The sequence below is a fragment of the Schistocerca piceifrons genome, chromosome 10, assembly GCF_021461385.2.
Source record: "Schistocerca piceifrons isolate TAMUIC-IGC-003096 chromosome 10, iqSchPice1.1, whole genome shotgun sequence".
In the NCBI taxonomy this organism is placed as follows: domain Eukaryota; kingdom Metazoa; phylum Arthropoda; class Insecta; order Orthoptera; family Acrididae; genus Schistocerca; species Schistocerca piceifrons.
Window position 1 is genome coordinate 117,301,068 of NC_060147.1, and position 144,179 is coordinate 117,445,246.

The 144,179-nt window shown below is 40.0% G+C and overlaps 1 protein-coding gene across 1 annotated transcript; it reads left to right on the forward strand.

Moving 5' to 3' along the window:
• Positions 1–39,479: 39,479 nt before the first annotated feature.
• LOC124718739 (cytoplasmic polyadenylation element-binding protein 1) lies at positions 39,480–99,095 on the forward strand. Its single transcript, XM_047244355.1, has 12 exons — positions 39,480–39,507; positions 43,966–44,099; positions 44,299–44,390; positions 47,526–47,661; positions 50,213–50,317; positions 60,742–61,066; positions 63,636–63,712; positions 66,909–67,064; positions 69,188–69,280; positions 74,344–74,509; positions 80,243–80,370; positions 98,706–99,095. Exons 1-12 carry the CDS (start codon positions 39,480–39,482, stop codon positions 98,979–98,981), a joined length of 1,716 nt encoding a protein of 571 aa, XP_047100311.1. The 3' UTR covers positions 98,982–99,095.
• Positions 99,096–144,179: the final 45,084 nt, after the last annotated feature.

Genomic DNA, 144,179 nt, shown 5'->3' on the forward strand with positions numbered 1-144,179 from the left:
AGTATGGATGTAGATATACTCTGTATGCAGGATATTTGCTGGTTTTCCTGTCACAGTTTGAATAGGCCGGGGGGTATGGGTTGCAGTAGTAATGCGGTATAAAGAGGCATGCGTAAGACAGACTGGGAGAAAGAGCTGCGGGACACAAGTCTTCGGACTGAAGACCGCACCAAACAGACGAATCTCTCCTCGTGTCTGTGCCCGCAACATAACGGTCTTGTAGAGAGAGTTGATTTCCCCCCCCCCCCCTGGTTTGGCGACGGCGTCCGCTGCAGCGCGCAACGCAACCGGTTGGCCTCTGCAGTAGTCTTGCCGCTGTGACGCCCGGCTAGCGCGAGCGCGTGTGTGATGAATAGGGGAACCCCCTGACTGGTAGGAGCGGCCTGCCCCCACCACCGCGCCGTTGGCCGCCGGCCACGCGCCAAGGCAGTGTGGCTCCGAGCGCGTCTGCGGATCGCCTCGCAGTGTTGGAGGCGTAGGCGGAGGGCCCCACGCCAGCGCAGGCGACGCGGCCGTAGACTGCCCGTCCGTCAGCAGCAGGTAGGCCGCGCCGCACCAGGTGCGCCAACCCTACCCTACCCTATCATACCCTGACCCACCCCACTCAGATCCCTCATTCCCACCCCACTCCAAATCTGCCCTCCCTCCTAATTAACAAATCTTCATAACTTTTCCACACTGCTGCTTCCCATCTTTCAATGAAGCTGGATATAGGGGACTGAAGCTGTGGTCCGTTTTGGCGTGCACACAGGCTGCTTTCACACTAATTTTCCACTTGCCTGTGTTTGTTTACTTTCTTAGCAATCAATTTCGAAGGCTTTTGCGGCTTTTACTACTATGCTACAACTTGAGATCGCTCTCCAACCTTCTGGTGGACATCCCTTCCTCGCTTCGATCATTTCGCCTTTTCTCTCCGTGTACCTTTTAGTTCGAATGGGGATTGCTTGCTGTGAACATGGGATGGCGATTGCACTATTTGACCTTCAGTAAATCCACAGTAAAGTCGCCGAACGTCTCGCAGACGTGTGATATCAGTTCCGTGATTATTACTCTTGAGACACCTTTTATTATTTATTTTATGGCCTTCATTGGGCCACTATAGTCAAAAATACAAAGTTGTATACAAGTTGTTACACAGGGATACAATTTGGCTCAACAATAACTTAATATATGTAGGTAATATAATTATTAGTCTATTCTTATATGAAAGATTTTTTGCTCTTCTGTCTGCCCAATATTTCTTCATTCTTTCAGATATTTTCTTTCTTTTTCATCTGAGACCACTCTTCCTGTACTCCTTTTATTGATTTTCATTTGTAGTCTGGTTTGCGGGTCTCGCAGTATTCAGGTTTTCTCTCTCTAGTTTTTTAGGTCATCTACTGTAATTTGGAGTTCTTATATATCTTCCTTAATTTCTGTAATCCATTGAATGTCGGTCTTGCTATTCCACAATTTTTGTATTTTTTTTACTAATGCTGTTTTCTGGGGTTCTCATCAGATGTCCAACGAATGAGATGCGTTCTTCCTGATAGTGCTCATGACTGATTCTATTTTCTTATATACTGTTTCATTTGATGCTATTCTCAAATGTCCATTTATTTTATCCTGTTTATTTATACATGTCCTAATTATTATTCTTTCTATTTTTAGTATTCTGTCAATTTTTGCTGTATTTATCGACATTTCTTATTCATTGCGGTGATTCCGGTGCAGTACAGTACGGTTATAATTGACAGTGTTTCGTAATTAATTCGCACAGTATGGAGCCTCTACCACGTCCACCCAACCGTTCTGATCAGCCGGTTATTCTCAACGACATCTTAGAATAAATGAGCCAAACTCCGAAATGCATTTGGAAGTGATGTTTAAGTTTTGGACGTGAGTGATATTTATCCACATTACAAGATAGAAAATTCTGTTCAAAAATATTCCGATGTGAGGACACCACACACACACACACACACACACACACACACACACGGGAGGACTCGAACCTCCGCCTGGATCAGCCGCACAGTCCATGGCTGCAGCGCCTTAGACCGTTCGGCTAGAACATTATGCACATACGTGTTTAAAACAGCAAATGGGCGAGTGTGTGGTGGTGATGGAACAGAGGATATACAAACAGGTCAAGATCTGAGTAAAAATGCCATATCGCTGTGATTTATACTTTCATGATGGGGTAATCTAATTCAAATGGAGAAAAGCACAACCACGACCTCTTGTCAGAACAAGACGACGTAACAATGTGTTGCAGATTCCTGGTCTGCAATTTAAAGCTGATGCCTAGGGTAATAGTAAAGATAGTGAAGAATTATGGCGTACACCTGTTACTGATAACATAATACAGGAGATTCTGCGGTGGTCGAAGAATGAAATCGGTAAAAAAAAAACCACACGTTTCCTACATTCTATTGATGTTCCTGAACTGAAAGTTTTTGTAGACTTACTAATATTCACAGCAATTTCCAAATCTGGCAATGAATCTATAGATAATCTTTTCTCAATGGGTGAAACAGGACATATTGTTTTTCACATAGGTACAACAAAGTTTTTGTTCAAATCGCCAGCTCTTATGTTTCAGATGTCAGATGACAGGGCAGAAACGAAAATGGAAGGTGCTCCAACACACTATCAAACATTAACAGATTTATTGTGAGCTGTTAATAGGGTTGTATTCATGGAGTCCAGACTAAAATTTTCACTCTGCAGCGGAGAGTGCGCTATGGAACTTCCTGGCAGACTAAAACTGTGTGCCGGGCTGAGACTCGAACACGAGACCTTTGCCTTTCGCTGGCAAGTGCTCTACCGTCTGATCTACCGAAGCACTACTCACGCCACGTCCTGACAGCTTTAATTCCGCAAGTAGCTCGTCTCCACCTACTAACGCTTCTGTAACGTTTGGCAGGTAGGAGACGAGATACTGGAGGAATCAAAGCTGTGAGGATGGGTCGTGAGTCGTGCTTGGGTAGTTATATGGTACAGCACCTGCCCACGAGAGACAAGGGTCCCGAGTTCGAGTCTTGGCCCGGCACGCAGTTTTAATCTGACAGGTACTAACGAAATGCTTGCGCCTTTCCACGTTCGAGACAGATTTCGGATGTAACTGCCTAGAAAACTGACAAAATATTTGTTAGTGTGTGTGTGTGTGTGTGTGTGTGTGTGTGTGTGTGTGTTTTGCACTAGAATCCAGTACTTACATATGCCTCCACGGTGGCTTCAAAGTTTGAAACTTAGCACCAAAATATGAATTTGAGAAACGTATGAGATTACACTTTTTCGGAACAGCACTTACATAGTTCCTGTATTTTCTTCTTGATTATTAATAATCTGTCATATTTCGCTTGCATGTGTTGGAAAACACATGTTGAGGTCAATAAACGATAAGTTAAAAGAATACTGTATAAAGCTGGCATTCATATGCTGTATGACATAATTCCAACAATAGTACCCCAAAAATACTTTTGCTTGCACAAGCCTGCACATTGCTGGTGCGCACACGCAAACATGTATCCGTTCGTATGCTTGAATAACCTTGCATAACTGAAAATCAATAAAAGAAGGGCGGAATAAAAATCAGTAGGAAGAAAACAAACTTAATGACATTAGGAGATAAACGTATAAAAAAAATGCTGAAATGAGAAATATTTGTAAGATATGCAAAACTTTAGATACCTAGGAAGCGGGCTACAAATTGACTAGAAGAGCAGCACAATTAAATCCAGGGTAGCGACAGTAAATTTCTGGAGTCTGACAGACACCATGATACCAGTTACGTAAGAAAATAGTGTGATACCAGTTGAGGGTTAAGACGCTGTGGCACAGGTATGGAAGCATTGTACACCTGCAAGTGTATATAATACACATTGTGTGTTCACCATCAGTTTCCTCTTGTATTAGATTATTGTCTTAATTTTCATCAGTCAGCTGCTTTGTTCTTAATACTGCTTTATGTGCTGCGCTCCATCTCATCATCCAGGAAGTGAATCTTCCTCCTTCGCCTTCGCCTCCGCTTTCCTTCGAAGGCAGTTTCTTAAAGCCCCTCCGGCTTTCTTAATATATTTCCTAGCCAGTGTCGTTCCCTTATTTTTATTACATCCTGTAACTGTCTTTGCTGTCCCGATGTTCTCAGTAAGTCTCCATTTTCCACTCTCTCCATCCAGCTTAGTCATCACATCCTCCGCCTTATCCGTATTTCAAAAGCCTCCGGCCCTGCCCTAGCTTTATTTCTTACCGTCCACGTTTCACCACCATACATGACACCATTCCACACCCAACTTTTTTAGTATTTTCCTCAAAACTTTGTCCATTTTGCTGCAGAAAGCACTCCTCTTTTAAAGTGGCTCTGTCACCATTGTGTAACGTATCTTTCCTTGCTAGCAGATAAGCGAGAGAATTACTTAATAAGAATATGCTGTGCATGAGTAAGAGTTCGCCTCGCGAAAGGCAGATTACAAATGCGATGGCACGATGTGGTTAGAAATTTTACACGTCTCCTTATACAATTACTCCTTTCAGAATATTGACACATAATTACTTTTAAACCTTTATCCCATTGATGTTACACACTTTCGATGTACCAGGCCCTAGTGGTTCATGAGCGTCATTACTGTTTGAAGGCTCACTGACCGTAAAAATAATGTTGTGACTTGAACGTAAAAGGTAGTAATAAATATTCGATTGTGCTTCGTATCTGCAGGTTCGACTTTTGGAGAACAGAGTATTTAAAAGGTACAACGCGATAAGCAGTCTGGTCGGGTCGCTTTGCCTTCAGACGTTGTGAAGTTTCCTGATCCATCTGAAAAATATAAAACCATTAAGAGTTCAATCTGGTGATATTAAAAGGTTTACTACAGCAACTGCAGACACCTGTACCTATAATAATAATAATAATTATTATTATTATTATTATTATTATTATTATTATTATTATTATTATTATTATTATTTCTTTCCTTTCTCAGACGCTATGTCTGGTTAAAAATGGAAAGTGACGCGGACCTTGATCAAGCGTGACTTCCTTTTAACTGTACGGTATATGTTACATTGCATTTAGGAACTTTCGGGTAATTGAACATGTATCAATAATTACAGATTTCTGTAGCTGTATTGCGTTGATGTACTGGTGGATATTGTGTGGTATGACTCCTGTAGTTGATAGTATAATTGGTATAATGTCAACTTTATCCTGATGTCACATGTCCTTGACTTCCTCAGCCAGTTGGATGTATTTTTCAATTTTTTCTCCTGTTTTCTTCTGTAGATTTGTTGTATTGGGTATGGATATTTCGATTAGTTGTGTTAATTTCTTCTTTTTATTGGTGAGTATGATGTCAGGTTTGTTATGTGGTGGTGTTTTATCTGTTATAATGGTTCTGTTCCAGTATAATTTGTATTCATCATTCTCCAGTACATTTTGTGGTGCATACTTGTATGTGGGAATGTGTTGTTTTATTAGTTTATGTTGTATGGCAAGTTGTTGATGTATTATTTTTGCTACATTGACATGCCTTCTGGTGTATTCTGTATTTGCTAGTATTGTACATCCGCTTGTGATGTGATCTACTGTTTCTATTTGTTGTTTGCAAAGTCTGCATTTATCGGTTGTGATATTGGGATCTTTAATAATATGCTTGCTATAATATCTGGTGTTCGTTTGATCCTGTATTGCAATCATGAATTCTTCCGTCTCACTGTATATATTGCCTTTTCTTAGCCATGTGTTGGATGCGTCTTGATCGATGTGTGGCTGTGTTCTAATACGGGTGCTTGCCATGTGGTGGTTTCTTTTTCCAATTTACTTTCTTCGTATCTGTTCATGTTATGTGATCTAAAGGGTTGTAGAAATGGTTATGAAATTGCAATGGTGTAGCCGATGTATTTATATGAGAGATTGCTTTGTGTATTTTGCTAGTTTCTGCTCGTTCTAGAAAGAATTTTCTTAAATTGTCTACCTGTCCATAATGTAGGTTTTTTATGTCGATGAATCCCCTTCCACCTTCCTTTCTGCTTAATGTGAATCTTTCTGTTGCTGAATGTATGTGATGTATTTTTATTATACGATGAATATACAACATAGGAATCTTGATAATACACCTCTTACACGTTCAATGCTAAAGAGAAAAGAAACATTAGAAGAGGAAGTCTCTTCACATATCACTTGTTTCGTTCGGAAAATGTAGCTGTCTTTCTTACAGAAGTTTTCTTTTTTGCTTTTCATTTATGCAGTCTATGAATTCTCCGAAACATTTCTTAGTCAAGCACTAACACTTTATACATTACTCGTGACAACAGTTTTTTAAAAGTTCAAAAATTTCTTCCTAAAAATGAAAGTACAACATTCTTTCCTAAGATAAAGTTTAATGGTTCGCCTGGATCTAATTAATGTGCTGCTGTTACACTCAATTTCTAGCCAGCTCCCTAGCTATTTAAAGCTTTGCATATGTTATAATACCTCTCCTTTCCTCTCCTCCTAGTGTAATTACTTTTGTTTCCTTTGTATTGATTTTCATTCCATCAATTTTTCCTTTAGCCTCAACGGTACTCTCGCTACCTTAACAGTACTCGCTATATTCTAAATTTCCTCTGTTGCTGGAAGAACCATGTCTGGAAACCTCAAACACCATATCATTTTTTCCTCCAGTTTTTGTCGCCTAAAGACAGTGATCAATGTGTTGTTTGAAAATACCGATTGAAAAAGATTAGTGATAACAGCCTCGTCTCTCATTTTCCTAGTTCCATCCAATTGATACTTTTTCATATCGCTTCCACTGACGCTTTTTGATTGAAATATAACCAGTTTATAAGCGTTCTGGTTTGCCAGCCTACTCCTTTCCTTCTAGGTGCAAGTTTATCTTGAACATTATAAATAAAACCTCGTGTTCTATTACATTTCGAGGATTGTCTGAACATGAAGCCATGTCAGGCTGCGGCATCTGTTGCAAATAAACGACAAACACAGTAGTATGAAAAATTAGTATGAAAATAGTTTCTCTACTCTAAAACTTAAGTTCCAAGCTGCCTCTCCCGCGTCTGTTCCCCTACAGAGGTGGCTGTAATAAGGGAGGGCCTCAGCGATCTGTGGAATGAGCAGTAAACGGCAAATTGGCGTTGTCGGGCAAGCTTGCAGATAAACCTTAAACTCGTGTAAAGCGGTCCGTAGACGGCAAGTATTACTATCCGATAGCAGTATGCAATTGTGTGTTACTCATGAACATCTCCCTCGGGTGCCTGCTAAAAACATGCAACAATATTGTGCAGTATTTTTTAGTGAAATGTTGGACGACCAGGACGCTGCGATGTGGCAATTGCTCCGGTTGCTTCCGGGCGAAAAAAAATCAGATGGAGCAAAAATTGATCATAAAATTCTATAATGCTCCGTTCCTAGTTTGCACCTAGTGGGTAGTGTCGCTGCCTCTAGATTGCGGATCCCGGGTTCGATTCCCCGTCGGGGTCGGGTCTGAGGTTTTCTTAGCTCGCGGACCGTGTCTTGGTGCTGTCGCTATCGTCTCGTCCCATCCACACCACAAAGACGTGCAAGTCGCCGAAGTGATGGCCATTACAAAGACTTGCTGCACCAGGAACCCCCAAACGGTTTCTTACGCCCAATGATGCTTTACGGGTGTCGTGTTGTCCTCATAAACATTTCATCCACATCACCGGCACGCAAGTCGCCCATAGTGGCATCGACTGAAATAAGGCTAGTAGCACTCGGCGGCCGAACCTCCCCGAATGGAGCCTCCCGGCCAACGATGCCACACGCTCATTTCGTTTCATTTTTTGTCTCCAGCTGTGGTATCGACATTTTAAAAAATCGATACGATGATACAGGTTTAGGTGCAAGCAATTGCACTTGCAGCCATTCACCCTGGTCCACCCTTGTTTGCCTATAACCAACGAAAAAAATTCCGGAATTTCACGTGCTGCAGCATAGCTTGAAAAATTGTAATTATTTAGTAGTGGTTTAAGCGCCCAACTGACATCCAAACGATTGTCTGTTCGAATCTCGTCAGCTAGGTTGAATTTTTTTATTTTTAAATCTTTATCGAAATGACTCTGATCATTACTTCTATTCAGGTAATTGGTTTACACGCAATTTATTTTATTTGCATTTATTTGTTACATTTTAATCAAAGTTTTAACTACTTCTAACGAAATACAAGACAAGTCACCCTATCGCACATAAATCTCGTCATTATAAAGATTAATTGCCGCAGCATTTACTACAGAATTGGAAAAATGTCTAATTTTAATAAATAATCTGTGGGAGAAGAGGTGCAGTACACAAATTATACCCATATTTCGTGGGTCATGTACCTCTGCTGTATGCCTAGGTTTGCCAATGACCCACTTCTCTCATAGACGGCAAAACACTTGAAATAGTAGTACAGTATTGTATTGTACTGTATGAACCTCGGGACCTAGAAACGATGGAGAGGCTTCGTCTCCGCCGCAGCCCTCAGTGGTTCAGAACGCCCCACAAGAAGCTGCAGCAGCCCACCCACCCCACCGCCGCCCCCGCCCCTCCCCCCCCCCCCACAACTCAGGGTTACTGTGCGGTTCAGCACCCAGTGGACCACCCCCCCCCCCCCCTCCCCGGGAACGTCACACACCAGACGAGTGTAACCCCAAAATGTTTGCGTGGTAATTATGGTGTACGCGTAACTGAGGCGGAATTAAGGGGAACCAGCCCGCATTCGCCGAAGCAGATGAAAAACCACCTTAAAAACCATGCACGGAGTGGCCGGCACACCGGACCTCGACACCAATCCGCCGGGCGGATTCGTGCCTGGGAAGCAGTGCGTTAGACCGAACGGCTAACCGGTACCGGTAGTAGAGCTTATGATCATCATCAAAAAAAAGTAAAAATGTAGTCGAATTAAATCAGGCGAGCTGAGGGAATTAGATCAGGAAGCGAGAAATTGAAAGTAACAGACAAGTATTGCTATTTAGGTAGAAAAGGTGTAAAATGCAATCAAAGTTGAACAATCGAATAAACTTTTCATATTAATTTCCTCGGCTAGTCAGTTCACTTTAAATCAAAAAATCTGTAGTTATTAGTTACAATTGTCGCCCACACACGCCCGAGAATATTTTTTCTTACCTCCGTTAGCCATTGTATTGTAGTCGGAGTCCTGGCTCTGGCTCTCGGCTATAGTACTGAAAATAACATTAAAGTTACGTATTTTCTGCAACGTCGGGCGGCTATGGAGAAAAATGTGTATTTTGTTAATAGCGGCCGAGTTTTTCGCTTCCGCTAATTTTTATAAGTTAAAATCGCCACGTAATGGCGTCGTTGGTTGCATCGGCCGCAGCGATTGTTGCACTGTAAATCACTCGAATGCAGGTTAAGTCGAGGAAGGCAGCCATGAAATCGGGATCACCTCTTACAAATTAAAATGAAAAATATTAAATCAATATATTATCTGCTTAATTGGTACATGTATGCTTACATTTGCCAGCACTCGCAAGAAGTCCGTCTACAAGCAACAAAGACGATGCCCTCGAAACACACACAGAAATTACAGGGTGGCGCAGGGAACGGGAAATTGCGAACGTTACAGTTGGCAGCACTGTAGCGCCGGCAGATGTTTGAAAATTTGCACAATTGATGTGAACACATTGTCATTTAGTAATCGTGGAGAACTGGACTGGTGCGGTACGTGCAGTAGCTGTGAGAGCGTTTTACAAAAATGGTGATAGTGCGACTGCCGCGCAGAGAACATTTGACAGCATTACCAGCTTGGACGTCATGGACGTGTCCCATCTGCGCATGCGATTACAACGTGGGTGCGTAATTTTGAAGAAACAGGATCTGCCTTGAAAAAGAAACCTCCAGGTGGCATTCCAACGGTACGTACCCCAGAGAACATTGCAGCTGCTAGAGCTGCAATCGAGAGAAGTCCTCGCCTTTCCGTTCGACAGCATGCATCTTCGCTAGGCATTAAGCGACGAAGCTTACAAAGAATACTGCACGAATTAGACTTCCATCCCTATAAGTTGCAGATTGTGCAACACTTACATGAACGAGACCCAGCGTCACGTATGGAGTTCAGTAGCCAGATATTGGCTAAAATCAACGAGGACGCGAATTTCCTTGGTAACTTATGGATATCAGACGAAGCCCATTTCCACCTGAACAGACACGTGAACAAACAGAATTTTCGTTATTGGGCACAGGACAATCCTTGTGAGTTTCACCGGCGACCACTACATAGCGCCAAGGTCACAATATGGTGTGCTGTATCATGTCACGGTGTTACCGGCCCTTATTTTTTTGAACGTGAGGATGGTAGTGCAGTGACAGTAACATCCGCTCGATATGTTGAAATGCTTCAAACATTCTTTACACCGAGACTGTACGAGCTTAATCTTAACGTCGGAAACACGTGGTTTCAGCAGGACGGACCCACGTCACACACTGCTCGACAATCGATGGCATCAGTTCGTCAATTGTTTGGAAGACGCATTATTTCACGTAACGGTGACATTGCATGGCCTGCGAGATCCCCTGATCTTAGTGTATGCGACTTCTTCCTCTGGGGATTATCTTAAAGGCAAGGTGTACCGTACACGTCCTGCAACAATCCATGAACTGAAGGAGAACATTGAAAACGAAATAACTGCCATTCCCCAAGATTTGCTACACTGCGCATTCCAAAGTTTTCATAACTGGCTGTTACAGTGTGAACGCCGAATGGGAGCAAATGTTTCCGATGTCATCTTTAAAAAGTAAAGACACACTTTTGGACATTTTGATTGTAAAGACATACTGAATAATGGCATACTGGATACATTCACTTCCGTTAATAAATTACTAGTTTTATGAATTTATTCATGTAAATGACGTTATTTCGAAATTTCCTGTTTCCCTGCGCGACCCTGTATTAGAATACGGATGGATGAGAAAAATGTATGTTCGCCTGAGCGGCTGGTGTCCACTTATTATTCAGTTTTTAAATGTCTCTTTATAAATACTGCTTTTTCAAGTCTTTCCTTATTATTTCACTGGGGACGCTATACCGTTCTTCCTCAGTTTACGAAACCAGAGAACGTAGTGCTCGAGTATGCAGCGGAGTCGACGTCCTAACTCAACGCAAAGGTATTCCACTGCGTTCACGTCGGGACTTAGGACATGCCAGTACATTTCAGCAACTTTATTGTCGACGGACCGTTGGCTCATAGACGCTGCTGTGTCACGGGACGTTGTTACGCTGATACAGTCGTAGACTCTGAACGTTTTCTCAACTGTGCGCGCTACACAGTGCGGCAAAATACATTCGTATCCTTCCGCACTTATCGGTTTTCTGAAGTGCAAAAAGGGTAGCACATCCTATCAACGAAAATCAGCCGCATGCCGTAACACCAGCTCGTGCGCACTTCTGTTGATACGCCCGCTAAACCCGCTGGGCAGAACAGGTAATAGGATTGTGGAAAGGGCCAAGGGTTGAGGTCAGTTTGCGCTTCTATTTGTCATTTATTGTAATTTAATAACCTTTACAACCAAAACGGCACATAGCCGAATCTTTACGGAATGCAACTGTTTCACGGTTGAAGCCTCCAACAAGAAATATGCAATTAAATTTCGAAACTTTAGACTACATTACCATAGACCCTTAAAGGCACAAGGCCAGCATGTTTAACAACAAGAAATCTTAAAAATCAAAAAGATAAAAATCCAGTTAAGATAGCAATACAATAATTTAAAGAAGCAACATATACAATGTGCAATACCAATGGCTGAGGGCCACAATTAAACTTCAAAATTTTTAAAATATATTACCATCATCTTTAAAGGCAGAAGGCTGCCGTGTAAAAGCTTCAAAGATAAATTTAGAAATTAATTTTGCAAAATTTTAAGAAAACAAATAACCGTAAGCCTAAAATTTAAAATAGCTGACAACAGATAATTAAACACCGGTGGCACTCAGAAGGCCTCCAGGGAGGTCGATCTGCCCTCGTTCACTTAGGTGGGACGGGTGGTCAGCCCAGTTACACTTGATCCGTCAGAACCCAACCAAGGGACAGCCACGGACCGACTGACACAACGATTTGCTTCCCGTCAATCAGTACATGAGAACTCAAACCGGCAATGTTACAAACGTGATAATCCACAATGGAGTACGTATGAGCTGTCAAAATTACACACCATGTTGGACAGTGACAACAGGTGAGGAAAGGACGCTGCCTGAAATGACGTCAGTGCCCAGGGCAGGTAACCAGAACACTAACGGCCACAAGACAGAAAAGTCCGCTGGTCCACCCAAATCGTAGTGGACCATAATAGCAAATTACCCCGCATGGCGGCTAAATTTCAGCAATAGAAACACTCGGTGTTGCCCACAGGAAAACCTCCCCAACAGTGAACCACCGAAACGAACTACCACAACATGAATGGACGTGGCTTGGGTACTTAAGACACCACTCGACTTTTACGTCCTGGGTCGGTGAGCCACGAAGCTCGTAGCGATCGGACAGCTCCACACACGCTCCGACACTGTGCAGGGACCGCCAGCGGACCCAGCCGACTGCACCGCGCGGAGATATCCTCCCTGGTCCGCAAAAATCGACCGACCGACTCCAACCCCCTTGCCGGAAACTATATGCACCAAACCAAAGATGGTACACGGCACAAATATGGATACAAATCACTGCTGCCACACGTCGCGGTTAGCTCGGGGTTCTTCTTCCTTCTACAAGGGAGGGAAACCAAACACAGACAGACCGCGAAGTTCACGAAAACGCATAGTTGGGAGTGACCACGGCTCAGGTACTACACGTGATAGCTGCTAACATTCTTCAGGCAGTCGCCAAACGCAAAGCCTTCAGTCGGACTACCACAGCGTACAGCGTGATTCATCAGTCCAGCTCACTGGTTCCGTCATGCACTGTCCAATGGCGCCAGTCTTTGAAGCACCTCGGGCGCCTCTTTGCACTGGCTGAAGTAATGTGTGGGTTCTGAGGAGCTCCTCGACCACTCTACCGCATTCTCTTTAGATCACTACAGATTACTGAACATTGGATCGGTCGCACTGGACAAAATGATTCAGCCTTACGTTACTGGCCTCAAAGGTCACTGGACATGACAGTATCTGATTATTTCTTGTGGCTGTTTATAAAAGCATTCAGTGCATAGTGCTGTGGAATGCGGAAAAAACAGCAAATTGGCGCTCATAGGAAGAAGAACAACACCAAAAATGCAACAGGAGCGTAATATGTAAGAAACTGTCTACGCAACGTGCCACTGATGATGCCTTGCAGAAAATAAAGGCGAAACGCGTATGGCACTAAAATTGTGTTTTATTCAGTTGCTGTCAGACGGTCGATAAGTGAAAATTATCAATATACCGTACTGTTTATATGCCTTTGGGAACTGAGACATAGCATAATAGCTGTGGAACCTGTAACTCAGACATGCTCCCTAGCCGGCCGGAGTGGCCGAGCGGTTCTGGGTGCTCCAGTCTGGAACCGCACGACCGCTACGGTCGCAGGTTCGACTCCTGCCTCGCGCATGGATGTGTGTGATGTCTTTAGGTTAGTTAGGTTTAAGTAATTCTAAGTTCTGGGGGACTTATGACCATAGCAGTTGAGTCCCATAGTGCTCAGAGCCATTTGAACCATTTTGAACATGGTCCCTGCAGTTTGGGAACAATTTGAATACCGCATTGACATACGCCGCACATCTAAACGTTAGGCATGTTGAACACCTATGAAAAGGCATGAAACAATTTAGTTTCCATTCATCAAAAACAAAAATTCGTTGCATATGTTAGTTTGAGAAATATAAACATACCAAATCGGATCATTGTTTTTGACACACCTGTTTCCCTTAAAACCAATAAATAGGTTGTACCACACAGCTTGTAAAGTAGCCTATCTTCTGCGTCAAGGTAAAAGCTTTCTCAAACCAAATTACAAGTATAATATTAGTTGAGAAGTCTGGATTGGGATGGATTAAACACGTTCAGGATTGTATAGGCATTGTATTCTAGCTGTTACCCACTTCTCTGGCCACATATTAATAAAATTCAATGAAACATGCATATGGCTTTATTGGCTGGGAGACCCCGGTTGGGATGTCCGGGAGCTGGGTGCAGTTCTTTTTATTTCAGGCCATTTCCCTGACTTGCACGTCGATGACGAAGACAACTCGCACATCCAGATGTGAGCAGAAAAAAAAAAGATTGACACGGTCGGGAATTGAACCTAAGAATCTGCGGTCGTTACATATTAACGTTAACGGCATGTCCACAAACTGCTCACGCAAATTCCTGTCCAACAAAGAAGTTAGCCCAGTATAAAAACTACTCCATCGCTATACACTCTCGTAGATGTTGATGTGAACTGACACACGAACTATAGTAGGGACATAGCTAGTCACTGAGACTGAGACAGCCATCCAGTCAGCGGCGGCGATCTAAATACTTGCGGTCGAGAGGCCGTTGGCGGCGTGTTTCCAGCGAGTGACTGTTCGGCATCTCTCCTGACAGGCACGCTTTCTCCAGAACCTACTATCGATCTTCTTGCTACATCTTTGCCGACTAGTGCGCTGCCGACAGTTCACACCAGCACAATATCCGTTACTGTTACATTGCGCTATAGACATTAAATCTTGGATGGAATTTTCTCATTTTGAGAGAAGTGAAGGGTGACCTGTTTCACTGATGGGAACCATTCGACACCCAAGATCATACAAAATATTGTTTTTTATTTTAGACAACCGGTTTCAGCAGACTGTGCTTCCATCTCCAAGTCTCAGTCTTTTGTTGTAAAACATGTTCATCTTACATGAACCTCACGCACTTAGCTCCTGTGCACGAGGTCGGTGTAAAATGAACATGTTTTACAACAAAAGATTCTGAGACTTACAGATAACAGCACAGTTTGCTCAAACGAGTTGTCTGAAATAAAAACAATATTTTATGCGATTTTGGGTAGTGAATTGTTTTTAACAGTTAAATCATTAGAAACGACGACAACTTGAAAATTCCTATGAGTAACTATCCCAGGCTGTCTAAACTGGAGTGACCATCACAACTAATTGCATGAAAAGTGGATCCCAGTCTGAGATCGAGTGGAAGAAGCTCAAGAAAATGTTATTTATCCACGAAACATGCGACCTCCAGACCGATGTTCTACCAATTATTAATCTTTTCTCGTGAGGCTACAACCATTACCAAATAAGGTAGAAAAGATACAGAGGAAAGCAGCTTGTGGTTAGTTTTCTAAATGCAGATTCATCAGAGATGCCGGACGAACTCCAGTGACACACACTAAAACAGAGGCGTAATGCACTACGGAGGTGTTAACTGTTCTCGGAAGGGAATAGAAAAAAGTACGTATATCACAAAAAGTTTTTTTTCCAATGTAGTCTCCTTGTAGATTAATACATTTTGTCCAGCCATGTTCCAGTGCCTTGATTCTATCTCGAAAAATGAGTCTCCTCCAGGTCGCAAAATAGTTGTGAACTCCGGCTATCAATTCTTCATTTGAAGTGAATCATCCACCAAGAAAAGTTCTCAGTTTTGGGAAGAGATGGAAATCTGACGGCGCCATATCAGATGTATATGGCGGGTGTGGCAACAACTCGTATCTTTGTTCGTGTAATTTTGCCATGGCGACGGCTCATATGTGCGGGCGCACATCAAGAATAGCGGCACCTATCTTGCAGGTGATTTTTTTTTTCATTTCTAATTCTTCAGTTAAAATGTGATGCACCGTTTGAGATTACATCTGGCAAGCGTGAGCAATTTCACGCACTTTCAATCGGCGGTCCTCCATGACCATTTTGTGCACTTTTGCAATCATCTCTGGAGTAGTGACACATCTTGGCCGACCACTGCGCGGATCATCATCTAAGCTCTCCCGACCAAATTTATGTGCTTGGCAGCAGTTGAATATGAAGGAGCAGAGGCCTCCATTGTAGTCTGGAAATCGGCGTGAATGCCCGTATTTTTCATACCTATCTTTACGAAGTAGTTAATCACTGCTCGAATCTCGATTTTGTCCATCAACAACCACCACGTCACCTCCACAGCTTTCTTCAAAGAGCACTGACGTGACACTTGTCCAATGAATATCACGTAACAACTCATTGCGCTAGGGCTGACCTCTCGTGCTGAATCCGAGAACTTTCGAACCACCCTCGTATTTCGAAAAAGCCTTTCACCCCCTATTTCGCCCCCCCCCCCTCTTCAGGAGTGGAATTTCTGACCAGCACTTTCTAAACGATGCCCACCGTAGAAAGTCCGCACCCTATCCAAACTTCATATTTCTATCCTTAGGGGTTTGGCCTGAGTGAGTGAGTCAGGACATTAACTTTATATATATATATATATATATATATATAAAAATTTTACTGAAGGCGTGCGGCATTTCAACCAGTCCTTGCAAAAAGTTAACCAATGCTTATTTCTGATAAAATCTCCTTTCCTAGCAGTACTTCAGTCTCGGCGCACCATGGAGAACTGCGTGTTTAACTGGCTACTTTACTGGCAGAAAGACAGCCCTAGCACAGAGGTTGAAAGCGATGAGGTAGCCGGCATGAGAAAAAAAATCGTCAAGGAGTTTGGATAACATACTTAACGTGCGCGCCGCTATCCAAAATAAATGTACAGGGTGGTTATAATTTAAAGGGCAGGTAGCCACGTAGGTCCACTGTGGCTGTAGCTATCGTAGGGCAGCGAAACCTGGTAGATATGCTGCTGCGTGGCTCCTCTCAATTTGCACGGTCATTGCCGCTACCACCATTTAAAAAATTTTATTAAAATTTTTAAATTTTAACTACCGCTTTCACCATATGACGGTATATTGGACGTGAATGGTGGGGAGTGGCTACAGGGCAATGTTCAACGCTACTATGTTATAAACAGCGTATATTGCCTGAGGATGCACCGATAAGTGGTGAGAAACCTGTCACAGATTTAATAAAAACCATTCATACAGCCAGTGCGGAATTTTCTTTGAAATAATGTCAAGTTTGGCTGTGGTTGCCCGCCGTACAAAACAATATGCTAATACGTTAATGCGAAACACTGGAAAACTAATTCCATTTTTGACCACCAGGTGCAAATCAGGCGCTGTACAGCATGTCGTCGATGTCCCCAGTGCTCATACTGAACAAGTTGTGTAGCGGCGGTTAATAATAAAACGAACGTTATGTCTTTCTCACTTGTTTGACCTTTCCTGCACCCCCCCCCCCCATTCCTAATCCATTACATACGGAAACTTTTCTAGAAGTCTTTCTTGCATTCACAGCGCCAGTTTGCGCCTGATGGCCAAAATGGCCACTACTTTCTTTTCAGCGTAAATCGGTTCCGCATTAACGCCTTAGAATATCTAGCAGTTCCGCTGCCGTACGATAATTACAGCCCACACTAGGCCTCTTTGAGTAATTCCCATCAGTTACAATCGCCCGGCACATTAAATGTATCTGGGAAACAATTCGGAATAGCGCGTGTATCTATGTGCAGTTTTTCCCCTTCAAATGAGCCATCCTGTCATACAGCTGAATACTGACCATTCCTCCAGGGACAATGTGTATAAAGGCCTTATCTATTGTTCGGTTGACCAGCTTTGATTGACTTTTTTATTACGCTCTGGGTGAGTGATTAGAAACTAATAAAACCAACAGAACTACAGTTTTTGCGTAAATGTTTTAAATGATTAAACGGGTCAGCGGCTATACCTTCAGAGGTGCACGGAAACGGGCTCTCGATATTGACAAGCTGAAGACTAATAATCTGAGTTACCTACCATCTAATAAAATCGGCGTCTCTGCCAGAGCTTACCTTGATGTCGGTGAAGAAGTTCCCCGACTTCGTCACTTCTCAGTAATTCTGGCAGCTACATGCGGATAGTGCCTCACGGCCTAAGGACAACTGACGATGACGTCAGAGGGAGACATCGAAAGCTTTAGATTGCATGCAAATCGGACACAGCAAGAAATCCGTAAAACATTTATCCAATCTGCGCGCTTCCCAACGGAGAAAATTTGTGATCAATGAAGCGAAGGAAACTTGAGTCCTGGGTGGAAATCTTCGGAGCTGATTTGATGCCGCCCGCTGTGTTTGCCAAGATTCTCAGTCCTAGTTACTCAGTGCGTAAATTTCCGAAATGCGATCGTTCCTTGTATTCCCTTCGGGACACCGTCCAGAAAAAAAGGCGAAATACGATAGAATGGACAAGAGCTACCTGCTAAAGGAGCAATAGGCGGCCATTTATAACAGAAAGCGCCAAAAAAATGTCGGCAGACGCATTCCTCAAGAGTTCGACTTGTGAAAATGAAACGACTTTCTGGAACTGAGTCAAGTTTTTGTTGAAAGTTGAAATCCTGCCGAGAAAGATATTTGTGACTGATGATCGCGGCCTTTCCTTCAAAGGATTGTATACTTAACGTCGTGAGTTATCGCAAGATGTCGCCGGACTTCTCTCGCAAGTTTGCTGGCAGAGATTTTTTTCTAGCAGTTCTATTAAGGGGGCGATCAGAAAGATGCCGTTAGAAGACTGTGCAGTCCAGAATCTGTGTCCCAATCAGGCAAAATCGCCGTGAGCACTGAAGCAATCATTCCACCAAAGCACCGCGTCTAAGATACCCGTCTGGTAAACGACCATGTCATGCTGCGTGAAAAAGTCCGTAATTGCCTGCTACACATCCCCATCCGACAGGAATCGTCCACCCTTCCAGGCTCTTTTACAGGGACCGAAGGAGTGAGAATCGCATGAAGAGATCAGGACTACAGGGCGGGTGGCATAACTTCTGCGTTACGTCATTTACGATATGGGGACGTGCGTTATAATCATGACTTTCGTACACCATTCCACAACGGCGGTTTTGGAGAGACATGCTACCCCCATACGTATTCATCATTCTCAGACGAGTTTCTACTGATGTTTGTTCTTTGGCAGTCAAGAAAAGAACGGCGCATTGGTGCTGTTTCTATGCATTTGTTTTCTTCTGCTGTTGTCTTGATTAGCCATGAGAAATCTTTGATAGACACGGAAGAGCCAAAGAAACTTCTGCATTTGCCTCCCTGCCTAATACCACGTAGGGCCTCCGCCAGCACGCAGAAGTGCCGCAACACGACGTGGCATGGATTGTACTAATGTCTGAAGAAGTGCTGCAGGGAATTGGCACCATGAATCCTGCATGACTATCCATAAATGCGTAAGAGTACTAGGGGGTTGAGATCTCTTCTGAACATGTCTTGGGAGTTCGGTGGCCAGCAGAAGTGATTAAACTCGAGAGCCACTCAGTAGCAATTCTGTACGTGTGGGATGTCTCATTGTCCTGTTGGAATTGACCAAGTCCGTCGGAATGTACAATGGACATGAATGGATGCAGGTGACCAGACAAGATGCATACGTACGTTGTATCTAGACGTATCAGCGGTCCCATATCTCTCCAGTTGCACACGCTCCACACCATTACAGAGCCTCCACCAACTTCAACAGTACCCTGCTCATGTGCAGGGTCCATGGATTCCTAAGGTTGTCTCCAAACCCGTACACATCCATCCGCTCGATGGAAACGAAACTCGTTCGATCAGGCAGCATACTTTGCCATTAACACTCCAATGTCGGTGTTGACGGGCAGGCGAGGCGTAAAGCTTTGTGTCGTGCAGTCATAAAGGGTACACGAGTGTTGGGTTGAAGGGTTCGCACGCTGACACTTGCTGATGGCCCAGCATTGCAACCTGCAGCAATTTGTGGAAGGGTTGCACTTCTACCACATTGAACGATTACGATTCTCATCAGTCGTCGTTGGCCCCGTTCTTGCAAGATCTTTTTCCGGCCGCAGCGATGTCTGAGATTTGATGTTTTACCTTATTCCTGATATTCACGGTACACTCGTGAAATGGTCGTACGGCAAAATCCGCACTTCATCGTCACCTCAAAGATGCTGTGTCCCATCGCTCATGCGCCGACTATAACACCTCCTTCAAACTCACTTAAATCCAACAACTGGGCCAGACATTTGTCGTTTTATATAGACGATGCCGACCGCAGCGCCGTATTCTGCCTGTTTACATCTATCTGCCTGTACCAGTTTCTTTGGCGCTTCAGTATAAAAGGCAATATCATCCACACACGGAACTTGAAATAAGGAGGTGGTGTGTACCTTATACAATACGCAACATTTAAGAAGGGATTGACCGAAATTCCACTCCTAACGATGTCAAGTGGGGGATGAAAGGCTTTTTGAAAGTATGTCGCTATGAAGGCAAATTTGAAGCTAGAACTACGAAAATCGGAATTTATTTTCTGTCACAAAATAAAAAAACTTGTTTCAGCATTTTTGGAAATTCAACCACTAAGAGTAAAATGGCGGTGAAAGTTTTTTAAATAAATAATTACTAACGAAATATTAAAGGATTTTTAAGCCTACATTTATGGCGACTGGTATTAGACTTCTCGGTTGGAAATAAAAAATGTCAGTGCTACTGGAAATTCAACCCTCTAAGGGGGTGCAGTAGGGGAGGAAAATTTTTAAGAAAGAATTTAGTTTCATTTAAAGTCTTTGAATTTATGAAAACAGGTATTTCATTCTCGTTTGGATGTAAAGAAACTATTGTTAGCGGATGAAAGTTGCTATGGACATCCATCCCCAAGAACGCAAAAGGCATCAAGAACAAAAACGTAAGAGTCCAGCTACCAGAAACGCATTTTGGTCAGAAGTACATTCGGAAAAGGCCATGCTTGTACGGCCTTAATTGGCGTGAAAAGCCGAGGTGTTGCATTTTGTTAAAAACGTAAAAACTGATTAAATAAAAAGAAATTGCGCAGGCCGTATAATCTAGACGACGGAAGCAGCGGGCACTGCACTATTCCGTAATATGTATAGATTCTCTTATGCCAGCACTTTCTGCAGTATCTGAAGCACTTCCGGAACTCTTTATCTTTCGAATAGGTTCAAGATTACACAGCGACACGCCTTTAATCTCATCTATGCTAGTAGAACGACGGTCCTTTGTTCTTGAGAACAAATTCACAGGCAGCAGTGTGGTGAGTGTGAAGTTCTGCCCAAAAACGTTACTATAATGATGCCCCAGTCTCTACAATCAGCGGAGTGTGAGCAAGTGTTACGGTGCTGTAAAAACTGAGGATTGTTTCGCCATAAATCTAGGCTTTTTTTCGAATTACTTCACCCGTAAAGCGTCGAACTTGCAAGTACACTACTCGCCATTAAAATTGCTACACTACGAAGATAACGTGCTACAAACGCGCAATTTAACCGACAGGAAGAAGATGCTGTGATATGCAAATGATTAGCTTTTCAGAGCATTCACACAAGGTTGGCGCCGGTGGCGACTCCTACAACGTGCTGATATGAGGAAAGTTTCCAACCAATTTCTCATACACAAACAGCAGTTGACCGGCGTTGCCTGGTGAAACGTTGTTGTGATGCCTCGTATAACGAGGAGAAATGCGTACTATCACGTTTCCGACTTTGATAAAGGTCAGATTTAGCCTATCGCGATTGCGGTTTATCGTATCGCGACACTGCTGTTCGCGTTGGTCGAGATCCAGTGACTGTTAGCAGAATACGGAATCGGTGGGTTCAGGAGGGTAATACGGAACGCCGTGCTGGATCCCAACGGCCTTGTATCACTTGCAGTCGAGATGACAGGCATCTTATCCGCATGGCTGTAACGGATCGTGCAGCCACGTCTCGATCCCTGCAAGCAACCGCCGGCACGAACAGACGAACGACGTTTGCAGCAGCATGAACTATCAGCTCGGAGACCATGGTTGCGGTTACTCTTGACGCTGCATCAGACAGGAGCGCCTGCGATGGTATACTCAACGACGAACCTGGGTGCAAGAATGGCAAAACCTCATTTTTTCGGATGAATCCAGGTTATGTTTACAGCATCATGATGGTCGCATCCGTGTTTGGTGAGATCGCGGTGAACGAACATTGGAACATGTATTTGTCATCGCCATACTGGCGTATCACCCGGTGTGACGGTATGGGGTGCCATTGGTTATTCATCACTGAGGAATAAAGTATTTATTGCACAAAAGCGTGTAATCAGAATAATAGGTGGAGTCCACCCAAGATCATCCTGCAGACATTTATTTAAGGATCTAGGGATATTCACAGTAGCTTCTCAGTATATATACTCTCATATGAAATTTGTTATTATAAGTAATAGCAGTGTGCATAACTACAACACTAGGAGAAAGGATGATCTTCACTATTAAAGATTAAATCTAACTTTGAAACAGAGAGGGGTGAATTATACTGCCACTAAAGTCTTTGGTCACTTACCAAATAGTATCAAAAGTCTGACAGATAACCAACAAGTATTTAAGAAGAAATTAAAAGAATTTCTGAATGACAACTCCTACTCCATAGAGGAATTTGTAGATATAAATAACTGAAGTGGGCACACACTACTGCTACCACTTAGCGGGAACCAAGTAAAACTGTAGAGATCACTCTTTCCAACAGTTTGTTGTTCATGCGCATATCTAAAATAACATAATTACGATTTTTTAAAATCGGATGATCATTTTTTGATACACACAGTATTTCTCTCTCAATTTCAACCATTCCCTAGATCACCATTGAGTTTCTTTTTTCTTCTTCATACATAGGGCTATAGGCAATACAAGAAATGGTTTGTCTGCATTTTTAGTCGTTTCGATTAATATCAAAATGATTCGTGACATGATATTCACGGCTTCACAATTGTTTGAAAGGTGAGATTATTGTTGTGGTCCTCACTCTGAGGACGCTTGCTACGTCTTTCCATACTATCTTCAATAACTACTGCTGTGTAGATCCATTTGAACGTGCTTACTGTAGTCAAGATTGGTCTCCTCCTATAATTTTTAGCCCTCGCACTAGTTGGTAGAAAGTGGGAGAACGGGTGCACACCAAGTCACCGACGACGTCATGAATGACCTCCTCTGCAACCATTCTCCCACTATCTACCTACTCACTCTTCCCTCCATCATTGAATATTCCCTCATGTCTCAGAATGTCCTATCAACCAATTCTTTCTTTCACCCAAGTCGTGCCACAAATTTGTCCCCCCATTCCTATTCAGTGTCTCCCCATATTTACGGAAGAGTTCTGAAGAGTAGAGGGGCAAATTATGTAACAACACATTTCAAAGCCCCTACTCTATCCTGCTCTTGTCTCAAATTGTCCTGCTGCACCAGAAATGCTTTCCTTGTCATTGGACATTTATATTTCATGTCCCTCGTACATCGGCCATAAACAGTCCTGTCAGGACACATTCCATGCCGTTGAACTGCTGTTGACAGTCGTTTGCTGTCAGTGACAGAATTACAGTGTCATCGGCAAACCTCAAAGTTTGTTTCGTCCTTCTGAACTTCAGTTTCGTCTCAAAATTTTTCTTTGGTTTCCTTTGCTACTAACTCACTGTACGGATTGAGTAACATCGGGGATAGGCTCCAATCCTGTCTCACTACCTTCTCAATTACAGCTTCCGTTTAATGTAGTTTGATTCTAAAATCTACCATGTGGCTTCTCTATAAGTTGTATATAAGCTATCGCTCCTTGTATTTTACCTCTGCTCTCTTCAAAATTTCAAGGAATATATTCCAGTCAACATTGTGAAAAAGCTTTCTCACTCTGTACAAATGATATTAAAGCAGGCTTGCCTTTTTCGCCTACTTTCTAAGGTAAGTGATAGTGTCAGTATTGCCTCACGTGTGCCTACATTTCCCTGGGAACGAAACAGTTCTTCCTGGAGTCAACCTTCTACCAATTAATTTTTCCGTCCTTCTACCCATTAATTTTTTCCGTCCTACCCAATAATTTGTCAGCACAATGTAGCCAAGTCTTATTACACTCAATTTTTTTGTCTTAATCACGAAGTTTTGTGAGTAGAATTACAGGCTTTAGCTGTGCAATAGCCATCTTCAGAATCTCATTCGTCTGCACTGCAACAAGTCATAACATGTAACTCGCGTTATTTTTACGTGTTATGACTTGAAGTGCATCCTAATGAGGTAATTCTGTTACAGAAGTTTGTGATCAAAACAAAGAAATAAAAATTGTGTGTAATGATCGTTCTGCAGATTGTCATTTTATGCCAAATTGTGGTGGTTACGTAATATTAACGCCAGTCAGCGCCTCCTTTTTTCGAAATAGGAGATTACATGCTTCTTGAAGTCTGAGGATAAGTTTGTCAAACACGATTTGCACGTTTGCTTGCTTGCTTGTTTGACAAACCCGCGGGTATCAAACAGTAAATTCGACAAATAAGCTTGACCGTTGTATGGGGGCCATCAGTATGCGGAGTGGCAAACTGCAGTTAAATACAATGAGTCACGGCCTCAGCTCCGTAAACCAAACCTCACCAGCGAAAGCTAGTTAGGCCGGTATTACACTATCAAATTTCTTTGTCCAATATCTTTGTCAAAGATATTTGATGGTGTAGTAGGGAACTTTGTCAAATGTCGTCCAATATTTGATCAAATCTAGGGCCTCGCAGTAGTTCTGATCAAAGAAGTCGCTTGTCTTCTGTTCACTGCAATGTGACATGTTACCACATGGAGCGCTAGCATCGATGCATTCTGTCGTCTGTAGTGTTTTTATAAACATTGCCGGTAAATACAATTGGTGTACGCCAACTACTGCAAAATTGAGATGTATGAAGCTGATGAGGCGCTTTACAACGTGAGGCACGCTGAATACAAAATTAGATTACGAAGATTGGACAACTCACCTAACCTAACCCTCTCCTGTAGTAAGGAATCTTAGTGTTACAGTGAGCCTGTCTTCTGCAGATGTAGCAGTTCTTAAGTGAATATTGTGCTTTGTGATATGGGGATACACTTCATTCAGCACATACAGAAATGTATGCTCATCCATTCTTAAGTAATTGATGTACGACTTGGCGTACTCCACTACAAGCTCACGTAACAAATCTTGTTGAGTGCTTTTATCGTGTCGTCGTAAAACCCACGGCTTCACTCAGGTATGTTTCCTTTCTTTCCCCCCGCTTCTCTTCCGCATATGCACACAGTGCAATTGTGGTACATGCAACTGCTGCGGTTAATAGCAAGTTGTTGTTGTCAGCCATCTTGAACTTTGACGAAAAATATGACAGTGTAATGCCCCTTCTAGCGCTACGTCAAAGAGCTTTGTCAAATATATTTGACGGAATATTTGATCAAATCTTTGAAAAAGAAATTTGATAATGTGATACCGGCCTTAGCTGCTGCGTGGAAGCGGCTCCAGAAAGTGCTCGTTGGCTGCCGCGAGCAGCGCTGTCAGACACATGCTCTTAGCGGGCGCCACTCCAGGTCACGCGCGCCGCCAACAGGTGGTCGCTTACCTCCTCACCACCTTGTCTCGCAGGCGCCTGTGGGGGCCACCTGTTCCGCCAGGCTGCCGCCCCTGTAGTACTTCTTACGTTAACCCTTAGCTACCCTGGTCATTTTTTCGTGTTTTATCCTAAATGCGCTCCGACACACCCCTATGTTTAAAATAGCCATGAAAGTTCCACCAGCAGTTTCAATGAAACAGTTCACTTTGGCAAGTTTACATTACTACCACACAAAAATATATTCAAATAATTGTGTATTTTTACGAAAAAACTCATTTACACAAAAACGGCACAAAACGAACATACGAGGATGAGTCAAATGAAAACCTTACATTTGTAATAAATCGAAATTTCGCGTCGTTATCCTGTAAGTTGGTAAGCGTGCTACAAACAGTGTGCATAATGGCCTGTAGGTGGCAGCACAGTGCAGATGCACACATACCGTCGCAGTGTCAGCATAAAGATGGCCGCCCCACTTGCGACTTGCACTAGGGAAGAACAGCATTCTGTTGTTCGGTTTTTGCGTAGTGAAGGTGTGAAACCTATTGAAATTCATCGACGAATGAAGGTTCAGTACGGTGATGCATGTTTGTCACAGCAGCAAGTCTACGAATGGATTAGGAAGTTCGCGAATGGTGAGACTAAAGTGCAAGATGCTCCTCGTCCAGGTCAGGCACAACGACATGAGACTCCAAAGAACATTGCAGCAGTTGAAGCCATAGTGAAGGAAAACCGCCGAGTAACACTGAATGACATTGCAGCATGTTTACAGATTAGTCATGGTTCAGCACACCACATTGTGCATGATGTGCTCCAGTTTCACAAAGTGTCTGCAAGATGGGTGCCACGGCAGCTGACTCCTCAAATGTGATAACGACGTGTTGATGCTTGTGAAGAACTTCTTCGGCGCTTTGAACGAGAATGTTATGGCTTCCTTGCAAGAATCGTTACTGGGGACGAAACCTGGGATCACTTCCACCAACCGGAAACGGAGAGCGAGCAAGGAATGGCGCCATTCCTCATCACCAAAACCAAAGACGTTTCGAACAGAACCATCAGCAGGGAAAGCTATGCTGACTCTCTTCTGGGACGAAAAGGCGTCATTTTGAAGCATTACGTGCCTAGAGGGACCACTGACACTAGTGCATCATACACAGATCTCCTAAAAAATCATCTGCGGCCCGCAATCAAATCAAAGCGACGTGGATTGCTGTCAGCAGGTGTCCTTTTGCAACATGACAATGCAAGGCCCCACACTGCCCGTACAACAGTTGCAACAATCACAGACCTGCATTTTGAGTGTCTTCCTCATCCACCATACTCACCAGTCCTTGCCCCGAGTGATTTCCGTATGTTTGGACCACTCAAAGACGCAATGGGAGGATTGTTGGCAGCCCTGCAGCCAAGCGACTAGCGCGAGGTTTGGTGTTCTCGTAAAGATAAGTTATTTTAGATTATAAAACACACAGATTAGTACTGATTACGTGGTAAATAAGTGTATTAGTGTGCCGTTTAAGTGTACCATTAAAGGTTTCATTTCTCTTTACGTAATATAGCAGAAAACGCGAAAAGACCGTACAGTCGTATTTTCTGTTTACGTTCTGCTGCAGCAAATCTATAGAATTTCGTTTAGTTGTTCCTTGCTCTCTCCAGCAATTTAACTTAGCGTACCTCTTCATTATTTAACTAGCATTTCCGGAAAGTAGCGTAAAGTTTAACTTCTTGTTTCAGAAACTTTGCACTTTTGTTTTTGTTTACACACAGTTGCGTATAGGCCAAATTTGTGTAACCATATTTTCGTGTTTATCTGTAATTTAACTGACTTATTCTTAATAAATTATTACGTTTATCATGAGTGAAAAGTGCTTGACTTGCCGTAGAATTGTTAGGTCGGGGCTTTGGTGTGATGGGTGCTGTAGTTTTTTCCATGTGGGTGACTGTAGTGGCGTGGGAATAGGGGAAGTAAATGAGACTCATCAGTGGTTTTGTAGGATTTGTAGTAGAGATAGGAAGATACTGGAACAGGAGGGGAAAATTGCTGCCCTTCAGGCTGAGTTAGACAAGGCCAGGGGAGATCTTGACAGGTTAAGGAGGGAGAAGGGTAAAGAGAGGTGGGAAGTGGCAACAGGCAACAGGAGGAACAGGCCTAGAACTTTGTCTGACAGCTTTATGGTGAATGTGGAAAATAGATTTGACCTGTTGCTTCAGTTAGAAGCTGGTGAGCCTCAAGCAGTTACAGGTGTAGACAGGGCACAACAAACTTTCAGCAGCAAATTGAAAAGTAAGAATGTAGGGAAATCAGTAAAGAGAAAGAAAGTGTTGTTGTTAGGTAGTTCCCATGGAAGATGTGTTGGCCAACTCTTGCAGGATGAACTAGGATCAGAATACCAGGTCACCAATTTTTTTAAACCTAGTGCTGGTCTGGAGCAGGTGACAGAGGATTTAGGATCACTTTGCAAAGATTTCACTAAGGAAGACACCGTGGTTATAGTGGGTGGGGCAGGTAACAGTATTGACAGAGATCCTGGGTACAGCATAGAGTGTGACCTGGCGAAGATTGCATCAGCATCGAGGCATACCAGTGTTGAGTTTGTATCTGTTCTTGGGCGCCATGACCGACCTCATTTGAACTCTTCTGTCAAGAGAGTTAATTTGGAGCTGGAGCGGCTGCTCATGTCGGGTGCGGGGTCACACATTGGTGTGGTTCATGTTGATTCTATCAGTAGGTGGGATTATACTAGGCATGGCCTTCACCTCAACAGGAAGGGGAAGGGTAAATTGGCTGGGGAAATAGGGGGGAGGCACTGTCATGAGTGGTAAAATACCAGTGGTTATAGGATTCAGAAAAGACCCTTTTTTAGGGTAGGGAGGACAGAAAGAAAACAAATTTTAAGAGAGGTTAGAACTGAGACAAACCTTCAGTTTGAGAAAGAAATCAAAAAACATAATTCCAGCTTATTACATCAGCATAAACAGCCATTGGTTAAGAATTTTCAACTGTCAGCAGATATTTTAACTCCACCCAATTTTAAGTCAGTCAATGTGAAATGTCAGCTATCTTTATTGCATCAAAATATTCGAGGACTGAGAAATAAAATTAATGAATTAACTATCTGCATAGATGAATTAGAGTCTTCAAACCCAGCTGACATAATCTGCCTCTCTGAACATCATGTGACCACTGGTATAGAACTTTTAAGTGTTACAGGGTTTAGGTTAGCATCTCACTTTTGTAGATCAGAAATGGAGAAAGGAGGAGTTGCCACATTCATCAGGAACTGTCATAAATTTAAGAACATAGATATTCATAAATTTTGCCTAGAACAGCATATGGAAGCATGTGCAACAGAATTAGATTTTCACAAAAAATCTTTCATAATATTAAGTGTATATCGAGCACCTGCAGGTAACTTTAATCTGTTTGTAAACCACCTTGAAGCTGTACTGGCCCATTTAATAACCAAAAACAAAGAAATAGTGGTTGCTGGTGATTTCAATGTAGATTTCCTTAAAGACTCTCCGAATAAGAACTTATTTGAGTTAGTAACACTATCATTCAACTTAATTCCCACAGTAAAGTTCCCCACTAGGATAACCACTTGCTCACAAACAGCCATTGATAATATCTTTATAGAAAAGTCAAATGAACAAAATTATATTACAAAACCAATAGTCAATGGCCTCTCAGACCATGACATGCAGTTCCTTCTGTTAAATGTTAATACTGAACAGGATATAAAATCTGTTAAATCTGAGCTCAAGAGGGTAATCAGTAAGCCAAAAATTGATTATTTTAGGACACTCCTCAGAGACATTCACTGGACTGATGTTTACAGTGCTCATGGCATGAATGAAAAATATAACATTTTTGCTAATAAAGTGCTTACCTTATTTGAACACTGCTTTCCCCCAAAACTTACCAAGGTTAGAGCAATGTCTACAAAGAAGCCATGGATTACTCGAGGAATAGGGGTATCTTGTAAAACAAAAAGAAAACTGTATCTGTCAATCCGAAACATTTCCAATGTTGATGCTATAGCACATTATAAGAAATACTGCAAAATATTAAAGACTGTAATACGGATGTCAAAGCAAATATATTACAAGGAAAAGATAGTCATATCAGATAACAAAATAAAGACAATATGGGATATAGTGAAGGAGGAGACCGGTAGAACCAGACATGAAGAGGAACAAATAGCATTAAGAGTAAATGATGCATTGGTGACAGATGTGTATAGTGTTGCAGAACTTTTTAACAAACATTTTATAACTGTTACTGAAAAGATGGGGTTGTCAGGTTCGGTAGATGCTGCTATGGATTACCTTAGACCAGACATTTCAAGTAACTTCCATAATATGAATTTGACCCTCACTACCCCAACAGAAATAACGTCCATCATAAAATCTTTAAAATCAAAAACATCTAGTGGGTATGATGAAATATCAACAAAGTTAATTAAAGAATGTGATTCTGAGCTAAGTAACATATTAAGCTATCTGTGTAACCAGTCGTTTATCAGTGGAATATTTCCCGAATGGCTGAAATATGCTGAAGTTAAGCCACTGTTTAAGAAGGGAGATAAAGAAATAGCATCAAATTTCCGTCCAATTTCACTGTTGCCAGCATTCTCAAAAATTTTCGAAAAAGTAATGTACAGTCGTCTTTATAACCATCTTATCTCAAATAACATACTGTCAAAGTCACAGTTTGGATTTCTAAAAGGTTCTGATATTGAGAAGGCTATCTACACTTACAGTGAAAATGTACTTAATTCATTAGACAAAAAATTGCAGGCAACTGGTATATTTTGTGATCTGTCAAAGGCATTTGACTGTGTAAATCACAATATCCTTTTAAGTAAACTAGAATATTATAGTGTAACAGGAAATGCTGCAAAATGGTTCAAATCTTATATCTCTGGCAGGAAACAAAGGGTGTTATTAGGAAAGAGACATGTATCAAGCTATCAGGCATCATCCAACTGGGAACTAATTACATGTGGGGTCCCACAATGTTCCATTTTGGGGCCCTTACTTTTTCTTGTGTATATCAATGACCTTTCATCAGTAACATTACCAGATGCCAAGTTTGTTTTGTTTGCTGATGATACAAACATTGCAATAAATAGCAAATCAAGTGAAGTCTTAGAAAGATCAGCCAATAAAATATTTGTGGACATTAATCACTGGTTCCTAGCCAATTCTTTGTCACTAAACTTTGAAAAAACACACTACATGCAGTTCAGAACTTGTAAGGGGTGTCCCAAGAGTATATGTCTAACATATGATGACAAGAAGATAGAAGAAGTGGACGGTGTTAAATTCTTGGGATTACAGCTTGATAATAAATTCAACTGGGAGGAGCACACCACAGAACTGCTGAAGCGTCTTAACAAATCTCTGTTTGCAATGCGAATTTTGTCAGACATAGGGGATATAAAAATGAAAAAGCTGGCATACTATGCTTACTTTCATTCCATAATGTCATATGGGATTATTTTCTGGGGTAATTCATCAAGCCAAGCTAAAGTTTTCCGGGCACAAAAACGTGCAGTAAGAATTATATGTGGTGTGAACTCAAGAACATCCTGCAGAAGCCTGTTTAGGGAACTAGGGATACTAACTACAGCTTCCCAATATATTTATTCCTTAATGAAATTTGTCATTAAAAATATATCACTTTTTCAAACCAACAGCTCAATTCATGGAATCAATACTAGAAATAAGAATAATCTTCACAAGGATTTAAAGTCACTTAGTCTTGTACAAAAAGGTGTGCATTATTCAGGAACACACATTTTCAATAACTTGCCAGCAGCCATAAAAAGCTTAACAACCAATGAAATTCAGTTTAAGAGAAGCCTAAAGGATTTATTGGTGGCCAACTCCTTCTACTCCATTGATGAATTTCTTAGGAAAACCAACTGATTTGTATATAAGTACAACATAACTTCTGCACAATTTCAGTGCAGTAATGTGTTCACTGAAAATTGTGTGTGTGTGTGTGTGTGTGTGTGTGTGTGTGTGTGTGTGTGCGCTTGTGTGTAAGTATAATCTAACTTCTGCACCATTTCAGTGCAGTAATGTGTTCATTGTAAATAAGTATTACAGTAGTTGTATTACATGTTTCTTACCTTATAAATAAATAAAAAACTTTTTTATTTTAAATTCAGTGCAATAGTATTTGTAAAATGACTCTTAGTGTTCATTAAAAAATGACGATCATTCCACTTGGGACCTGTGGAATGGTACATTAGCTTATTTGTTTTAGTTGTAAATATTTGTCATGTATTGTTGTTTTTCTGACATGTTCCACATCCTGGAGGACCTCCTCACTACGGATCAATTGGAATGAAAGTAAATCTAATCTAATCAAAAGTACGCGGTGCACGAGTGGTTGCACGGACTACGAATTTTTTTCTAAAGGAATTTATGCACTTTGTAAGCGGTGGAGGACTTGCATTGAGCGTGGGGGAGATTATGTTGAAAAGTGATATAGCCTTGTACCACTTCTGCACAATAAATAATAATTAAAAAAATTGTAAGGTTTTCATTTGACTCACCATCGTCGTCGGCTGATACTCGTATCAAAGTTTCAATTCTCTCCTGAGATTTTCTTTGTCACGTTTCAGGCGTGGAAGTGTCGTTGATGGCTTAGCAATCCAATACTAGTGTGGAACAGGCGGCCACAGACATTACAGCTGATGGAAGGTGGAGGACGTGGCTGAGCCTGGAGGAGTTTACGTCTCCGGCGTTAGTCATTCTCATTCTTCGACGTTCCAGCTTAGTTTTGAAGAGCATTTGAGGTAACTGAGCGCCAGCGACTTCGGTCTTCTGCTATTGTGGACCAGTTAATCGGATCGATGTTAAAGTTATCAGATTTTTCTTGTACTGGTCCTTACAACGTTTGAGAGGGGCACCTCGTTGCCTTTTACCTGTGCTCACTTCGCCGTACAGCATTTGGCGTGTCTGTCATTTTTCATCCGCTGGACATGTCCGACCCATCTGAGTTGATGTCCAATGGTAAGAGCTTCCATTCTATAAATTTTTGCTTTCTCAAGAACAGCCGTGTTGGATATGAAGTCATCCCATTTCAGGTTCATGATATATCTTAGCTTCTGTTGGTTGAAGCGTTCTAGTTTCTTCAGATCACAGCAATATAACGTCCAGGTTTCGCAACCGTATAGCAGGATGGAAATGACTACAGCTTTGTACACCATCAGTTTGGTGTACAGTGTTAGGTCTTTATTCAGGAAGACACGCTTCGTAAAACGTCCAAATGCTACATGGGCAGCACGTAGTCTATGCTCCATCTCTTTTCCAGATGAGCAGTTAGATGACAGTATGCTTCCTAGGTAGAAGAAATGGTCCACCTGTGCCAAGGGTGTATCATAAATGGATATGCTGAAGTCAGGAACGGAGGAGCCAGGAGTTGGCTGCGCCAACACCTTCGTCTTTGGAATATTCATGGAGAAACCAAATCATTCGTACGCCCTGCTGAAGGAATCAACTGACAGCTGCAACTCTGCAGGTGAATGAGCTGGAGAAGCATTGTCACCAGCATACTGCTGCTCTGTCACACGAGTGGAACTGGTGAACCTTTTGAATGGAGTCTGAACTGGTTGAATGATCCTCCATCGAGCCTGTACTTTAGTTCTATTCCTGCATTGTTTACGGATGTCTCGTAAAGCATAGCTGCCAGATACAATGCAAATAATGTTGGTGCAAGAACGCATCCTTGTTTAAGCCCACGTGTTATTGGGAATTCACCAGTTGTTTCATTCAGGCAGAGGACCTGTCCAGTCATATTATCATGGAGAGCTGCACCCTCGTATTACACCGAAGAGTCAAAGAAACTGCTACACCTGCCTAATATCGTGTAACGCCCGCTCCCGAGAGCATCGCAGAAGAGCCGCAGCACGACGTGGCCTGGACTCTATTAATGTCTGGAGTACAGCTGGAGGGAATTAACACAATGAATCCTGCAGGGCTGTCCATAAATTCGTAAGAGTAAGAGGGTAGAGATCTCTTCGGAACAGCACGTTGCAAGGGATCCCAGATATGCTTAGTAATGTTCATGTCTGGGGAGTTAGGTGGACAGCGGAAGTGTTTAAATTCAGAAGTGTGTTCCTGGAGCAGCTCTGTAACAATTCTGGACGTGTGGCGTCGCATTGTCCTGCTGGAATTGCCCAAGTCCGTCGGGATGCACAGTGGACATGAAAGGATGCGAGTTATCAGACAGGATGCTTACGTACGTGTCACCTGTTAGTCGTATCTAGACGTATCAGGGGTCCCACATCACTCCAACTGCACAAGCCCCAGGTAACATCTTTCCAGTCATCAACAATCCAAAGGCGGTGTCGACGGCCCTGGCGAGACGTAAAGCTTTGTCGTGCAGTCATCAAGGGTACACGAGGGAATCTTCGCCTCCGAAAGCCCATATCGATGATGTTTCGTTGAATGGTTCGCACGCTGACACTTGTTGATGGCCCAGCCTGAAATCTGCAGCAATATGCGGAAGTGTTGCAGTTCTGTCACTACGAACGATTCTCTTCACTTGTCGTTTGCCCCATTCTTGCAGAATATTTTTCCGGCCGCAGCGATGTCTGAGATTTGATGTTTCACCGGATTCGTGATATTCATAGTACACTCGTGAAATGAAATGGTCGTTCGGGAAAAATCCCAATTTCGTCGCTACCTCGGAGATGCTCTCTCTCATCGCTCGTGCGCCGACTATAACACCATGCTCAAACTCATTTAAATCTTGATAACCTATTATTGTAGCAGCAGTAACCGATCTAACTACTGCGCCAGACACTTGTCTTATATAGGCGTTGCCGACCGCAGCGCCTTATTCTGCCTGTTGACATACTCCGTATTTGATTACCCATGCCTATACTAGTTTCTTTGGCGCTTTATTGTATATCAGTATATTCTGGGGGGGATGTCGATATTTTGTCAACAGCCGCAACATGGAGGCAATCTACATTGATAACGGATAATTTTACTAAGATGGGCGCAATGTGGTGTGTCGCAGGAAATTCCATGTTTTTATACGGCAATTTAATAAAAACACATCCTAATGTAGTTTATTTAGAAATTTGCAGGGTATTTGCCACTGAGTAGGTTGGCAGACTAAATTTTTCGGAAGCTGAAGTCGACCAGACCCGGGTAGTTTTAATTGCATACAGCCGAGAAATGATAGGAATAAATACCTCAGCAGTGTTTGTACACTCAGTTGGAGAAGTAATTAATGAAAGGGCACTGTCAGATTGTTCGTGACTAACAATCCGCCGTTAACCTCGGTTGCTTTTTCGTAGAACATGTACAAATCGGGCCGGCCGCTGTGGAAGAGCGGTTCTACGCGCTTCAGTCTGGAACTGGCCGCCTGCTACGGTCGCAGGTTCGAATCCTGCCTCGGGCATGGATGTGTGTGATGTCCTTAGGTTAGTTAGGTTTAAGTAGTTTCTAAGTCTAGGGGAGTGAAGACCTCAGATGTTAATTTCCATAGTGCTTAGAGCCATTTGAACCATTTGTACAAATCGCAACATAAATGATTGAGATGAGGAGTGACTTGGATCAGTGAGGGAGCTAACACAATAGACAGATTCAAATATTCTTTATCGATCGAATATTTTTACAATTTACTAACTTACATCAGCCAGACTTTAGCTCCTTCAGCCAAGGCTATTCCTTTCTGCAACAATTTAATTAAGTTTTCCCACACGGAAGTCGTATTCCGTCAGCCAGAAAGTGGCTTCTCATTAATATAAATAAAAGTAGGACCTCTGAAAACACCCAGATGCGGTTATCTTCGTACTGCGGATTTTGAAAGTAAGAGTTTCTCACCTTTCCACACAGGTTTTTGTGCCTATGTCTTACTCTACCCATCATGTTGAATGCAGCAGACAACTGATTAGCTGTGATCGGTGTATCAAAATCACAGTGCGGTAGCTGGTTCCATACACAAAACAAACCATCTACCATAACAAATAACTGCGTTAGCGTGCGGCCGCACTACACGGTCTTCAACAGAGCCATGTGTAACACTCCTGTCTATATTCAGTTCACCGAATGAGAACACATACAAATGGTCAAATTTGGACTATACTGATGACTGAGCTTCCATTAACTACAAAACACTTTCACGAAAGCAGACCTGACTTAGCTGTCACAGTGATCGTATGTCCCTTTTCTTATTGCGAGAGTCGTATTGAAAACCCTTTAGGCACCAGGATTAGTATTTTTATTTCAAAATAAGAAAAAAAATCAGCAATCCACAGCACAAAGCAAAGAGGAGTTCACACAGCATTTGTTAGTGGCTACAGCGCAATTGTTTGCTGCTGTTGGCAGTGGTAGGTGGCCCGACCTCTACCGGTATGTTACGGAACTACAGTTCAAAACACTCCCCACCCAAAACTGCCACGATATAGTGTCCTAGCAAATAACACTTCCTAGCTACAGCATGCAGAGTAACTGAATTGCCACTTTGGTTGTTTCTTTCCACTCAGCAAGCAGTTTATCTGCATTCTTGAAAACAGTTTGCGTAAAATTTCAGTCGTCTTCTCGTGCACTCGCTTCTTTTGATACTTTTGCTGATGTTTTATTTTCCCATCACGAACTGCCACGTTTAGTTTCAGGCACTTCTCACTGTACTTCAGCCTTGCACGTGTAGCTGTGAGTCTGTGGTTCCTGTATTCTAGAGATGGGTAAACTGAAACACGTAACTGTTTCGAAACAAATGAAACAGTACAATGTAATGTTTCGATACGCTTTTTCGAAACAGTGAAACAGTTTGTGTCTTGTAATCTAATAAACCTACAAATTTTATCATCTTGAGTGTCTACTGTATAAGTATGTCCACATAAACACAAATGAGTTGCGAGAGCGCTAATCATATCCCAGAAAGTATGAAATTATCACTTAGGTGTCTTGGCAGTTTCGTATTTCTGCAGAAAATGCGCTGCATTCGTGTCATGTGGCATTCATACTTTTCAATTGGCTGAGGACAGCCATAGCTGAAGACAGAAAGGCCACCACGAATGGAACTGGAGGTGGGAGCAAACTGCAGAAACAACAGATATGCTACTGGAATTCCCACATTCCGTTAGTATAGGTAATATACCCATCCTGCTAATTGCCATGCACACAAAGGGAATCATTGAGGATAATAGGCACAGTGACTATAGACTCACAAATAACGCCAAATAATTCGAATAAATAACAAAATATAACAGAAAAAATTTTGTCTTTCAAGGTGTTCCGAACCGTTACTATAAATTCACCATGCTTCCTAGTCCTTCCCGTTCACCATTACACTATCAGTGAAATGTCAAACAGATTGCTTGCAATTATACCTACATCAGATTTATGTATATGTCTAATAACTGTCACTCTACGCATTTTTTATTCAAAATGTTGTAGGCTTGCTTACGTTTCTTAATATGATTACTGTACATGAACAGAGAAGCGTAAGTGTAATTTAACTGAATGATTTTCACATATTTATTATTTTGAATGTGATTAGTATGCGTTGTTTTATTGCTTGGTTAGTGTTTACAAAGCAGATATTACGCCATTTCGGAATATGACAGTCAGCTAGAAACGAAGCTTTATTTTCGGATATCTTAAGCTTCATGCTATTGTTTGTCACAAAGATTTTGACACTCTTGAAAGTGTTTCACGAAGTGGTATGTTAAATGTTTCAGTACCTGTGCCGAGCCCAAATCTCGTCCGACACAGAGGGGAATGAAACATCACTGTTTCGATACAATTAGTCCGTTCCAAGCACTGGTGGACTGAAACAGCTTTATTTTGAAACAACGATACAGTTTCTGTGTGTGGCTCGAGACCGAATGTGGCCGTTATCCGAGACAGGGGTGGATTGAAACACCACTGTTTCGAAACAGTGAACCGTAGCCGTTCCGAAACACTGAAACAGTTCCACGTATCGATACACTGTATCGAAAAATAGAAACAGTGGCCAAGTTTACTGTATTCTAATTCTTCTATGTGCTTACAAAGTTCATTACTTCATTGGTTTGTTTGTAAGGGGGGGGGGGGGGGAGGCAGAGGGGGAGAGAGGAGGGAGGAGGTCGAAAAGTTTCTAGCGTAACAAATTAACTTCATAATACCAACTTGTCTTTCAGGAAAACACCCGTGTACACGAACACACTTGCAGGCACTCTCAGGTAACTTCTGCAAACCATACAAATAAAAGGTCTTAGAGTCCAACCAAGCGTTCACTGCATCATCATTGTCAAATCGTCGTTCTTTGAGGTCTCTTTTAGGATTGGGAAAAGAAAAGGTTCTGATGGAGCCAAAACTGGAAAACACGGTGGATGACGTAACAACTCGATCCGCCGTCACGCAGAGTTTCCTGTGTTGCGAGGGCTTTGTCCGCCGGTGCGTTGTCCTGATGCAAAAGAACTCCGCGCACCAATTTTCCGCGCCTTGTTTCGTTTATCCTTTCTCTCAAACGGCGCAGGAGGGTGCGATAGTATGATGCATTGATAGTTACGACCATTTGCAAGTAATCCACCATAATCACCCTTTCTGCATCCGTGGCTGATTTCTGCACACGGAATTTTTTTGAGATAGGAGAGAAAGGATGTTTCCATTGTTGTGAGTGGTGTTCTCTCTCAGCATCAAAATGTGGTGAACCCACTTTTCGTCCATTGTCACATACTTCCAAGAAAGCAGTCTTCATCCCCTTCAAATTGGCGGACGATTTCTTCACAACACTGCCCACACTCCCGTCTCTGATCTGCATTCAAGTCTTTCGGGACCCACCGAGATCAAATTTTCCGTATTCCCAATAGCCACAATAATGTCATCAGCACGCCCATGGGAGATTCCAAATGTGGTGTCAATGTGCTGCAACGTTGCTAGACGATCATGCAAAGTCGTATCATGAATTAGAGCTACTGTTTCGCTCCTTGGCGCGTCTCCCACACTCGTTCTTCCACGTTAGAAGTCGGACGCACAGAGTTTCTCACAGTTGCATTAGACGGAGCACTGTCCCTAAGTCTATTCCACATTGGTCGCCATTCCCTTCAAATAAAGATATTAAATCACAGCACGGTACTTGATTCTCTCCATATTCGCCATTTTGCTTACACGACGGTATACAACGCATCCTAGAGACAAAACTAAGCTGCAGCCGCGAAATTCGACTTCCATACTCACAAAAGGTCACCATAAAAGTGGTGGTGTTTGTACGAGACATTACGGTAATTATCTCGGGCTAGAAACTTTTCGACCGTCCCTCATATATGCAATGTAGCGCAATTCCGATGCGGGTATATAAACACGGACATGGAGCAAGGGATTTGCGTGGTATTCGTGTCCTTGCGGTGTGACACAGTAAATGTGGCAATGTGAAATACGGCGACGTTATTGTCAAATACATCCAAGCAGGACCAGCGCGCTATTGTTCTTTCGTTGGCTGCCGAAAGACAAACAACGGTCGACATCCATCGGAGAATGAAGAAAGTGTATGGGGCAGCATATCCGTCGAAAATCACCATTGTGGAATCGATACTACTGCTTCATGATAAGTCGCGCACCCATATCGCTGATGTAGCAATGCAGTAGTTACGCCAGTTCAAGTGGGAAACAACTCGAGCACCTGCGCTGTAGTCCCTGATCTCTCCCCATGCGATTATCACGCATTCGGTCCTTTATAAAAAGGCGTCGAACGGTCAAAGATTACTGTCTTACGAGCATTTTCAGCAGACAGTTAGGGGACTTCTTTCACGAAGGAGGTCACGGTATTTTAGCCTGATCAGCATCCTGGTTCTGGACTGCGCTACCTTTAGACGAAAACTTTCCTTTTTGTGCCCCACTTATGGATTTGGAAACCAGTGTGTTCGGACAGACATGGTGCCTTTCGATGAAAGTTTAAATAACGATAGCTTTTATTTCAGTCATCAGATTTTGATGTAATAAAGTCTGTACGTCGCCTCAAGCTAACTCAAGTTAACTCTGAAAATCCCATGAAAATTCGTCTTGTAGTTTTGAGGTTTCAAGCGTTGCCTCCCTCCCTCCCCCCTCCTGCTCTTTCTTGCGTTTTTCAGACATAGCCAGCCTTTTTCACGAGGTCATTTATCCATGACGACGACGCCTTATTTTCACACATCACACTGACTCATACATCTTTCTGACATGTATACGCCTGTAAGATCAGAACCAGGTATGGACATCAGTCGGTGAAACAGAAGCGAAACTGTTTTTCTCAGCGATACTACTATAGACCATCGTATGCTGACAGTTACCTTTTGCTTATATGTTACGTGTGTGTGTTGAAAAGTACTGACTCTGAATTTATGTGAAAACTATTTAAGCTTTTTAAAGTAAGTTTTTATTAACATTGTTCATCTTTATTCTTCATGCCTATAAATTTTTCTCAACGTAGTCACACCTAGCGAGAGACCATTTTGTTGATACCGTCACTAGAAGGCGTTACTTGGTTGACACAGCCACAGTCTACCTCTACCTCTGCATGCATTGCTTCATCACCATCAAACTGAATTCCTCGAAGATGTTGTTTAAGCTTTGGAATCGGATCAAAATCGCATGGGGCAGGTCGGGACTCGTGGAGGGTGATCGATGACAGTGAACACAAGGCGTCGAATTGTTGTAGATGTCGCGGCGCTCGTGTGTGGTCTGGCATTGTTATGCTGAAGGAGAGGTATTCCGTGTGTGGAGGAATTCTTACAATTTGTGAAACTCGATTGCAGTACGCTGCTTTTCCCGCACTAATATAGTTACGTTAGACGCCGTCCTGATACAAAGTTGAAAGTACCATTTGGAGCCCTCTAGCGGCAGGTGATTGAAACTTGCGTATGCGAAGCGAGAAAATCGACTTAGGAATGTGCATTACGTGTAATACCAAACCGATATTGAGAACAGAATAAAAAAAAGACGCATTGCCTTTCATAATGCTTTCGTATAAAGTTTTTAGCTTCTGTTGGCTGACGGGGAACATTTAAAAGTGCTCTGTGGGCACAGCGAAGTAGTTCAGTTGGCGACGCTGCCACTAGTAAGTCTTGCTGTTTTGAAAGACGAACCCAAGGTGACGAAATTCAGCGCTTCATTTGCCATCTCTTCCACAATTACGTAAATAATTTCTGGTGAAGCACTAGATTTTATGAGTGATGTGTCCTATTCTCACACTACTCCACTCATATAAAAAGTTTCATTGCCTTGTCTAATTCGTCCTTTTGGAACGATATTAAAATTTTTTGACGCCTCCCCCCAACCTGATCCGTTCGTGACTCTATAGCTATATAGGCAGCTGAGTATATAGAGTTCGTGGTTGGGTGCATCGGTGAGACTCAGCTGAAAGCAATTCCCGTTTAAATTTTATATTCGGGACACACACAGTATTTCGACAAGTAGTCTGAATAACATTCTCAATGTGATTACTCCCCTCTTCTGTGTTTTGTGAATGCCTGAAAAAGCTGAAACTTCCTGTAATTTATCACCACCAGGCCAGAAAAGTGAAAATCACAAATCATGTCGAAGTCAATTTATGTTTTAGAACCATTTGAGTATAAATGACTAAATGATATACTACGTCTGTCCAGTTTCTGAAGAGAGTTAAGTATTAATACGGAACGAACGAAAGTTGGCGACACTGTAATAAGGAACAGTATTAGCGCTTGTTGCGCCTAACGCGCGAAATAACTGGCTGCGGTGACGAATCGTAGCCCGAAGCCTACGTTAGGCTGCTATCTGTCGGTCTGCCCCTTAACTCGGACCAATCACATTTAAATAAGGTCGTATCAAAAATTGTATTGAGTATTTTCAAAACGCTCCGGTTTACCAGGTGATATTTAGGTAGGAACTTTCGAATACAGCTTAAATTTTTACGAAACATTTCATTTTATAGAACAGCTTTCTGTAGAGCCATGTTTTATTACGCTCGCACGTATTCTAATACACTCGACGTCGTCTCGACTTTCGATAAGTTATTTTATCATTGGTTTTTCCACTTCATTTAATTACTCCTGTTGCACACGCCTATCCCGTATCGTTTTTAAAATAATTTTCGGAATTCAAAATTTATGTTAGTAGACGTACATCTTAGGTACATTTCAGTACCCTTCATATGATTCTAGTGTAACATGGTCTCTTGCAGTTGGCCTCTGACATATTCTTAAGCTGTTGCCTACGAAGAATGGATATACGCTAAAGTCGGACGACGCAAGCATGACGGGTGTCATGTTATGAACAATAACAACTTAAGATTGGAAAAATTCTGGAGAAAATCCGTACCGAATTTGCCCTTTCTACTGAAAACTTATTCCTTGTGTATATGTACAGGTACGTGTTCATTCTGTTACTGGTAATCCCTCATGTAGATAGTCATTTAATAAAAGAAAAACACTGGCAATAACGGCAAAAAAATCCAGTCTGCACTCTGTGTGCATCCCGGGAGCAGTCATGCCAGATGTGGAATGGGTGCTTCTGGATGGCATGAAGGACATAGAGAGCAGCCAACTGCAGACAGTGGCTCATGTTGGTACTAATGATATGCATCGCTCTGAAAGTCAAGCAGCCACATCCTCGTGCTCTTAAATTCAACGTCTGTTTTATCCTACAACCATTAAAACTCTTTAAAGACGTCTTACACCTTATTTCTTAAATGTTTCCAAAAATATTGCCTACATCATTACTGGTAACTTAAGGTACTATCTCTGCGTACAACAATCGGCAAAAGATGAGCAACTGCCTGTCAGTTTTTTCATAGGCTCTATCTTATGATAGTCTTCCATAAACTGCAGGACCTATATATGAATACACCGTCCGCAATATTGTAGAGGTTGCTCAGCCCCAGAATATTTTGAATCCATACAGACGCAGGTTGTGAATTTTCATTAATCGAATTCTTACCTTTTATTTACATGTGCCAAAAGTAATAGACCAAAGAAGACACTCAAAAACAAAATGCATCGGACAGTGCAACAGCGACTTGACATCATAAGATGTCTTACACCTTATTTCTTAAATGTTTCCAAAAATATTGCCTTCATCATTACTGGTAACTTAAGGTACTATCTCTGCGTACAACAATCGGCAAAAGATGAGCAACTGCTTGTCAGTTTTTTCATAGGCTCTATCTTACGATAGTCTTCCATAAACTGCAGGACCTATATATACCCTTTCCTCCAGGGGTAATTAACAAAATCTTTGCTCTTACGGAATGAAATCGCTCGCAAGAGGCAGCTCCGATTATAATTAAATCGCAAAAATTGTTACAAAATCAAAATTCGTTCTCTATGATGCACAGGTGGTTTGTAATAAATGGATAGATAACATCCTTATTTATGTTCGCCAAGTTTCCAACGGTATTGTAAAGAGGATTAAATACTAACTTGGCCTACAAAAATTGTTTAATCTAAAACACGCGGGTTGATGTAATCGGAGATAAAAATGCTAGACCGATAGTATAAATTCTGTGACATGATTCTGCTTATGACGCCGGTCTAAATAGTTGAAATTTCGGATGTTTAGAACAACAAGCGAAGATAATGAGTAGCAGCTCTCTGCACATACCTAAATACACTTCGCACTTTGGGTGTGGTAAGACAAATGTTCCTGTGATATGATCATGGATATGTCATACACGAGAGCAACGTAAGATGTTGTATCTCAGGTTTACGATTGCTTTGACAGCTCCGAGAATGTAGGTTCGCGTAGTGGGAAAGAGTTAAATGCGGCCACCAGTTGCGAGGCTAACGTGAAGTCACTCAGTTGGCCTGTGACCACTAGCGGCAAAAGGCGGCGAGTTGGAATAAAAAAACTACCACTCAGGTATGTAGCAAAAAATGTGTTGGTTTGCAGGACCGAAGAATCATGACGAGAAGCTACGTTAACGTTTGCATGAGTCTCATTCCCTTCCGAAAGTGATGTGAAATGTGATTTAAATTTAAAGTTCTCAATGAGAGAGAACCTGGAAGTTACCATTTAAGCAGCCGTTTTAGAGGACAGAAAAACTCAGCTGGATCTAGTCGTAAATTAGTGCTGGGATTACTTGACATTGTACTCTAAGAATTCAGCAAGCGGCAGTGATTATTGATAAATGTAAAACCTGTTATCTCCTGTATCACAGGTTTTCCAGTCGGCGTCAGCGATTATTTCTGAGAACCTTCAGTGTCAACTGACTGGGTGCAAACTTTTACTCAGAGATGCCTTCGCTATTAAATATTACATTAACTATGAGCTGTAATTGTAGACGAAAGCCTTTCGTTGCATTGCGTCTAGAGAACGAAACTAAAGTGTCTTATTTCACCGGAGAAATACTACATACCAGAGTAATGATTGACTAAGTGGGTAACTCTTCAGCCAACGTTGTCTTATTATACAGCAACATGTATTAATACCGCGGTTGATAATGTTTTTTTTTTTCTTGGTGCAGACGTAACAAATTCTTAAGCTACGTAGTGAAAAGTATTCCTCGATTATTTTTGAATCTGTGCCGTTCCTCATAACAATACGTAATGGTAGATTTTAATCCAATTGCCATATTTGTTAGAGAACAATTTCCATTGTAGTAGCTAAGCGATTGTTGGTCGATGCAAAATAAATAAGCCAACGCATTGTGAACTCGACGTGTATATTTAATACTGTTAAATTTATTTTGCAGGTGAAACCTCAATGTCAATTACAGACTTACTGGGTCTTAATGTGCCAAGAGGAACGCTCTTGGGAAGTAATAGCAGCCTGAATTCCCCATCTCCTCAGTTGTACGACCCATCACAAAATTCGAGGTTCTTCCAGGTAAAGACCGACGTCATGCATAATTTACGTCTGATTGCGCAGTGTATCATGACAGTGTCTTTGTTTTTACCTACACCAGACAAGTTTTATCAGGGAATAGCATTAACTAAGTTGCCATAAGTTCTGTGTCGGGTACTGTTGTTAAACGTTATTTCTAATCGCTTCTTCACAAAGTTGAACATCTTCCACGCTCTTGCAGGAAGAACCACATTATCTGGACATGATGGATGCATCCGGATTCCACACACCACTTCACAACCCGTGTGCCTTCAGAAGTTCCCCAGCGTACAGGTAAAAACACTATGATGTTGATAGAAACCCTGGACAAAAAGTTACTGTAATGTACTACACTTAACATCAGTAGTTACTGTACAAGTCAGTAGGGTTTTTACATGTTTTAAAGTCGTGAAGTTTTTTTCTATGAGGTAGATGGTATGCACATAGCTTGATTTTCTTGTCAGAATATTTGAAATGCATGTGAATGTAGTTCACTAGTGAACTGCAAATGTACAGAAAATAAATTGTGTGAAGGCTGAAATTTTACTGCATAAATAAAAATGGCTTTTCAATACACTGAAATAAATTAAGCAGTTCCTGAAAATGTAAATATATCGCGTATGTATTGTGGAAGCCCTTTGATGTGACACTGTTATATAACTTCTAGTCTTTGCATCAATTGGATGATGGACATAGACTCTTGTCATGTTGCATAGAGTTTAATGCTGTAGTAGGTATTGCAGGCATCTGTCAATCAAATCTGTAGAATCTGCCTTATTGAAGGTGGAAACACTCTTCTCATTATAACGTGAAGTAGGCCAGAACTGAAACAACATAACTGTTCCTTGCAGACAGCATTTAAAATGTCTATTCATTGTGTTCATTTGACTATGATTAAATTCCGTTAGTTTGCCAGTGTGGCCCTTGAAGCATTTTTTGTTAATCTGATAGGATCACCAATGTTCAGCTGCAATAGCACAAAACTTTTAATATTACCTTTACTAACTTCTGCCTTACCACTGGTAGAACGTACACACAATGATAAATAACATGTATTTTAATTTTTGTCCGGATTGTTTATGCTAAAGAATTATTTGAATATGTATTCTACAAAATCATATAATTATTTTATGCTTAGAAGCATCAGTCTTTGAAGTATTATTTCACAATCAGCTAAAGATCGCAGCTGTAAGAGAAACTTCAAAACTTCAGTCAATTTTGTTGATTGAAAGACTGGCACTATGAATAGACTAAAAACATTAATGTAGTAACACTCCTGTAATGATTATGATTATATAACAGTTACTGTGCACTTAACACACATTATTGACCATGGAGATCGTTCTCAACTAAAAAGCAGTGACACACATGGCACAAAACAAAAAGCCTCCAACTTCATTGCATAGATGGACCACAGTTCTGAAAATACAATAAATATTCTTAATCGGAAATAGCTTTAACATCTACATCCTTGCTCTGCAAAAAACTGTGAAGTGTATGGCAGAGGTTACTTCCAATTTTGTATTAAGGCTTCTTGCTATTCCATTTCCATTCTCATACAAAATGTGGGAAGGATGCCTGGTTAAATATCTCTGTGCACTATATCTACACTAATCCTGCCTTTGCAGTAGGCGTACCTCATTTGGTGTAGTGTGTTTCCAGATTCCTCGCTTACTACTATATCTTGAACTTTGTAGGTAGAATTTTGAGTTGTCATTAGTGTCTGTTGAAGCAGCTGCCACATAAGTTTGCCATCATTTTGGTGGTGGTGGTGGTGGTGGTGGTGGTGGTGGTGGTGACGACGATTGGTTTGTGGGGTGCTCAGCTGTGCGGCCATCAGTGCCCATACGTAGTCACAATTTTTACACAGTCCAGTTTTTTACACAGTGCAATCTGGCCACTGTCATGATGACGACGACACCCAGTCTATAGGCATAGAAAATCCCCAACGTGGCCGGGAATCAAACCTGGGACCCTATGATCCAGAGGCAGCAACACTAGCCAGCATTTTTATGACGGGCTTCCAAGAGTCACTTACAACTCTTCATGTTGCATTTCTTTGTACACTTTGTAGTGTATGGGTTCAACACATGTCAGGAATGTTGTATGGTGGGCTGCATTATTAATTTGTAACGAGTTTCCGTTGTCGACAAGTTCATTGGTAGGATACTGTAAATCACAGCACAGCTGCAGCTCATAGTTAAAGGATCTGAAGAGCAGCTTCAACAAAGTATACATTAAAATGCATTTCTCAGTAATGAATTACATAATTTAAATTACCAGGATGCATTTCAAATATTTTCCACACAAATTTAAGTATTGACAGTTTCTGGAACTGTTGATAACGACTGACATTTGTCAAACAGGTAGCTCTCGCAGCCCTCCTGAAGGCTCTCTTCAGCCTTGCTGTCATAAGTCACACATACGTCACAAGCAGAATTTGGGGAAGGCCATGTTGGATTTTGCTGTAATCAGTTTGAGTATATAGGGCTACTCAGAAGGAACAGATTTCAAACACTCATTGCTTCCAAATTACATAAGATAGCAACACAATTCCAATGTTCCTGGAAAGAGAAAAGTTCAAATTTTTATGCATTGTATGTGAGCACCATGCGTTACACAACAGATATCAAAACAGCGGCTCATTCCCTGCCATACAAGAAGCAGCTGGTCTCTTGTTATCGAACTCAGAGATTCAACAATGTGATGTCACAGCCTTTAAACAGTGTCAGTCAGGGGCAGATAAAAACGCAGTCTTTCACATAACCCCACAGATAAGTCACAAGGTATGATATCTGGAGACCTGGGAGCTCATCGGTGATATTCATTTTCTGCTGCTCCTCCTCCTCCTCCTCCTCCTCCTCCTCCTCCTCCTCCTCCTCCTCCTCCGCTTCTTCCAATCCAACATCCTATAATCGTGTCATTCAGGAAACATCAGACATGCTTAGAAACATTCATCTGCTGCACCTCTTCCAATCCATCATTTTGGAGAAGGGTCATTTAGGTAATGTGAGATATGCTTAGAGAAATTCTTTCTGTGTAGATTTTCAATGCCCTTACAAAAATACATTTTACATGGAAATCAATGTACTGTGTTGTAGTAAAATGTGGAGAAATGGAAAATATAGCATTTTTCCCTTCTCAATTACATATTAAATGTTAACACTTTGCTTCTGTCTCTGACCTAAAACAAGTAAGTGATCCTTAATATATTTTTTCATGTGAACTGACATCTGAAATATATAAAAAAATTGAACAAGAATTTTTAACTGTTGGTTTTCTGCACTCTAAACATTTGACTAAATCCTGCAGGCAAGTAACTACTTCATGGAGATTTTACTTTTTGTGTGGGGTCACAGGTGTGTAGATGTAATTGTTCATAAATAATCCTTGCTTTATAAATACCACCAAATGCATTATTTTTTCCAGTGACTGTGGGAGCCCAACAGGAGTGGATCAGTCTCTGTTACCAGCCTCCAACAACAGTGGCTCTACCTCAAACTCCCCCGTTGATTCCGATCTGAACCCCAACAGTGTTGATGCTGGAAGCTTAGCTAATCTCATAGTAAGTGCTCAAAGAGTAGAAAATCAATAAAGGCGCACACATGTTCTAAAAACAGTAAAACTTAGTGTGTAGACATTATTAAAGATGATCTCAGTTACTACTTTGAATACAATATGAAGCAGTTTATTTTCTGTTATGGAAAAAACATATTTGAAAAACAGGAACTGAAAGGTAACAATCATACGTACCTGCTAAATTTTGATCTTATCATAAAGATTACTGTGAAGTATCCTCCTGGCTATTTCCTCTCCTTTAAACTTTAAATAGAACATTTTGCTCTTTTCTGAGTACCATTTTTTCGTACTTTTAACTTGTCTTTTTGATAACTCCAGTATGCAAAGTATGTTCAAAAGTATTGTGAATTTTGTAATTTGTTGTGTTATATTACACTCATGTAACTTTTCCCCCTATTATGTTGACAATGTATGCAAAATAGATGTACAATATTAGCCATATCAAATATGTACTCCGTTCACTGATTTCTGGAAGAAAGATTATCACCACAGAGGCTGTTCTGTTGCTTGATAACTCGTGTTCACATCTTGATAGTATTCTTGTATCAGATGGTGGTCTCATTGTAACTAAGTTCTTACTTCCTTATGTGACTGGCATTATACAACCGAAGAAATAATTGTTTCAATAAAATGGTGCTACTGGGCTGGTCTACTGAGAATACTAGTTGATGAGGATGATTCGGTAGCGTTCCAGAAGTAGTTGACAATTCTAAATGCCGTACATGGGATTTCTAATGCCTGGCTGAGAGTTGAGCCACATACACTTGTTTGTCCTGTAGGTCATATGGATCAGATGGAGTTTGTCCAGTGGCATTAATGCTGTAAGGAAAATGCGAAATTCTGTATGAAAAAAATGTCAAGTCCTCTGCAGTACCTACACACAGAACTTGGATAAACTTTTGAACAAAGAATACGTCTTCGAAAATATCTCGATTATGTTTCTTTTTTGGTTACTTGTGTGTCTTCTCCCCCATGTTAGCCAAAATAATCGGGAGTGCCATATTTCCTCGAATCTAAGCCGCACCTGAAAAATGACTCGAAATCAACGAAAAAAAATTTTCCCGAATCTAAGCCGCACCTGAAATTTGAGACTCAAAATTCAAAGGGAGAGAAAAGTTTTAGGCCGCACCTCCAAATCTAAACAAAGTTGGTCCATTGTAATATGAGACACAATGTAGGTTGAATGAATGACGATACAGCTACAGTAGTCATAAGCTTAGCAGTTCAGCTTTACCAGGTAGCCATTGCTATGCGTCAGGTGCTCCGTCCGTATTTATACGGGTACCCTTCCTTTTTCACGTGCTTCGTCTGGTTTGAATTGATTGCTTATTTTCTTTGATCTGATAAGTGGCATTCTTTGTTATAGGTGTTTACGTCACTCTAAGCTGAAAATGCATTACTGTACTGTGTCGTGCATTGTTTGTCGCATTCTGATAACGAGTGTTTATGGCCTATCGCCGCTCGCGGCAAGACTTGCTTTTGTGCGTGCTGCCACCGCTTATAATAAAAAAAATAGAGCTCTGAACGAGAGTTTAGTGAAAATGTTTCTCCGTTTGAAAATCTTTGCAGACGCCTCTTTAGTACATTACATTCTGCTCAGAAATTAGTCATCTTAGATTTAAAAATCTAGTGAATTACTGTGCTTAGTTTCTGACTGTATCACTATTAGGCATAAGAATAACATGAATATAAACATGACATGATACGTATATTCTTCAGAGTTTGCTGTTGTCTCACTCTAGTTTTGTAGGATTTAAATGAGATAGCAGCAAACACGAAAGAATACATGGCAAAATGTTTATATTCGTATTATTCTTATGCTGAAGAGAATACTGCATGTGATTCACAATTCATAAAAGTTCCTATTAGCACCTATCTCTTCTCACAGGTAGGAAAAAAATTCAGTTGGCCATACTGACAACCATCCCAGTCAGTCTTGCCAGTTGGATTTTCGTAGTACAGTGAAATGCTGCTACATTCTAAGATGAAAAATACGGAATTTGTATTTACATAGTTGGATAATGTATGAACATGCAGTGCTCGAAACTCGGGGTGGAGAAAAAAGCTAGTCTTCCACTTTTTTTAAATTTATTTACTGACTCAGAGGTTTTGGCGCCAGAATTTATCTTTGTGCCTACAAAGCATGCCTGTGTAGTGCTACATATATTAGATGGCAGAAGTTAGTTGTGGCGGCACCTACAAACATTTTTGAGAACTTCCGCTTACTTTGCACTCGATTATAAGCTGCAGGCGGTTTTTTGGATTGCAAAAACTGGAAAAAAAGTGCGGCTTAGATTAAATACGGTATACTGTGTATGAGCTTTCAGAAAAGCTTACAGGGAAAACTCAAAATATTATTCTGTAAAGAGCATTTCCCTCAGGTACACTCTTTGTACACAGATATTGTCTTGATAGTTTCATGGGTACACTACAGTTATCTCCTAGCACTTGCTAAGTTAGTGTTATATTCTCTTTGATTACCAAAATCTGTTGAAGCAGCATTTTGAAAAAAGATATCTCCCTTGTTATGTTTCCAGAACTATCTATCCCTCTACAGAGGAAATGAGCAACAGCAAGAACAGCAGCAACAGGATCAAATGACATCACTAAGATTTTTACAGCAGCAACAACATAATCTGCAAGTAAGTTGAAGAGTCATGCCTCCAATAAACATACATTAAGTTGTCCCAGCTGTTGGGTGTAGCTTATGGCAAAACCTGTATTCATTCACTTGTTACTTTCTCATAAAAATTTGCATAAGTTGTTGTGTGTAAACCTTGCTGCTGGGTTACCTGTAACCAGTGGTATGGTCAGCATGTCTTAGGTCAATAATGCATTACCAGTAAAGTTGTCATTACTTTCCTCATTCTTCAATGTGTCTTCAAAGTTGTCTGTAATTGCATCATGGATGATTTTTTTGAAGGTGCATGGTTTGTTGTGTATGCATTTTATCCCTTTAGCAAGCTGTATCTAGTGAACAGTGTGAAAACAAAACAATTATCTCAACAGTCTTGAAATTAATATGTGAATACATTTGCAAATTCAAAGGAATGACAGATATTTTCACATATTTTGTTAAATTGCATTCTTGCCCGTCTGTCAGTTTAAACTAAATAGCAAAATTTGCACTGAACTACTTAGCTATGAAAAGAAGTGTATGATGTGTGGAATGTACTTTGTGCACTGGTGCCATTCTCCCTTTTCCTTCTGTCATGAATGTTTCGCAGAATGAAAGATCACTGGTAAGCGTCCATGTGAACTTGAATCTATCTAGTTTTTGTGTTGATCATCCTTTCCTGGAGATGTACATAGAAGTAAGTTAGGTTAAGGGAAACTGAAATAAATCTGAAATTTACCATGTCTGTTGTAACCTCATCAAAATGTTTGAAATTGATCGGGGGAATATACAGGGTGTTTACAAAAAGGTATGGCCAAACTTTCAGGAAACATTCCTCACACACAAATAAAGAAAATATGTTACGTGTACATGTGTCCGGAAACGCTTAATTTCCATGTTAAAGCTCATTTTAGTTTCGTCAGTATGTGCTGTACTTTGTCGATTCACCACCAGTTGGCCCAATGGAAGGAAGGTAATGTTGAATTCGGTGATTGTGTTGACATGACACTCATTGCTCTACAGTACTAGCATCTAGCACATCAGTATGTAGCATCAACAGGTTAGTGTTGATCACGAACGTGGTTTTGCAGTCTGTGCAATGTTTACAAATGCGGAGTTGGCAGATGCCCATTTGATGTATAGATTAGCACGGGACAATAGCCATGGTGCGGTAAGTTTGTATCGAGACAGATTTCCAGAACGAAGGTGTCCCGACAGGAAGACGTTAGAAGCAATTGATCGGTGTCTTAGGGATTACGGAACATTCCAGCCTACGACTCGTGACTGGGGAAGACCTAGAACGACGAGGACACCTGCAATGGACGAGGCAATTCTTCGTGCAGTTGACGATAACCCTAATGTCAGCATCAGAGAAGTTGCTGCTGTACAAGGTAACGTTGACCACATCACTGTATGGAAAGTGCTACGGGAGAACCAGTTGCTTCCGTACCATGTACACCATGTACAGTGTGTGCAGGCACTATCGGCAGCTGATTGTCCTCCACGGGTACACTTCTGCGAATGGTTCATCCAACAATGTGTCAATCCTCATTTCAGTGCAAATGTTCTCTTTACGGATGAGGTTTCATTCCAGCGTGATCAAATTGTAAATTTTCACAATCAACATGTGTGGGCTGATGAGAATCCGCACGCAATTGTGCAATCATGTCAACAACACAGATTTTCTGTGATCATTAGGGCAGGCATTGTTGGTGATGTCTTCATTGGGCCCCATGTTGTTCCACCTACGCTCAATGGAGCACGTTATCATGATTTCATACGGGATACTCTACCTGTGCTGCTAGAACATGTGCCTTTACAAGTACGACACAACATGCGGTTCATGCACGATGGAGCTCCTGCACATTTCAGTCGAAGTGTTCGTACGCTTCTCAACAACAGATTCGGTGACTGATGGATTGGTAGAGGCGGACCAATTCCATGGCATCCACGCTCTCCTGACCTCAGCCCTCTTGACTTTCATTTATGGGGGCATTTGAAAGCTCTCGTTTACACAACCCCGGTACCAAATGTAGAGACTCTTCGTGCTCGTATTGTGGACGGATGTGATACAATACGCCATTCTCCAGGGCTGAATCAGCCCGTCAGGGATTCCATGCGATGGAGGGTGGATGCATGTATCCCCGCTAACGGAGGACATTTTGAACATTTCCTGTAACAAAGTGTTTGGGTCACGCTGGTACATTGTGCTGGCAGGTCGATAGACACACAAACATACACATGAAATTAAAGCTTTCGCAACAGACTGTTGCCTCATCAGGAAAGAGGGAAGGAGAGGGAAAGGCCAAAGGATGTGGGTTTTAAGGGAGAGGGTAAGGAGTCATTCCAATCCCGGGAGCGGAAAGACTTACCTTAGGGGGAAAAAAAGGACAGGTATACACTCGCTCGCGCGCGTGCGCGCGCACACGCACGCATATCCATCTGCACATACACATACACTTACATAGACACAAGCAGACATTTGTAAAGGCAAAGAGTTTGGGCAGATATGTCAGTCGAGGTGGAAGTACAGAGGCAAAGATGTTGTTGAAAGACAGGTGAGGTATGAGCGGCGGCAAATTGAAATCAGCGGAGATTGAGGCCTGGCGGATGAGAAGAGAGGATATACTGTAGAGCAGGTTCCCATCTCCGGAGTTCAGATAGGTTGGTGTTAGTGGGAAGTATCCAGATAACCCGGACAGTGTAACACTGTGCCAAGATGTGCTGGCCGTGCACCAAGGCATGTTTAGCCACAGGGTGATCCTCATTACCAACAAACACTGTCTGCCTGTGTCCATTCATGCGAATGGACAGTTTGTTGCTGGTCATTCCCACATAGAAAGCTTCACAGTGTAGGTAGGTCAGTTGGTAAATCACGTGGGTGCTTTCACACGTGGCTCTGCCTTTGATCGTGTACACCTTCCGGGTTACAGGACTGGAGTAGATGGTGGTGGGAGGGCGCATGGGACAGGTTTTACACTGAGGGCGGTTGCAAGGGTAGGGAAGGTGGTTTGGGGATTTCATAGGGATGAACTAAGAGGTTACGAAGGTTAGGTGGACGGTAGAAAGACACTCTTGGTGGAGTGGGGAGGATTTCATGAAGGATGGATCTCATTTCAGGGCAGGATTTGAGGAAGTCGTATCCCTGCTGGAGAGCCACATTCAGAGTCTGATCCAGTCCCGGAAAGTATCCTGTCACAAGTGGGGCACTTTTGGGGTTCTTCTGTGGGAGGTTCTGGGTTTGAGGAGATGAGAAAGTGGAGCGAGTGACAGTGTATACCTGTCCTTTTTTCCCCCCTAAGGTAAGTCTGTCCGCGCCCGGGATTGGAATGACTCCTTAACCTCTCCCTTAAAACGCACATCCTTTCGTCTTTCCCTCTCCTTCCCTCTTTCCTGATGAAGCAACTGTTCGTTGCGAAAGCTTGGATTTTGTGTGTATGTTTGTGTGTCTATCGACCTGCCAGCACTTTCGTTTGGTAAGTCACATAATCTTAGTGGTGCATATGAAGAAACAAGTCCTGGTGAATTTTATCAGACTCTTTCAAGCGTCTGACCTTGTGCTCTATCAGTTGTCATAGTGGAAGCTATTTTCATTGGGAATTGTTCCTTACCATTTGGAAAGGTGCGATTGGATCAGAAGGTGTGAGTTTAATGCACGGGATGAGTAGAATTTTATCCAAGTCAATGAATTTAGCAGTGATATACTTGCCAAAACAGTTACCTCCAATTTTTCACCATTAATTAATCCCTTCGTAGTGGTAAGATTTCTAATTGACATAATAATAGCAATTTTTAGGATAATGAGGAGGTAAATGGCAGAAATTAAGAGTTCAAAAATTTTACAGGGCACAGTTGACCATTCTTTATTTCTTCATGTGGAATAGAATCAGAACTGGGGTAGAAAAGTCATTATTTTTTTGACATGGAATCACCATTGAATAGGATTGCAAAATAGTTTGTTAGTTGATATCTGTGGCATATAATATGGTGGTAATAAGAGTATCATAATTGCTGAAACAATGTTTAGGAATTTTGATTGCTTCATTGAATTAGTGTTTGATTTTCTAAGTCACCATTAGCGAATATATGTAACCATTCAGTGAAAACAGGATCATTTACCCCTCATGTTTTGGGTCAACTTACGAATTTTAACATGAAACCATAGTAGTTTTGACAGTGGCTAACAATGGGTAATACTTCATGGAAATCTCCACCAAACAGAATTATTTTGCCTTCATAAGAGAGAGACTATTGTCCTATTCACATTTATTTGTACAAATATTTAACAGGTTTGATTGAAGGCCAATTATAAGAGATTTAAATAACAGTATTATCCACTGATAAATCTGCAGTATGGTACAAACCACAGATTATCAGTGATAAGAAATTCATTTGGAATTTCTTCACAAATTAGTCTACATCTTCAACTGAAGTTAATTGATCTTCAATTGATATCCTGAAAAAGAATGTGTGCATGGAGGACATGTCTCTTGAAATTCAGTAACACAAACAACCACTGACTGCATAGTGCATAGCACATGTAATAAGGCTTCCAGTTTTAAATGGAAAACCATAGAACCTGAGTCAGGGGAGGGGCGGGGCAACAATGGCCATTGTGTGTTCATTGTTAAGCATATTGCAAGACCTGTCAAGTTGAAGGAAGAATAACAGTAATTCCCCAAACTGTTCCATCTTTTTTAAGCATCTATATTAAGAGCTAATAGTTACAAACATGTGATGGATTTTCTGAAGTTGTTTTTGGAGGAGCTCAAAAGAATACCAACCTGGAACCTTCTGCTTTGACATAACTCGGAACAATATATTGTTGAAATAATTTATCTGAAGCACGAAGTATACTAAAATCATATCAAACTGGAAAATGATGACAGTGATACTGTAGTATGTTATCAACACAATAGTGTGAGCATGACCATGACCATATGGCTTTCCTACAGTCAATCTAGATTCAACACATGGGAAAAGCAGTGGGTAGTACATTGAATCACAACGTGGGTTTGAATAAGATATTGTAGGAAGTGCACCGATTCTTTTATAATAGATGACAAAAACTTAATTGCCCGTTGATGCCCCGTCGCCAATGATAAAAAAAAAAGAGTAGCCACCTCACTGACTGTAGGTGCTACATTGGATGTTCCAGGGTGAAATGAATTACCAGTAGCGAATCTAGTATGGTATCCCACATAAAACCAGTACACCTCACATCCGATATTCCAAGTAACAGTGAACTAACTAAAAAGAATGGATAATAGTAATGTTAAAAAGCATGTTGTTACCTGCTTATAACAGATGCTGAAAACTGTGGCCATGGACATCCAGGAATTGCCAACTTGGTGTGAGGACTTCACCAGCAACATGCTGTATTGCTGCAGGTGTGATGCTGTTAATTTCTCTAGTAATGTTCTGTTTAAGACTGTCTGTCTGTGTGAGGATTGTTAGCACACACACACACATTGCTTTTTAGTATTCTGTAAATAAAAATAACACAATGTCAAGTTGGGGGACTTTGGGGACCAGAGGTCTCGACATGCAAATGTGTCGTCAGGGATTTGTTGGATGTGCTAGTGTTTGCTAGTGTTTGGAATACTGCGCACTGTTTCTCTGGATCTGTTAATTGTGCATAGCTAAAGCCAGTTATCTCTCTAGATATCTGGCACTGTTTAAGGTGTAATTGGAAAAAAAATATGGGGCAATGGTGCAGATGCCTGACAGTGCACATCGAACACCTATCTTCTCTGAATGGGAAAGTTCATGTTGCAGAATATGTGGGTTGTTCTGCGGCTTACATATGCAATTTTGAAATTTTGCATAACCTGACAAATGAAACCAGTCCTCATTTGACATGAATTAAAGCAAGGGGTCCAAGCAACCATTACCAAATGATGATAAAGGCCAGTTAATAAACACTGTTTTGACTCCTCATAATGACCGTGTGAATTCTGTGCGTAGGTTCAGAGGTTCTTGTTGCGTATTTGAATTTAAGCAAATGCTAGAGCATTGTTAAATTCTCTAATATTTTCTTGCTGTCATTATTCTGCTCTGAGGGGTTCCAGATCTTCACAAACCTTAGTGGGTTCTAAGTTAACATTTCCCTTGTGGCAACATGTGGTAGCTGATTTGTCACAGAACTTCCCTGCAAATGACCTTCCAGAACAGTGTACCCAGGTTTGATCCAGTTACCAACACTGTGTTCGCGCTTTTCACTTTCGGGAAAAGAAGTGTAGGTAAAGTTTTTGAAAGTTCATGTGTTGTATTCTTGGACTGAGATTTTGATGGAAGTGAAGTAGATAAGTTGTAACATGGACATTTGTCGATTCGCCTTTGTTTGTCACGTATCTAGCATTTCTTCTTCTGTGGTCTGTGACATGATCCAGTAGTATGGAATGCCCTCTGGTAGGTGGTCTCCCTCTGGATGTTGTGCCTTGTCCTTGTAGTGTCGTGAAAATAAGAAATACAGAAGGAAAAAAGTTAGCAGACATTTGACAGTTTTTTTGTGTAGTCATTGATTTGTTAGGAAAAATTCATAAGAAATCAATATTCCTGGCAGTACAGATTGATGGTATTTAGGTTAGGAGAAGTGTAACATAACTGACAAATTAAAAGATAACATAAATTAAATTATAAAAGTAGACTGTGTTTATCGGTGATGATGAACATTGATGTAATTGAGTTTATTCTCACAGTACAAAAAGCTTTCTTATAGAAACAAAACCCCTTTAACTATTATTGTGCTTAAAACCAAAAGTAGATTGTCAGTAAACGACTTATTCATTCTACATTGTTTTTATAAAAATGTTTTCAGAATAAGGTTTTTAGCAAAAAATGATGACTCTAAACTATTTGTGTAATTTTTTTTTGTCTTTAATGGTGAAAAATCTTGCAAGTGTTATCTCAGTCATTAATTTTGCTTAAGTAATATGGGAGATATGGTGCACCAACAACAAACAGTTGGGAAATAATACATGTGATAGCTACTCACCAGTTCGAAGGATTGTTGAGTAACAGGTACGCACATTTAGAAGTAGATTATTCAATACTATCAGAACGACTGCCAGTAGTTTTAAGTGCTCGTTCTACTTTAAATCGTTATTACACTTATTTTTATATCTTTTGTGGGGGGTAACAGCTTCCAGTGATCACTCTGAAAATGCTTGATCGTAATGTAACAGGTGTTTCCAACTATATATGTGCAGTACATCAACTGAGGATCAACTGTGCAAAGTATCAATCCTCTGACCTTTCACATACAGTTCTATAGCATCGTAACTTCTCTGTATACAATTGCAAAATCAATGAATGGCCATGTAGAGCTGCCGACATTGTCCACTAGGACATTTATAAAACCATTACTGTTCACTGTGTGTATAAACACTCCATGTTACTTTCATTTCTGACAGTTTCTCCCTGTTAAGAACAAGAAATTGTATTCTGTTTGCTAGGAATTTTTCGATCTAGTCCGAAATCTTCTGTGGTATTAGGTATATGTGTTTTTTGTTTATTAGGTGACAGTGCGGAATTGTATTCAATGCTTTCTGAAACCCAAACAGAGCATCAACCTGGGCTTTGGTATTCTAGTTCTCATGAGTGTGTTTTGTAGAATCCATGTTGATTCCTACAGAGATTTCTGGTCTCCAAAAAATATAAAATGTTCCAAAATTCTAGAACAGGCTGATGTCATCAATTTAGGCCTATACTTAGTGCTAGTTAGACATCCCTTCTTGAAGACTGGAATAACCTGCACATTTTTCCATTTCAGGAAATTGGGGTGCCCTGCTAAAAGAACAGAAGCAAGTTCTTTCACATCGATAGAATTTTGTAAGAATTATGTTAGGTCCAGTTGCCATTTAGGTGGTGTTGCTTGTTTTCCTATCCCACAGTTACTCATTCACTTGTAGTTAATCATTCACTTGTGTGAACAAGTGTTTCACACTTGTGCAACAATTGTAATTGGGAATTGCTGCAATTCCTCGGTAAAATCATTTTCATAAATGGAGCAGTGTATTTCGACCTCGACACCTTTGTGGGGGCTATCAAGTGAATTAAAATACAAACTCATAATTATGGAAGGCTAATATATGTTATTAGTTTCAGTTTTCTGATATGATTTTATTACCATGTTTTTGGCAGACAATTGCCTTGCAGAACAAAGAAGTTATTTTCCTCAGTTTGCTAAGAAACTGTGGCTTTTATCAATCTTTCCTCCTGAGGCAGTCAATTTATTAGAATCGAAGTGTCTCATTCCGCACTATTGGCTAGTTTCAACTGCTCACTAAATTTCAAGTGCACATTTTCATCTTCTGGCACGTATGGCATTATGCCGTAATGAAGAACCAAGCGTGAGATGATACAGTACTGATACTCCAAGAAAATCTACATCCTGAAAACTGCTCTGAAATCTTAATATCAGGTTGGTGCCTACTCAATTGTGAATCTGGACATATGAATGTGCACTTTAAACAGGATTATGCATTTTAGTATGGTGTATGAAATTCTGATATTCTTGGAGTATCCTATGTCTTTCATGACATCATGTAAGGTCCCTTAATACTTCATTTGTATGAACATTTGGGCTTCCTACGTCGTCATAGCTGCCCACGCAGAGTAACACCTATTTCCTGGTGCGCTATGGCAACTGCCGCAGTGAAGCTATTTCTAACAGGTCGCGGGAAAATATCGCGAATGGTGCTTCGAAAAGCATTAGCTTCGAAGTGATGTATCTTAAAGTGTAACATGCTCAAAAAAGACCAATAATATATGTGAAAGCTTAGCTTTTATTGTAGCTTGTTAATGTTAGACAAATGTTATATGTGAAAGCTTAGCTTCTCTTTTAGGTACACTATGTACGTAAAGTTAAATAGTCAACTTTTCCGATCTGTGTGTTCACACTACCTAACAATGATGTCGCTGTTGGCTGGCTGACTCAGATGTCCTATGCTTTCAATATCTGCCTTCGTTGGCTGGCGAGATCGCGTGACGTGAGCTATGACTGGCTCACAAAAGCGCATTTCAGTCTCGATTTCTACGGTTCAGAAACTTAACGTGCTGTTTCGAATCTATACTTTCGTAGTACGAATACAAAAATATGCAGCGTATCGTATTAGGAAAATACGCAGCATAAATGTTGCTGCACATTACAGATCTTCCCCACAGAGTTTTTTCATTCTCTAAAATTACACTCTGGTGTATAAAACCTTCACCATTTAAAGAATTGATATTTTTAAAGCTAAAAGAGAGAGAATATTGGCACTTACCATGGAAAAAGTGTATTTTCAACTTGGAAGAAGTGTGTGTTCACATTGAGAAAAGTGCGTTTTTAACTGGGAAATTCAGGATTTTTTGTTTCTTGTCTGCATATACGCCTTTTGGTTAAAAAAGTGAGACATGTCCTGGATCCTTCACATTGACTACATCCGCATATAGGTTGGACCTTTTTGTCCTTCATATAGAACCCCATGTCTGTGGCTGTAGAGTGATATGCCATTTCATAGAAATATTGGATGTCATATTGATCTTTCCATGCTGCTGTGTGTATCATGATTAGCAGACAAATGAAAGCATATAAGAGAGTTTTTTGTTATTACTTAATAAGCCCATTGTGGCAAAATTAATTGAAAATGATTTTTTAAAAAAAAAAAAAACAATAGCCTCTTTCAGGAAAAAACTATCAATATGTAAGTGTATACCCCAGCCAAAATGCATTTTATAATTTAATTTCATACAGTTCATATAATGTAGTTCTAGTTTCACACATTGCTAACGTTAAATGAGCAGGGTGGAATTTCTGATACTTACTTTCACTTATCACCAATGCTGAAGACTCTTCGCTTTGTTGGCTGTCTCATCCCAGAAATTATTTTCATTAGGAACTAACAGTAAATGACCTTCCCTCTGGTGTAAACAGTAGGTGAGCATGAGTGAACAGTGTATGTTGATGTTCAGTTTGTATTCACAGGCACTCATTTGTGGTAGAGATGACTATCTTATCTCTCAGCAGACCATCAAAGTAGTTCACTCACCTCTGTGCTTTGGCCCTCACTTCACTTGAAAGAAATGTTCTCAATGGTATGTATGTTACCTTGTTCTTTTCCATTCCCTCCAGTGGAAATACTTGTTCGCAGGTATAAGTGAATGGTAGTGAACACAAGCAAATTATTCCGTCAGTTCACTTGTGTTCTCGTCGATTCATTCTCTTATAAATGGTTAGGTTTACTGAATTGTTTTTATGGTTATTCTGTAGGTTATGAGGCTAGTAGTTCTGACTGGTTCTTTCTGCCATGTGCATTAAATAATTACCTAGTTTCGCAGGTGTCACACAAAAAAAACACATGCGCTTAGTCCATAGTTATTAAGACTACAGTGGGGACGTGGGTCGTGTCAACATTACCTTTGTGGTATATGGCGAGTTTGACATGTCAGTGTAATGTGTTCCAGGCGAGTTTCCTGTCGCAGTTCCTGCAGTCGCCACAGTCTCCAGACGGTCAGGCTGCCACCTGCTTCCCACTGTCGGCGCCCTTGGGTCTTTCCCTCTCTTCACCTTGCCAGCAGCGCAGCCCTCCCCAGTCGCAACAGCAGTCGCGGCGCGTGAGAGTTCCGTCGCCGTTGCACCCGCTGACGCCACCGGAGCTCGGGTCGCCACTGCAGTGGCGGCAGTCGCCTTCGCTGACTTCGTCGCAGTCGCGGAACTCTGGGGCGGGCAACCCCGGGGGTGGTCAGGTGTGCCTTGAGCGTGCGGCCCGCTTCCACAAGAATGCTGCCTGTAAGTTTGATCTGACAGAATAAAATTCTACTGTACACTTTAGGGGAGAAATTTGTACTTGTCAGTCTGTGGCAAAAAAGGGGGAATAAACCCCCAGGAGGAGAGGAAAAAACAAAACTAAACATCACAGATTTACAGGGTATGTGATGTTACTTCAGTGATTGCAGTATTGAGTCAAATTTACAAATAAGTTTTCCATATGAACCCAGTTGTCAGTATGATGATGCACTGCTGTGGCCTCGATTTGTACACCGATTCAATTTTGGATGGTGCCGCAAAGCCATTGTAGCCCATCTGGCGAGAGGATGTGATATTGGAGCTGGTCCCACATGTGTTCTATCGGGGACAGATCTGGTTATCTTTCTGGCCAGTGGAGTAACTAGTCTACACTGGCATGTGTGCACATAAACTGCCTGCATGATGACAAGTTTTTTTATGTTCAAAAATGTCACATGGAGGGTAACACATTACAACTTCATTTTTCAAGCTCCCCTTCCCCCAAATCCCAGACAGACCTGAAGTATGGAGGTTTAGGTTCGCACTTTTGTATTTGGTGACCCATCTGGAAGCAGTAGGTACAAAAGGCTGCTTTTAAATTCATTCTCTCTCGCTCTCTCGCTCTCTCTCGCTCTCTCTCTCTCTCTCTCTCTCTCTCTCTCTCTCTCTCTCTCGCTCTCTCTCTCTCTCGCTCTCTCTCTCTCTCCTTTTTTATTTAAATAACCTTTAGGTCAATGTTCAGTTTAAATTTTGTATCTCAAATTTGTGGTTGTGGATATTTAGTCACTTCACAATCTGTGCAACTGAAATCATTAATGTGCTTCCCATAAAAAGCAGTAGCTGTCAATAGTGATGGTGACTTCATCTTTCTTAAAACAAATGTAGTAATGGACGGGGGGCGGGAGATGAGAGAGTTGGTATTAAAGGATTTACAGTCTTCAGTCCATAGACTTGTTTGACCAGGCTCGCCTGGTTTATCCTGTGCAGATCTCTTCGTAACTACTGCAGTCCTTTACTTTTACATGTTCCTGTTGACATGATTATACATTTTTCTTCCTCATAGTAACATTTTTCTTCCTGGTAGTAGGAATTCGCCAGAAATTCTGTATGAAAATTTGTTTCGTCAGGTTAATTTTCCTTAGATTTACTTCTGCCATCGACAGTTGTTTCTTACCAAATAGATAATTAAATCTACTATTTTTTGTGTGCACACTGGTGAACACTGTCCATTCTGTTCAACTTATCTTCCAAGTCCTTAAATGCCTGTGACGAAATGACAATGTCATGGTAAACCTTATAAAGTTTATATTTATTTTCACTGAACTTCAAGTTCCCGTCCAAAATTACTCCTAGGTCTCCTGTACTACTTGCTCATTGTACAGATTAAATACGATCAGAGACGGACTGCAACTGTGTCTCACTACCTTCTTGTAGACTGCTTCTCCTTCATACTCTTCTGCTTGTAGAACAGCAATCAGGTTTCTGTAAACGTTCTCAGTAGTCCTGTGTTCATTGCATTTTATCCCTGGTAGCTCCCAAAGAATGTTCAGTATACAAAAAGAGAATGGTTTTTGGTTCTAATAGAACACCATTCTGCTGCTCTGAAACAGTTTTCCCAAAATTTCCTTAAAGCTGTGGTGCCTGTCAATTCATGTACATAATATTTTGACAGAAATTGACCATGTTGAAACATTTGACTGTAATATTTGTTTATTTATCAAAGAATCATTTTAGTACATTGTTGGTACATATGATATAGAACAGTGTTAAACCTAGTTAATTTACAATACTGTAGTCATTTCGACTACATTGTTGATGTAATCAAAATGCATAATAATATTGGTTAGTGTAGTACATTGCTTCTGTATGTGGTAACAGCAGTTAAGTGGGATGACATAAGCATGACGTAAACTATATTATGAAATGACAATTACTAAAATTTGGTGAATGAGGTATACTTATTGCGATGTTCGATATGTTCAGAAAGAACAGAAGCGGTGGAACTGTGAGGTTTATAACTGACATGGCAGCCACCCACAAGTATGATTATTTGGATGATTATTTGGATCAAACTGTGACTGGTTTGATATTTTTACAAACCCATCTTCAGATGATTGTTAATCACGTTGTTGTTGTTGTTGTTGTTGTTGTTTGTTTTTTTTTTTACCTCATTTTGTATCTGTTTTTGGTTTATTGCACTAGGCTACATGACACATATTTTGTTCACTATTTCGTTAAGTTTATTCTTCCAGTACCTAGCAGCTGCCTGTGTGGAAAAATGTCCTCATCGTTCAACGAATTTATGGTTGTGAAGCAGATGCTCTTTGTGTACGTTTCTTTAATTGAGAAAAAGAGATCTAAATATGGTCCGGTATTTTGTGGAACTACGTCAGAAACATTAAGATTTAATCCCTTTGTGCCCCCTCCCTGTTTTCAATAAATTTTAAGTGTGTCCAAAGAGTGAAAGAAAATATAATCTGGGCTCTGCTTCAGACCATAGAAAATGACCTGATGGTTTTGTGGTAGTACAGTTAATGAGAATTTCACCAATGTCTTTGTTTCTGTTTCGTAGCTCTGGTTGATGCCACCTGCACATGGAGTGGAACATTACCACCACGATCTGTCAAGTCTGGTGCCTATTCGTGTAAGGTAAAAGAAAGCTTTATAATTATACAACTGTAAATATGGTTACTGATGTATATGCAACATTCCTGTCATATATTTAATAGTTGTAATTGTGTAAAGATAATTAACAAGTTATTCTGCTCTCATTCTTCCTCTGTCCCTGAAATTAATTTAAAGGTATGTTCCCAGTCCTTGTCTGCTAAGGAGTAAAAGGACAAGGAGGACAAAAAGAAGGAAACTTGCGCCTCCACCTCAACACTCCGCATGTACTACTCCTGTGCCAAAGTTGGAGATCCCTGTGGCCCCCTGAGACACCTTATCTCCCCAGACAATGTGACACAGAATCGTGTGTCAGTGGATCTCCATTGTCCATTTCTCAGACTAAGACTAATGTGAAGCTGTATATAATACTTGCCACAATCGAAACAACTGCTATATTTGCTAGTGGTATTTTCGTGTTTTGTGTAAAACTTTAGAAATATGACCCTTCCAGGATTCGAATAAGTGATCTCTCTCTGCATTCGGATGCATTATCTGTGCCGAGTGTCTTCTACAGAGGAAACCGGTACTAAGTTTTGCCAAGAATAGTTTTATTGTGTTTTGGGTCTTAGCTCAACTGACAGTCAACAATCTGGTTATAATATAGGGACTCATTTGCAAAAATTCTAAAATTCCTAAGCTCTGATTGAGTTTAATGATGTTGCAAGGAGCAGGGAAAAGAATGTTAGTCATTGCAAGTATCACTGTTCTAAATAGGTGTAGCACAAACTCGACAAATTTTGCAAGGCTTCCAGTATTGGCGTTCACAAAATTCCTTTCTATTACTACTTAAAAGTTGTAATTGTGTTCTCAATCACCAGATAGCTAAGCTGCTTGCTGAAATACTTTGGCTAATGCACCTGTATCACAAACATAGCCTCATCTTAAATGTTATAATCATTCAGAGTAACAATAATTTAAACCATGTTTTTAACACAGGGAAAACTCCACATTGTAGAAATGTGGAGCGGCAGCATATTTTTGAAAGTGGAAATCACTATTATCAGTTTAAACTTGACATTCGTCTTGATTGGAGCATGTTGAGAGCAATGAGACCATTGAGCTCTCTCAATGGAGGAAAATGGTCCATACGCTGTCCTGTTGGACAGAACATGTTAACTTTCTGGGAATCCTGGATGTGTTAAGAGTTGCATGGGGATTCTCAGCAGCATTCGCAACTGATAAGCAGCAGGTGAATTCTAACACAGGAAGTTTTTTTTTTTTTCTGCCTGGTTTACCACCATGTCAGCAACTAAGGACAGTGGTGCCCCTGTGGCATTTTCCAAACTTGCCAGCACCATATTAAATAACATCCCTGGTAGTTGGTCTTTCACATGCTGTATCATGTGTTATGTTTAGCCATTTACTTCCACTGAATTTTTAAAATGTTTCATGGACTTTACAATTACCCTGTATCACTTCGTTTCTTACCATTTTCAGTGTATTTGGTTGTTGACCCAGTTACTATATACAATTATTTTTGCACATTATCTCCTAAGATTGCCTGTTCCTGCTTTTGCGGGGATGAAGGAACTTCATTGAACACTGTTTAAAATCTTTCAAGTTTTTATATTTTCATAAGTTTCAGAAATATTTACATAATTGTAAAGTGCTCCATATTGTACAGAGGCATTAAGACTTCAGAGTTGGTTGTATGAAGAGACCTGAAAGTATCCTGTTTTGTGCATTTCACACCAGCAGACCTCTGCTTCCCATAAGGGAATCATCCACGGTACATTAATTAGCATTTGATTTATACTGTTGTCTTGGTTGAACTGGAAGTTCTTGACCACTATAGGCAAATTCATAAATTGTGAAATGGTGTGGTCCGTGCAAGTAGAGGTAGTGACAGAGGCTGCTTTGTTGCAAGTTCAAAGTGACAATCGTGGTAAGTACTTTATGCTTGCAGAAAACTTGTATTCTGCACATTCTGTTTCTATGTAAGATTTGTCCCTTATCGCTATCATCGGTCATGACAACTTGCAATGAAAGGAATAAAAATTCAGTAAATAGGTTGCTACTATGACAATGATTAGTGGTAGCTCTGGCTTCAGTGTTCAGAGCAGAGCACTCAGAACGCTAATTAATACTCATTAGCTGTTGGAGTATGTATGCATCAGGTGTGCAGAAAGAATCTGAACTCTTATCACTATTGTTCATGACTCCAACTGTAAAATTGTGGAGAAACTTGGTTACGCAGAGGTTGTAGTTGTGATACTCTTCCTCAGGTATAGGTAGATCATACATTGCCAGACTACACTAAACTCTTTTGTGCAGTAATACAAATCCCACGAAGAGAACAGTAGTACTCAATGTAAACACTTCTGTGAAGCCTGTTGCTATTAACAGGTCTCATTGCCGAGCTGTAGTCACGGAGTTCTTGATGTCACTCTTGGGAGATGATGTCTTATTTTCAGTAAACAGATTCATTCTCTCTCTCTCTCTCTCTCTCTCTCTCTCTCTCTCTCTCTCTCTCTCTCTCCCCCCCCCCCCCCCCCCCCAAACAATAAGCCTTAAAACTTGGGGGTGGGGAGTTGTCATTGCTGTGGAAAGCAAAGATGCCTCAGTTCCTTCAGAGAACATGTGGAAAAACCTTTGCTTGTGTTGGGATATATAATAATCTTTTAACAGTTTTTAATGTTGTTGTAAGGATATGACATTCCAGATCTACTACCCTATATGGTAGTCTCTTAATGTGCAGAAGTGTTACGTAAGTAGTGACTGTGGCAGGAGCTACTCAGTAGACAAAATGGACGTAGGTTATTAACTGACACAGCTAAAGTATTCCTGCATTATAATGAACGATACTGTTAGTAGTCACTGTTGTAAAAGAGAATTAAAGTTGGTAGTGCCTGAGGATGTTAATAATCTTGTAAATACCACCCTCGATTTGATGTGTTTGAACGATTTGATGTGTTTGAACGATTTGATGTGTTTGAACGATTTGATGTGTTTGAACGATTTGATGTGTTTGAACGATTTGATGTGTTTGAACGATTTGATGTGTTTGAACGATTTGATGTGTTTGAACGATTTGATGTGTTTGAACGATTTGATGTGTTTGAACGATTTGATGTGTTTGAACGATTTGATGTGTTTGAACGATTTGATGTGTTTGAACGATTTGATGTGTTTGAACGATTTGATGTGTGACAGTGTAACCAGTTAAATGTTCCTGCAGGTGTTCCTTGGAGGAGTTCCTTGGGACATGGGCGAGGCAGCCCTGGTGAATGAACTTCACCAGTTTGGCCAGATACGCATAGAGTGGCCAGGCAAAGAACAGTCGGCATCACAGCCGAAAGGCTATGTTTATGCCATTCTCGAGTCTGAAAGGAAGGTGAGCTGAAACTGTTGCTGTATTGTTCATTCTGGAATTGTGAGAACTTCTGAACTTTCAGTTGTTAATGGGTTAGTTGGCAAATTACTAGGATAAGTAATAATAGGGAGAACTGGAGTGGTTCGTACAAGATATTTGAAATATTAAAACCATACTATACTTCTCTTCAACCCTGGGAGTTAGTTCGCTGTGAAGTTAGACTTGCAGACATTTCTTAAGACATGTCAGTAAATCTTCGCCACAAGGTTTGTCCCAAGACCACAATAGGAAGAAGCTGTGTGGGGAGGGGTGGGATTGGATCAGATAGGATGTGGTGGGATGGGGTTGGATGGGATAGGATGAGATGAGATGATAGGTGTAAAAGATAGTCCTGGGGAAGCTGTAAGAGGAACTGTGAGTAAAATTGGTGGATAAGTATTACACCAAAATTTAGATGTAGAAGTATACTGTACTAATTAAGATGCTTGTGTTCCATGTTCAGTCAAGACATGCAGCTTGTAATAAATTGCTTCTAGGATCTTCCAAGGATATTTACGCTGATATCATATTAAAGGGAAAATTCACTTGTAGTAAATGTAAAATCTAACAGCTTCAAGAGCAAAGATTGTTTTTCCAGCTTTGTGTATCTGTAGTTTCTAGGGTCTGGTCTCATGCAGGTATTTGCACTTGATACTTCAGCCGTTATTTAAAATGCTCTGAAGTGGATGTATCTATCCTAATTCTCTATAGATAGTTTCGCAATGTCAACATACGCATGTGCTCTCTTCACAGCTATTGGAAGGTAACTTTTTAGTTTAGTTTAACCTGTGATATGTTGCTAATTGTATAAATACAGAAAAATGTCTTTTTATTTATTTATTCCGTGTGATCTGATGGTACACAGTGTGTTACAGATGTCAGAAAATATCAGTTAACATTTTTAACTTATAGCATCCTAATGTATTATATTGCAAAGATTGGTTAAGTTTACTTCACTCCATTGCTCCATTGCTCAATGTTTTCAGTTTAACATAAATAGCAAGATTACTGTTCTGAGTATTCATTTATAGAGTAAAAACAGTGACACAACAAATGACTTTTGCTAAATTTTATGTTGTCTTCGATGGACATATTACTAGTGGGAAGATTGTTGAACAGTTGGAGGCCCATGTGGAAAGCTCCCTTTTTACGGGGGGGGGGGGGGGGGGGGGGGGGGGGGGGGGGGGGTGCGGACGGTAAATTGTAGCTACAATTAGATTTAGATCTGTAAGCTTTATGGCTGCACATTCAAAGATCTTGTCTGTTCCTATTTCCATTAGGGATTAGGGTAGGAAGTGGGCTGTATTCAATGTGTTGTTTTATGGAGATGGCAACCCCACCATGACCATTTGATCTGGTGTAGTGTTTACACAATTTGAAATTTTGTAGTGAGATTAACTTAACTACACCAGTGTGTGTGTGTGTGTGTGTGTGTGTGTGTGTGTGTGTGTGTGTGTGTGTGTGTGTGTGTGTGTGTGTGTGTGTGGGGGGGGGGACACACACACACACACACACACACACACACACACACACACACACACACACACTTGAAAGTTTTTATATAAAAAGATATGTTTTAAGAAATCAAAAATTCTTCATGTTTATGCCTGCCAATAATGGGGGTTTGAGGTGGGAAGGAAGGGCTCAGACATAAAGGAATTGTGGCCAAAACAGATACTGGGGAGAAGATAACGAACACTTTATAATATTTGTAGAGTAATGAGTTAAGAGAAGTTAACAGTTCAAAATAAAAAACGTGAAAATTAGAAGATGCAACTCGTTGTGGGGAGCACAATTTTACTGGATGATGGCAGAAACAAAGGGGGGAGGAACTGTGAATGAAGAACGTAACAAGAGATGATTAACTAAACAAGGAGCACGAAATGGAAGAGTTTTTTTACTAACTAATACATCGTAAAAAGTGAGCTACAAATGGTGAAATTCAGTCAGTATAATTCCGTGGTCTTGTTAGCATATGGTATGCAAATTTTTCCCATCTTTCTTTTCTTTTAAGTTCTTAATTAGTAAAGTGATCAGAGTGTGAGTATAGGAAAGAAACGTTAGAATTGATCGGTAAAACTTCCTTTGTCTTCTTCTCTTCCCAGGTTAGAGAGCTCCTGAATGCATGCACTCAAGAGTTGACGAGTGGTGGCAGCTGGTATTTCAAGATATCCTCAAAGAAGATGAAAGCCAAGGAAGTAAGTCGACCAATACTTTTTTAAAAAAGCTGGCTTTAATGAGGTTAGTTCCGAAAAATTGTGCGCGCAAGCGCACATGTGCCTCTCTTATTATGCTACTTATCATGAGCCACTGGCCTCACCACATTGCAAGCACTGGTTCTCACCTGATCACTAAAATTAAGCAATATTGGGCCCAGTCAGTACTTGGATTGGCATTATGGTTTGGGGAGAGCAAATTACCGAAATAGAGTGAAATTGAAAGACATGCTCTAGGCCATTTCACTATATGGCATCGTTGTTGTTGTTGTTGTTGTTACTTCCACCAACATCACTTTAGTTTCAAACTAAAGGGATAAAATTGAAGACCTTGGCTGTAAACAATGGTAAGAGCAGTCCGTGAGAAACAAGAGTGGTACTGCATGTAGAACATTGCAAGTGTGATATTCTTTCTTCATGCTAGCTGAATGTTCCATGGTGAACCGAGAAATGGCAGCTGTGCCGCTAATTTCAAATTTTCACTAACCGCAGCTCTGTCAGGATGTGAGCATGTAAACAGGGGCTAGTGCCAAAACTACGGTTGCCAGTAGCAGTAATGTGTGTAGTGTTCATGCCACAGGAATGCTTATCAGGTATGATTTATACAAATATGAAGATAACTTGGATAATTAAAACTCTGATAAAGATCCTGGAAATGTTCTTTAGAATGCAAATGTGCTTTCAAAAGTGATAAAGGTGAGTAACTCTTTAAGGAAGTAAATAATGTTGTGTCCCTTACCATTGTTTACTAGATTTACCTGATAGTGCGACGTCAGAAATGTTTAATGACAACCTATTTGAGGTCGTTAATGCGATTATTTTCTAACTTGTTAATGCAAATTTTAATATCGTAGATTGAAAAAATTCTGACCATTTAAATTTGTATTTTTTAAAGTATTAATGACAATGTTTTGTTACCTCACCCTGCAAAGAAACTGTGGTAGGTAAATGGTAACTCATTTTAAGCGCAGTTTCTCAAAACCACCACCTTGTCGCTTACCATTGTTCACAGCCGAGGTCTTCAATTTTATAATACTATCCATGAAATAAGCACCTTTGTGAATCCTAACATTGTCATTTGGCCATAGAAACTTTGCTGCACTTTCCATTACTTCTAAGCCTTCTTTCTTTCATTGCTGCTAAGTGGAGGCAATAATAGTGTTGGGGGAATATTCTATAATCAATTTTGGAACCCTGCAAGGCATGGAAAGCATATTACTTAATGTGCTTCGCATTGGGAAACTTAATGTATTTGCAATGGAATTAGACACTTTTAATCCTAACCTTTCAAGTACGCACAGTTCTCTTCAGTTTAATTTTTTAAGTGAAATGGCAGGATGGCTTCTCAAAACAGAGCCACTGCCTGCTCAGGATTTTCAGGTCTAAGAAATACTTAACACTTAGGCTCTTTACATGTAACAAGGAAACCTATACCGAAAAACATGGATGTTTTTACATTTTCAGCTATTACAACTCCTACAAAGTTAACAGTAATGAATTCAGAGTTTCATATTTATTGAGGCATGTAATACCATGTTCTTAACTCTACATCGCTCGTGCGGATGACACTGACCATCCACATGACTTTCCCGCTAAATTTTGTCTGACAGGGCAGGATTGAGATCACGCCATTTTCAGTGCCTTTCTGTTAACTATCCAGCAGTTAGCTCCAATCATTGTTAACTTTCAATTACGAAAGATACATTGTTTATCAAACATTATTATAGTTTGTATGAGACAAGTTACCCGCGCAAGCTCTGCTGCCGCAATCTGAAACAAAATACGTCTGTATTACTTTCTAGGTTCAATCGATCATTCATGTGCGTAAATTTGGATTTGTTGAAACTGACTGCAGTTACCTTCCATGTTACCTCGTATTCTCTTTATCTTTAGATTGTGGAAGAAATGTCAAAAGCAAAAAACCTCAGACAGAGTTTAGTAGAGATACAAATGTATGGTTGGAATGGTTCATTGAGCTGAGTGATGAAGATGCTCACAGTGATAGTGCTGACTCAGACTGAGGACTGTCCTCATGAAAGCGGTCATGATTCAGGAACAGAAAAAGTGCCAGAGAATGGTGAATATGAGTCACAGGAAGAAGTAACTCAAGAGGATGCATTTGTTTTGGGGAAAGATGGAGTAACTAAACAGAGGAAAAATAAAAATCCTACCATTGTTAGCAGATCTTGTAATATGACGCATTTGCCTGGACCAAAAAATCAAGCTCATATAAAAAAAGACAGAAATAGAAATTCTGAATTTTTTTGTTGGATGAAAACATAATAAACATTATCGCATCATGCATTAATATATCCATCACTGAAGTTCATGGTAACTTCTCTAGGGAAAGGGATGCTAAAGAAACAGATGTGATAGAGATCAGAGCTTTCATTGGTTTGTTACATCTGTGTGGATCTTAGAGATGTTCTAGGAAGAGTATATCGAAATTGTGGGATAACTGAAAGGGGTAACGGACTTGAATTATGTTATTTATGCATAAGTGAAAACCAATTCAGGCTTCTGTTGATATGTCTTAGGTGTGATAATATCCATGATAGAGGTGTTTGCAGATAGACTGACAAGTTGGCTCCTATCAGAGAGGTGCTTGAACTATTCACGAACAATTGCCAAAAATGTTTTTCACCTATTGAATATCTTACTGTTGACGAACAGCTTTTGGCATGTAGAGGAAACTGCCCATTCCATTCAGGCAATATATCCCTAGCAAACCAGCAAAGTATGGGTTGAAAGTGTTTGCTTTGGTTGATGTAAAAACAGCTTACACTTTGAATTTAGAACCGTAAATCGATAAGCAACTAGAGGGACCATCTAATGCCAGTAATTCAGCTGAAGATATTGTTCTTTAAATGGCCGAACTGTTTCAAATGTTAGAATATATTATACTGTGTGCAAATATTAAATGTATTAGAGTTAGATTTAATAAAAAAATCATAAAACCAGCCATAAAGACCATTCAAAGTATACAAATAGACTGCTTGCTTTGTGGATGACACCTGTCATCCGCACAAGTGACCATGTCATGAATTTTTGTGCGAGTAACAGAGGGTTAAATTAAAACACACTTCCATAAAGCCATTTGTATGACATTCTTTTTCAAAACAGGAAAAGTTGGGCTGGGTTGTGTACAGAATCTTTCAAAAACCTGCAGGATTCTTTTACACTAAATGTTAGGTACATGTTTGAGAACCTTTATACAACAATTTCCTGTAATTTATGCAGTATGACTTTGCTCTCACTTCACTAGTAGCTCACTGCACCACACTTTTCCAGTCAGATTTCTGCCCCTCTTATGCTACTCTTATTGTGAAGTTAACTCCCTTACGCTATGGTGATGTACAAGTAGGAGAAAGAGAACCCATGCTTTGTAACTTCCTTACTCTGTTGGAAATGTAGATTAGTTTGATTGTTTATGTTCACAGAATTAGTTAAAAAAGAAACCTGTGAAGGTGTATTGTCCTTATAAAAACTAGATGTATTGCCCAGATTATCGTGAAAAGAGCATTAACTGAGAGACAATTGGCGGTCATCTACCTGTTCTTGTAATGTGACATTTCTTCAATCTTCCGCAATGCTAAAGCTGATGTCCAGGGTATTAATGCCACTGTTTTTCCTTGAGGTGACTTGATGTCCACCCTACTCTAGAGTTTCTGCTGTAAAACTGTGACGTTGCAATTAGGTGCAGTGTTCTCAACTGACATTTCAATGAAAGTGCAAAGTATTCTGTTTCAACACATTCAGCCTGAACTGTTGAACATACACATTGTACAGAGGAGTCAGAATTCTTCAGAAAGTTTTACTACCTTCAACAGTCGAACTGCACGTTGCCATGTTGAGGCAGCCAGGCATGTGCTCAGCAGGAACATCTCAGAGTAGAGAAACATGCAAAGAAGTAACCGTACCTTTTCAGCGTGGTCACACTGCATGGCACAATTTTCTTTGCTGTGGACATGACTGATAACACAATGTTTTATAATGGTAGATACATCCACTGCAAAAAGTTTCCTGAAGACTGAAATGTTTTGTGTGCTGTCATATCTGTGTAGAAAGTAAAAGATAGCAATTAGTGAACTATATGAAATAAAATCATGATAACTTCCGAATGATTTGTGCTAAGACGTTCAAATTGACTGGTTGGCTGTGGGGGCATGATGGGAATTAGTATTTGCTGTATGGTTTGGTTTAGTGGCAAAGGCCACTTACATTTGGATGGGTTCATCAGTGAGCAAAATTGGCACATTTGGGGGGATTCAGAATCGGCATTTTGCAAACGAGACCTCCTTTCACTCTCAACGGGCGACGGTGTGGTGTACAGTGCCCATCACAGAATAATCGGTGCGATATTCCTTGATGACATGGCGATTACCTAATGGTACATGAAGGTTTTGAAAGTGATTTCATCCCCATTATCAAAAGTGACCCTGATTTCGACGATGTGTGGTTCGTGCAAGATGGAAATCAACCCCATTGAAGCAGGAGAGTGCTCGATTTCCTGGAGGAGCATTTCGGGGACTGCATTCTGGCCCTGGGATACCCAGAGGCTACTGGTGTGGGCTTCGATTGGCCGTCACATTCCTCAGATCTGAATATGTGAGATTCTTTTTTGTGGGGCCATAATAAAGACAAGGTGCCCAGCAGTAACCCCAAAACCATTGCTGAGCTGAAAACACCCATTCAGGAGGTCATCGACAGCATCAATGTTCAGATATTACAGTGGGTCGTGGAGAACATAGCTATTCGTCTGTGCCACATCACCGCAAGTGATGACAGGCATGTTGAACATGTCATAACCTAAATCCAAATACCTGTAGTGACATTTATATGTTAAATAAAGTGTGCCCACACCATAGTTCGTACTTCCCCCTCCCCGGTTAGCTCCATAATTGTCACCCTGTAGACTCACATTGAAGCTGTGCACTTAACTATGCTGCAACCACTATAGTAAATGCTGTAACTTACTTACATGTGAATATTTAATGTTTACTTCCTCTTTGTCCTTTAGACTCATTATTGCAAATGTGTTGCAGGTCCAGGTAATCCCATGGCTGTTAAGTGATAGTAACTACATAAAGTACACTTCACAGAAGCTGGACCCACAGAAAACTGTATTTGTTGGTGCTCTTCATGGAATGCTAAATGCTGAGGGTTTGGCGAAAATAATGAATGACCTTTTTGGAGGTGTGATATATGTAGGTGAGTTCTTGCACAAACGAGGTTATATTATCTACCAAAGGCTAAAGTTTCCAGATTTTTTTTAAATTCATGCTTGTGACCATTTCCACTCCTTTGCATTGTAACATAGTTCTTGCCAAATTTTGAGGTAATACTGTTATTACTAATGTAGTTTGTATTTTTGGTGGCGTTCCTATTCCACAATTACATTGTCATCACATTATTTCATTTCCATGCGTATTTCTACTTTTTATAATTTGTTAGCTCAGTGATTGGTACCTAATCAGTATTTGTGTGTAAGTCAGATACTTGGCACCACAGTTTGTCTTGGAGGAAAATGAACATGTTATAATGAACTACCTTTCCTTTTATCATGAATTTAAAATCTGTAAGACTTTCAACAATTAAAAAAGAAAAAGGAGTGTAACTGCTGAAAATATTTGAACTTTGAGCTGTCACAAGTGAATATTAAGCTAGTTTGCTTTTTCTCCATTTGCAGATGTATTTGGGTTTTTGATATATTTTCCAAAACTGAGGATGAGAAAGTCCTCATTAGTTACTCTATTCATTACAAAGTGTGTGTCGTATTGCTTTGCAGATTCTGGTTGCCCAATACACACACACACATACACACACACACACACACACACACACACACACACACACACAACAAAAACACACACACACACACACACACACACACACACACACACACACACACACACGCATGCGCGCGCTTCTAATCATTAATCTTTGTTGGGCAAATTATAGGATTAAGGTAATACTAATATTCCTGTTTAGCTGTCCACAGGAGTCACAGTACAAATTACGTATTCTTGTAGTTTCTGCAAGAGAGCTTGCCTGTCGTGGAAAACATTTTGCACTTTCTTGGCTTCCCTTAGGTACATCTTCACTTTAGACATACAAGTGTCCAACCTACAAAATATAATTATGAAGCCAAAGCTTATGTATGCTCCCTAGATTTTATTCTGTAGACACATCTTGAAACTCTCTCCTTTTCTGCATCTGTTTGCTGCAAGTGGGTATTGTGCACCATTTTTGGGTCTCTTCGTGAGTCTTCAGAGAAAGAATTCTTCGCAATGTAGTGTATCACATCACTGATGAGTATCTATTGCCCAAAAGTATCAATGAAGATAGGACAGAGTATTAAAAAATATGCTGAAATACATAAAATACAGGAATAGTTTTTAGCTCTAAAAGATTGCACATAATGAACATTTTCAGTTGCAGGACAGGGCACACCAGACATAATTTTTACAAAAGTAATACCCTTTTTTTGCAAAAACCTCTAGATATCTCACTTTACTTCATCCCATTTCCTTGCTATTAACATTTGACGTGACCAAACGAGTTATAAGTGACACAAAAGGCAGACGGTTGGTACTGTGGGTGATGGAAAAGTTAACAGAATATTTAGGCAGTCACGGAGAGGGGAGACGTGAGAGAGGAAATGCTGACGTAATCTGTCAGCTTTGCCAACACAACTTGCAGTGTTTAGCTTCACCGCACAATGATTATGGGTCGAGTACGTTTCACACTAAGTTTTGCAGGAACTGATGTAATCGTAGCATGGTAGTGATAAGGAATGAGGCTATAGATTTATTGATCGCTTTAGTGTCCTGTTGACGTGTATGGGTGTGTTAGTGACAGGAGAATCTGAGTTGTGGCAACAACTGTTTAGAGGAATACATTTGTGGTTGCGCAGTATGAAAAATTTTTGTGACGAGGAGGAATGTGAATGTTATTGCTCATCGTTTCACTTGCAGCAATTTAAGCTATCGTCTTAGGTTCCTGCCTAAAAGCACACTCAGAAATCGCCACATATTTGAAAATAAACGTGAAGTATTTGTGAAACAATAAATATGAATTTTATTGTTGCTCATTTAACTCACAGTAATGTAAGCTGTCATCTAGGGAATAGCCACACATTCAGAAATACAGGCAAACATTTATTTCATCCTTAGTTTTGAAGTGACATACTGTGCACATACATCACACACTACGAAGGAAATGAATAATCTAAATGCACACAGTTCACGGAAGGGTTGTTTACAAATGCTCGCAAAAGTTTATAGTTGAAAGCCCACTAGTAACATCACAACTGCAAAAAGTAGTGTGGAGCTATGTCCCCGTGGCCATTGGAAATATGTTTTCATTGAAAAACATTATTTCCTACAGTGTATCACATCTGTTTATGACTTCGTTTCTTGTCTCTGTTTCTGTCCACACCGGGAGCAAACGTTTTTCAGTTTACTCGCATTGTCTGCGACGCTATTTGTTGTATCGCTTCCGTATTGTGTACTGTGTCAGATCTGGAGATGAGGAAACTGTAATATGTGCTGCTGCATTATTAATACATGAAAGTTCATGGAAACAAAATAAAAGATATTCTTGCTGATCATTCTTTTTCTATTAATTTATAATGACGTGCCCTTAAGTCGATGACCATTTGTGTTTCGTAATTTTACAGAATAAGGTTGCATTTATCAAAGAATTTTGTAATTTGTTTTAAAACTACAATATTATTTTGATGGAGAGTTTGTATAGTAGTTGTTAATGGTTGGTAAAATTGGATTAGTTGTAAGAAATAACTTGATTTGCATACAGTCATTGTCTTGGGTGAGTGAAAACATACTGTAGAACAGCTGGTGGGGAAAAACTTGCTACGTATGGTAACGGAGTATGGAAGAAAGATCTAGTTTTCGTAATTTCTCTTGGGTATCATCTAATGATTTTGAATTTCTGGTATAAATGGTATCACCCTCCCTCCACCCACAAAAATTTAATAAATCGCAACACGCGTGACAACTCTATACAACAGACGACACAGTGCGACACATAAACACACTTGCGCTGCACGGCGGTGACATGTGTTAGCTGGCCTGAAATACTGTTTCCATTGATCTGTACTGACACTGCTACGGATAGAATACAGTGTTCCAAAAGATGTTTCCAAACGGTGTCCATATCAAGTAGTGCGAAACATGTTTCAAGCTTAGTGTGTACATGGCTTGAAGTCTACTCAATTAAACTGCCATTGGCTACAGAAGGAAAACCACCACTTGTTAGATTTGGACACCTTTCACTGTAACACCAAGTGGGTCTGGGGGTTAGAATAGGCCAATGGTATTCCTGCCTGTCAGAGGTGACTAAAAGGAGTCACCAGTTTTGGCCCTGTAAGTTCAGATTCCATTTTATGGCTTGACCTTCCACTTTAAAATTCTACAAAAGTGCAGGTCGTTTGGGAAGGATGCCTTACGTGGTGCACAAGTTATCTGTAGTGCCGTTTGATTTGATCTCCTGCACCTCTTTTTGTCATGACTTTGCACCTCCACCTGCAGTTAAACATTTAGATGAAGACATCTTCTGGGATATGTCATCTTCCATTGCCCATTGCCCACTGACCTCTTTCGCTCCCATGACAATATTGGATTTCTGTATGCCCAGTATCCAGCACAGTAGTCAGTCTGTTGTAGTAGGGCCGTCATGTACCCATTTGGTGGTGTCCCCTGGACAACACAGGGATCGCACTGCTGATGCCTGAGCTGCAAAACTCCCCACACACAGCCAAGGAGTAGATGCCCACCTTCTTGGGGTATTAGGACTTCCAGAAATGGTCATCGTGCCAGGTGGCTTTTGCTGTGGGTGGATAGTACCCATTGGGAGAGGCCCGGATCAGAGTGGGTGGCATCAGGGCAACTTAGTCACAAAGGAAATGCGCTGTATACAACACCACAGTGCTCATACAAGTGTCTGCCAACATCAAAGTATGTCAAAGGCTTTAGGAAGATTATGCAATGCTTCTTAACAACAAATTGCCTGTGATGAGTGTGACATGGCACCTGTTTACATTAGATTCGTTTTAATGCAATATCTTTTAATGTCTTATACGTACAAACATATGGCCTTCCTGCATCATCCTAGGTGCGCAATTGCAGTGACACCTGTTATCTGGCGCGCTCTGGCAACTGCTGAACCGAACCTATTCCTAACAGGTCACAGGAAAATATTGGGAATGGTGGTTTGAAAAGTGTTACTTTGAAAGTTAATTAATTTCCTTTTATGCAAGATGAACTATGTGCGAGAATGTATGATGAATTTCTTAAATCGGAGTGTTTGACTCTCATTGAAAAATCAACTTTTTGGGGACGACCATCTAGAAGAATTTAGAGCCCAGAAGATCAGACATTTATGTCGTTATTAAAAATTTTACTGGCACATTTATGTGATGTCTCTTAAAGTGTAACACGCACAAAAGAGATAAACATTATATGTGGAAGCTTAGCTTCTCTTGCAGCTTATTAATCTTAGAGACCAATATATGTGAAAGCTTTGCTTTTCTTGTAGCAACAATATGTATATTAATTTAAACCATTAAGTTTTCGTATTTGTGTGTTCGCACTACTTAAGAGTGATCTTGCTATCACGTGGTCTAAGCTGTCATCAGCTGGCGAGAGGGAGGGCATCTGGCCTTCTCTCAAAGGCCTCGACTCTCCCTCCATGTTAACTCCTTATCACTCTTTCTTTGCATTTTGTTTGCCTTGGTGTTCTTCGTCTTCTCTCTCTCTCTCTCTCTCTCTCTCTCTCTCTCTCTCTCTCTCTCTCTCTCTCTCTCTCTCTCTCTCTCTCTGCGTGCGCGAGTGCACACAGAAAATACCGCAATCTCTGGCAGCTGTGACTGCTACCAGAGATGATGGCCATGTGTGCTATTCTTTTCCTTATACTGCTGCTGAATCTCTTTTTGAGATACTATCCATTCTTTTGAACGAAAGTCTCAAGTTTTTTTTGTGTGTGGCAGAATTAAAATATCGTTTGTGAACCTTTATATTTCTTCCTCCAACTTAAATTCCCTTTCCAAATATCTGTTAGTTACCTTTAAAGCTTGCTTTATGTACAAATTGAATAACATCGAGGATATGCTTTAACTCTGCCTTAGAGTCTCAGAACTAGAGTTCCGTTTTTTTTTTTTGCTTAGTACTTGCTTGCCACCTAAGTTCTCAATCCTGATGCATTGTTTTCTTCTATTGAGGATTTATTTAGTTTCCTGTGTAGGTGGAATCTTTATTTCTCCTAAGTATGTGTGCGCTTCTACAGATTTTCATTTATCCATTAACCAATCCTACTTTGCTCTTTTGCACTTTTTCTCTAATTTTTGAGCCGTGTCCACTTCATTTGTTACATATATATATTTTCTCCTTTCGTCATTTAAATTCAAAATCTCCTGTCATCCAAGGGTTTCTACTGGGCCTCATATTTTTACTTGCGTGGTTTTATGCTGCTTGCTTAGTTAAATGAACTGTTAAAAATCAATCCTAAGACTTCACCAGCACCATTTTTCAGAGATTGTACTGTGCTCCTATGGAGTTTTGTTACCTGTTTGATGAGACATCGAACTAAAATAAGAGTAAATAGTTACATACATAGTATGCACCATTTCGTGATGAGGTTTGGAGTTTTGCTATGTGGGTTAATAATCTGTGTTGCAGCGAGGGAGCAAATTCCAGTTTTATCCCAGAACGACATGGTGGTAGCGTCTTACACTGACCTTACTCATTGTCGTTGCTGGCGCTAATAAAACTGATGCAGCCACACTTGATGGCACAGAGAACACTTGATGACACAGAGATTTAAAAAAACTTTAATTTTGTGTTAGGTACTTAGGGCTTTGAGCAACCAAATTTTTATCTTTCTGTTTTTAAAGTGGAATAATTTATTTTACTTGGTAATTTTCAGGCATTGACACAGACAAATACAAGTATCCAATAGGCTCTGGCCGTGTGACCTTCAACAATCCTCGTTCATATATGAGGGCAGTAGTCGCAGCATTCATAGAAATAAAAACTCCTCGTTTCACTAAGAAGGTAAGCTATTTATTTTCTGATGTTTTCCATAGCTATTTTATTTTTATACATATTCAAAAATATAGTGGGCCTGTGCCATTGGGCTCACATTCTGTTGGTGGTGGATTTTCAAATTCTGGTCTAGGAATCTCAACTTAGAATTCTGCAATGTTTTTAAAGTACCCCAGCCAGATTCCAGGGTGAAGAACATCTTGTAATAAAAGGAGGATCTGAGATTGCAAGATACAGGTTGTTTCAAAAGATTCATCGGATTTCACAAGACTGCATCTACTACACAAATAAAGATCGAAACTCGACATCTGTTTTAACTTATGCATGGGCCTAAAAAGTACTTATTTTCAATAGGACTGTCAAACTTTAAAAGCCTATGGCTTTATCAGGCGTGCTGTCAGGGTGCTTTTTACAATTATTTTTAGAAACAGAGTTGCAATTTACTGTCAACAAATGTTTAGTGTGTACTATACCCATCAGACACATTACAAATTGCCAATGTTCAGCTTTCACAATTTGTGAGCGCATCTAAAGTTACTGTGTTCCCTGCTAATACTGTGTAGCATCATTGTTTAGTCGAAAAACTACTACTACTCCTTCTTCTTCTTCTTCTTCTTCTACTACTACTACTACTAGTGCATGTGTGGTGGCTAGTGTCTCTGGGCACTATGGCAGTGACTGCTAGCACCCATGAGCGTTCGCACCGTCCGTAACCCTATGCCTCCTTCATGTGGTGAATAGCAATCTATCCTTCCCCCGTTGTTATTCCATCCTGGGCTTCCACTAGTATATGTGTATTACCAGGGTAGGTAGCTTGTGTACTTAATTACTAAATTATTGCCACAAATAAATACCATAACTGGTACTTAAACAGATGCTGTTGTTTCCATCTGAAACTTAATGTTATCCACCATTCTCAACATCTTAGTGGAAATATTCTCCCCTCGCAATACATTGCCTTATCATTTAGTTCATATCATTAGGGTAGGCTGTGCTACAGTGTCTCCCCAGTTCCATTGAGAGGATGGGTTTCAGGAAGACAAATAGGGTCCCTGTGTGGTGGTATTGGACAGTAGGGCAGAAAGCTGGGATCTGTTTTTTGAGTTGTTAAAAATTGAAAAAAATGTAAATTTATAAAATTAACAGTTTGACAGTACATAGCAAATCACAGTAATGTGAACAGATTGTTTATTAGAGCGTCTGTGCAACATAAACTTGTCTCAGAATTTAACTTGAGCCCAACCATAGCCTGCGTCAAGTAGGATGGCGCTTCTGCGTACAGAGGTGGTGCTGTAGGAAAGCATTGAGGGAATGAGATCTGCACATGTGTGGCAGCAGAGAGCAGGCACACAGTCCATGTTGCTGAACTGTGTTGCTGAAGACAATGATCGGATTCATTTGCCTATCGTACATTGTTTTATAGCATTCAGATGTATGACCCGAATAATTCATTTTAGAACGGACTGCAGTCAGTAGTCTTCAGAGAAATCTTACCTCACGTCTTGACTATGACGTGTCCAGTGCTCCACAGCTTTAGTCCGCTTGATGTTGGAAGGCGAGAACACCTGACACAGCTTTGTGAAGACGTCATATAAAATATTTCTCAAAATTGCAACTGTTTAGTGACAAGGTCATTGAAGCTGCTTGCAATAATAGTCATTTATTTCAGTTTGGACTGCATTACAAGTAAAAATGTAATACACAACAAAACGAACCCAAAGTGCAATCCCCTCTGCTTCTACTCTATAAGGCGTAATTGTGACGAAGCACTACCTTTGAAGCCAATATTCTCATGCATAATTGTCACAAGTTTTCGTTATGCCAGGTATTTACCATTTACACGGGACACTTCAATAAAACATTCTTGTCAAAACCCCATTTGTGATCCCGGTTTCCTTTGATTTCTACCCTTTTCAGGCTACACAAAACAAACTTCGTAAGGTTTCTACTGCTCTGACACTTTGTTTAGAGTTTTCTCTACAGTGATCTTGTTAACACCACATGCTTCTGCAGTCCGTTCTTATATCTTAAAATGTCAGCAGTAAGAGTCCTGCTTTCAAGTTTACGTTTGATGAAGTTACAAATGCAGTAAATAATCCCACTTGTCTGCTGGTGAAGCACTTCATGCTTATTGCCGTCACCTGACTTTTCCATTAATTGAACTAAAACATTTACAGATACACATTCATAGCATATTGTTAAGAGGGGGGAGGGGGAGAGGGAGATATGTAACTTGCTGGTAACCATTTGGAAAGAGAATGAATCTTACGGGCTGCCAGCCGTTAACGGACAGGGATGTGCAGAAGGGCTTAAAATTGGGCTGTCTTCCTACATGATTGCGGATTATAGCAGTTTAAACACTTGCAGTGATGTTACGAAGTATATTGTAAATGGGAACAAGATCAAAAGCATCAAGAACTGTAAAAACAAGGTTCACACACAATTTTAATTTAATATTTTAAGAATTGAGAAGCAGCCTAACAACTGTTACAACGCCATACTTGAAACTAGTTTAATGGTAGTGAAACCAGTGATTAAAACAAAACATCAGAACGCTTGCAGAAGCGGACATTTATATAACGCAATCTTAAAATATTTGTTTAAGAAAGATCGCTACGCTTTGATCAATAACTTCTGTGGTTCCAGGCTTGGATCCTAGACAATAATGCTCAGACCTAGCTGTGTTACAGATGTGAACTGGTTAAATCACAGTTCTAGCTGAATGACCTGTCACCATCTTTCCATATAGTTTACATCAAAATTAACCAATACTTAAAAGATTTACCTGCACTTGCAGCTGAAATAGGTCAGGAGCCTCTTCCAAAGCAAAAAATTTTAAAACAGCACATAATTTCAAATTAGTACCTACTGGCTACTGTGTACATATTCATAACAGGTAAGTAAATCTAAACCATAACTGATCCGGAATAGTTTCACCCATTAATATGTGTTGTTCATTCACTGTGGCATGTAACCTGATTATATTAACAGCTTGTTCATGTAACAAACATGTTACAAATGTTTCTAGTGAACATAACAGCTCATTCAGTCTAGCCAAGTGAGGACACAATCAGCAAAATCAGCTCTCAGAGCCTCATCAAAACACACATCTAAATATATTTACTTCTGGGTTACACAGTGACACATGTCTCTGCAATGTCAGAAATCTTAGCTACGACTGTGGACTGGTGAGTCAACAGCCCCAAACTGGGCTCACAGCAAACTTCTGGTAAAGGGCTTGGAGCTGTGTTGTATTACAGATCATTAGAGGTAGCATACACCATCTCTGCCCAGCAACGCAGTTTTCAGTGGTCCCAGCATTGGTACATAAACTAAATATTGCCACTCTTGGCACATTTGCAGAATTTAAATGCAACTTTTGTTCAGCGTCTTTGTCACCAAATTGGTATCCAAAATTGTTTGAGAGAAACAGTGAGCACATTTTTCCAAGCCAACAGTATTTGTATGTTTCCTAATAACATAAGTAGCTTAAAAATATATGCCTAAGTAGTCGCAGTGACAGTGTGACATGTTCTCACAACTAATCAGGTCTTGAGCATCAACATAAGCTTATTTCAAATTGTGTTTACTTGGTTCCCCCTGCTTCCTTCTTGTGCCATAATCTCCAGTTTTACAGCTTAAGAGTTGTTAGTGAAAGTGATAATTCATTGCAGATCTTGAGTTAGTTGACTTCCCTGTTCTTGATATGTAGTGCTTTGGTATATCCAAATTTGTTTTTTCTAGTGTACTGTTAACCGAACTCTTCCTTGACAAAACTTATTAAGAAATACTGTATTTATCGTACTATAAGATGAGGATAATTCCCAATCATCATTCGAAAAATACAGGGCTGTATTAAATTTGCAGATTAAATTATTGAATTGTATTACATTAAGTTAATACTGGTTCTGTAGGTTGTGCTCACCGAGCGGCAACAGAACTTTCATAAAGGAAGTTATAATTAGGCAAGCTTTTGGAGTCAGTGGCTCCTTCAGGCAGACATGCTGAAGGGGAAGGAAGAGGGGTGAAGGAAAAGGGCTGGAGAGGTCTAGGTAGAGGGGTAGATTTTGGAAAAGTCACCCAGAAATGCTTGTCAGTGGAGATCTACTGGACAGGATGAGAAGCAAAGACTTATTGTTGGGGACTGCACAGGAAGAGATTTGAAAACCTGAGAGCCTAAAGACAGGGTAATATGGTAGACAGAGATTCTCATAAAACATTGTGCATGATTTAATAAGAGTGAAAGGTAAGTGTGTTACATGTAACAGAGATGGGAAGGTGACAGTGAAAAATAGACAAATCAGAAAATGGCAGCTGAAAAAAAAAAAAAACTTAAAATGGAGTGAAGAAAGGAGTAGTTACTGTGAAGAAATGCTGAGACAGAAGAAATTAATGTAAATTAAGGCCAGGTGGGTGGTGAGAACAAAGAACATGTTGTCATAGTTCCACCTGCAGAGTTCACAGAAGCAGGCATTGGGGGAAGAATCCAGATGGTGTGTGTGTGTGTGTGTGTGTGTGTGTGTGTGTGTGTGTGTTCAAACAGGTGCTGAGGCTGAGACTCACGTTGTATAGCATCTGGAGTCTTTCCCCAGATGCCAGTTTCTCAGAGTTCTGCTGGTGAAAACTAGGGCTACATGTCCTTGGTTCCAATCACCCACCTGGCCTTAAATTGTTAATTTCTCCTGTCTCAGAATTTCTTTGCAGTAACTACTGCTTTCTTAACTCTGTTTTAGTTTTCTACTGCTTTCATTTTCTGACCCATCCGTTTTTTGCCCCCGCCCTCCCATCTCTGTTGCATGCAATACACTCTAACTTGTGCATGATGTATTATCAGAATCTCTGTCTTGCATATAACCCTGCCTTACACCTTTAAGCTTTCAGGTTTCCAAATCTCGTCTGGTGCGGTCCCAAACTATCAGTGTTTCCTTCTCGTCCTGTCTGGTAAGTCTCCCCTGACCCACAGTTCTGGTTGGCTTTACTGAAATCTACCCCTTTTGCTAGACTTCTCCAGTCACTTTCCTTCACCCCTCTTCCTCACCTTCAAATGTTCTGCCTGCAACAGCCACTGTCTCCAAGAGCTTGTCTAATTATAACCTTCTTTTATGTGTGTTTTTTGCCACTGCTTGGTGGGTAGATTTTTTATCTATCCAATTAAAATATTTTTATGTTGTTGAATAGAGTATGTAGGGTTTATCTTAAATTTGCAGGTCAAGCTTTGGCTATTGGGGTCATGTGCAGATTTATTTTGAGGACTTCGGAAGGGCAGGGGTTTGCAAATGACATTCGCATTTAAACAGTATCAAGATTACCCGATACTTCAAAGTGCTTGTTACAGTATTGACTTTTGCTTGAGTAATCACGTGACATTTGACTTGTGTGGCACTAATGCAAGGAATATGTGAGAAACGACGAACTAGCCACTACAACAAGAGTATTCCTCTGCTCACAGTTCGACAGTTCTGTGAAAAACAGGAGGAAATGGAACTTAGTGCTATCATCTCACAAATTATCTTTGTATTTGAACAGTTTTGCAACAAAAGTTCTCATACGTGTACAGTTACTGTATACAAACTTTAATTATGGTTACGTACGGGTAACACTTGAATTGAAAATATTCTTCAAAAAATGTCACTTGACTCTACACCCAGATCACTATTTCCTTTGATTATAAGAGAGTGTGATGATTTACTAAGTGGATTGCAAATAAGAAATTTAGCCCCTGTTCCAGTATTAGAAGACTGGGTGAAAATGTTGAAGGAGGAAAGTTAATCCTTCATGAAATGTATAACAGATTAAGTAAATCGTACTAACTGTAATCGTTACTGCGAGAATAAATTAGTGGCAAGGCTTGTCACAGAGATAGTATTAACAGATGTCAGTAAATTACAGGACGAGCAATAGACAGTGAGTGGGTAGCAACCAGACGATATGTTTGGAAGCAAGACACATTATTCACACATCAGTATACAATTGAAATCAGATTCGGAAAAAGCTGCTGTGTTTTAAGTTCCCATTGTAACCACAATCTCAGGAATCACAACACTTTTGCAAGAAACAGCCAAATATCTGTGGTGATGAACGTATAAATTTTACAGCTGTGGTGGTGGTCATTACAAGTAGTGATACAGTCCTGACAGGGTTAGTAAGCAAAAAGGTACATCTACAGAAATTTACACTTTAGTGCCTACCAGAGGTTCATTGAACCACTTTCACATTTATGTTTCCACCATTCCTCTCTCTAGCAGCACATGAGAAAAATAAGTTAAAAACTTTCCGTGTGAACTCTGATTCATCTTATCGTATTACAATGATCATTTCTCACAGTGTAGGTGTGTATTAACAAAATATTTTTGCATTTGGAGGAGAACACTGTACGCGGAAATTTCATGAAAACACCTTTATTTTAATGATTGCCATCCCAACTTGCATATCATATCCATAAACTGTGTTTATCTCATTTGATCGTTGGCTGTTTAAAGTCTGCTCCATTGATAAGAGTATGATTTGGGAACATATGTGTTAGTGACTCAAGAGTTTCTCTTAAAACTTTGTCATCTGTAAGGGTGAGTCAGACGATAGAACGATAGAAAGATAGAAATAATTCATGCCACACTGGTTAAGGATGCTCGCCTACTCCAACTCACATGCTGCTTCAATTTCTGTCATGGTGGATTTGAGTTTCTTGTTTACTGCGACAAATATTAGCCTTTCCTTCAGATATAAACATGTCTTGGCGTTCTTGGTTTCACTTTTTAGCCTGATTATTTATTATGCCCCCCCATGAACCATGGACCTTGCCGTTGGCGGGGAGGCTTGCGTGCCTCAGCGATACAGATGGCCGTAGGTGCAACCACAACGGAGGGGTATCTGTTGAGAGGCCAGACAAACATGTGGTTCCTGAAGAGGGGCCGCAGCCTTTTCAGTAGTTGCAGGGACAACAGTCTGGATGATTGACTGATCTGGCCTTGTAACAATAACCAAAACGGCCTTGCTGTGCTGGTACTGCGAATGGCTGAAAGCAAGGGGAAACTACAGCCGTAATTTTTCCCGAGGACATGCAGCTTTACTGTATGATTAAATGATGATGGCGTCCTCTTGGGTAAAATATTCCGGAGGTAAAATAGTCCCCCATTCGGATCTCCGGACAGGGACTACTCAAGAGAACGTCATTATCAGGAGAAAGAAAACTGGCATTCTACGGATCGGAGCGTGGAATGTCAGATCCCTTAATCGGGCAGGCAGGTTAGAAAATTTAAAAAGAGAAATGGATAGGTTGAGGTTAGATATAGTGGGAATTAGTGAAGTTCGGTGGCAGGAGGAACAAGACTTTTGGTCAGGTGATTACAGAGTTATAAATACAAAATCAAATAGGGGTAATGCAGGAGTAGGTTTAATAATGAATAAAAAAAATAGGAGTGCGGGTTAGCTACTACAAACAGCATAGTGAACGCATTGTGGCCAAGATATACACAAAGCCTATGCCTACTACAGTAGTACAAGTTTATATGCCAACTAGCTCTGCAGATGATGAAGAAATAGATGAAATGTATGATAAGATAAAAGAAATTATTCAGGTAGTGAAGGGAGACGAAAATTTAATAGTCATGGGTGACTGGAATTCGTCAGTAGGAAAAGGGAGAGAAAGAAACATAGTAGTTGAATATGGATTGGGGGGAAGGAATGAGAGAGGAAGCCGCCTTGTAGAATTTTGCACAGAGCATAAATTAATCATAGCTAACACTTGGTTCAAGAATCATAAAAGAAGGTTGTATACGTGGAAGAAGCCTGGAGATACTAAAAGGTATCAGATGGATTATATAATGGTAAGACAGAGATTTAGGAACCAGGTTTTAAAATGTAAGACATTTCCTGGGGCAGATGTGGATTCTGACCACAATCTATTGGTTATGAACTGCAAATTGAAACTGAAGAAACTGCAAAAAGGTGGGAATTGAAGGAGATGGGACCTGGATAAACTGAAAGAACCAGAGGTTGTAGAGAGTTTCAGGGAGAGCATAAGGGAACAATTGACAGGAATGGGGGAAAGAAATACAGTAGAAGAAGAATGGGTAGCTCTGAGGGATGAAGTAGTGAAGGCAGCAGACAATCAAGTAGGTAAAAAGACGAGGGCTAATAGAAATCCTTGGGTAACAGAAGAAATATTGAATTCAATTTATGAAAGGAGAAAATATAAGAATGCAGTAAATGAAGCAGGCAAAAAGGAATACAAACGTCTCAAAAATGATATCGACAGGAAGTGCAAAATGGCTAAGCAGGGATGGCTAGAGGACAAATGTAAGGATGTAGAGGCTTGTCTCACTAGGGGTAAGATAGATACTGCCTACAGTAAAATTAAAGAGACCTTTGGAGAGAAGAGAACCACTTGTATGAATATCAAGAGCTCAGATGGCAACCCAGTTCTAAGCAAAGAAGGGAAGGCAGAAAGGTGGAAGGAGTATATAGAGGGTTTATACAAGGGCGATGTACTTGAGGACAATATTATGGAAATGGAAGAGAATGTAGATGAAGATGAAATGGGAGATATGATACTGCTTGATGAGTTTGACAGAGCACTGAAAGACCTGAGTCGAAACAAGGCCCCGGGAGTAGACAACATTCCATTAGAACTACTGATGGCCTCGGGAGAGCCAGTCATGACAAAACTCTACCATCTGGTGAGCACGATGTATGAGACAGGCGTAATACCCTCAGACTTCAAGAAGAATATAATAATTCCAATCCCAAAGAAAGCAGGTGTTGACAGATGTGAAAATTATCGAACTATCAGTTTAATAAGTCATAGCTGCAAAATACTAACGCGAATTCTTTACAGACGAATGGAAAAACTGGTAGAAGCCGACCTCGGGGAAGATCAGTTTGGATTCCGTAGAAATGTTGGAACACGTGAGGCAATACTGACCTTACAACTTATCTTAGAAGAAAGATTAAGAAAAGGCAAACCTACATTTCTAGCATTTGTAGACTTAGAGAACGCTTTTGACAATGTTAACTGGAATACTCTCTTTCAAATTCTGAAGGTGGCAGGGGTAAAATACAGGGAGCGAAAGGCTATTTACAATTTGTACAGAAACCAGATGGCAGTTATAAGAGTCGGGGGGCATGAAAGGGAAGCAGTGGTTGGGAAAGGAGTGAGACAGGGTTGTAGCCTTTCCCCGATGTTATTCAATCTGTATATTGAGCAAGCAGTAAAGGAAACAAAAGAAAAATTCGGAGTAGGTATTAAAATTCATGGAGAAGAAGTAAAAACTTTGACGTTCGCCGATGACATTGTAATTCTGTCAGAGACAGCAAAGGACTTGGAAGAGCAGTTGAACGGAATGGACAGTGTCTTGAAAGGAGGATATAAGATGAACATCAACAAAAGCAAAACGAGGATAATGGAATGTAGTCGAGTTAAGTCGGGTGATGCTGAGGGAATTAGATTAGGAAATGAGACACTTAAAGTAGTAAAGGAGTTTCGCTGTTTGGGGAGCAAAATAACTGATGATGGTTGAAGTAGAGAGGATATAAAATGTAGACTGGCTATGGCAAGGAAAGCGTTTCTGAAGAAGAGAAATTTTGTTAACATCGAGTATAGATTTAAGTGTCAGGAAGTGTTTTCTGAAAGTATTTGTATGGAGTGTAGCCACGTATGGAAGTGAAACATGGATGATAACTAGTTTGGACAAGAAGAGAATAGAAACTTTTGAAATGTGGTGCTACAGAAGAATGCTGAAGATAAGGTGGGTAGATCACGTAACTAATGAGGAGGTATTGAATAGGGTGGGGGAGAAGAGAAGTTTGTGGCACAACTTGACTAGAAGAAGGGATCGGTTGGTAGGACATGTTTTGAGGCATCGAGGGATCACAAATTTAGCATTGGAGGGCACCGTGGAGGGTAAAAATCGTAGAGGGAGACCAAGAGATGAATACAGTAAGCAGATTCAGAAGGATGTAGGTTGTAGTAGGTACTGGGAGATGAAGAAGCTTGCACAGGATAGAGTAGCATGGAGAGCTGCATCAAACCAGTCTCAGGACTGAAGACCACAACAACAACATATTTATTATGAACTCAGTTGCATTTTCAGACTGATAAAAATTATGGACTTTGCAAATGCTTCTGCAGTTGATGATTCTGACCGTAATAGTCTCACATTTGAGGGGCCATTTCTTTGGGTCTTAACACTGATACTTTTGGACTTCTTCAGGTATGTATGGAAGTTGCCTAAGCTACAAAAGGGAAAAAAAATCTTGCACATTCCACACACAGCTAGCCACGTGAGTAGTGCAACTGTCTTCACCCAGTTACCTGAGAGGTTTCCAGGACATACACAAGATGATCATTCCTATCCTATTCAGCCCTTTCTTTAAGGGATTTCAATAAAGGGTATCATTATTGGCTGTATGCTCTAACTGCCTTCCCTTATCCTTTTATGTTCGCCTTCCCCAGACACAGGACACATCACGTTTCTCAACAGGTGGAGTGTCTCACTGGATCAGTTTGTTCCATTTATTGTCTGGATGGTTGTTATACCCAGAGTTTGTCTAGGTTGCTGCCTTCCCTCTCCAGGTCCTTAAGGTGTACTGTAGACGCACCAGTCAAGTATATGAGTGGAGATCTTGTACTTTCTGCAGAAGACCTCCTTTGGAGAAGATACCACTGTAGGCACCTGTGGTATGTCTGGTACACAATTTGAGGTTTCACCAAGTGCATATATTTAAAGCAGCTTCTACTCACTTAAGTGGTCAGAGCAACTTCTAGCTTCTTGTAAACAGCAACTAACTCATTCTCTCAATCTGTGCTTGTGAACAGCATTCACAGTGGTCTACATTGTAGCTGCTAGTGTTTAGCTGAACACTAAATCAGTAACTGTAAATTAGCCCTGCTGAATGTTGTTTTAATGTCTGGAACAGTTACACTGAAAGGATTGCAAGGTCTGTTTAAGAACTGAAGCTACAACACCAAAGAAAGTGTTTTGTTAAGTTGGTTGACATAAACAACCAGGAGCGTGCGTGTGCGTGTGTTTTTCCAAGATAGCACATGAAGCTTTCTTCATTTGGTTGGATTACTAATTTTGTTTAACAATCTAGCCATCTTCAGACATAATATACAAAACAGACTTTTTCTCATTTTAGCAACGTACAGTTGCTTACAGAACTGCACATAATATTGTAGCGGGGTTGAAGAATGTGAGTTGAAGCATATTTGATTAGTGTTGGTGCCATTACAGCTTCACACATTGATAAAATTTTTCTTAAAATAACATCATCCATACATGACATAGTTAAAGAGCTTTTCATAGTTTGTGGCCATTGTAATTGAAGGATTGTGATTCAGCAAAAATATACATTAATGTAGAGAAGTGGCAGTGAAAATAAAAGGTCCAAGAAACTATCCACTGAGAGGACTAAATGTAAAAGGTATCTTCTAACCTAATGCATTATGCCATTTAAACTTGGTAACCGACACCCAATATTTATATAATTTTGTAACAGATCACGTTGCTGTAATGTGGTACATGTTGACAGGACAGCTAATGTTCATTAGGATGTTTAAGAATAGCAACATTGAGCATACACATAGTGTACACATGTGGATACGCAGTGCTGTAGCAAAATAGGGACTGATGAGTGAGGCGAAGGCTGCTAGCTGGTGGTAGCCAGCTGCCTGTATAACTTGACACAAAAGTTACATGTTCAAATAACCTTTCAAGGAGCAGGCTGTAACTGCAATAAAATTAAAATAGTTAATGTCAACACAGAGTGTCTTGGACTCCAGCAATAACTAGCATGATAGCAATATGCTGATTTTTACGTAATAGCAACATATATGATGATCTCTTTTATGAAATGATGTAAATACTAATTGTCAGTTACTAAGTTTTAATGGCATAAAACCTTCGGCAAGATGATACCTTTTACATTTAATTATTGTAGTGGCTAGCTCCTTAAGCAAATATTGCTTTTATTTTCACTACCCCTCTCCCCCCCCCCCCCCCCTCCCCTCTGTTAATGTATATTTTCAGCTTTATGACCATCATTTGATTACACTGGCCTTCATGAAAAGCTGTTTTTAACTGTCATGTCTGGATGTTGTTATTTTAAGAAAGATTTTAATGGTATGTGAAGCTGTAATGGCACATACATAAATAAAATTTGTTTTATGCTTTGTGTTCTGCAATTCATGTCTATATACTTGAGTATATATATCTAAAAAGAAAGATGATGAAACTTACCAAACAAAAGCGCTGGCAGGTCGATAGACACACATAAAAGAAAAGTTGTGGCCATTCTAGTGATTTTGATATCTTATTCTCTCTGGGATTTGTTTGAGAAAAGTTGCGATTATTCTACTGTTTTCTTGTACAGAGAACCTTCGATATGTAGCATTGCAAATACAGACTATTCACCGAATATGAAGCTAGTTCACATTCAGAAGCAGAAATATTAAGGCCAAAGAATGAATAAGTCAAAAGTCCTAGTTGTATGAAGTGCAAGTGGGAAGATTAGTCAAGAGTGAGAGTGATCAGTTGATTGTGAAGTGTTAATAATAGTAATTCATAGTAACTTCTCAGTAAAAGTATTAAGAGACAAAATTTTTACTAATAACTTAACAATAGTATCTCATACCTAACTCGTATTAAGAGTTAGGTATGGGAAACTATTGACAAGTATATCTCTGGTAATAGTGACTTTCGAGAAGATTACTAAAAACGCATTGTTACTACGAGAATGGTTTGAAAAGTTCTCAGAACAGAATAGAAAAAAGTACTTACATCACTGAAACTTTTGTTTTTCAATGAAGTCTCCTTGTAGATTAATGCACTTGGTCCAACAATGTTCCAGTGCCTTGATCTCATCTCGAAAAGGAGTTTCCTCCTGGTCACAAAATAGTTGTTAACTCCGGCTATCAGTTCTTCATTTCAAGTGAATCTTCGCCCACCAAGAAAAATTTTAAGTTTTGGGAAGAGATGGAAGTCTGACGGAGCCATGTCAGGTGAATAAGACAGGTGTGGCAACAATTCATACTTTAGTTTGTGTAATTTTACCATGGCGACGGCACGTTTGCGGGCGCACAGTATCCATTGTCAACAGTTGCGGCACCCATCTTGCAGATAATTTTTTTTCATTTCTAATTCTTCAGTTAAAATGTTATACACTGTTTGAGGTTACATACGGCAAGTGTGAGCAGTTTTGCGCACTTTAAATCGGCGATCCTCCATGACCATTTTGTGCACTTTTGCAATGATTTCAGGTGTAGTGACACATGTTGGCCGACCACTGCGCAGATCATTGTCTAAGCTCTCCCAACCAAATTCAAATCCATTTGTCCACTTAGCAGCAGTTGAATGTGAAGGAGCAGAGTACCCCAGTGTATTCTGGAAATCGGCATGTATGTCCTTTGCTTTCATACATTTCTTTATGAAGTACTTAATCACTGCTCAAATGTAGATTCCTCCTCCTCTCTCCCCCCCCCCCCCCCCTCCCCTCCCCACCCCAATATTTGCAAAATCACTACGCGGAAACAGAGCCACGTCACTGCCACATCTCTCTTCCAAAAGCACTGATGTGGCACATTTTTACAGGCGACAGTACAATGAATACCACGTGAACAACTCGTTGCACTTGTGCTGACCTCTTGTGCTGAACTCTTGTGATGATTCAGAGAACTTTCTAAACCACACTCGTATATAGGCCCTCTTTTAAATTCATTAGAAAGGAATAGAAGCAACAATAAAAGTTCCACACACACAAATTGCCAGATGTCATCATTGGAAACTTGCCCGTCTATTATCCATCATAAGTTTGCTTGTCGCTTACACAGTAGGTATTTGTTCACACCCCATAAATGTCTGGAAGCAAAAATTATGGCAGTGAATGTTCTCGAAACAACAGAGCCGCATATATAAGGGAAGCAGTCGCTGCCATGAAGTCAGTTTGGAAGCTACACTCGTCACGATAACTTGGAAGTGATAAAAAGTGAACAACTTCAATTATTGGCTATTACCACAAACTTCAGTCAGTGTATTGCTTAGCGATATTAGAAATGCGTGGAGTGTGACCATGTGTGTTTTAGTGCTAAATGTACTAGCGTTGAATTTTTCAGTGCGAATAAAGTGCTTATTCGAGAAAAATTGGCATCTAATTTACCTATTATGCAACCGTATAATAAAATGGATCATTCTGTAATAAGAAAAAGAAAAGCAGAAACATCTGAAGATTCCGGCCATCATTCAGCCGCGCACACACACCACCAGATGTACAGGCAGAGCACAGCACTTCGTCGAAACTTCCTCAACAAAGTTCGACTGATTCCTTTAATCCCACCGATATTGGCAATTATTTTGATATTAGTGACGATATAAAACCCAAGCTTCTCGCAGCTCCAAGGAAACCTGAAAAAGGATATATCTTTCCTACTTCCAAGCACAACAAGAGGGGATGGGTTGAACGCAGACAAGTGCACAATAATCACTTTGAACGGTATCCATTTCTGGTGTTCTCATAAGTTGAAAAGGGACTTCTTTGCATCAAATGTTCAATTTTTGTGAATAATAAAATGGTTGGAGGAAAGAAATCCATTATAGCCAAGAAACTTGTGATTGAACCACTAACAAAGTTTGCTAAACTTACTGGTAAAGATGGTGGCCTCGAGACCCTCTCTCAGCTCAAGACCCCATTGAAACATCAACAGATGCAACATTTTTGGCGACACAAGACATACGCGAACTTGAGGTCATACGTCAATTGTGAAGACAGAGAATGGAAAGCGTTAGAGAAAACAGAGATTGTCTTATACCTATAATAAAATCAGTCTTATTTCATGGAATGCAAAACATTCCTCTGTTATGGCATAGAGATGATGGGAGTCTATTAGAAAACATAAAAGATTGTGAAAGTGTAGTGAGTAATGAGGGAAACTTGAGAGCTCTTCTACGATTTAGAATTGGCGCTGGAGACTTGCAACTAAAACATCACCTTGAGACCAGTAGATCAAATGTGTAATGAACTTATTTCACGCTGTGAAAGAGTGATGTTATCGAGAATACTGGAGGAAATCAAATATTCTCATTATTACAGCATAATCTTCAGTGAGTCTATGGACATACCACACATCGCCCAACTGAGTTCAGCTGCAAGATATGTTGATGGTGATGGCAAATTACACAAAAGACTTTTGGGTTTTGTTGTCATCCATCGAGACAATGATTGTAGTGGAAACATTGACGATGAACCTAAAGAGAGTCAAGATTAAGAGCATAGTATTACTGGTGAAATATCTCTCTCTCTCTCTCTCTCTCTCTCTCTCTCTCTCTCTCTCTAGAACTGTGTGGGTATAGGCTGTGATGGTTGCTCAGTTAATATGTCAGAATTTGAAGGTGCTGTGGCTACAATAAAAAAAAAAGAAAGAAAGCTGTCAACACGCGAGTAGCACTATTTGAAGTCATCAGCTCAACCTCGCTGTCTCTCGCAATTGCAAAGTTAAAAGTGTGAGAAACTCGAATGGTACTGTTGAAAAAGTAGTATCATTTTTTACAGCATCTAGCAAGCGGTTTGCAACATTGAAGAGCCACGTAAAGCACTCGCTGCAGTCACATTATCAAATGAGATGGGTTGAGCGACATGATGCTGTTGTTCAATTCGCAGCTGGTCTTGGAGCAGTTTGCAAATTTCTTAAAAAAAATGCAGTGTTAGAGGGATAGAACGACACCTGCCAAAGCCAGTATCCTCCTTAGAGCTCTCTCTAATTTTGTTTAGCATCCATCTGTTTACAGTGAGTGACATTATGAGCATAACATATCCAGTCAGCAAAATCTTAGAAGACCCTAGCTTGGATGTCGCAATGGCAAAAGCAAAATTAGATTAGACACTCAAGGTGTATGACGCCATGATAGCTAATGCTGATAGCCAATTTGCTTGTATTGTTGAAGAGGCGAAGGCAGTTATGGAAGAGTTAGATATGGAGATGAGTGTACCTCGTCTTACAGCAGACAGAGACACAGGGAAAATTGCAATCATAATGATGATGCTATGACATGTGGGGAAAAGAACTGTTTTTATTCCCACATTGGACCATGTTGCGACTGACATGAGGGAACGTTTTGCTGAAGGAAAATATTTATCGTTTAAAATTCAACATACTTCTGCCTTCACAATTACTAAAACATAACAGTAATGATCTGGCATGTAAATTGAATCAGTGCTTAACTGAACTACTGTTCTTTGAAGAAGAATCACACTCTTCGTGATTAAACAGACTAATGGGAGAGGTTCTTCAGTACAAGCAAACAAGCATGAACACACTTAATGATCGTTATTCTGTTATGCAAGCGTTGTCTGTTTGTCCTAGATCTGACTATTCTACTTTGCACATGCTGTAGAAAATATTTGCTTGTCTACCTGCATCTATTGCTACAGCAGAAAGTAGTTTTTCAACAATGCAGCGTACAGATACATGGCTGAGGTTGACAATGGAGGAGGATCGACTTTATGGATTAGCTGTGTTGAACACTCTCCCTGACATTGATTGTCCTATTGACGATGTAATTAACCAATTTTCCAGGAATAGGTGTATAGAGTTCATGATTTAAGGAAGAGAACCTCAATTGTAACTCTTTGGTATCATAAAATTGCATTGTCTTGTATATGTGTATAATAAGTTTTATGTAAACTTACTTAAACTGTGCATGTGACTTGATTATCTTTTATTACGGTAAAAGTAAATGTAACACAAGATATCTTCAGTGCCCCATCCTTGAGGTTGTTTTTCTGTCTCCGCCACTGGTAGTCGTTAGCGCAGTTTCTGTTACCTGTACAGTCATGTTTGTTTGAAACTGCATAATAGGAATTTGTGCTAAGCCACATAGTTAATTTGTGGAAGCCATATTAATTGAGATAGTTTAAATGTCATAATACAGCAGGATTTCAGATTTGTTTTACTTCTTCATTGTGTGTGTGTGTGTGTGTGTGTGTGTGTGTGTGTGTGTGTGTGTGTGTGTGTGTGTGTGACGGCTTACGTGATTAAATAGTGTAGTATTAAATGTGATGCACATTCAACCATCTTCAACATTTATTCTTGTACTGTCTACCATATACTGTAAAGCCGTTTGTGGAATATGTATGTAGATGTACAGGGTTATTCATAAGTACCTCTGGGACAGAAGACAACTGCACAAAAACCGTAAGACGTCGGTGGATAGAGCGTATCTCATCTTTAAAACTTGGATAACAAGTACTCAATATACACGCAGTTTGTGATACAGCAAATGTCAGTATGATAGTCAAACATATGCCATACGTGTCATAGCAGTGTCAGTGAATCAGTTAATTATCCGTCCTCGAAACACTTAATTGGCAGTTGGGGCAGGTACATACATTATTCAATGTAACACCATAGATGATGAAATGATGTGGAGTTTAGTCGGGTCACTACAGAGGCCACTGAAGAGGAGGAGAGTCAAGGTGGAAACACATCCAATCGATGCTGAAGCAATGTGACAAAGAGGCGATCGCCAACATCGGAAGGTAAGTGTGGTGAAGCACTGTATTCTTGCAGAAAGAAGCATCCAATGTTTTGCTTCATTGTTGCATAATCCATTGCTACAATGTGATAAAACCAGTCAGTTTTCTCCACAACGAAAAATAATCCGTAAACATTTGATAAATCCATGGCACAAAAGGTGGTGAATTGTATTGTTTCGTCCCCTGGAGAGAGAGAGAGAGAGAGAGAGAGAGAGAGAGAGAGAGAGAGAGAGAGAGGGGGGGGGGGGGGGTTGTCAGACTTAACAGCCAATTGACTGTGGGATCTGCAGTTCTTGGATCTCAGGTACAGTCTATTTCTTTGGGCTCCTGACTAATGATTTCTGCAAATCCTCCACCTTCTGTGCACTCACATCCAGCCTGTTTTCGCTGTGCTACATAAGCAGTCAGTTGTGTAGAATATGTTGTACTAATTGTCTGTTGGTGCTTCTACCCGATACTTAGTATGAAATCATTACTTAACTTCTCCAATTGAATCTCATTTAGCGAATTTGGGTCACACACACACACACACACACACACACACACACACACACACACACTTATATGCCGCATTCTGATGCATCTGCCCTCCAGTGATCCATTCTCTAAACGATGGCATGTATTACATATAGAAACCTTGAGAGGTTCTCTATCCACTGATACATCATTCCTCTGTACATATTGTAGTTTCTGCATTTCTGCATAGTTGTTTTCCGAAACCTTGAGTTACTTAAGAATATATCTGTAAAAAAAAAAAAAATCACTGAAAGTGCCGGTTACAGTACGAAATGTGCTCTGACGACAGTGTGCCCGATGTGCAGGTGCAGGTAGACCCGTACCTGGAAGACTCCCTCTGTTCATCGTGCGGCCTGCAGCAGGGGCCTTACTTCTGTCGAGACATGGTGTGCTTCCGCTACTTCTGCCGGACCTGTTGGCACCGACACCACGATGGGCGCGAGCAGCTGCAGACGCACAAGACGCTGATGCGCAACTCCAAAGGGAGCCGTGCCGCCCCCATCTCCGTGCCGGGCTTCTCGGCTCCTTCACTGTCATCCCCGTCCTTCTCGTCGATGAGTCCTCCCACTCTCATCAACTGAGATGTCCGTCGGAGCACGTCGTGGGGAGGGAGTTTGAAGTTACGTGGTGCTGGAGGCTGTACACGAGTGCTGCACCTCTGTGGCAGGTATCGAGGCAGTTTGACGCGACACTGTACTCCCGGTATGTGTGGATTACTTCTGTCGGTATCACTGTGTACGTGTGTGGGGGCATGTGGAAATGTGTCAGTGCATTAGAAGTTGCCGATCTGCCACACTGAGGAGCTGCCTGTGTGTTCAGTTTCCTAATTTTAAAATTTTTTCCATTGATCAGTATTAATGCTGCTAGTTTAATAGGATAAGCGAGGTACTGATGAAAAATGTTCCTTTTTGAAGAGAGATTACTTTATTTATATTAAATAGTTATATTATTTGCCCGAAATGGCATCCTTATAGTTTTTAATTATTTTGCTGCAGTTGGCATTACTTACCCTAATTTTACAATGAGAGAAATTGTTTTGTTTTTATGATGCTATATTTAAGAAGGGAGTTAATTCTTTTTAGTGACACTAAATCGTGATTTATTTTGAGGTGCAGAAAACTTGCTCATTTGCTAACCCACTTACATAACTGGATGGAAGCTTATGACGAACTGGATTGGAAATGGTCTGTTCTTTGGATTCTTTTGGCTATTTCATTATCGATACTGCAATGGTGTAAACCCGACTGTGTAAATATGTTTATTTTGGAAGAATTTGTATATGAGAGTATGATTAGAATCATTGCAGTACAAAAACCAGGAGGGTTTTAATTTACAGAAAGACTTATACACAGTGTTCTTGATTTTTTTATTTAGTTTTTATCATTTCTTCTTATATGAATATAAAAAGACTGTTCTCTCTATATAATATAGCCAGCAGAGTGAATAAATTTCTGAGAAGAAATTGTACTCAAATCTTATGTCATTTTAAAACAGAAAGAATATAACTACTCAGTCATTATTGCAAAATAAAAACTCCCTTGTGTGGTTTGAAGATCTCTTGGCAGTTGAATCGTATCTGACAGTACCACATAGATAGAACTTTAGTAACTTTTGTAATTTAGTTTTTATGCCTTCCCCAAATAGTAACAGTAGCAGAATTTAATCACTTGCCTAGTGTTTGTGTCATTTTACTGTTCCACAATCAATCAGCCGTAGTGCCTTGTTTCTGCCGCTGCTAACAGAAATTGCATAATCTTATGAATGTTTCTAATTCAAGTAGTCCTTTTGTAATTTGTCTTATACTGTGTACCAAGTTTTACAGAAGATTTTGGTTCCCCTTCTGTTAACAGCAGCAAAAACATGGCACCGTAGTACTTAACTAGTTCATGGAGTAGTACAAAGTAACTAAAACAGTAGTCTTTGTTTAATTCTGCTGTGGTTATGACTTTGGAAAGACATAAAAACTAATTTTAGGAGCTATAAAATATTTATCTGTGCAGCACTGTCAGATTTGTTTCAATTAAGATCTTTGTACTAAAATCTTGCATAAAACTTGGCACACACATTATGATTTTAGAATTTTTAAAATGTGCAGTTAAACAGTTTTGCTATTCAGTAATTGTTCCTAATTTTATAATACAATTTGGAGGTGTTTCATTATAAGACATGTTATGACTAAATTGAAGCTAGTCTTATTATGTACAAAGGAAGATGTTACTGTTGCTTCCTGTGAGTTACCATGTTCGGTGGAATGTAGGCACCAGCCAGTGATAAAGATAATGAGAGGTGGTTGCCATTACTATAGTAAAATGTATTAAGGTACTGAATAAACCTCTTATTTTTATATGCAAGTAGACCATTGGGCTATTGCTTGTATTTCATTCTTTCATCTCCTTACTGCATCAAGAGTGTCTGAATATTGCTTATTCAGGATTTTTGTTACTTGGTTTGATACTTACTACTGAACTTGCGCTTTGTAGTACCGTAAATAATAGTTACCCAAAGTTAAGAAAAATTGTAATAAATGGTTGCCACTACAATGGTGCATTTGAATGTTTTGACAGAGGTGTAAAATGAGCCATGTCTATAGTTCTTAACCCGTATTTACTGGAAGAATTTACTTGGAGGGGTGGGAGGTTGCTTTTATATTGCTAAGCAAAATTTTAAGTCTGCTGCTTTGTTGAAATGATCTTTCAAATAAACTAGTTAACATTATTCACATAATACAGAACTAACTTCTCTGTGTGTATACTTTTGATGTAAACCAAATATACAAAGAAGAGTTGTTGAATAGGTGTGCAAATAACAAATCATTTGTTCCCAGACCTCAAAAATATATTGGGTACGAAACCATGTAAATAGTTGCTGTTCAGTGCAGTATCTAGTAGATAAATTGGAATAAGAAGTCATTCATTACATGCAGAATGATATAAGTAAGTCATAGACTGTTGCTCAGTTCCTCCCCCCTCCCCTCCAAATACTTTCACTTCACTTAGTGATGTGATTCCTCAGCTACTGTTTCTGTAATGATTTTCTTTGTTTTTAAACTGTGTATGAAGTTAAGTTATAATAAGGCATGGCCTGCTCAGGCATGTCTTGGGTGTGGTTAATCTTTTTTAGTTTGCCAAGAATGTGCAGCCATTTAATTTTTGAAATATTTCTCCTACTTCTAAGCAACTTTGATCCATTTTAAAATTTTATTCAACATTGATGGCAGTCAGGATTTCTTAAACAAAATAGAGCTTTATTCTAATCTTATTTATTGCAGTGGAGAGGTAGTTACAGTGTTGTATATTATCAGAGAGATGGACAAGTGAAATGGGAGATTATTTCTTTGAAATTGTTTATTTTGTTCTTAATCTGAAAAGGACAAAAAGAAGCTGTTGATATTGCTTGCATTACTTACAGACGAATATTTGGGACTGAATTGATTTCTGCAACTCGCCACTCAATAAAGGTAATTTCTAAAACTGAAATAGATAAATAGGACTTAGTAAAAAATGCAAGAAGTTATGCAATTTGGACAAAACTGTCGTGTTTAGAGTTCCTGGGTGTGATAAAACAGCTTTTTGTTGTTAATGAGTATTGAGAACATTATTTTACAGATTTTGATCTTCAGTAAAATGGCCAGTGGTGAGTTGTCAGGGACTTAAGTTTACCTGAATTTTCTGCTGTTTGAGGCACAGGAGAGGGAAACTTATTTCCATTTGTGGGTACACAGTCTTCATAATATCAACAGCTCTTAGCTAATAGGAAATCAGACGATGAATTGATGATGATCTGCACTTGTAAAGAGATACAAGAAGACTGTGTCTTCAGTTTACAAACTGATAAACTTCTGAGGGTAAAATGCAGCTGCCATTTGTTAATATTCTATAGTTGTATGTGCCACTCTTTGCAATTTGAAACCTTGAAACTCGAGCAAGATTAGATACTGTATATGGTGGTCAGTTTTTCACTTGAAATGGTACCTTTCAGGTCAGTGTTATAGTCTGACTTCCATGTTATACTGTTCAAGAAAAACAATGCAATTTATTTAGTTAGCCTGTGACAAGTGAAGACGAAATGTTTGTAGGAGGAGCTGATTTCATCCACTCTGCAACTTGCTTCCTTTCGTTGTGCTTGGTTGTTAGACAACATCGTGAAATAGTAAAGGTTCAAACTGATAAGCACTTATTTTCAGCTAATAAGATTTTAGTGGCAAAATTGTACTACTCATGGCACTTATAGTTCCAATTGGAAAAGCATTTTATTAATGCTCCAGTCAGACTGTGTTTAAAGATTTAAGAAGCGGGTTTTCATTGAGTTACTGTGACAAAAGTTTGTTCGTGCAGTAGTTTGATTTTAGATGTGAAAATATACAAAATTTTGAAAATAAAAAAAAGGATACTGTGTACTACCTAAAATTTCTCCTCAGTGCTCAACCTACAAGGTACGAAAAGAGCAGTGAAGAATGTGCTGTGCCAGATTATACAGTATTAAACTAAAAATTGTTTGCTAGTTTGGGTGATGTTTACACCCTTGGATTATTTCATTAAAAACTCTTTAACTCGTAGACTGATGGTGTATTTTTCTCATATATTCAGTGACTTTATTATGAGGAAAACCTCTTAAAAGTATGCAACTGTCCTAGGACTGGTTAAGGTCTGAAAATTTCATGCACTGAAAGAAAATTATATACTTAGTTTAACCAACTGTTCCTTCTAGATGGATGTGTGGAGATACGGTACATTGTGGCATATCCTTTCATTCGAGGCAGTTGTTGGGCAACTATGAATGAACACTTTTGATACCGTGTGAACAATAACAGATACGACAGTCATTGAACAACTTGTAAGTTAAGAATAATGCATAAATACTGGTATTTCGTGACAACTGTTACAAACTGAAAAATACTTGTATTGATGAGGGATGGATGGGAATTATTATATTGTGAACTGAACTAGATATGTCAGTATTTGGTTTATTAAAAAGTTAGTCACTGGCCCTATCATTATAAACATAAAAGCAGCCGGTGCACACCAAAGAAAGTGAATTATTTCATGATGTACATGTATTTCCCTCACTTTGCCATGCAGTACAGTACTGTTCTTGCCAGTGTTGGTGTTAGTAGGACCTGCGTGTATATCCACTTGACCATCTTGATGGACTGTCATTCAGGTGTAGTGGCTGCAAATAACAAAAATTTTAGTAGGTATTGTTTTTACAGCATTCCTTTATACTTTGCCCCATGACTCATTGTAGTTTGTCGTTAATTTTTGTAAATGTTTAACACATTTAGAGTAGAATATTACAGTAAGCCCAGTTCTTGTCTTGTGCATCGCCTGCACGGTTCGTGCAGTTTCACAGGTTGCAGAAGAGTACGCAGATAAAGTGACCCTCCAGTATGTGCCATATTTAATGTGTGGCGTGAACAGAAACGGCACGCACTCTCCTCGACGAATTGTTTTTCTGATTTAAAAATCTAAAATTGTAAGAGTTCCCAGTTTTGAAAAACCATCTGCAAAACGTGGCATGTGCATGCACGCACACAATTATTGTAGAATTTTTAAAATTTTCAAATTTTTTGCTGTCCACTAATTGTTCATAATTCTGCCATATAGTTGGATACGTATTTAATTATAATACTAAATTGAAGCTAGACTTAAGGAGCACCCTGTTCATTCACTCCCAAGAGAGAGTCTTAAAAATGATGTAACTTAAGCTACTCCTGCTTTCGTGACACACATAACTAAAGAACTACATTATAAATCTCAAAAGGCACTCCCTGTGTTGTGAATAATATCTCATTGTTTGTGCTAAATTTTTATAGATTGCATCTCCCAGTGTACCAATTGGTCACAATTTCCTCTACTGGTTATATCGACATAGCCTCTTCCCGTGGAATAGCGAACTAGACTTGTAATGCTTCAGAGACCACATGTGAAATACATTGAACATACTTAACTGTTGCAAAGTGAGAGTTCATCTCTCTTAAGATAGGTGGCTTTTATATTTTAAAATATGTTTAAAGTTTGTGCAACCCCACCTAATCTGTGTGTTTGACTGCTGTATGAATGATGTGAACATAGCCTAATAAAAAGACAATAACTAAGTAGATACCCCAGGGTTTTCAAGAATGAAGTCATTTGACTTTAGAATTCTATCCAAACCCCAGCTTTTTGTACGGATGATGAATTTCTGGTTTAAATGAGAGGTAACACCGCAAGCAATATGAGAATTGCCCCGCCTCCCCCCACCCAAATAGGGCCCCCCTGCTCATGTGGATGTAAAAGTGTGAGGTACTTAATTCTGTTTAAACACCTTAATGAATTTTTTTCATAACTTGCATATTATTCTGTTTCCCACCAGAGAATTTTTTCCAAATTGTATACTTTGGTTTTATATTTTGAGTTCTGTGCTGTAGCACCTCAGATATTTTTGTTCATTGTTGTTAGCAACCACCCATTAAGTTTGAGATGCCCCAAACAATAGGTACGTTGCCAGACACAACCCACTAATATGTCCCGTGTACCGGGGACAAGCCAAGAATGTGAACATTTGTACTTACTTCAGAATGGTTTGTTAATACAGGTTTGGACCCTCATTTGTCCTTGATACAGCTGCAATTCTTCTTTGAATACTGAATACTGGCATGTAATGACTGTACGGTCTCCAGTTGAATTTTACGCTACTCTTCGATCAGAACCTCTTCTAACTTCTACAGTGACGAGGAAGGCAGAAATCTGCTCCGAAGTCTGCGCTCCAATACCGCTCACAGGGGCTCAATAATGTTAAAGTCCAGGGATTGTGCTGGCCAGGGAAGACGCTGCAGTTCAGTTGTGTGCTCCTTGTAACACGGTTGTACTGTCCTTGTTGTGCGGATGGTTGCATTATGTTGGAGTGTCGATAGATACGGGGTCTCGAAGATGGCCATTGAGCTTGGCAGTTACTTTAGCTGCCATAGTTTTGAGTTGTTTTGACACAGTTTGTGTTAGTGTACAACGATCTGTCATTTAGTTTTGATTGGCACCCACCGTTACGTTTACATGATGTCTTTCCATGTTTTGTGTGGACTGTCATGACTATTGAAACAGTTGCTCTTGAAATATTCAATAACTGATTACTAATGCTCCTGTTAATCGGGCCCCCACAATCTTCCGTCTTTGGAACTCTATTAGGTCTTTCATTGCACATCGTCTCTGAATGCAAATATGAAGTGTGTGAACAACCTGCACTGTTGCCTAAGTCCGTACTAAACAGTCCAGCACAACACGTGTCTTACCTGCATTGTTGACCGTCAAACATAACCATATCATTACTACCACTGTTCACATTATTTTGCCTATCCCCTACATATTGCACTAGGAAAGCAAAAAATACTGCAGTAGATTCTCAGTTTGTTTCATTGAAATAGTTAGTGCTGTATTGGTGTAATGCATCAATCATTCAATACCTCTCCTTCGGAAAAGGAGCTCTAAAATGACTCACATTTCTATATTAGTTGGACCTAAAATTAAGTAATCCAATAATTTAACTTATTCAGTGAAAATTGTCAGAGTTTAACATAATTTTGAATTCTAGCCAATATGGAAATGTGTGTAAAAAGTTCATAATCAAAAACAAAATTTAAAATAAATTACACAATGGCCATATGAACTTTTGTTCTAATCTGCAGAAGTCTGAAATGTCTCTGCTAGATTTTGCTTTTAGTCTGGTATGTTGATTGGTTCTTCAGCTTCTTTTTGGTAGAACAGTTTCGTAACTCTAAATGGAAAAGTGCAAAACTGTGAATATTCTGCAGTATAAACTTGTATTGTTAAGTTTTACGGCTGACAAAGCAATCATGATAATGAACAGACTATAGTCATCAAAGAAGACAGTACTGGTGAACGACTTTGCAAAAGGTTTTGCACGTGGAGTTGAGGTGCAAACACAGAATGTCATTGGAAGAGGGGACAGACAGACAGCAACCCAAAGCCAATCAGTGATCATCCATCTCTCTCTCTCTCTCTCTCTCTCTCTCTCTCTCTCTCTCTCACACACACACACACACACACACACACACACACACACACACACACACACACACAATTATTTTTTTATGTTCATTCTTTAATGGTTTATTTCCCACGACAATCAAATTTGTAGGTATTGACGTGTATAATCTCGACATTTTGTATACATCACACATCACATACAGGTGTGGTGTGTAAGTCACCATATCACCCTTCTTCCTTCCCCTTCAATCCTTCTGCTACTGTTTGGTGAACAGATTTATTTTCAGAAATTATTTTTGTGGTTATGTTCATGCTGTAATTTATACAAAATGTTCTTAATTAGAGACATCATTATGTATGTGTTTGTTTGTTTGTTTGTTTGTCTTCCGTATCAGATGCCACTGTTCGTCTATATGCCTGAGTATTGGTCATGCAATTGTACATCTTTAAATGTAGGTAATGGTGCATAGCAAGATGTCTATTAACAAGCTGCAGAGCAACCAGCATACAAGATCTTCACTTACACAATTTAGCTGTTAACATTTTCAGTTACATTACTATTGCACTGTGAAAGACCACAGCTCTTGGTTTTGCACCACTCTCTCCATGTTCACCAGTTATTCACCAGTACTGTAATATAACGATGATAGTTATAGTCAGATGATAGCCTTGTAAGCCAAAAACTGGTTAATGAAATAAATTAATGCTGTGGAAAATAAAAAAAAAAATCTGCACTTGTAACTTACAATGTAGTTGAGTAGTTTTCTGATTATAGTGCTTATCATGCACCTTGTAAAATTAAGTGGAGTAAATTTTTTATGTTGACTGTAACATGAAACATGCTTAAAGCCAAAATCAGAAAATGCCAAAGTCCATTTGAAACAACCAAGTACCGATGGGATTTTTGGCACTGAGGGTTACTAGAACAATTCACAAATGAATTAAATCATGTTGCACTCCAGCCTTTATCTTAATTCCCAAAATATCTTATACTGTATCACAGTGTTGTTTACTTGGCTGAGCAAATCATTTTGTGTTGATGCTGTCCATTGCGCCTAGATGTAAAACTTTGTGTTATTCTTCCAATATGTTCCAAATATGATTTGGCCCAATTCTTCATATTGGGAAAGTATTTCTGTCTTCCTGTGCTGTTAATTGCCATTTATACTGATCAGAATTTTTGGATATTTGTTAATTGGTGAAATGTAATTTGCTTCTGCCATAGTGTTTCTTCTCACAACAAAACTCGGTTTGCAAGTGTTAAATAATGAGTTTGCAATCTCTCTCGTTTCACAGACATCACTTTTTAATAAGAGATTTTGTATAGGTCAGATGACCTTTGCTTGAAATTCCGTATTGGGATATAAATGTAGCATGCACCTTCTTAACTAAGTTTCGATGCATTTTTGCATATTAGCAAGTCTCAAATATTTTTTGTAAAAACTTTACTCTTCTGGTGTTGAAAGTGAACTTGGCAATAATTAATGCTGTCTGTTTGGGGCAAGAGGGGTACGGCTCCCTATATGCACCTTATTTCGTAATTAACCTGCAGTTCTGGTGGTAGTGTTATGTGATTTGTTTGTTCTCAGATATCCAACCCATCAACTTTAGAAAATGTCGGTAAAATGTTGCTTGCCACTCTGTACTTATAATATTCCGAAGCATGCTGGATTCATGGCACACAATCACGAAAATATAAACAAAGCATTGGAACACTTATCAGCAAACAAGTTTCATTACCTGAAACTGTAATTACCTGGGAACTAATCTGTCTATATCTAGAGTATATTAGAGGACATAGTTTCTTAATGCCACTGGGTTCATTCTCTCCCACCCCTTTCCCTTATGCGGTACATTAACCACCCAAAGACAGAAATCAAAGACTTAACTGATAGATACTGCATTGTGATATGAGTAGAGAGAAATTTAAAATAATCCAAAAGTACCATTACAGGTACTGTTGGTAAATAAGTTAAATACAGTTAGAGGTGATTTTGTGAAATTTTTCTAATGTTGAACAGTTAGTGCTCTAGGATTGTAACTCTGTATACCTGACCACGATATTAATTGAACTTAGCCTATTGTTGCTGCTGTTGGAAACACACAGTAACATTACAGTAAAACATAAGTAAGCTGATTGAAGTGTCCTCACTAACAAGTGCAGTAATATTGTGGTTGACTAGTTAATCACAGACTGGCACCCTTTTTGTTTGATAATGCTTGTTGACAACAGATGTTCAGATGACAGGTTCATACTTTCAAGACATGGTGCTCTGCATTTTTCGAAAAGAAATTAATTATAAAATAGATTGAAATAATGCTTCTTTATGAAAGAAGACGGTGTAGAAAGTGTCATGAAATGTGTGTAAACCAACATAGAATACATTTAGGTTTTTTTCTATAAGCACATTGTCAGATGATGGTGTGTTTAAAATAGTGTCATAAAGAGATCCTGCTGTGTGGGTATCATATTTCCTTTTATAATCTTCAGTCTGTTCAGACTTAACATTCGACATGATTCTTTTGAAAAATTGGTGTTTTCACTTTTGTGTAACTTGTGTCTCTAATCTTGCCTAACACATCATTACATGTTGTTGTTATCATATTAAAGTGCAATACTAATTTACTTGAAGACTGACTGTACTTGCCCTGTACTTCCTGTTTTCCACTGACTATGTAGAAATGAAATTTTAAACACAAGGTTTTTTAAAGTTAACAAAAGTAGAAATACATTTATCTGCAGGACTTGTGACTCCATATGAACAGAACTTTGTTCCTACTGATTGTATTATAATTGTGATAAACACTGTTTTTTACCCATGATCTACAAAGTTACTTTTGTTGCATGTAATTGAAATATTTATAGATATTTTAAAGTGCTCTTGTACTGTTAGCATATCTTGATGTAGTAATGTGGTATTTTGGTTGAAAATGCACCTGTCAAAAAAAAATACAAAGGCACTGAAAAAGAAGTCGATCTGATATCAAGATTATAAGAAATAGGATACTCGATTTATATTGAGCCTTGTTAATGTGTATACTGAGACTGTGTATCTTTCATATTTGTCAAAACAAAAAAGGTGCTATGTAATTTACATTGTATTTGTGTGAAATTGGTTGTAATGATGTGTAGCCGTTTTCCTTTGGCTTTTCATTCAGAATGGCACATACAAGACAAACTGTCAATATCATCAGTAGTATCGAAGAGATGTTCGGTGGTGTCACAGAATTAGTCATATTTTTTGCAGGTTACTGGCTAAGAAATGAAGTTTTATTACTGGCAATACACACTATTATATAGAGCCAAATGTTTTTAATGTTTTTATATATGACTCAGTATATTTTAAGCAGAGTTTTAAATGTAAGTCATTAGTTAATTTTAAAATGAGAGCTGACTACGCTTTTATGGGGAAAAAAGTTATATTCTGAAAGTTAGTAGTATAGTTGTGAAAAGTAGTAAAGTGCCTTTGCCATAACAAGTGTCATGTGAGAATTCCTGTTGTTTTACCAAAAAACTTATCTAATTCTTTGCTTTGTGTTTCTTTAAGTCACCTAAATTATTAATTAGCTACAGTCTAAACAGTGTGTCTTTGTTTCCCGCAACAGTTTATTGTAAAGTGAGCTGTTTACCAGCCAATTCTTGTGTTGTAATTTACTCATCGAATCAGTTTGTTCCTCTTCCCCAGAATTTTCTTCAAATTTTGACTTGATATATTCTTCCCTATCAGTGTGATGGTTTCCCCTGTCAAAAAAAGTGCCAGTGTTAGGAGTTGTAATGGGAGTTCATTTGCAGCCTCAAATACTCTTTGATGCCTACTATTACTCGAACGTTAATTATGCTTCTATATTATTGTAAAATGCCAATCTTGACAATATTGCTTTTGTGTACGTACCTTACCAGTATTCATAGTTCCAAAAGATACTACCCATTCTAAGTTCTCTCTAAATGTTCTCACTATTGTACGCTTAAAATACTCAATAGATGTTAAAATTTAATTTGTTCTGAAACTTATGGTACACTGTGTAACCAAAGAAACTTGTCTAGGAGAAAATTACTTGGACCAATGATGTTTGCATGTTTTATAAGCATACTGGTTATATAATATATATACATATATATAGCTTTTTTAAGATATAAGCATTACAATAAAAATGTAATTATCTAATCACATTTTACTGGAGGCATATAAATAATGTTGAAAAACTTTTAGTGCAAAAACAAAACCACCAACCAAATGTGTGGGCACACACACACACACACACACACACACACACACACACACACACACACGATGGTTATTTTTAGCTTGTGGTTGTAAAATTGCAGTTATTAAACATTTAAAGAAAGGTTTTAATATTCATCAAACATTCCAGTTAATTGGATTGTATGAGCACAACCAAGTGATTTTATGAAGTGATACAGACTGAGTGGAGGGAAGATTGTTGTAATGTTGCTGTGAAAAGGAATTAAAGGGGAAAAGTGTTACAGATTGTCTTTTTGTTAATGATAATGTATCTTCACACTAAGATGAAACTACTATTGTACAAGATGTGAACAATAAAACAGTTACCATGCTATTAAAGTGAAAATCAAGATTACAACCTGTGTTGTAATTTCAGCCATTGCCACTCTTCCATTTCCTACTATAACCTGCAAAAATAAATGCCCATTCCTTATGTGAAAGATTAATATTACTTTGTTTATATTTTTGGTTTACTGGGATTGTATCTACTCAAAGCTTTTTAAACGCAAAGGGATTAGAGAACCCAAAAATTTAAATTGAAAGTGTTCCTTGAATTAAATTCGAATGGTTTTAGATAACATATGCAATACACATACCCATAATATGTGCTTCAGGAGGCTGTGACCTACACAGACGACAGCCGTGGATGGATGGATGGATGGATGGATGGATGGATGGATGGATGGATGGATGGATGGATGGATGAAGTCCTTGCTCATGATTGATTTTTATATCATTATTATTTCAGGAAACTGCAAGCTTTCCTGCAACAGCATTGAGAGGTGCTGAAGTTCATGTTCCTTTTGGTATTGACATGAATTATGGCACACTGCTGCTAATGACGTGGGCATTACTCGGCCACAATTTTTATTTTTTTCTCTCCCCATCTTAAAAATTTACAAATAGCTTTGTGTCAGCAACTACTCATGTTTGTACATAATTGGTGCTGACACAGGTTAAAAATATAATAGCAGAGTGACAATTCCTCTGGAATTCTAAGGGAATTACATTTTATCAGGAAAAATTGGGGATATCTGGGAGAGTTCTGTGTTTTTAACCTAACGTTGATATTTAATTTTATTGAGTGTTAATTATACAAATTATATACAGGGTGAGTCACCTAACATTACCGCTGGATATATTTCGTAAACCACATCAAATACTGACGAATTGATTCCACAGACCGAACGTGAGGAGAGGGGCTAGTGCAATAGGTTAATACAAACCATAAAAAAATGCACGGAAGTATGTTTTTTAACACACACCTACGTTTTTTTTAAATGGAACCCCATTAGTTTTGTTAGTACATCTGAACATATAAACAAATATGTAACCAGTGCCGTTTGTTGCATTGTAAAATGTTAACTACATCCGGAGATATTGTAACATAAAGTTGACGCTCGAGTACCAGTCCTCCGCTGTTCGATCGTGTGTATCGAAGAGCACCGAATTACGTAGGGATCCAAAGGGAATGGTGATGGACCTTAGGTACAGAAGAGACTGGAACAGCACATTACGTCCATATGCTAAAACCTTTTTATTTGTTTTTTTTTTCACTGACTCACATGTACATTACCATGAGGGGTGAGGTACACGTACACACGTGGTTTCCGTTTTCAATTACTGAGCGGAATAGTGTGTGTCCCGATATGTCAGGCCAATAGATGTTCAATGTGGTGGCCATCATTTGCTGCACACAATTGCAATCTCTGGCGTAATGTATGTCTTACACGCCACAGTACATCTGGTGTAATGTCGCCGCAGGCTGCCACAATACGTTGTTTCATATCCTCTGGGGGTTGTAGGCACATCACGGTACACATTCTCCTTTAACGTACCCCACAGAAAGAAGTCCACAGGTGTAAGGAGAACGGGCTGGCCTATTTATGCGTCCTCCACGTCCTATTAAACGCCCGTCGAACATCCTGTCAAGGGTCAGCCTAGTGTTAATTGCGGAATGTGCAGGTGCACCATCGTGCTGATACCACATACGTCGACGCGTTTCCAGTGGGACATTCTCGAGCAACGTTGGCAGATCATTCTGTAGAAATGCGATGTATGTTGCAGCTGTTTGGGCCCCTGCAATGAAGTGAGGACCAATGAGGTGGTCGCCAATAATTCTGCACCGTACATTTACAGCCCATGGTCGCTGTCTCTCTACCTGTCTGAGCCAGCGAGGATTGTCCACGGACCAGTAATGCATGTTCCGTAGATTCACTGCCCCGTGGTTTGTGAAACCCGCTTCATTGGTAAACAGTTAGAACTGCAACGCATTCTCTGTTACTGCCCACTGACAGAATTGCACTCGATGATTAAAGTCATCACCACGTAATTGCTGATGTAGCGACACATGAAATGGGTGAAAGCAGTGACGATGCAGTATGTGCATGACACTACTTTGACTCAGTCCACCAGCTCTCGCAATGTCCCGTGTACTCGTGTGGGTTCATGGCAACAGCAGCTAACACACCGACTGCACCCGCTTCTCCTGTGGCGGGCCTGTTACGGACCCGTTTGCGTGCTATGACCACACCTGTTGCATACAGTTGGAGGTAGATGTTTTGTAATGTGCGGCACGTTGGATGCTCTGTCCGGGTACCGTTCTGCATACACCCTGCAGGCTTCAGCTGCATTTCGTCAACACTCGCCATAGATGAGTATCATCTCCGCCTTTTCAGAGTTCGAATACACCATGGTCACAGTTCCTACAACACTATACTATCACAGACGTCTGGTAACATGGTGTGCTACAGTTGGTCTGTGTGCGGAGACGAATGCAGAATAACAATAGCAGCAAGCGCTACATGCGGACACTGCGACAGCTAGAACAAACCACAACAGTGCACTACAGCCACACTCGTAAACACGGTCGTCATCATAAACATGTCCCTGCAGATGCTGCTCGCCGACCGTAGACCATGTTCGTTACAACACGCAACTGAACGGCGGAGGTTTCAAGCGTCAACTTTAGGTTACAATATCTTCGGATGTAATAAACATTTTACAATGCAACAAACGGCACTGATTATGTATTTGTTTATATGTTCAGATGTGCTAACAAAACTAACGTGGGTCCATTTAAAAAAACGTAGGTTTGTGTTAAAAAACATACTTCTGTGCATTTTTGTATGGTTTGCATTAAACAATTACACTAGCCCCTCTCCTCACGTTTGGTCTGTGGAATCGGTTCGTCAGTATTTGATGTGGTTTACGAAATATATCCAGCGGTAATGTTAGGTGACTGACCCTGTATATGCCAGCACATCTCAGCCAAGAGGAAACAAAGGTAATTATTGTGGGCTGCCACCCCCTCATTAATTTATCTCAGAGTTCTTGTGACACCATATTGCTCCCCCTACCTGGAATTCTGGGAGATTTTTTCTCTCTTTTTCTCTCTTTTTCTTCCAAGTTTTTGTAGCCTATATGGATAGTCTGCTGTTGGTATTAATATTTTCAAACAATGTATATCTGACGAACAATGAAGACTAGTATTAGCTGGCAAACCGTACTTAACTGTGGGACGTGTTTAAAAGATCTAATGGAGACAACAGTGACCCTTTACCAACCAAACCATGAGAAACTGACATGAATGATTTAATATTTGGGGAGAGAATATTACTACAAACAAAGCAGTGGAATGTGATACATACACTTTTTAGATTTATGTAGAAAACACAAGTCAGTATACAGTCATAATATCTGCTCTGATTATTTACTTATTGCATTAGTAATATCGGTTTACATGAACAAAACAGTACAAAACCAAATTATACATACAAAAATACAATAATGTTCTTTAATGTCAACAGGGCGTGTACACACTTAGGATGAAATGAGCAAGACAGCGATGTCTCCTGTAGGCAGAGGTATTGATCTGCCACAAGCAGTGTGTTTTCTGTGCCACAGGAGAGGTACACAGACATTCCGACAAGACACCAGTGCACAAATTCAACTCTGGTGACTTTAAGTCCTATTAGGCGAGAAAGTAATAGGTAATCTTCCCCTATGTATCCAACTCTCTTCTCTTTGAAAGGAGCTAATGGTTCCGAATAGCAAGGGTAGTGTTGCGTGTCACACTTTCGTGTGTTTTTTATTGTCCATGCTTACATGACAGTGGTTCAGTAACTTAGCACTGACAACAGACGAAACACGGTCAAATAGGGGCAAAAATTTTGTAGTAAGAACTTTTTGTACAGTGGTAGGAGGGAGTGTCATGAACAATATACTAAGGGTCCCCACCAGTTGGGGTTGAGTGTGGGTGTTTAAAAGTCACCTTTTGTTTTTGTTGATTAACTCGAAAACCACAACTTCTAGTGAAAATGTTTCCATTACAATATTAAAAGGGTGAGTGAAATATAAGAGATTCTTCATGTGAGTTTAAGAAAAATTCATACACAAGAACTAACTTTCCTATACAGCCTCCTGAACAGGATCCACATTTTTTCCAGCAGGAAGGTAATTTATTGATCCCATTTTCATAAAATGAATACGTGACAGTGACAATAGTCAGTTGCACAAGAGTGCTTAGACAGCGCCCTTGTGGTCAAATGTGTCCTCGGATTGCTTCCTTAAGTGGTACAAACAAATGAAAATTGATGGGTGATAAATTCGAATTTAAGGAAGGATATTCTAGTATGGTTCAGAACAATTCCTGAATTTTTAGTTGAGTCACTGCACGTGACAAACCAACTACCTGGCAGACACTTTCTGAAATCCAAGGTTGGCAGTAATGATCACCTGAGCACTACCGTAATTTACACCATCCTCAGTAGCAATTTCGGCCTAACAATTTGAATATTCTCCTCTGTCGTGCTAGTCCTCAGGTGGCATTTATGAGTGGCATTATCAACTGTTTCTTCTCTTAAAACTGTATGTGCCATGGGTACACTTGAGTCTCTCTCAGGGTGTCATCATCAAACTGTGCCACAAATCTTATAAAAATTTAAGGTGGTTTTACGCCCTCTGTTGTGAGAAACCTAATTATATGCATTGCACAACGTATGAAACAAAAATTCTGGTTTATTTTTGATTCACCGTAGTAAATTAAATTTATACAAAGGTTGCGTGCTCTCTCTCTCTCTCTCTCTCTCTCTCTCTCTCTCTCTCTCTCTCTCTCTCTCTCTCCCTCCCCCCCCCTCCCCTCCAACGGTACTAGTATTTTCCACAATGCAGGGGATAAAAAATTTGCGGGCTATTCAAGAGTGTTTTAATGGTATAAAGTTACTGTTTATTGTTAAATGAAGTAGGTTAACAAATACTGAATGAGTGTACCACATCTGAATGTGGTAGACATGTATTGAGGGATAAATTGTATTCTAGGGGTGTAACAGGGTCGAAGGTTGGAAGTTCGAGGGAAGCAGTTAATTGGATTGTGAAGAACACTTACCTCCCTCATAACTCGGCAAACTGAAGAATGAAAACGTGATTGTCACTTTCAGTATGTCACAAGAAGCAACAATATGTTTCACAAAATTATCCCGACCCTCCAGACATACCTGTAGATGTTTTATTTTCCTCAAAGTGCTGTAACATTTCATGGAATGCAGATATGAGCCACTTATAACAATAGCACAAGAAACAAGTATGGAAAGAATCTATGTAAAGTTTTGCATATTGTTCTAAACTGATACTTAGTCGTCCACTACAGCAGTTGTAGTTTCATGGGAAATGCAACTTCCCACCGGAAGCAATGCTCAATTTTCAGTTTACCTATAAACTATTCCTCCCCAGCATTTCCTGTCCATTTCTCTGTGTGAGCAGATAAAATAACTACACTGAGCTCATGTTCATACAGTGGAGTTATTTTATTTATTTGTCATATAGTGATAGCAGCAAATGTTATGAAACATACCTGCATAGTTTGAAATTACACGAGGTTTGTTCATGTATTTAACAACTATTTCTTAAGTGTAGGAGAAAAAATTGGTGAGAACAGTTCAAAAGAAAAAGCCAGGCAGTACATGGAAGAGTCTGTTTTGAAAAAAATTTAGTCAGATTAAGTTTCACCTAATAACCTCTTGTGAAATAAGTAAAATTATTAAATCTTTGAAAAAGAAATGTTCTGTTGCAGTAGATGACATATCTAATAAGATATTGAAAGAATGAGATTTTCACTCTGCAGCGGAGTGTGCGCTGGTATGAAACTTCCTGGCAGATTAAAACTGTGTGCCCGACCGAGACTTGAACTCGGGACCTTTGCCTTTCACAGGCAAGTGCTCTACCATCTGAGCTACCGAAGCACGACTCATGCCCGGTCCTCACAGCTTTACTTCTGCCAGTATCTCGTCTCCGCAGTATCCTTTCTTTCAGGAGCACTAGTTCTGCAAGGTTCGCAGGAGAGCTTCTGTAAAGTTTGGAAGGTAGGAGACGAGATACTGGCAGAAGTAAAGCTGTGAGTACCGGGCGTGAGTCGTGCTTCGATAGCTCAGATGGTAGAGCACTTGCCCACGAGAGGCAAAGGTCCCGAGTTCGAGTCTCGGTCGGGCACACAGTTTTAATCTGCCAGGAAGTTTCAAGATATTGAAACAATGTGGAGCAATTACAGCTGATGTTCTGAGTCACATATGTAATGCATCACTAACTCAAGGTATTTTCCCAGACAGGTTAAAATATGCCATTTCAGGCCTCTCAGCAAAAAGGGGGACACCACAGATGTCAATAATTATCAGCCAGTATCCTTGCTTACAGCATTTTCAAAAATCTTCGAGAAAGTAATGTACTCGAGAGTGGTTAGCTATCTCAACAGTAATGGGATACTTAGTAAATCAGTTCTGTTTTCAAAAATGCTGTTCCACTGTGACAGCAACATACAATTTCACTGTCCACACAAGTCTTTAAATAGTAAAATGTCACCAATAGGAATTTTCTGTGACTTGTCCAAAGCATTTGATTGTGTGAACCATGACATTGTTACAGAAATTACAATTCTATGGTATAAATGGAATAACATTTGGTGGTGATTTAAGTCATACCTAAAGAACACGAAGGCAAAAAGTTTCCTTATATGGGTCAAGTGATTTAAATAAGTTTGCCGCTTCATCTGACTGGTGTGAAATTACATTAGTGTTCCTCAGGGTTCAATCATGGGTCCCCTTCTGTTCTTGAAATATGTGAACGACCTCCCTGCCTATCTGAAACAGGAAGCTGAACTGACACTGTTTGCTGATGATACAAGCATCATTATTAATCCAGTAAAAGAAACTCCAATTGAAAATGATACAAAGAAGGTCTTTGGAAAAGTCATTAATTGGTTTTCTGCAAATGGGCTTGCTCTAAACTTTGAAAAAACGCAATACAGCCGATTTTCTGTTGCAAAAAGTACAGTTCCTTCAATAAATATAACACACAAACAGAAGTCAGTAGACAGGGTAGGGCATAGTAAGTTTTTGGGTGTACATATAGATAAGAATCTTAATTGGAAAATTTATATTTTGGATCTTCTAAAGCAACTAGGTTTGGCAACTTTGCAATCAGCATAATTGCCAATTTTGAGGATATAGAAATTAGTAAGCTAACATACTTTGCATACTTTCACTCTCTGATGTCATATGGAATAATATCTTGGGGTAACTCAACATCTAGACAAAAAGTATTCACTGCTCAAAAGAAAGTCGTTAGAATAATGTGTGGGGTTCATAGTAGCACATCTTGTAGGCATCTTTTTAAAAGATTGGGAATTCTTACAACAGCCTCACAGTACATTTACTCACTAATGAAATTTGTTCTCAACAGCATGGACCAGTTTAAAAACAGACACTATCCTTTACTCAAACTATCTTTGGCACATAAAGGGGTAAAATATGCTGCTATAAAAATTTTCAACAAAGTACTGTAACCTCCCCGCAGAAATTTTAAAGGATATTATTTTGAATGCTAATGGACATTGAGCTAAGTGTAAGCTCCCCAGGGAAGTTTTGAAACACAATAGTTGAATGTTAACAAGAATACAACCTAACGTAAGCTCCCAGCAAATAAATTTAATGACAATAAAAATGAGAATCGAAATCTGACTCAAGGTGTAAGCTGTCACGAAAATAATGAAAAACAATTCAATGCTAATGAGACTTCAGTGACAATGTAAACTCAATTAAACCAAAATATCGGTCTTTGGCCCTGTGCAAAAATCAGAATTAATTTCTTACCTCAGTATAACTGCATGTCAAAGTTCTGCTCTTATTGTTGGCCGCCGCTTGGAGGAAATTGATTGCAAAAATTTTGAATTTAAGGGAAGCTTTTCTTTAAGGAATATCAAGGGAATATTTCTTTCATTAAAGAATTCTTTGTTAAAAAAAATTGCTTTGAAAACCAAAAATTATTATTGGTGCGATTATTGCACAAATTAGTTACAGTTAATTTACATTATTAGCTGAGCGCATTTAAAAATAATATACCTCATCCTGAATCTTGACCAGAGTGCCATGTCGACGCCCGCCGACTCCTCACACACAACTGCACTGGGCTGCTATTACCGACATACTGCTCTGCCCTACTGCTACTGACAGACTGCCCACTGACTAGTGCTCGCAACTGTACTGCACGACGACTACTGACAGACTACCGCTCGCAACTCTCACGCGGTCAAGCGCAGACTAGCCACGATAAATGGCTCTCTGGTCAGAGACTCTGCAATGCCTCGCCATCGCCGCCACACAACATACGTGTTTCATAACCCTCCACTGGGGGGGCAAAAATTTGGCAGCGATGGTGAGTCATTTGGACTTGCCAAGTGCAGCAAAATTTTTTCTTTAATTAATCAACTTGTACAATTTACAGAATATTTAGGTACATGAATTAAATGTTGGGCACATGCACCGAGTACAAAACATTTCAGACAATGACAAGATATGAGTACAAAACATTCGCAGATCAGAAAAATGTATATACAAATTAGTTGACAGATAACAAAGTGCACACGTACTGAAAAAATTCTTTAGCATTTTCAGAACAAATAAACAGAATGGCAAAAAATCATGTTGACAAGTGACATGAGTGCACATGCACTGCAGTTGAGAACATATCACCAAATGACGAAATGTATATACAATGAGTAACAAATGACATAAGTGCATACGCACTGAAGTATTGAACATACAGAATGAGTACAAATCATATTGAAAAATGAGAAAAGTGCACAGGCACTGAAGTTCAGTAGAAAACATATTAACACACAACATAAGTGCACATGCACTGTAGTTCAGAACATATCATCAAAATAAAAATGTATATACAATATAAAAGACAAGAGTGCACATATACTGTACTTCAGAACAAATCGAAAAAATGTCTTTAGCATTTTCACAACAAATAAACATAATGGCAAAAATCATGTCGACAAGTGACATAAGTGTACTCACACTGGAGTTCAGCAAATCAAAAAAAAATGATCTTCACTATGTGACAAGAATTAGGATAGGAAAGGGAAGGATTGCATCATGGTTGTAGCACTTTAGATTGCACACAGCTGTTCTGAAAGTCCATATCTTTCCACAGAAGTACAACACCAAGTGACACAATTTGAAGTTCTTTCCCCATCAGAATTTATCAGCGTAGCCAAGACACTGAACTGTCGTAGTAATGTTCCATGTTTTCATTTTGGCAGTACATTAGGTACACCAAACAGTGGGACCATAATAACGTCTTCATCGCTCACGGTGGTGGACAGCATGTCGTGTCAACACCACGCTCTTACAAGGCACACCAACGTAGAATTAGTGCAAAACCAAATATAGTGCTCCATGATCACTAGGATAGACAGGACAAAATGGATATTGCAGTAATCCAGGGTAGTTAGGTCAGTAGTGGAAGGACATTAAGTCACATAATAGGCTTCATTGAGAATTACAGTAGTAGTTTGCGGCATTCATAGCCCAGTTATTGAACATTTCTGTACCAAGTATGTAGTATTACAGAAGAATGTTCATAAAATTAAATTATTGGCATCATGGGTAATCGTATTACAATAAACAGTGGCAGTCCTTGGCCAGTTACAAAGCATATTTAGTATGACAGAATAATGTTCATCAGAAGTCTTAATTGAAAAGGAGAGTCAATTATTGGCCTAGCATTAACATAATACATTGAGTGATACAAATTATTGGCACTCATTGGCCATTTACCAAAACATGAAAAGTCAACATTGAAAACAAGAGCTAATTAATGGCATAATTAATAACATAATTCATTTAGTGACATTAATTATTGGCACTCATTGGCCAGTTACCAAAACATGAAAGGTCATAATTCATGTAATTAGATTAATTATTGGCACTCAGTGACCAGTAAGTATTGAATAGTATAAAACATTGTTCATCATTCAGTATTATTCAGAACTTTCTTAAATGAGTAGCATTATTTGAAACTGGTGATACACACCATTAAGAAGTCATGATTAAAAATCAAGTTAATTACAGTCATAGCATTAATAATCATGGGCATTATAAGTAGTCTCATTACAATAAACAGTGGCAGTTATTTGCCCGTTACAAAGCATTATTTTATATATATATATATTTTTTTTTTTGTATCATTAAGAAGTCATTACTGAAGTGACATACTATTCAGAGCTGATCAGTATTATTCAGAATTCTCTTAAACTAGTAACATTATTTGGGACTGGTAATACATTTTGTTTTTGTGCTAGCAATGCATTGCTTTGGGTAATTATAAGGGAAAGCAAGAAGAGAAAAAATTTGTTTCTGGTTTGTTGGTATAAATGAAAATGTGTAACGTCATCCGTCATAAGTCAGCTGTGGCAAGATTATGAAACAAGTAGAGTATATGTAATCACATTCATAGATTTAATGAACAACTGCTTATAGCACATTAATCTCATCAATAATTTCTCCTGCAAAAAATATATAAAAATGGATTATTAAGCTGAAAAGAGAAATGCATTTTATGCTGAAAAGTAGTGAACTTCGAATTAACAGGTAGTGAAATGTGTATAAAAAATGTGTTCCATAGCTGTCCTTTCCAAAACCTTCAGTCATTATACTGTGCAATATAACACCTGCTGTCAAAACGAACTGCAACAAATACTTAAATAACTACATAGCCTAAATATAACTTCAACATTATCCTCATCTGCAAAGGAAAAAAAACTTCATTATACATCTCATCATAACACCATTATCATCATCACCTGTAAAGAAAAACTTCATTATTCATAGCAGCATATTCTTCATCATTATTCATCAGCATTCATTATCATCTGCAAATAATCACTTCATTACTCATTACACAACTATTCCTTATCTCTAGCATATTTCATCACTAAAACTAAGATGTGTAGTTCTGTCTGACAGCCTGCATCAATCGCCTTGTATTCTGAAAGAAAAAATTAGTTAAGACTGCTATTCTACGATGTGTATAGTATATTCTTGTTAATGCTTGTTAATCCTGATCCATTTACTCTTCCTCATAAAGTTATTGCATCTTCTTTCGTTTATTCCGTAGGTGAAATTCCCATTTCTGTTGAATTTATTTCTTACACGCATCATTTCTTTCTGAAATTGATGAACAGAGATTAATGTCTTACATTTAAATCATATACCCATTAAATAATGACTGGTTTATGGTAACTTAATTAAGTATACAGCATAACATGACGGAAAACGTAATATGTCAAAAGCATAGACAGTGTTCAAAGGCAAAATGTACAGAGAATATCACAATGCAGCAGCAAAAAATGTAAAACAGTCACGATCTTGAGATGTCATAGGGCAAAAAGAATGTCAAAATCAACTGGTGTGTTATACCTTAACTATTTCACAGTGCATACAAACAAAACTGGAATACAATCATACACAAAAAAAAAAAAAAAAATGGAAAATGTGCACGGTCTGATGTGTAACGACAAGAAGAGCGACCTGCTAAAGCCCGGTCCACACGCAACGATCTGTCTGCGCAGACATCGGCGCAGATGTCTGTACATGCAAAAGATCGCTGCAAATGTGGTGTGTTCACACCACGCAAACCCCAATCTACTACTCGCCCGCCATCTGTCGGTGTAGAAAAGAAATATCAGTGGCAAGCGACTACGCTCCCCGAAAACGTCAAAATTTAATTCAGTCATTTTGAAAAATAGAAATGGAGGAAGTTCTGTTGTGGTCTGTGTTCGCAACTTATGTTGCAAAAAACATTCAGACCAACCGCAGGAAACAGAGAAAGCGGTCAAAATGGTGCAGACAGTGGCTGCTAAAGCGAAAGCAGTTTTGTCACGTAAATTTACTGCGAGAGTTGCAGGGCGAACCTGTTTTGTTTTACATAACCTCGTGTTCCATTTCCTCGCACATTGGCACTCCAATTTCATCTTCAATTGTACTCCTGCTTGGTCTTGGCGTTTCTTGATCACTAAGAAAGCCAAGTAGATCAAAATACCATAACGTTGGCTGGTATACTTGATCTGCTCCTACACCAGATCTTCTAGATTTCTGAACTTTGGATAACTCTTTTCGGTAAACAGTTCGCTGACAGACTAATTTACTTGACTTGCCTTCATGAACTCATCTTTCAGGAAAGCGTAAATAGCTTCACATGTGTTGGGTATTATTTCACTCAATGCTTGTTTCGATATTGCAGATGAAAATTCCAAATCATTGTAGCTCCTTCCTGTTGCTAGGAATCTTAATGTTACTGCCAGGCGTTCATGAGGAGAAATTTCCCTTCTCATACAAGTATTTTTCTCATAATATGAGGGGTTATATGCTTTAAGAGATAATTATAAGTTTCGACATCCATCCGCAAATAATTTCGCCAGTTCGCAACGAAATTATTTTTTTATTACCGTTTCTCTGTTTGCCGAGGCGCCAACTGCCCGCAATTTTTCAATTAGAGCATTGTATGCTGCTGTCCTTTTGTCTCGGTCACTATATTCTTTACTTTTAATCTTCCACAAACATGGGTGGTTTCTGTATATTTCAATGAATTCACTTACAAACTCTCGAGAACACTGACGAGTATCAGCCATTTTAATGCCCTGTGCACACAAATACAAACACTGGACTGAGCAAACAGCTGTTTCGCGCCAGATTTGCGACGATCTCCTGTCCACACGCTCCAACTTGTCTGCGCAGATGTGGTTTGAACCGACAGATTTGAGAGGTTTCGCTCAAACCTCCAACTCCAACTTCCAGGTTTGCACACACCTCAGGTTGGTGCAAATCTTCTGTTCTCACGCAACGATCTGTCTGCGCAGATGTGATGTGCGCAGACATTTGTAAGTGAATTCATTGAAATATGTAGAAACCACCCATGTTTGTGGAAGATTAAAAGTAAAGAATATAGTGACCGAGACAAAAAGACTGCAGCATACAATGCTCTAATTGAGTTATCCAAAGTTCAGAAATCTAGATCTGGTGTAGGAGTAGATCAAGTATACCAGCCAACGTTATGGTATTTTGATCTGCTTGGCTTTCTTAGTGATCAAGAAACGCCAAGACCAAGCAGGAGTACAATTGAAGATGAAATTGGAGTGTCAATGTTACCGCCAGCCGTTCATGAGGAGAAATTGCCCTTCTCATACAAGTATTTTTTCTCATAATATGAAGGGTTACAAGCTTTAAGAGATAATTATAAGTTTCGACATCCATCCGCAAATAATTTCGCCAGTCGTTAGGTTCGTCCTGCAACTCTCTCAGTAAATTTACGTGAGAAAACTGCTTTCGCTTTAGCAGCCACTGTCTACACCATTTTGCCCGCTTTCTCTGTTTACTGCGCTTGGTCTGAATGTTTTTTGCAACACAAGTTGCGAACACAGACCACAACAGAACTTCCTCCATTTCTATATTTCAAAATAACTGAATTAAATGTTTGACGTTTGCGGGGAGCGTAGTCGCTTGCCACTGATATTTCTTTTCTACACCGACAGATGGCGGGCGAGTAGTATATTGGGGTTTGTGTCGTGTGAACACACCACATTTGCAGCGATCTTTTGCATGTACAGACATCTGCACCGATGTCTGCGCAGACAGATCGTTGCGTGTGGACCGGGCTTTACCTTGCCGGGCACTTGCCAAGAAAAAATACGATAGTCATCAATAATTAGTCATGTGAATATAATTGCATAAGTGATCATAAAAAAATTCGTAAATGGCATCATAGTGTGTTGAATCATAACGTGTCTTCATTCAATAAAGGGTTTAATATTTGACCAATGGTGGTTGCCTTTCGATTTTCTGGTTCTCAAAGTTTCGACGTGTACAACATTGGGAACAGGGATGCTGCGAATCCGATATGGACCTGCGTATAGAAGTTCAAATTTACTGCACTTACCTTTTATTTTGTTGGATAAATAGTGTGTACGTACTAATATCTTCTGTCCAACGTGAAAGTCGCGGCGTGTACAAACCTGTTTTCGCTGTCTTCTCCGGCGCTCTGCGGCACGTTTGATGTTGTTCAGCGCAATGTCAATTATTTCGTGGTGTCTTAGTCGACGACAGGTAGGGAAGTTCACTAATTCTTTAATTTTGTTTGGTGGTTCAACGTTTTTCAGTATAACAGACGGAGATAGCATAGTGGATTCATTTGGAATGGAATTAATTACATCTTGGAATGAGAATATGTGTGTGTCCCAATTAATGTGTCTTTTGTGGCAGTATATTCTACACATTTTACCAATTTCTTTCATTAATCGTTCACAGGGGTTCGAAGAAGCATGGTACTTGGATATATAAATCGGAGAAATTTTTCTAGCTCGTAACATACGTGTCCATGCAGCAGAACGAAATTGTGATCCATTATCGGAAATTACTTTCAACACATGCCCTACATGAAATAGAAAATATTTTACAAATGCTTTCGAAACGGCTTTAGCAGTAGCTTTGCGTAACGGAGTGAAAGTAACAAATTTTGAAGTGAGCTCAACAGCGACAAATATGTAGCAAAAACCTCTGTTAGTTCTCGGAATTGGACCAACAATGTCTACAGCGGCCATGTGTCTTAATTTAACAGGTATAATGGGATATAATGGAGGAATATGTGAAGTGGTGTCCGACTTAGCTTTCTGGCAAATTTTACAAGACGCTAAAACTCGTCGTATACGTTTCTCCATGTTGGTAAAATAACAGTTCTGTCTCAGTATAAGAAAACATTTTCTTGCTCCGTAATGTGCGTAACTTAAATGAGTGTACCAGATTAATTTGTTAACCAGTTCGTCAGGAATGCATAATAACCAGTTGTTGCTGTCAGGATGAGAGCGGCGAAACAGAATGTCATTGCGTACAGTGTAATGGTTTCTAATCGTAACATTATTCCTATCTTGCCAAAGGTGTTTAATTTCTTTCCACACGTTGTCTTTATTTTGCTCTTTTGCTATGTCCTGTAATGACGACGAAATAAAATTTTCAAATGCTACTTGTTGAATGTACATGACACTGAAATTTGCTTTGCAGAAGTTGTTTGCTACGTCTTGCTGATTGTTGCTCAGAGAACGCGATAGTGCGTCTGCTATAACATTTTGTGTGCCGGGAATGTGAACAATCGTAAAATTAAATTCCTGTAAATAAAGTTTCCATCTGCCCAACCTGTCGTGAGTGAATTTAGCCGAAAGTAAAAACTGTATCGCTCTGTGGTCTGTGTAGACGGTGGTATGTCTGCCATAAAGAAAGTGCCTAAATCTCGTGAAAGCCCATACAACACATAGTGTTTCCAATTCTGTAACGGAATAATTTCGTTCAGCAGGTGACAAAATGCGACTTGCAAATGCGATGTTTTTGATTACTGTAGAGCCATCTTCTTCTATTTCCTGAAAAATATGTACGCCTAAAGCGGTGTTAGAACTGTCGGTGGCAATGGAAAAATTTCTAGTAAGATCTGGGTGCGACAAAAGTGGAGCATTCAACAAAGCATGTTTCAGGTTCACAAATTCAGAATGTGCTTGCTTATCGCATGATCAAATACTGTTTTTACCTGTTAATTGGCATAATCTAGGTGTGTCTAAAGCAGAGTGATGAATAAATTTACGAAAAAAGTTAATTAAGCCCAAAAAACTGCGTAATTGCTTCTTCGTCGTAGGAATAGTAATGTCACGTAGAGCTTGAAGTTTTTCCGGATCAGTCGCAATGCCTTCTGCTGAAATTACGTGTCCAAGAAATTTTATAGAAGTTTTGCCAAAGTGCGATTTACTGAGGTTAACTGTGAGTCCTTGAGCATGAAAAGTTTGCAACAGTTGTTCAAGAATCATATTGTGTTCAGACCAGTTAGCTTCTGCGATAAGAATGTCGTCTACGTACGTCGTGATTCTGTCCTTAAGTTCTGTCGGAAGTATTGTGTTCAAACCGCGAATAAAAGCTGCAGAAGAAATAGTTAACCCGAATGGTAATTTGCAAAATTGATAACAGTCGCCAAAACAAAGAAATGCTGTGTATTTTCTGCAATTCGGATGAAGTTGAATTTGCCAAAATCCCGATTTCAAATCTGGTGTAGAATAAATAGCAGTACCATGAAATTTCTGTAAAAGTTCCTCTAAAGTCTGTGGTCGATCTGTTTCATTAATAATAATGTCATTAATGTAACGTGAATCAAGTACAAGGCGAAGTGAGCCATCTTTTTTCTTAACAATATGTAGCGGGTTTATGTACGGACTAACTGCCGGTTCTATAATTCCTTGATCGAGCATATCCTGCAATTCTTTTTTAACCTGTTCTCTGTGGATATATGGAATGGGATAATGCTTTGCTTAAATGTGTCGTGCTGTTTCACTTGAAATTCATACATAAAGCCGGACATAGTACCAGGAATGTTGTCGAAAACTGGAGCTTGCTGTAAAAGAATTTTGCGTAGTTGCGTGCGTTCGTCGTCTGTATTTGCACTGCTTTGTTTAACCTTATCGGAAATCATCTGCATTACGTCGTAGTCAGTTTCGTCTGGAGTATTATAGTTGTGTACGTACGTATCCGTGAACAATGTCGGATTACAGTCTATGTTACGTGACACGGAAATGACCTCTGTGCGATTAATTGTTTGTTCTTCCGCAGACAAAGAATGCTGAAACACTAAAGCCAATTGTACATTTTCGTCCTTTAGCATCAAATAAGAATTTTGAAAATCAACCACTGCATCGTGTTGTACGAGAAAATTAGTACCTAAAATTACGTCTGTTGTCAATAAAGGAACAATCCAAAAATTTGAGTGGAAAGTATGACCTCCAACACAAAATGATAAATGCGTCTGTAATTTAACGTCTACTCCTTTACTCGATACTGCTCCTTTCACTTTTGTTTTGCCTAAAGGTAATGTCGGATAGGTATTCTCTTTGTTACACTCGTTAAAAGCTTCTCCATTTATTACTGACATAGGTAAACCAGAGTCAATTACTGCTGAAAATTTCGATGAACCAATTTTAATTTCGATAACAGGATGTGAAATGGTTTTCTGAACAACAGATCTCTCCTGTAAAAGTGTGTCTCGTATGTCGTCAAAAGTAATTACATTTTCGTGAACTACATTTTGCGTGTCAAAGGTAGTGCTTGTGTTACTGGAAGATGCGACTTGTACAGTATCTAGTCAGATTCTATCTGATGTGTTACTATTTTCAGCTGGATGTTGTGGCATTTCTACTATTTGAACTGTTCTATTATTTCTTCTAGACGTATTACGCTCTGGATGATACCTACTGTCGGGTTCATTCATGAGAATATGTTCTTGTTGATTACTTTGTTGCTGGTAAGACCGACTGTTATTAAACGTACGCTGATAATTGTCCTCATTATTTTTACGTCCGTCGTAATAGTCATTCCTATACGGTGCATTGCGATAGGAATTGAAATACTGTCTTCTCTGTACGTAGTTGTTTCCTTGCCGCAGTGCGTTACTATTTGTTGGATCTGGGACTATACGTGCACGCGGCGAAACATTAAAGTTAGGTTGACCTTGTGCACTACATTGTTGGTTAGGTATGCTAACCGGCTGACTTTCATGCTGTTGTGGTGGAAAACGTCTATTGTTACCAAAATGTGCTTCCTGTTGCTGAAAATTTTGACGATATTGATAATCTGAATTTTATCTGTGATTTAAGTTCTGGTAGTTGTTCCTAAAGCGTCTGTTACTTTTCTTATTGAAATTACGTCCCTGATCATAATTACTGTAAGTTTGTTGACCTTGGTTATTATACGAAAAGTTTTTGTTTACAAAAGAATAATCAGATTGCTGCACTTCTAAAAGCTGCAACAGATCCCTGAACGCCGAAATGTTTTCTTTTTGCTGGCCCGTTAGAAGTGACACCCTTAATGACCGTGGTAATTTAGAGATGCATAATCGTATAAGTGCGGATTCACTGTACGGTTCGCTTAGGTACTGGTTTTCTTGGACCATATGCTCAAAAAATTGCGTGACACTGGGAAAATTGGAGTTCTCATAATTTGGCAAACTAATTAGTTGATCTTTAATTCCGCGCTGTGTCGTCTTCGACCAGTACGCTGATAGAAAAGCATTTTGAAACTCTTCTACCGAATAGCACTATCTCGCGATCGGTCTCATACGAGTTGCCGGTTCGCCTTCCAAAAAGCTGCAAATAAATTCAAGTTTATGCGTAACAGGCCAAGTCGGTGGGAAAGCAAAGCTAAACTGTTGTATCCAATCCAGTGGGTGAATCTGTGTTCTGTCGTTTTTAAACACTTTAAACTTTCTCACTGACAGAAAATGTTTGTAATCAAAATTATCGTCTCTGTGTGATGGAACAGGTTCAGGATTGTAAGAAAATCTATTGAACTGTGTTTGTTCGGAATCTAAGTCCCGTACTCTCTGTAGATTACCCAAATTATACGCGTTGCGCGAGTCTGACAGATGTTCGCAAAGTGGCGTCTGCTGTGATGTGTTATTAACTGAAATACTTTTCATCTCTGTTACTTCTTGTTGTAAACTCGATAACTTTCTACGCAACGTGTTATTGGACGAATCGATCTCATTAATTGTCTGCTGTAAATTTTGAAATTCAGGTGTTTGGTTAAATGAAACCGGTGCAGTATCGTCTGACTTATTGTCATTACTACTTTCTATAACGTCAATACGACTGGCCAATTCATCACATTTTTCAGTCAGTATTTTTACCTGCTCGTCGGTTTTAGTGTCAGAGGCATTAAGCTGTTTTTGCAATTTACGAGTAGTTTCATTCAGTTTTTTAACGTCAGTTTTGACGACATCTGAATCCTGTGTTAGTTCTAATTGTTCGAGTCTGTCGGTCACTGTTTGATAATCGGTTGTGTATCTGTCTGTTTTCGATTTAAGGTCAGAAATTTCGTCACGTAATTCTGTGTTCGACTGTTTGATGGAATTAATTTTGTCGGACACTGTAGAAATATTGTTGTCTACATATGTCTTCGCTTTCGCGAACATTTTACGTTTGTCTTCTTGTCTCTGAGCAGTGATTGTTTCCATTACTTGTCGTTTTACTTTGTTTTGATCCTGAATAAATTTACGGAAACGCGTATCACTGTTTTGTATGTGAAGATTAAAGCGTTCGTCAATTTGAGAGTTCTGTTGGTCGGATTTCGCGTCTATCTTTTCATCCATTGCGCGCGAGAGTTCTGCTGTCATTGTTTTAAACTCGTCACGTAATTGTGTAGCCTTTTCAGAGCATTGTTTAGCGACTGTACTAATTTCCGCTCTAAGTATTTCTGTTGCGGCTGTTTGCATTTCCCTTAATTCTTGAGCAACAGATCTAATTTCTTCGCTATTTTTCTTTGAACAAGCCTCAATTTCCTCGTGTAACTGTTCCTTAGTGTCATGACACTGCGCGGCAACGGCTCTAATTTGCTCACTAAAGCCTGGCACTGTTGTCTAATTTATCATTTAGCTGTTTGGAACTGTTGTCTAATTTTTCATTTGGCTGTTTGGAACTGTTGTCTAATTTTTCATTAAGCTGTTTGTTCTGTTCACAGAGTTGTTTGAGATCTTCACTCTGTTGTTTGGAATTTACACTATTTTCATCAAGTGGTTTACTCATTTGTAGCAACAATGCCATAATTGGATCCAACACAAGATTAGCATTTCTATTCTCTGTGCTGTTTAATGGTGGATCTGGAATTGTCTCGCTTTCTGTAACCATTTGGTTATTCTGAGATTTACACAAAGGTTTGCCAGTCGGATTTACACTGTCGGTCACTATTTCGGAATTAAATGGATCCGTCGTACTTTCAGTACATTGTCCATTTTCATTAGACAAATTTGTGTGTTCATCACGTAAATTTAGTAAACCGGTTGTGTTAAGCTGGGCAGCGCTATTACAATAGAGCGTCCCGCGTCATCGATTGTCGTCAAATCAACAGAGGACATAACCGAGTTCGTTTGTTCATCATTAAGACAAAAGTCATCATTAGTGGTTGGAACGCATTGATTGTCAGTGAATGCAGGATTGTCATCATTACATTGCGTGTCACAAGTCCTATCGGTAAAGTTGTTTGAGTCGGTAATTTCATTCATAATACCTCGCGATACACTATTCACAGTCTTTCGCGGCATTTTTACAATAGTCACAATTATTCACAAAAGAAATAAGCACAAATACAAAAAGGCAACAAACAAATACAACAGAGCAACGAATTGCCGTTGACCTGTAGAAAGAAAGTCACAATATTAGTAAAAGCGTTGCGCCAAATCCTAATTATATCTAAGCAAGTAAGAGCAGATATCTGACTGTTTTTCAAAAGACTCTCAACGAAATACGATCCTGGACTGGGTGTCGCCAAGTGTAACCTCCCCACCGAAATTTTAAAAGGATATTATTTTGAATGCTAATGGACATTGAGCTAAGTGTAAGCTCCCCAGGGAAATTTTGAAACACAATAGTTGAATGTTAACAAGAATACAACCTAACGTAAGCTCCCAGTAAATAAATTTAATGACAATAAAAATGAGAATCGCAATCTGACTCAAGGTGTAAGCTGTCACGAAAATAATGAAAAACAATTCAATGCTAATGAGACTTCAGTGACAATGTAAACTCAATTAAACCAAAATATCGGTCTTTGGCCCTGTGCAAAAATCAGAATTAATTTCTTACCTCAGTATAACTGCATGTCAAAGTTCTGCTCTTATTGTTGGCCGCCGCTTGGAGGAAATTGATTGCAAAAATTTTGAATTTAAGGGAAGCTTTTCTTTAAGGAATATCAAGGGAATATTTCTTTCATTAAAGATTTCTTTGTTAAAAAAATTGCTTTGAAAACCAAAAATTATTATTGGGGCGATTATTGCACAAATTAGTTACAGTTAATTTACATTATTAGCTGAGCGCATTTAAAAATAATATACCTCATCCTGAATCTTGACCAGAGTGCCATGTCGACGCCCGCCGACTCCTCACACACAACTGCACTGGGCTGCTACTACCGACATACTGCTCTGCCCTACTGCTACTGACTGACTGCCCACCGACTAGTGCTCGCAACTGTACTGCACGACGACTACTTACAGACTACCGCTCGCAACTCTCACGCGGTCAAGCGCAGACTAGCCACGATAAATGGCTCTCTGGTCAGAGACTCTGCAATGCCTCGCCATCGCTGCCACACAACATACGTGTTTCAGTACCAGATGAAATAAAATGTCTGACAGACAGCAGTAATAGCTTCAAAAATAAATTGAAATCATATCTCCATGACAACTCCTTCTATACCATAGATAAATTCTTGAATAGGAATAAATAAATCTATAAATATAGTATATGCATTTTAAGGGATTGGGGTAAATAATAGCAATATTAATCTTCAACTCCGTATTGTAAAAAAAATCTTGTATTATATGTGCATTTCATGTGCACTTGACACGTTCCACATCATAACAGCTATCGTACCGTGCGATTGATCAATGGAACACACAACCAACTAACTTCACAACGATAAATCCATTTATTATTCAGAAAGGTCTTGATGCAATTGACAGCCCTGTGAAATTCTGCCCTCATTTACAGAATGACATTTTGCTTTTTAAGACTACTTCTAAGTCTCATGCACAATTGCATGTCGTCTCACTTCTCCACGGCTATCCTGTTCGTGTCGGGCCCATAGAACTTTGAATTATTCCTATGCTGTTATTTACACTAGGCTGCTCGAAGAACTTTGAATTATTCCTATGCTGTTATTTACACTAGGCTGCTCGAAAACTAAGTCATACCTCTCTGATCAGGATGTCATTGCTATCCATCGAGTGATGACAAAGGTAGATTTCTCCAGTGACCACACAGCTCTTTTTCTCACCTTTGATGGAGTGTGCTTCCATTGAAGATCAAAGCAGGCTATGAAATTATCACAATCTGACCATACATTCTGAACCCGATTCCCCTCTAGAACGTCTTGTTGACACCCAGCCAAATGTGTAACCTCTGGTAGGGATGCACCTCCCCACCCCCAACTGTACCAACTGCAATGGCGGCCATGCTGTAGCCTCTCGAGGTTGTGCCGTGTGTCTTGATGAGCGTGCTGTCCAGGAGATCCGGGTAAAGGAAAAAGTGCCTTATCCAGCCACTTGCAAGTTGCTGGCTAGTCGCAAATCTTGTGTTCTACTGCCTGTCACTTATAGTTCTGTTCTTGCTACATCTCCCTCCGTGAAAGACACACAGACATGTGACCTCAAATTCAGCTCTGAGGTTGTGAAATTGTCCAGTGTCGAGGTAGCATCTCTGTCCCCTCATCCAGCTGAGTAACGAGCCATCAAACTCTCGCCCCGAGGGGCAAAGCCACCGGCTACACAACCAGCAGGCTGGAAAGGACAAGAGTATTCTCGGGAAGATTTCCTGTGTTCCTCCAGCCATCCAACACCTGAGTCTTCCTCTGCTAACCGGAAAGCATTGAAGTATAACAAAGGCTAACGGTCTCCTCCATCACCAACTCGAAGGTCCTCTTTGACGGTGTTGCCACGTGATTCCTTCAGCCGGGCGGTGCCTGTGTCACCGGTGCACACCACCGACTGTTTTTCTGCGTTGGACTCCACAGACCGACAGAACAACAAAGCCGATACTTCTGTGGACCCCATGGAGCAGGATCCTCCTGCCTTTGTGCCCTGTAGCAGTGAGTCTTTGCATGCTGACACTCAGTAGGCACTGAGGTGACACCTCTTCATTTTTTTCTTCATCATGGGAACGTTTGCGGCCTTTGATCTCACAAAGAGGATTTACGACTGGTTCTAGAATCACAGTGTCTCCTTGCACTCTGCCTTCAGGAAACAAAATTGCATCCTCACGACTGCTTTAAGCTTTCACACTTCTTCCCGGTCCGTTTTGACCTTCTCCCTGAGGTCGGCATTCCCCGTGGGACTCGTGCTCTTCATATGGGATGAGATTCATAATTAACCCATCTCCTTGACTTACCTACCTTCAAGCGTTGCAGTTCACCTTTTCCTTCCTCACTTCACCTTTTCCCTTTGTACCATTTATATATCCCTCCATCATTTAATGTCACCAGGGCAGACTTCCTCCATTTTATGGGGCAGCTACCTCACCCATTTCTTCTACTCAGTGATTTTAATGCACATTATCCCCTTTGGGGTTCTCCCAGAAACTGTCAGAGAGGTACCCTCTTGGCTGACCACCTTAATCAACTTAACCTCTTCTGCTGGACACAGGAGCACCCCAAATTCCTTTCCGACTCCTCGCACACCTATTCCATTGGGATCTATCCTCCTACACTGCCCAGCTTGCCCATCGTCTCGAGTGGTCTGTCCTTTCTGACACCTACTCGAGCGACCATTTCCCGTGTGCTATCCATTTGCTATCTGCTACCCCACCAGCGTTCACACCCAAATGGCAGCTTTACTCCTCCCTGGCAACCTTCAAAGAACAAGATTTCTCCAGTTGTGATGACCAGGTGGAATATCTTACAAATGTTATTCTTACCGCACCATTCCTCACACTTCCTCTTTACCACGCCACGTTCCAGTCCCTCTGTGGACTGAGGCATACCTTGATGCAAATCGTGTGCGGAGACGTGCTCTCTGCATTTTTAACCATCATCGTACAATGGCAAACTGCATTCTTTATAAACAGATGCACACAGTGTTGTCGCGTTCCTCAGGATGGCAAAAAAGTTAGCTGGATTTCATTCACTAGTTTTTTTAACTGTTCCACCCCTTCCTCTGTCGTGTGGGGGGGACCAACCTCCGACGGCTCTCTGGGACCGAGATCCGTTCCCCAATTTATGACCTGACAGTGGCAGACGATGTCATCGTGTACCCTATTGCTTTCTCCAACATCTTGGGCCACCATTTTGCAGAAATTTAGAGCTCTTCCCACTGTCACTCTGCCTTCCTCCGTCGGAAACGAGCAGAGGTGGCTCAGGAGATACCCTTCTCTTCTCAGAATCGTGAGTGCTACAATGCAACCCTTACTATGAGGGAGCTCGATCGTGCTCTCAGCTCATACCGATCTTCCGCCACAGGGCCAGACACTATTCATTCACATTCTGATTTTGCAGTACCTTTCTGTAGCACACAAGCACTTTCTGCTTAATACATACAACCACATCTGGGCAGAGGGCAAGCTTCTTTGATGCTGGCGTGAAGCCACATCATCCCCATACCTAAGCCCAGTAAGGAAAAACACCTTTCGTCTAGCTACCACCCCATCTCTCTCACCAGCTGTTTTTGCAAAGTGATGGAATGTACGATTCATGCCCGGCTGGTACGGTGACTCGAGTGTCACAGATTACTAACCACTGCAGTGTGTGGATTTTGAGCACGCCGTTCTGCAGTTGACCGTCTCGTCACTTTGTTCACCCATGTGATGAAAGGTTTTCTGAAGAAATCCCAGACTGTGGCCGTTTTTTCGATTTGGAGAACCCACGACACCTGCTGGAGAACTGGTTTCCTCCGTATTCTCTACATGTGGGGCTACCGTGGCCATTTCCTTGAGGAATTTTTAAAAGACCAAGTTTCCGAGGTGCGTGTGGGTTCTGGCTCGTCAGACACCTTTGTCCAGGAAAACAGTGTGCCGCAGGGTTCTGTCCTGAGCATCGTCCTCTTTGCTGTTGCCATTAACTTTAAAATGGCCTGTCTTCTGCCGGGCATCTCCAGCCGCTTTTGCCATCTGTTGCAATTCTCCAAGGACCTGTCTTATTGAGTGGCGTTGTCAGTGATGTCTCAATCGTCTTTACTCGTGGAGCATCGAAAACATCTTTCGTTTTTCACTGACAGAACCGTTTGTATGAATTTCTGGCAGCACAATTGGTTTATCTCACAATCTTTCAATCTTGGGCCTGGTGCTCTTCTGTTCGTTGAAACTATGAAATTCCTGTGGCTCGTGGTCAATAGGAAACTTTCTTAGTCCTTCCGTGCGTCTTACCTGGCAGCCCGCTGTACGAGGTCCCTCATTGTTCTGTGTGTCCACAATGGTACTTCCTGGGGTGCAGATCGAACCACCCTCCCCTGTTTGTAGCAGTCACTTGTCCGCTTGAAACTCGACTATAGGTGCTTTGTTTATGCGTCTACATGTCCATCCCTCTTACACCCTCTCAACACTATCCATCATCGTGTCATCTGTTTGGCCACTGCCGCCTTTTACATTAGACCAGTTGAGAGTCTGTATGCCAAAGCTGCTGAACTACCTCTGTCCTACTGTCGTGACTTTCTCCTCAGCAGGCATGCGTGCCGTTTGTCTGCCATGCGTGGCCACCCATCCTATGCTGCTCCTTTGATGACTTATTTGATGGCCAGTAGGAGGTGTGTCCCTCTTCTCCATTACCTCCTGGAGTCTGCTTTTAGCACTTTCTCCAGTGGCTTAACTTTACCCTACCTGCAACTTTCCTGGTGGGTGTGAACCCTTCACCACCTTGGCTTTGTGCAGCGGCCCGTGTTCACCTCGGCCTTCATTTGATTCCTAAGTACACTACTCCAGCCTCGCTCTATCGCCTTCAGTTTCACGACCTTCGCAATAGTACCTTTGTGTTCACTGATGGCTCTTGAACTGACCGTGGTGTCGGGTGCACCTTCATCATTGGCACCGAAGTTTTTCAGTATTGGCTTCTGGCACATTGCTCAATATTTACAACCGAGCTCTTTGCCCTGTAACAGGCCACTGAGTACATCCGGTGACACAGGCTTTCAATAGCGTCCTCTGCTCAGACTCTCTCAGTGCCCTTCAAAGTCTCTGTGCGCTGTATACCACACATCCCTTAGTGCAACGGGTCCAGGAAAACTTGTCACTTGCTCACTCTTAATGGAGTAACTGTGATGTTTATGTGGGTTCCTGGTTATGTTGGTCTGCCAGGAAACGATGCTGATGACACTGCTGCTCATACCTCAGCCCACTAGTTCCTGTATTCCCTCCGACGGTCTCTGGCTTGCTGGGTGTCAGCAGGCAGTCTCACTTTGGCATCACCACTGGTTCTCCCTTCATGGGAACAAGCTCTGGGCTGTTAAGCCTCTTCCAACGGCCTGGACGACCTCCCATCAGGCCTCTTGCCGGGAAGAAGTCATTTTAACCAGGTTGCATATAGGACACTGCCCTTTTAGCCATCACAATTTGTTAAGTGGCGCCCCCCACCACTTTGTGCACAAGTTTTAACTGTCGACAATTTCCTGACGGAATGACCGTTTTTTAACTGTTTACATTTCCACTTGGGTTTGCCATCTGAGTAATCAGCCATTTTAGCGAACACCGTGTGGGTTGTCGAATGTGTTTTACTTTTTTCCATCGTGGCAATAAGGCGAAGGCCATTTCATTGTTAGTTCTGGACCTCCATTTCTCTATGGTGTATTCTGTAGCCCATTCTCCACGTCCTTGTTTTTCAGCTGTCTTCTCTTATGTCGACTGGGATTGACATTTAGTCGTTTTTTAACTCCTCTCTGTCTTCGTGTTCAATAGTTTTGACTTGGGCGTGTGTTACCCCAGTTGTTTTTGCACCCTAAAACAAAACAACACACAGGCCGAGGAGTGTGTAATGCCCTCCTAACATGTGAAGGGTCCCAGAGGCTTATATAGTTTCCCTTTGCAACAGAAGTAGGTCATCTAGATGTTATGGAACTTAAGATATTTCAGCGTAAGTCGAGCAGTGCTCTAAACCGGGTTACTAAACTTGAACACGGTCTGTTCCCTTCCATCAGACTTTGCAAGATATACTGTGGCTGTGTGGTAAGGGGGTCCATTCTACAAGTGCCGGCAGTTCCTCAGTGGAAGAAATTTATGCAGTCTGTAAGTAAATCAGTTAATGGTGAGAGAAGTGCAGGAACTTTCTGTCCATTAATTCACCACCAAGTGACTATAACACAGTTCCGCGGCTTTACATCATCACACTGTCAACGCCTGATAGCTGCAAGGATGCCACATTTACCAATCCGATCCCTTTGTCACCAACATTAAAAATGTTACTGACATCACACTTACGTAAAAGGTCACTAAACAACTGCAAGTAAGTAGTAATTTAATTATCTGAAAATAACTCCTACATAAACAGATTCTCAGCGAAGTTATTTTGCTTGCTTACATAAGAGAGCTAGACAGGAAATGCCGGGAGGCATATCCGTAAAGTGAAAAATGAGCAGTGCTTGTGGGCAGGAAGCTGCTATCCCCAGAAGAATGCTGCAGCTTATGCACAGGATGATTAAACATAAATTCCCCCTCGGCATTGTAGAACAGTGTGCAGAGATTTGCATAGATTGTGTGCATATGTGTTTCTTGTATCAGTGTTTATTAGTAACAGATATCTTCAGTCCCTGTAGTGTTAAAGCACTTAGTGGAAATTAAACACCTCGTGACAGGTGTGTGCACCACATTGCCAGTGATTCATGAGGCGCACCGTGGAGAGTCAGTGTAACTTCCATGAAACACCCGGTAGTTTGCTTCCCGTGACCGGGGCCAACGAGCTATGCGGGCCCTGCAACTAACTTGTGACATCCGACACACTTCGCGAATGCTCGGCTCCGTGCAAGGTCCATGGGAAATCAGTATTTAATTGAAAAGGTAACCAATAAAGGTCTTAATTTTGTCATGTGCTATCGAGAACTTGCACGTGTTTAAATATGCAGTCGGGATATGGCTGCTTGCACTCTTAAGACCTTTAGTGTTACGTGCTGTGTCGTACATGCCACGGCCTGCCTTTCTCGTGGGCCTCGCCTGTGACTTAGTGAGGCAGAGTGGGGAATCATCTGCTCACCCTTCAGTTTATAGATGCATGAATGAGGGAAGTGCAAGACATGTCCTGATCTCCTTCCCCCTCTCTCTGTCCATCTCTTACACCCCCCCCCTCCCCATTTGTCCATCTTCTCCTCCGCCTCCCATTCTACTCCTTCCCCCTCTCTGTCCATTTTCACCTTATGTCCATCTCCTTGTCCTGTCTCTGACCTCGATCCTTGGTTATTATTACCTCTCTTGCAATTCTTAGCTCCTTTATACAGTTCTACTGCCTGTGGATGTAGTACAAACATTTAATATTTGTTCTTAACCCACTTAATTATCAATGAACATTAATTTTTTGCTGTTGCTATTTTTAATAATCTGTGATTATTCCCTCTTCTGCAGTGTGGAAACTATTAGTTGTAGAGAAAAAACAAATAGAACAATTTTAGAGGAAGTTCTATGTAGTTCAATTTTATACTGGGAAAGATTTTCACAGTTTTCATGTTACTCAAGCAAAAGAAATGCCCCTCCCTCCCATCAAAAAAATCAAACCTCACCAGTCAGAAGTGGACAAAGTACAGGCATTTGACGACAGATGTTGCTAAGCAATTTGCTGTATCAGCTGTGTGCTGCCATCTGTTAGATGACAGTAAAACAAATAATACAGGTACATTGCTCATTGCTTACTTCAGCTTTCGCAGCCACTGCAATAAGTGCTAAGAAAGATGGAAAAATGCCACTTTTTGGTGTTTGGATGAGAAAATTTGATGTGACTAAACAGAAATTCGCTGCTATCTTGATAGCACAATTCGTCATTGCCCCCCCCCCCCCCATACACATGTGCCTCATTTGTTATCTGATTCACCCATCTAATCTCCAGCATTATTCTTTAGCACCAAATTTCAAAAGCCTCTATGCTCTTCTTGTTCAAACTGTTTATCATCCACCTTCACTTCCGCCGCAAGCTACACTTGACAAATACTTTCAGAAAATACATTCTAACACTTAAATTTATATTTGTTTAGTGAATTTGGCTTAATTGTATACATGTCCCAATCTCCTTCCCCCCCACTCTCTGTCCATCTCCTCCTCCCCCTCACTCTGTCCATTTTCACCCTCTATATCCTTCTCCTTGTCCTCTCTCTGACCTCGAGCCTTGGTTATTATTACTGTAATCAAAACGTTGATTGGGAAATGAAGTCCCTTAAAATGAATAGCTAAATTGGTTTGGATCATTAATATAAGAGGTACAGGAGAGACCTCTCCAGCTACCAGATCTGGGAGGATAGTAGCTTCAACGACAGTATTTCTCGTAGTTTTAATCTGTAAGTGTGTAGAATTTCAAAATTTTGGATAATTCCAATTCCATAGTAGTATTCTAATCACAAGTTGATAAACCATAAATCAACATTCCTCTTTCGTCTTAAAACTGCCTGCAATGAAGAAAACAAGACAGTACAATGTTGTGCACAAAACTTTTGTTTAAAATTGTGTATAAAAGGAGAGAATATACTAGGAAGAAACAATTCGTCTAATGGTTTAAATGTTCTGATAAGTTCAAGCCGACTGCAAGAAAGAAAACAAAACTGTACATTTACACAGCGTAGCGTTTTCTTTCTCAGTCAGATTTAGCAGGAAATGTGTACACTGTTGTTTAAAAAATGTATAGCCTATGTCCATCAATGTTGGTACAGTATCGTGTAATAATTTGAAGTAGATTTTTGCTAATAACATTTCCTCTTTATATGGTAAAAGCCTTTGTATATACTACATACATTTAAAAAACACGCAGACAGGATCTGCCCAAATGTTTATTAGAGCATAACATGAAATAAATTGGTCAAGAACTTTTTGAAAAAATGTAGCTTCTGTCTGTCTAAATGCTTATTAGGGTATCACGTAGAAATTTGAAGTAAATCGGTCAAGAACTAGTAGAGACCTTTGGAAACAATGTTAAACAATGACATATTTTTATATAGTAGTTAGTATACATAGAGATTGTTATATACAATATATATTTTTAAATGTGTAATCTATGTCCATTTGAATGCTTAATAAGCAACGTGTAAAAATTTGAAGTAAATCAATTGAGAACTTCTTGCCTTTACATAATAGTACAGATGTTAAGAAATTTTTCCTTTTCAGAACTGCTTTTCTTCCTGTTGTCAATCTGCTTTTTTTTAACCTCTACTTCATCCATTGTCTGTTATTTGCTGCCACATTGGTAAAACTCATCTACCACTTTATGTTGTGACAAACTCTCTCGATCACTAAATAAATTTCTTTACTAAGCCATTTTGGCCACTGCCATAACAACTATGTGCAATTAAGGGAAACTAACATAAATAGTGACAGGTGTTTAGTTTTTCAACATAGTTACAAAAAATTAAATTTTGTTTAAAAACTTCACGCGCGACCAGAAGAAATTTTGGATCTTCCACTCATACATTAGGTAACCCATTAAATTTGATCTTAGCATTTCTTCATTAAATAAACAATTACTTTAATCTTGTTCTTCCTCGAGTCAGCAGAATACTTTTGATGAAGGCTTTGCAGTGATACATCCCATTCTTTGAATGAGATATATCACATCCTTAAATATATATGTCAGAGAAAAAGATGTTCATGACAGAGTAGTCAATAAGTGGTGAGCATCCCACTGTTGGGAGGTGTTTTAAATCCTAGCTGCTGATACCAAAGCTAATGATCCAGCAACTGTGTGGAAGTAGGTAGCAGTCTGACGATCCTACCAGCTGAGGTGGAGACAGGAGTTCCACAGAGCGGGCGGTGCGGAAGAAAGTGCTCCACGAAATCTAAGAACGTGAAATGTCAAAGGTAATAAATGTATTGTAATTGTCAATTATCAAGTTGAATATCAGATCCATTATGTACATAGTACAGAGAGGCAGAATACGAGCTGGTAGCTGTCCTCATTTATCGTGTATTCGGTTGTAATTTTGAAAATAATATAAGGTGAATTGCATCCCACTTCTTATTTATGTGGTGGAGTGAATGAGAACAAGAAGTTAATTTTCAGCAGCCTTATCTGCAGCCCATAAGGAGGCAAAGTCAGAGTCAAGTTGGATGAACAAGGCACACAGATTCAGGGCACAGACTAGCTGGACCCCGATTAATAATACTTATAATGGTGACCAAATATTCGGTAAGCAACATTCGTTGTATATAAAAGGAGTGTTCAGGTTTATTTAAGTGTTTGGTGTGCATAAGGTGAAGTATAACAAACCACCACACAAGCCCAAGCCAACCTGAAACACTTCAGCTTTGTCAAAGAAAAAGGCATATAAGTACATGTCACATGATAACCAGGAATATCTGAGGGCTTGGCCTTGTGTGATAAACCAGTTCAGTTGCCAACAGTCAAACAAGATCCAGCAAACAAATTGATTACACATCACAGAGCAGAGGCATCCATCAAATGAATACCACAGACAATTACTCAGACTTAATCTGTAACACGAATTTGCTCCTATGCTCGCGCCATTCTTGCACACTGCAGTTAGTACTTTCAGGCAGAGGACGCTCGGTAACCGATTTTGACATTTGATGCCCAAATCGCAAATACAGCTGGAGCTGGCTTCCTTATCCAAACTAGTGAGAAATGTACAGGCCTCTCCCAAATTAAGAACACAGACACAATACAGTACCTACTTTAAACAACAGCAATTATCTGTCCCCCACACACTGCTTTTTCTGGCTTAGGCAAAAAGACTCCATCAGTCGTACGACAGCCTCTGCTGCTAGTTTTTAGTTCCATTCCTCCTCCCCGTGCCGACTGCGTTTGTTCGCGTCCCACCGCTCCACTTCTCTCTCTCACTGCCCTGCACGGTCCTGGTGTGCTAGAGCCCAGAAGCTGAACCTTCCCACCAGATATTGCAGAACCAGGTTTCTGACAGCCGATCGGCCGCACGGTGAATTCAAAACGTGCAGCCGACTAGCACAGAGTGAATGAGTTATAGTAAGTAAGGTGTGATGCATGCAATAATGTCTGCTGCTGTCTGTCTGTTCAGCTAAGACTAGCTCGTGATGTTGGCTGCCCGCCCAACAACAACAACTACTACTACTACTACTACTACTACTACTACTGATAGAGCTATCTCCAAATCAAATTTCATGAAAATCATTGTAGTGATCTAGTGGTGAAAACAAAATGTTGCTTTTGCCCCTATATTAGCATGGCTTATTTTTTTTCTCACTCCATATTTATAGAAAGACAGGCACACTCTTTAAACTTCAGACATACAAAGTGTGATGTATGCTGAATGTGACAGTCTCCCACTATTGACTGGGACCCGCCTCACATCTGGTGGGCTGGCAGAGCTCCTGCTCATTGCACTGCAATGGTGTGTCTCAGGAAGCTACTTACTGTTTCTTCCACAAGATGAAGCTGCCTTCCAAAATACATACAAGTAACTACATAATTTTATAACAGAGGGGTCAAATAAGAATGTAGGAAAAAAGAATTATCTTGCGTTGTGATACAGTAAATACGTTAACTCACTCAGTTCAGTTTACATTGATGTAACAGATAACTGTTTGTCTACAGCTGTCAGTCTTGTTGCCCTGATAGTATTTTCATAAAGTAATCTGGACGACATTAGAAAGGGGCAAATCTGGGGTCGGGGAAGGAAATTGGTCATATTTTGCCTGAAGCAAATTAGAGAAAAAATAGAAAATCTAAATTTGGATGATCAGTTGAGGATTTGAATCGCTGTCCTGTTTGTGTCTAGTATGTGTCACTGTAGTGATCCAGTGATAGAAGAGAGAGGGTGATCATTTCCTGTACCATCCCTTGACCCTACCTCAAACAGAATATTTTAAAGTGTTTGAGGAAAAGCTTGTTTAAAATATTTATAAAATACGATTTTGGACAGCTTGTCATTTTGTACACTACTTTAACGACTTTTCTTGGGTGTCCCATACCAGTCTGCAGTGTTTTTTTATTATTATTGTATAATACTTTAAATACTGAGTGTTGAAATTTTTCTCTGTCTTGTGGGGCACTTAATTTTTATAAAGCCTAAACACTTTCAGTTTGTTCTGGTAAGAGAAATTCCCCACACTTTCCTTTCCACTGCCCACCTAATAAGATGCTAGGATATGCTACACTGTATTTAGTCACTGCCAGGGGGGCAAAGTATACAAGGAGATAAAAACAAGCTTATCCCCTTCAAAATACTCTCCATTACAGCCGATACATTTGTCCCACCAGTTCTTCCACTGTTCGAAACATTTTTTTTGTAGTCACCTTTAGAAATGGCTGACAGCTCCACCCTTATTTTTTTTCTTGACTTCTTCAATGTTGTCAAATCAGAGTCCTTTCATGCCCCTTTTCACACGTGGAAAAAGAAAAAGCCATAAGGAGCCAGGTGAGGCGAGTAAGGTGCGTGGAACAGTGCTACCGTACTATTTTTAGCCAAAAAACTGTAACTGAGAAGCTTTGTGTGCAGGTGCATTGTCATAGGGGAAGAACCAGTCTCCTGTCTTGCCGTAAATCGGGTC

Excerpts from the sequence above, each read along its gene's own strand:
- LOC124718739 (XM_047244355.1), top strand. The coding sequence starts at position 39,480 with ATGTATACGCCTGTAAGATCAGAACCAG. Across the intron at positions 47,662-50,212 it reads GAAGCTTAGCTAATCTCATA|AACTATCTATCCCTCTACAG; the intron begins GTAAGTGCTCAA and ends TTATGTTTCCAG. Across the intron at positions 67,065-69,187 it reads TTCTCGAGTCTGAAAGGAAG|GTTAGAGAGCTCCTGAATGC; the intron begins GTGAGCTGAAAC and ends TTCTCTTCCCAG.